Source organism: Perognathus longimembris, chromosome 9, assembly GCF_023159225.1.
Source record: "Perognathus longimembris pacificus isolate PPM17 chromosome 9, ASM2315922v1, whole genome shotgun sequence".
Taxonomy (NCBI): domain Eukaryota; kingdom Metazoa; phylum Chordata; class Mammalia; order Rodentia; family Heteromyidae; genus Perognathus; species Perognathus longimembris.
In genome coordinates this window covers 60,943,345-61,087,523 of record NC_063169.1, presented here as the reverse complement: position 1 = coordinate 61,087,523, position 144,179 = coordinate 60,943,345, and the positions used below count along the sequence as shown (strand labels likewise).

The 144,179-nt window shown below is 42.2% G+C and overlaps 1 protein-coding gene and 1 long non-coding RNA gene across 2 annotated transcripts; one reads left to right on the top strand and one right to left on the bottom strand.

The window, feature by feature from the left end:
- Window positions 1-83,827: 83,827 nt before the first annotated feature.
- Window positions 83,828-131,089, bottom strand: Samd5 (sterile alpha motif domain containing 5). Its single transcript, XM_048354258.1, has 2 exons — window positions 130,334-131,089; window positions 83,828-84,675 (listed from the first exon to the last, which is right to left on the bottom strand). Exons 1-2 carry the CDS (start codon window positions 130,814-130,816, stop codon window positions 84,613-84,615), a joined length of 546 nt encoding a protein of 181 aa, XP_048210215.1. The 5' UTR covers window positions 130,817-131,089; the 3' UTR covers window positions 83,828-84,612.
- On the top strand, window positions 84,556-106,965 carry LOC125357382. The gene is made up of 3 exons (XR_007212137.1): window positions 84,556-84,677; window positions 100,465-100,473; window positions 106,501-106,965. It is a non-coding gene; the product is annotated as an uncharacterized LOC125357382 (long non-coding RNA).
- Window positions 131,090-144,179: the final 13,090 nt, after the last annotated feature.

Sequence of the window (144,179 nt, the reverse complement as noted above, 5' to 3'; positions counted from 1 at the left end):
AGAGTGTACTTTCACAAAGTATTTAGAACAAGAAAAAATATCAGTAGTTATCCATGCATGGTTTCTTTTGTCTTGTTTTATTATCCTTAAGTAGTTGTACAAAGGAGTTGCCATTTAACAGAGGAGTTTATGAGTACAATCCATCTTGATCAATGTCAACCCTTTCAACAATCTCTCCCGTCTCTCCCTTACCCACTCCTTGGTCACTCTTTTTAATTTGTAGGCTACAGACTGAAGACTTGACTGGATTCTCCCTTTCTTTTCTCCAGCATAAAGGGAAGCTTTTCTGTTCACCATGGTGATAAAGTACAAAATAGGAGCAATAAGACAAATAACAAATGTACATGCACTGAAATATATAGAAAGCTACACATGGAAATCTGTAAGTGGAGAAGTTAACTGTGCTCCTGGTGCAAAAATTCAATATTATAAACACGTAAACTCTCCTAAATTTAATTTATAGATTTAATGCAGACTGCTGCAAAATCCCCGAGAGAATTTGTCAGGTTGAATCTAAAATCCATCTGGAGGAGTAACTGCAATATTAGCTAAGAAAATTCTGAAAAAGAAAAATGAGAAGGGACTCGCTCCACTAGGTATAAGATGTATTATACATTTCCAGTAATTTCCAAAATGTAGCATCAGACCTGAAGTAAACAAGACAAATGGAAATGGGAGGAAAGATTCGCAATTCAGATTGGAAAAGAGGACAGACATAAAATGATGCTACATTTCTATGACCACAGGGGGGAGGGGAGACATTTAAACAAAAAGCTACCATTTTTTGCCAGATTTTGTTAAAAATAATTTAATACCACCCAATGCCAGAAATCCCATCAGAAAACCATGTTCTTTTATACTGCTGGCATCAGAAGCTCATTTCAGAAATTCTGAGGCTATTACGGTACGAATGCTACAGGTGAAGTATGCTTAAATCTTGATCTCCGAATTCTCTGCCTGGAACTCTATCCTAGAGATATACATATATATTTATATATACACACACATATATATGTATATATGGAGAGAGAGGGACAAAAATGTATGTGTGCAATAATACAGAATAAACAACAAAACTTAGGACATCACCTGTCAATCATTATGTGAAAGAGGTAAAAACTTTGTAGTTATTGGAACAATACATTAGACTCATATGTATCCAAAGGGAAAACCCTCTAAAGTCAGACTCAAAATGAGAATCAGAAAATTGCAAGACAATATTGTAATGTGTTGCATACTCGTACAAACACAGCAAAAACCTGTACAAAAATATACTTAAAATACTTAACAAAATTCCCGTCTTTATGAGAGAATGGGAACTGGGCATCAGTGAGTCACACAGAGAATCCTAGCTCCTAGAAAGTTGGAGATATGAAGATCAGGGTTCAAAGCTAGTCTGGAGAGGAAAGTCTGTGAGACTCTTATATCCAATTAACATCAAAAAGCCAGGGATGTCGCTGTGGCTCACTAGCCTCGAGAAAGAAAGCTCCCAGGACATCATGTAGGCCATTAGTTCAAGCCTCAGGACAGGCAAAAGAAGAGAGAGAGAGAGAGAGAGAGAGACAGAGACAGAGACAAAGAGACAGAGAGAGAGATGGAGAGACAGAGAGACAGAGAGACAGAGAGGGAGGCAGAGAGGGAAGGAGGGAGGGAGGGAAGGAGGGAGGGAGGAAGGGAGGGAGGGAGGAGGGAGGGAGGGAGGGAGGGAATGGGAACATGCAGAAGGATGTAAGCAGAAATTCAGGTTTTACTTCATATACTCTATAGTGTTGAGATTTTTGTTTGTTTGGGGTAGAAATCCTTGCTTTCTATTTGTAATTAGACATATTTTTTAGAATGAAGTATGTTCAATATTTTAAGCCAGCCTACCAAAGAAAAAAATTTTAAGTCAAGCACACATCTTTATCATTTTGCATTTATCTTTAAATCTTAATTTTAATCAAAATCTTCACTAAGATTTCAAGCTTATCAAGATTTTTCCAACCAAGGTTGGAAACCAAGGTTAAACCGAGGTTTAACCAAGGTTGAACTTTGTACAAGGAAAAGTTAGAACAGACTTCAAAATTCCATTTCCTTTTCAGATTCCTCATTCATGTAGCACCTTTCATTTGCTCTTCTTTTGCTGTGCTATTGTGGAAAAGGAGACTGGAAAGGAGAAAGAGAGAAGGAAAGAAGAAGAGTGGAAAATGGGATTGTGGGTGGCAGGTGAAAAGCCAATTGTACCGACCTCAGAGTGGCAGGCAACATGGAGGGCTTCGAAAGTAGCCCTTTCTTATGATACAGTAACAGCAATTGGGGTTGGTGAGATGCTAATGAAAAGGAAGCACCCAGCCTCCTGGCACGCACCAGGAAAATGCCCAAGGAATCTGCTCTGCTCAGCTTTTTCCTAGCAGCTTCAGATTCCTATCATAAAGATGCTTCAGCAAGTCTTCGTCATTAAGTCTTCCTTATTATTATTATATGCCAACGCCTTTTTGTAAAACTGCAAATCGCTGTACAAATTGTTAGATGTGATTATTACCAATTCTTGCAAATTACTTTTTAATGCCTTTCCTCCTTCCTCTAATCAACACCTCACCATAAAAAATAAATACATGTTGGGAATTCAAATTAAACAACAACAATAACACCTTACCTACTGCCTAATACGTGCAAAACTCCCAACAATAAACTGACGGGAATCAAGAAAGGAATTTCAAGACACGGGCTTTAGTCTCTTTTCTAAAAACCCTAACAATGTACTAGCAAGGGCAGATACGTAAACAAGTACTTTCAGCCCAGGCAGAATTCCATAAAGGCCTCAATAAGTGACTAGCTCCAGGAGAGGAGGGTGATTTACAACCAGATGTGTTGCAGTATCATGTCATCTGCACCTTGAGAAAATGGGAAAAGAGTACTCCAGACGACACACGAAGCCTAACAGTGAAATCTGCCAGTCATTTGGGGACAGTTTGATGCCCAGGAGAAGGTCAGGAAAAGAACAGTGGGTGGAATGTATAGAAATATACCTGGGGTGAACGCTAACAAACATCATGGGTAAAGATTTCTACAGTTACTTGAGGATGCAATGGATCTTCTCTTTTCTGGCTTGCGATTTCTTGTCTGCAAGAGTCATGTAAAAGGAAGGCTTCCCTGTATTTGACTGTGTTTAGTTACTTTATTTCACTTATTATCTTTAGTAGTTGTGCAAAGGGTTTCAGTCATCATGTCAGTTTCTGGGGACGGTACATCTTAATCACTGTAACCCCTCCACTCCCGTTTCCCCATCTCTCCCAACCCCATCCATCTGCTCAGCTTACCTGGTTCCATTTTCACACACATATATTGAATATTATGACCGTATTCACCTACTCTGTCCCTCTCCATTCTTCTGTCCCCTCTTTAATTCCGCACCCCTAGCAAAACATGGATCCATTTCCTGGTATTCATTTTGTGAAACTGCAAGCTAGTTGTTCAAAGAAGTTGCGCCATTAGACTCTTCCCCTGAATATGGACCACTTTGTCTGCATACATATGTATATGGCCCTGTATATATGTTTTCAAATATATTTGTTATTTACATTTAACTTCCTCGTATGAGAGAAAAAGTGTCCTTTGTGTCTTTGAGCTTGACTTATTTCACCTAACATAATTTTTTCCGGGTTCATTTTGAACCAAATATAAAGGATTTGTTACACCCAAATCATTTCCTTTCTAATACAATCACAACAGGAGAGGTTATTCGCACAGAAGGAGAGATTGGGGCTTGCTGGGACTACAAGGAAGAGACAATTCCAGTCTTCACCAGCTTGGCTTTCTAAAGCAGGAAAGAGGGAGAAAGTTCCCTAATAAGGAGGACAGGCCGTGGATCTGAGATAGCTAACAGGAGAGTGGAATGCTCTGACCTACACACCCTGCTAGGAGTACTGAGGAAGCCATCTTGGGCCTTTCTGGGAAGCTATCTTCTTTAAATTCAAATAGAAATCTCAATAAGATGCCACAAATCATCATATAATCTTGGTTTAAAATCAGCATGTGGCAAGTTTATCAGTGGCAAGCTTATCAAATCGTGTGATGATGATAGCCAAAAGTTTAAACACACACTCAAGAGAAAGTAATAAAATGTTTGGTAAGTAAGGGGGGAAATAACAATCTTTCTTTATAATTTGTTCATAATCAGTTTTGGAGGGCAAATGAAGCATCTAGCTATAATAACACAGTTGAGTTCATTTCTAAGACTTTTAGGGGGAAAAAAGGCCAAACAGTTAGCTCACGACATTCTACAGACCATCCCACCAGAAGCATGATCATCATTGGAACATGGTACCACATCAACAGTGCTCTTGGCACCAATTTTCAGCTGACATTTCAGGAGCTCCAGTTGTGTAAGTGGTGATTGTGATTGGTGGAAGGGGCAGGTTTGAAAGCTGTGGGAAGTTACCTTCTAGCCCTAACAAGCAGGAGTCTGACCGGTGGAGTTAATTAGTGCAAGGTACACAGTGGGAATTCCGGGAACACTTATTGGCAGCTTCAGCATCACTGATAACCTTTTTCAAAAATGCTTCTGATTATAAAGGTGCTTAATTTTCAATAACCAAGTTGTGAGGAAGTCTAAAATGTTTCAGGAAATGAAATAAAACTCATCCATGATCATACCATGGAGATGGAGCAATTTTCCTTTCAATGTCCTTCAATCTCAATGTTTTTCCCTAAGGTAGCCCCACATGTTAACTTATGAGATATAGCAATGGTTTTATCTGTAGGATAAGCAGAAAAAGGGAAAGGACCCTACTCTTGAAAATGAATAAAGAGGGATCCTTACAAAAATCGCATAAACGACATTAAACTATGTGGGTAGGTTCCATCACTTGAATTTCCTCTCTAAATGCAATAAAGGCAACACAGTAGAAAATACAATAGAAACATTCTTTTAGGGGAAGCTCTTCATTACCAGAAACATGTTCCGCTGTAAGAGTACAAATGCTCATTCTAGTTAAACAAGGTCGAGTGATTTCCCCACTTGCATCTCTGCAATCATGGGACATGAAAAAACTGCTACCTAAGTAAATTTTGTAAAGGCAACAGAGAGCCAAACTTAAGGAACAAAGGAGGCAACAACCACAATATTCAAAGCAGCAGTGAAAAGCAACATCATCTAATTCCACAGCCCATACTTGCAACTTATTTTACCTATTGTAGTATGTAAGAATTTCTTCCTAATTGCAAATAAGTAAATTAATAACCCAGAGATACTATGCTTCTATGCTTCTGCATTTGATACACATATCAGATAGATATTTGATTTCCAATTAATTCTGGAACTATCCAGTTCATTCATGGGAGATGAAAAAAATGAAATATTAGACAAATTGCAGGTGATGTTCTGTGTTTCTGGATTTATGTTTTCATTTTGTGGGGATCGCTGAATATTATCACATATGTTCATTTTTTTCCCTCAGAGTCCTTCAACAAACCTAAGCTAGCACATTTTGGTGTGTGACATAGTAACATTTTTCTATGAAACCATCATAAACAAGCATAGTTTGGACATCAGTGAGAAAGTCATCAGAAGTAGAAAATTTCTCTGCAAAGTACCTGGGACTCAAAGTGTAAGGACAAGTTTGACCTACTCAGAAGATGGCTTATAGTATATTTATCTCTGCTGGTCTCCTGGAGTTGTGATGATTACTGTCAGCAGGGATGCCCTTTCCCCTGACAGAGCTGACACTGCTGAGTACAAATTAAAGCAAAATCAGATTTTTCAGTGTCTGAAATGGTTGTGGCAGTGGGGGAGAGGCAAAATAGCCCTTCCATCTTTTTCTTCTTACTGTTTGGAGTTTCCAAGGAAAGCTCAGCCTCAGAAAACTTCAAAATGATGCAGAATAAATGGGAACATCCCCTCACCCCCACATTGGTGAGCGAAGAAAAAACAAGAAAAAGTCACTGTTGAGAAATTGTCAGTGGTCCTTACAATTTCTCTATTAGAAACACAAGCCAAAAAATAAAAGGGCAGAAAAATCAACTCCAGTCTTCTCAGCTTTACTTAGTCTCCCTGCTTAGTCTTTTTCCAAAAGACTGAACTGCAAATGCAAAAATAAAAAAAAAGAAAGAAAGAAAGAAAAGAAATGAATTCTATGTTAAACAAACCAGCCAAGAGTTTTGGTGGAGAAGGTAAAGGGGGCACAGGAATGGAGGAGGGAAGAGTGGGCAAATGCAGCCATCAGATTCAATATACACTATATAAAACCTGAACTCCCTAACTTGAGAGTAGGAATGGGAAGGAGAAATGGGAAAGAACAATAGAAGGGGTGACACAGATCAAGCAATGTACTTACAATCTAAATTCTGGAATTGAGACCTCTTTGTACAACTACTTAACAATAAACATTTTTTAATGAGAGAGGGGGCATCCGTAACAATGATAGAATTGTACATCAAATATTGGAGATTCTCATATTTAGGTTTCAGGATGCCACACTGCTAGAAAAAAGGATGGATCAAAAGCTTAACATGAATGCAATACTATTTATTACCAATTCCCATACTTGCATTCACATTGGAAATGTAAGTCTTCTGACTAAAGCCTTAATTGCACAGAGGTGTGTTAATGTGGTAGTGACAGATTATCAAATGTCACAGCTTTCTTCTTTTACAAAATATCCTACAAGGCAGTGACTAGTATGCTGTGAAATATTAATAATTAAAACCAAATCACACTTGTCAAAATAAATACATTTGTCTATTATAATATCCTTATTTCTCTACTTGCACTTGTTTTCTGAAGTGGCAGGTGTCAAAGTGGATCTTTTTGTTGTAGTACATGTATCTAATTATGCACATGGTTTAGAGAAGGTCTGACAGCAGACTGAAATGATAGAATGCATGTAAAGAGTGATATGGCAAAATGAGGAGTGCTCTCTGCAATTAATGTTCTGGGAGAAAAAAGAGCCCCACACTGGCAAGTCTCCTGCACTGGTATTAGACCCAAGAACTTCTTTGCCTTTCTATTTTCACCCTCAATACACAGCATGAGGCCAAGAGGCTCAGCTACACTGGTGTGCACCGATCAAAAAGAAAACAGATATCCAGATTCCCAAAGGGATCACATTTATTGTACAATTTACTACACAGAACAGCAACCAGGATCCTCAGTTTCATATTAAATGTTTAAAATCCTTCACTAAATTCATGTAATATTATCCCATGTCAAAATAAAAACTGCCCATCTTCCTCTCTTTCTAAGAGTTCACTAGTTAATATTTCCATTTTTATGGGTCTGGTGTTTTTTAATCTTTTAAGTCGTTGTACAAAGGAGTTGCCATTTAACAAAGCTGTTTATGACTGCAATGCATCTTGATCAATGTTTCCATTTCTAAAATAAGGCAGACAGAGAATGGACTGGTTTCGAATGCGACTGTTAACTGCCAAGAGGATGAGTACGTCTCCGAGGTCAGCCTGGAGCCACCATGTTTGAAAGGAGATACTTATAACCTCATTTATTGTCTGCTTCCCAAAATGGATAAGTTACGAATGGAATGAACTTTAGCTGTTTAATTGAGAAAAGCAAATAAGTCCATAAATTATTGTACTTCATTTATCTTTCACTTGCTTCAGACAATGACAACAGAAGGATGTTGATTAGCCATGAGCCAGCCTGGTCCAGTAGTCCTATTATCTCCTCCTCAGAATAAAGAAGAAGGCAGAAATGAGTCCAGTTTGAGCTTCCATGGACATAGAAGTGGGGAAACCACATACAGCCTGGGGGTGTGAGTGACAGGCCCCCATAAGGATGAGAATGTTCTGGTACCCAAAGCACTGGTGCTTTCCATAAGGCAGTGACCTACATTTTGGTTTTATTTTAGACTGATTAGTAATTTGGTGACTATCAACTTCTTCCAAAATCCTGTGCCATTCTCGTCTCTAAAATGTTTATGTGAACTTTTGGAGACAATCTCTGTGATTCCAATTTTAAAAGCCATTATTTTCCATCACAATGCCATGTCTAATTTTAATCTGAAACGACAACAGGTGTTTTCCAAAATATTTTATGCATTTTCTTCTTCCAACTGAAAAGCAACTCTTTAGTTCTTGAATTGTTTTTAACGCCCTCCCCCCGCCCCCTGCCACCAAAAACAAAAGTCTAAAGGTAAGACATTGCATGTAAATGCCTTTCAATGGTGACAGTTACTAAAACCTCAAGATCTTAGCTTTCTTTTCCATGGTTGTTCTTTTCCCAGAAAAGGAAAAATGCAATTGATTGAGTTTGTTTAAAGAAGGGAATATACACATATGGCAGCTTGTTGTCACCCAGAACTTCAGCTCTGGTAGATAATTTTAGTCTCCTGGTCCCATATGTTAGTGGAAAATCTGCACATAATCTCATTGAACACCTTGGCAGAAAGATGATACAAAAATAAAACTTGGGAGGTCAGTCTTGAAATCTTTTCCCAAAGAAGCCTGAACTAATTTTCCCAATTCCTATCAGATCACAAAACCCACAGGGCTTACAGGCCCATGATGGGATGCTAAGCTTGGAAATATCCATTTTGCTCAACAAAATGGACATGTGTGGGGAAACAAGGTAGCCAGTAGGTGAGGTTCTGAATGAGAAGGTATTCTGTAAGTCACTCTGCAAAGCCTTTCTTCTAGGACATGCTGAACTTCAGTTTTAGTATAATCCACTGCCACAACTGTGGACAGCCACTGTCACTTCTTCTCATTTCCAAGTAACAAAGGGCGGGATAGCTAAAGAGACTTACCAGAGACAAAATCATTCAGATGATCGCACAGGTACACTTCTGATGCTTGCCCAAGCAACCCTTCCTCAGAAGATGGCTGGGCCATTTGGGCATGTCACGAGACAGGCAGATGTCTAATTCAAAGCTCTCAAGACCCATCAGCTCCTCAGCTACCTCAAAGCTTCCTGTCAATGACGTTAATGGCAAAGCAAAGCATGTGAGTGTCTTCAGCCAGGGTGCTCTTAATAGCATCGTGATTGCCAAGTGATTGAGGACAATCACAGGGAGAAGACAGAAAATGGCCTATTAAGACTTTGTGGCCACCTCCCCTCCTCCCCACAGAGCTCCTATCTTTCTACGACACAACAGGGGCAGTGACCTATAGGAGATTGCCTACAGCCTTTCATGGCTCGATTTCCAGCTACTGTCAGTTAAGAAAATCTAACCTAGGGGTTGGGGGGGGGGGGCTTGGTTAATATGGGTAAAGAAGAGCTCAAATGGGAAATCTACTTTACTGCTACAAATAGTTTGCTAGATATTTCCAAAGAATGATTTGATACAGTTTATTACTTATACTTGCGTTGCTATGTCTCTCATCTTTGTTTAATAAAAGCAATTTAACAGAAATGGCTCCAGGGCATACATTTCCCCCTAATGATGTGGGAGGAGCCATAGGTCAATTTATACTTCCTTCTTTTCCTGGCCACATCTTTCTGATGAACCTTCCCCTACCATGCAGTCTACACCATTGAACCAGGCAGTAGCTGAGCTACCACAGAAGACAGAATCTAGTGTCCAAAATTAGAAGCACATATATATTGTTGTTGTATTTTTAAATTCCATTCTCTTGATTCTATGACCTTTGGGGGATCTTTCACTAATAGCAACAATTGATGAAAAAGAAACATTTTCAGAATCAGATAGAAAAAAAAATCATAGCAAAATTTTCCAGTCTGTATGTTTCCAGTCCAGGATCAATAATGTGAAAGTCCTTCTTAAAGTGTTCTGAGAACATGCTCTGCTTACCAATCTGATTTCAATGAAGAAACTCATGTTCCCTAAAGAGTACCTATTAACTTATTAGCAGCTCACAGTACAACCACTGCCACTGGTATAAATGCTTCAGACATGAAAGATTCTCTCACAGAGCAGAATCTCTAGCGTCTGCTGTAAGGAGAAGTTTGCCTTTGAGAGAGTGTCTTTAAGCTTGTGTTCCTCTTCTCCATTAGATGTTTTTAATCTCAGAGTCAATCTGCTGTATTGCTTTCATATTCTGGAGTAATTACCACTCACAGACTGAATAAATTATATCTCTGTGGCTGTTTCCTCATCTAGAAAATGAAGGAATGTACAATCATGCATTCGTTGATGATGAGGCTATACTCTGAGAAATGCATGGTGGGTGGTTTCCTGGCTGTGAGAACACAACAGAGAGCATTTCCACAGGCCTGAAAAAGGGGCAGATCCGTCACTCCACGTGGCTTTACCATGCAATCAAGAGGCATGGCAAATAAAGGGTGGATGAGCTACTGCCAAAGTAACAGGGCAGATTGTAGCACCATACACTCCTTTTGTGAATAGAGGGAGTCGACTCCGAAATAAAGTCAGGCAAATACATAAAGCAGTAGCACTGTCACTTATTGTCATTAGCAAGTATTACGCACTGTGTTGGTGGAGCAGTAGCTTGGTTTCTATCTGAAATACAACACTTGGCTAAGGTGTTGCACTATGACATTCTGACATCTATGATATCACTAAGCCACAGAATGCCTGAAAACACAGCTCAATTAGAATTTGACAGGACCACCATTGTCAGTGTGGCCTGTTGTTGAGTAAAACATTATGCTGCCTGCAACTGTAGATCAAGTTAGCTAATCCACTCAAGGATGCAGCCCAGTGTGTCTCCCCTCAGGACACTCAATAAATGTTGGCTATTACTAGTTTCATTATGAATAATGAAGGAAGATCAAAACCAGTACTCACAAAATAAGCATGAGCTTCCTTCATCTTCACTCTGCATGTTCAAAGAGTTTTCTTCCACCCACACTGTCTCCCAGGACAAAATTCAGAGTAGCTCAGCAGGAAATGATACTCTGGCCCTTCCTATGCTGGCTGTACCTGAACACCATCTCAATCTTTGAAACCTTTTGAAGTTCACAGGTAGTGGAAAATTAGCCGGGTTCTTTAACAGCCATTATTTTTAGGTTCTATGGATTTTTTTTTTTTTTTTTTTTTACATTTTGGAATTCATAGTACCAATTGTCTCAGTGGCTTTATCAACAGAGCTCTTGCAGAAAGAGTGACTGGAAACAATTTCACAGCTGACTGTGGTCATTCATCTCGATTGTTTCTAGTTGTGTTGGCTCTAAGTGAGTCTTATTTACATCCTCTGGATTGAACAGTATCATCTCGGTGGATGGGGCTGGGTACTGGAGAAGTTTCTGAAAGAGATTTGGGCTGACCCCAAAGGCCATAGGACTATCCTGAAAAGTTTACCTTTAAGCAAGGTACAAGGATCATATCTTAACAGCTGTGTAATACCCTCCCCCTTGAGACATATAAGTGAAGTTTAAAACATTTCTGAAAACACCAAAACAAATACAGAACAAAGAATGCTCATTTACCTTTTGACCAGTGCTACATAGGAATACCACTGTCCCCCTCATAGTTCAACATTCTAAGCCTCAAGATCATGTCAAGACAAGTCTTTGGGTGATAACTTGGTCCTAAGAATGAATCCCTCTTGAATGGAATTAGAGCTCTTATACTAAAGATCCCTGAGAATCACCCAGCCCCTTCTAATTTCTTAGGATCTAGTGAAAAGACCATCTATGAACAAAACCCCGGCCCTCACTGGGCAACAGAGCTGCTGGTATTTTGATCTGGGAGTTCCTAGCACCCAAAATGGCTAGAAGTAAAATTCTATTGTCTATATTCCATAAGAATTACAGTAAGGATTTTTTTTGAGGAAGAGAGTTTGCTAGCAGCAGAGTTTAAACTCAAAAGCTATATACTTCCTTTATTTGCTTGCTTAGCTGGTGCTCTGCCACTTGAGCCACATACAAGCCCAGCATTTTGCTGGTTATTTTGGAGATCAAGGCTTATGGGGTTTTTTTTTGGTCTGGGCAGGCACCAAAAAAATGTGATTCTGGATCTCAGCTTCCTGAGTAGATAAGATTATAGAGGCAAGCCCCAGTGCCCAATCCATACTACCTTATTGCAGCATCCTCATCTCACTAGAACAACCACATTTACCTAGTTTTAACATTTTGTCCTTTGTGTTATTGTTTGTACACTTTCTCATTTCTCCTCTCCCTCCCCCTCAATTTTTTCCTGTGCCCTTTGAAAAATGTGTCCCCAAATTAAGTGATATGCATGAAGTCCTGTAACCTATCCGCAATAGAAGTATTCTCCTACATGACTATAGGACAGTTATCAACTTCAGCCAATTTAGCATTGATGGAATAATTTTATCTAATCTACAAGCAGTCAATTGTCCCAAGAGAATTATTAATTCCCCTTTTCTATCTTCAAACACCAGATACAGGTATTCCCTTCATTATGCTTCTACAACCTGGACATTGGCCGTTACAGTAATTTCCAGTATCACTTGTTTAACTGACATTTTTGAGGAATAGAGCCCCTTACAACCTCATTTATTATTTCTTTTAGTATGCCAATCTTCATTTCAAGTTAGAAAAATTTCTTTGGGGATGATATTCAGGTATCATTCTAAACTAGAATCTTACAGGCTGTTGATGTGCCCTTCTCAGGGTCTTGCAGCTAAAGCGTGTGTGTGCCTGTGCTGTGTGCATGTGTGTGTGGGGGGGGGGATGAATGAGAGATGAAAGGAGAGGAATGAAAGTTCCAGCCCAAAAGAGACGTGTAAATGAGAAAAAGGAGCCCGAAATGATGAAGGGGCCCACTGAAGTTATATAGGTGATCAAAGTCACTCCTAATACTTAGTGGCTTCCTAGGAATCGAAGTGTTCCTCTCATGCTTACCTATCAAGTATATTTCTGTGTGTAAGTTAGAGTGCCTTCTTCACTTTGCAAATACCTCAGGACAGAGAAAATTCCCTATGTCTAGTCTATAGGAAACAGGATACATTCATTTGTATTCTTGTCTTCACAGACCATTTATAGAAGAAAGGAAACATCAATGTGAAGGAATTTCAGAGAAACACCAGGAGGGGAAGGGAAAGGGATTTGGGCATTCTCTGGCACTCACTAGGTACCCACGATGGTGAGGACTAAATATATACAAGGAGCCATTACTGTGGTCCTGAGCACTTGCTATACCTGTCAGTCTGAAAGACCCCTGATGTAATAAGTCATAACTGCCAGAACCCAATGAGATGTTACTCCTGACTCAGGGAGGAGGAGTGGGTGACAAGTTATCAAGGAGTTATCCAGAGTGTTAGAAAGTATCTTAGGTCTTCCAGAAGCTTCCCAAATTTATTTTAGGATCTACACACTACATACATGCATACAGCATATAATATGTAACATATAATATGTAATGTATAACATGTACTATATATTTATACAATAGTCTTATATCTAGCATATACTATACATGCGCACACACGCACGCGCACACACACACACACACACACACACACACACACACACACACACACACAGAGTTTCTAAGAAGAACACAGTGGAACCAGGCAGCCAGGCAGAACAACATTCTGATGGGAAGTTCTTGAGAATGATGGAATCATGGGGGAACAATCCCCATGTATGCAGAGCCTACTGCTCACCCCCCCACCCCACCCCTGCCCCCCAACCCCACACACCCCACCCCCCACCCCCGGGTGCCTTCATCAGAACAGCAGCTACTGCAGCAGCAGGAGAGGAAGGCAGAAGCTAATCAGAAGGAAGACAAGCCATGCTTTGAACACGCGGAAACGGAGCAGCAGGAGAGTCTAAGAAAGAGATGGCGTATGTTTGGGTGAGAAAACGAAGTCATGCGGCGATGGAGGATTTATCTGGCTAGGAGTCACAGAAATGGTGCCTGGGCTCTTTGCACTTACCTCCTGGGCACTACCCTGCATGGCCCTGAAGGAGTTCTTGGTGCAGAGATGATGTCTTAGATAACTTAGCAGAGTAATTCAGGTTTTGGAGAAAGGTATGAGAGGAGAGTGTATTTATGTGTGAAGAAAACTCTATGACGTTTCCCCTTGACCGCCTAGGAACCTGGACAGTGCCTCCCAGAAAAAATAAACACTGTGTCTTTTCATGGTTTTTCAGAACTGCAATGCAGAATCCAATGATTTATTTTAAAATTCCTAACAAGAATTTATCCTGCAGGGAAAAGATTGTACAAGTCAAAGGAATGGTAAATTCTCACCCATAAAAGGGGCCAGGGGTAAGGGTGCCATTACAGCATCTTTAGTATCTGGAGATTCTGTGCTAAAGCGTTGATTATATTCTTCTTGTCAATCTGGATTGCATCGTCCAGGCTGTAGCCAGGGTTAGAAAGAATCAGAGGAACATCAGGTCTCAGAGGCAATTGTTCCAATGTATCCCACGCACTTGGAAGTGACAGAGTGCTCACAATGGGTTAATAAAGGAGCCCCTGGCTCTTGAGCTCATAGACAAAGAGCTCACCAATTAGCAGACCCACAGGAAGAGCACAGAGCAGTTTCATAGCAAAACAGAAAACCCCTGCAATTTGCACATGTCCAAAAAATAAAAGGCATGGAATATCAACAGATATGGGCAAGATAGAAAAATTTTAAAACGGGCTTGGTGCCTATTGGAACCTTGTTTCTTTCCCAATAAATAATTCTAAATGAACAATTTCATACAGGCAAAGCATTTGGATAATTCCATAAGAATCCATTTTACCAGATCTGTCTGCCTAATTACAAGTCTTTGAACCAGACAACGGCACTTGAAAGATCAATGCCTGGCTGCACGAAGCATATATAAGATGTAATTAAGAAGATTGCTTCATGGAGCTGAGGGTGACATGCGTATGGATGTGTGAAGCTTTCATGTACAGTCTTTATATCTGGTATGTGTGTGGTACACACACACACACACACACACACACATACACACACACGTCTCCTGCCCTAAATACCTTTGGCTGCCATCTTGCAAAGGAGACAGTCAAAAGAAAATGGAATTTAACACAAAAACAACGGGATGAATGTTCAGATAATTTCATTTGAAATTTTTATTATAAGGCAAACTTATGTGTAATTTTCATTTTGAGTAGTTGTACAAAGGTATTCCAATTTCACAAGTCAGATTATGAATACAATACATCTTGATCAATGCCACTCCTTCCATTGTTCTCCAGCTTTCTCAACCTTTTCCTATGTATTTATTTCTGAATCTTGGCCATTGAGAAGAAGATTTGATGTATTTGTAGGGAATATGCGGGTTTTAAACATGGGCCACAATTCACTTTCCTCCTCATTTTGTGTTTCTATAGCAAGCTGACAACACCTTATCATCTTTGACCATTCAGAAGCTATACTGATACCTTTAAGGAAGGAGCATGGTTGGATATGTATTTAAGCGTGGGTGCTCCATGCGTCAACTGAAGAGATGCTTAGTCTCTGGGAGGCAAACCCTTGGCAGTTGCCAGAATTGGGTGTTCTCAGCACTCAGAGGAGTCAGGTCTAATGAATGTAAGGGATGACAGGCAAAGAAAGCATTGGAGACAGTGGCTGGCACTAAGTAAATAAATAATAAATAGTAAATTAATGTTGACTGAATAAAGTGACAGGACTCAGAAACACATTAGATAGAATAAGGCAAAGTGTGAGGTGTCAAAAATTGTGAGAAAATGAAAATATATGCCTTGGCTGTAGGAAAACAGGCTGGAATTGCTGCAAGGAGCTGTAAAAACAATCAGGTCCAGTGCTCATCCAGTCACGAATGAGCAAACAGCAATGAGATATGAGGGCTGGAGACACTTGCCTGCCACTCCTGCGTCCCCACCCCCTCAGTATTGCTACCGAGCCAAGATGTCACCAATGCCAGGCATTCTCTCTCCTTGTGTTGAAGACTACTACAGAAAATGGAGAGAAAATAACAGGTATCAGAATCTCTTCTTAAAAGAAAAAACAAGCCTATGCTTTTGTCAGAATGAAAGAAGAATGTCATTATTACAAAACATAATTTCATAAGCCAGTTTAAAAATTCCAAAAGAAAAACACCCCTCTTACTCACTAAACCAGAGACAAACATTGGATATTCTGATGATACCAAATGGTTTTTATGGTCCAAGTGACTAAAGGGCATGTAATCAGAAAAATAGCACACACTGTATATTTGCAATCAAAGAGAAAAATGCAAAGGTAAGTAACAAGACGTGCTGTCTCCTATTCTGTGTGTGTGCACATGCGCGTGTGTGTATGTGTGTGTGCTTACAAAATGTAAGGAAACAAAAAAGATGGAAGATGGAAAGAAGGGAGGAAGGAAGGGAGAGAGGGAGGAAGAGAGGAAGGGAGGAAGTGAAGGAGGGAAAGAGAAAAAGGAAGTGAGGGGAAATGGAGAAAATGGTAGCTTGTTAGATGACTAACATACTGACCTTTCATCCCTTCATTTAAACTAGGCTGCTGGCTGGGAAGGGACTAGATAGAGATAACTAGAAGGCAGACTTTCAACCCTTGCTATCTAGAAATATATATGATGGGATAAGCATTGGATTGCTCTGGTGTTCAGGAGCCTTGTCTGAAAACAGACCTGTCTATATCAAGAATCTCTAATGTTACAGCTCTCATATTCTCTGATCACTCTCCCTGCTAGTTGACTTATTCTTAATGTAGATGAGTGGCTTGGTTGGTCTGGGCTTTTGTCAGCATCTTAGAAGGAGTTGATGTGAAATGACAGTCCCAAATTCATTTATCACAGTTCTATATGCCTGTGTTCTGGTGAGGCCTGCCTATGGACTCCAGGCTAACAACTTTCTGGTGTGTACTCCACGGCAGAAAGAGGCAAAGCATGGCCGCCCCTGGGCCTATTTTTGAAGGGCACGAATTCCAGTCATAGGATCTAGTCACCTCCTTACAGAAGTCATCTCTTAATATTATCACCTTGGCGGGCAGCATTTCAACTTAGGACTTCAAAGGAGACACAAACATTCAGGCCACAGCAACCAGAAAGTCAAGCACTTCTCGGGGAAAATCATGTGTTCTAGCATTAACAATAGAGAAAGCTGTAGTGTCTCCAATATGTTAAGATTATGTATTTCCATGAATCAGCGCTCCCGTTTCTATAATGTGGACTGGACTGTAATAGTTTGTTATTTTGAACAAGAGAGCTTTAATCCCTTCTCTTTATTCTGAAAGGGAAAGAACAGGGACTTTTTAAAATTTAATTTCTGGCTACAAATCTCTTTGCCAACTCCTTTAAACAGTAAATTCTGAATACTGGTATTTTATATCTCTCAGACAAACGTTTCTTTCATGGAAATGGGTGGGGGGGTGAATGAATTTTAAAATGTCATAATTTTAGCTACCATTTATTCTACCCTATTACAAATTCAATAACCTTGAACCAGAGTTAATAGAAATTCATGATAAGTAATAAAATTCCAAGTAGCCTCAATTCCCATGACTTCAAGCACTGCCTTTAAGCCATGATCTCTCTGTTTGTCCTAGATCACTCTCCTGAATTCTGCCCAAATCACACAGGTAGCTTTCTACCTAGATGCTTTCTTGGAACCTCAAGCTACACATTAAACTAAACTAAACTAAACCTCCTCCCTTTCTTCTAAGCCAGCTCCTCCCCAGTGCTCTGTTTCTGGGAATGTTTTACCATCCAGCCCTGCACCTAAGTTTGACTTCATCGCGCCATCTTTTCCAAAGCCACCAACACCACTGATGAAACTTCCTTGATTTCATCAGGCCCATATCAACCTTTCCCATGCATATCATCTTTAGGATTCTAAGACACAGTCTGCAGGCTGCTTAGAATATGCCAAGACCATCAGGGCAAAACCTAGTTTCTCTAGCATGGTATTCAACGTTGACCATAGAATGTCTCTGACTTCACATCTAGCCTCACCTTAAGCCTTTTCCCATCAAAGATCCAGATCTTTTTGTAGTATCTTGCTCAGCCTTTTTCAGTCTCTCCAGATCTCATAGGCTTTCCCTCTAGTCTTTCTATAGGTCAGTCCTTCTTAGGGGATTCTCCAATATTTCCATTTTTGCTAGGCTACTTCTGTTAACCAGGTGATAATTGCCTCCTGCCTCTCTGATGTTCTATGCGTGTTTTCCCAATACGGCAGGTACCCTTCTATATGGCTCCCTGACATGGCATTTTAGTTGCTGGGGGACTGATAGTCCCTGGAGGATCAAGGTATATTGATTAATATCTGACATATAATAAATGTTCAGCAAATGTGCAATAAATGAACAAAGACATATGTAGTAAAGCACCTATAAGGATGGCACTCTTAGTCTAAGGATCTTGGACCAATCCAAGTACAAATCCATTTGTTCCAGTCTAATTATATTCAGTACCTCCCCCTTCCATTCTCCAAAGTGTTCCGGTGTGAACAATAAATTAAATAATTCATTGTTACTTAATGGTCACTGTCAATGAGTCAACAAATGAGTTAGAATTATAGCATAACACATAAGCATAACTAACAATACTATCACTTAAGCTGGGCGGAGGGGTTCAGTCCTTAGGTACTGGAAAGGCAGAGGTAAAAAAGATTATGACCTAAGGTCAGTGCAGGCAAAGCTAGCCCAAGACCTATCTGTAAAGAAAACTAAAAGCACAAACTCTGGGGGTGTGGGTCAAGTGGTAGACATTGAGTTCAATCCCTCACTCTCCAAAAAGTAATGAACATCCTCATCACCATCATTTAAGAGACATGGCAGTGCAATCACTGAGAGAGGAGAAAGAGATCTGGGAGGAATTGCCACTAAACGGTGCCCTTGCTCAGCTGGTAAAATGTTAAGTGACTTTTTAAATCCTGTTTGTGCATTACTTAATTGATTTTCCTTCCATTCATCGAACATACATCCCTTTTACAAGATAACAGAGCTCTTTTTTTTTAAGCCACAAGCTAATTCATTTCCCATGAATTTTCTAGAATATTCTGCTTTTTCTTTAGAGCTTCAGGACATACTCTTCTTTAAGTTAAATAAGCTTTTGACAAGAGGGCCCACCGTCAAGAGAAAGGACACCTGAAATTGGTGGTGAGAATTCACTTTACTTGTCATCCAAACTCTGATCCCATGAAAAGGAAACGGAACTAAAATAAATAGTTCTAGTGGTCAGGATACCAGAATGTGCAGACATTTGTTTTGAAGCTGCTGCTGCTGGTCTAGACTTCCACAGCTGGTAATAAGAAAAAAAAACAACAAAAACTTTCACATCCTCACAGCATATGGAAAACATTCAATGTCACATAAACATCACTAATCAGAATCCAACAGAAGTAATCTGAAACATGTCCTGTGGTCCAAAGGCTCTTCCATAATCGACTCCACTTTGCAAGGTGATGTGTTCTATTATAACAGATATGTGTGGAAGAAAAGAAATTGTCCTTCCCATCAAGTTTCTATAGTGACTCAATGCATGTCACGAAGCATCAATGGTCAGTAACATTTAACTGGTACTTAAATATAGTCATTACAAAGTAAATTTGAGATTGACTTACAGTTCAAATAAAGTTCCAGATCAGTTACTTTTAGTTACTTTCTCTATTTTTCTCGCTGACTTGCAGATGCATCCAAAAGAGAATGTGCACAGCTGTTCTGCCTGCACAGGGCTATTTAAAATAAATCATCTCCAATTCTGATGCTCCAAATTGGAGACTGTTACTTATGTCCCCTGCAGAATTTTCTATTTTTGGCTGGAGAACGGTTCTGGAAGGACAAGATGGTGGAGTCCATGTTGCACAGTCAGCGGCTGTGGCCTTTCTCCTTTGCAGTTGTCTGGGAACATAGACTTTACTCCAAGAAACAAAAAAAGGAGTTCTCTGAGATCTGGCCTTGGACGGAAGGCTTCCCACAAGCCAGGGGCAAGCAAACGAGCTGGTTGTGGGTTGATATCAAGTCTCAGAGGTCTGGGTTAGAAGTTTGTCACATGACCATGGTGAGTGTACTTAATCCCTTGAAAGGCTCCATCAGAACAATGGGATCTAGTGAATGTCAACGCAGTGTCCCCTGAGTTGTCAAAGAATTCCCCATGGGTTGACATCAAGTTCCAAGAAGACATTTCAGGGAAAATTGTTCCCTAAGTCACCTCAAGTTCTTCTTGGGAGACAAATAGGGAATGATGGCGGTGACATCTCCTCTGTGCTGAGTCACATCCTGCCAGGACACCAAGACATTCTTACAAAGGTTGACTCTGGCAACTCGCAGCATCTGGATCTAATTCTCTGAGAGAGGTTATGTTTCCTCTTATGCCCCGTCCCACCGGGGCTAGCTCAGCCTCTGCTGCGCTTCCCATCTCCATCTACCACAGGCTTTCTCTCCAGCCCAGGCTGTTTCCCCCCAACCACGAAATGTCCTCAGCCAGTCTTCACACCTCTCCACTTGCAGATCCCACTGATGCCTGGAACTCAGCCCCAGCTCCGACAGATCTGATGTCTGTCTGCCACACGCCGTAAGCAGCTGGCTCTGTCAATGGTCTAATCGTTGTGAATGGTGTCACCATTTGCACAATTCATTACACCTGGAACCCTAACATCTGTGTTATACTCCTTAATTATCAACAAGTATTTGTTTTCTTTAAATCCTCACATCAGTCTTAAACAAAAACAAATCACAACAAGACTAAAACCTAAGAGTCTTCAGAATTTATTTTCCATAAAGACTGTAAATCCTGCAAAAAAAAATTAGCACAAATGTCTGCTGGACAGCATTGCTATATACTTTATTTGGCACATCATTCTTTTCCCTTAAAAATACATCCTGGTATCTGTTCATCTTAATATATGGTTTCTGAATCTTATTTTTTTTTAACATCAGGAGGTATTCTATTTGTGTGAATATACCACAGATTATTTAGCCAGGCCTCTACTGGTAAATAGGTTTGCACATAAAGAGCTATAATAAATAACTCTGGACATAAATATGTACATGTATAAAGCTATATGTTGATAAAAAATAAATTCCTGGAAGTGATATTACTGGCTTAAAGGTGAGTGCACTTCTAATCTTAGTATCCGATGCCAGATTTCTCTCTATAGGAATGATAATACTATTTTAAATGCCCAGCAATAGTGTATTTGGATAGCTGCTTCTCTACTCCCTTCCCACAAATTTGTCAAACTTCTAGAGTCTTGCCAATAGAAGAACACAGAGTACCTCAGTGTGTTTTTTAAATTAATTTTAGTATTTATTATTTTGTTGTTTTTTACTGAATTATGAGCAAAGTTGAGTTGCTTTCATTTGCTTAACTACTAATTAAAATCTTTTGTGAACTCCTGATCTAAGTTGATCCCCCCCCCCCCTCATCCTCTGCCTCTACTCAGTCATTATTTCTGATCTGCCTCTGCGATTCAGATGTGGCTAGGATCACTTAATGTTATTTTTGTCTTACTTCAAGGCACTGTCCTCTCTCCTGGACCACTCCAATTTTCTTCAATGATCACCCCAATAAGCAATGACCTCCACAATATATTCACTATCGTGACCAAAGTCATCATCCTAAAACTCAACCCAGCAAGCATTCCTAATTTCAAACTCCTAGTGAGTCTGTTTTCTCTCTCCAGTTCTATCTTCTTTTGCCATTATCAACCACAGTATCAAATTCCACTTCCAGTTACACAAACATCTCTTCACAGAGGAACCATCTAGGATTTCCAGCACTTACGCTCAATCAACCACATCCCTCACGATTATTCTCTTCACTTGCTCCACTCCTATGCACCTCTCATGTCCTAGATCAGAATCACCTCGTGTAAGTTTCCTCCAGCTTCCAAGTTCACCTTATCTTTGCCCTGACCCACTGTAATTAGCTACACCAACGATATGTCTGTACACTTACTTATTTTGTGTTGATCACCCAAGCCTCGTAGGCCCCTCCCAGACATTATACATTCAGTAGATAGTGACTAACTTAAATGTTGAATTTGGTATTAGTACTCAATTCCTCCTTGATCCGGTGACTAAACTATAAGCAAATTACCTAACTATATTGTAACTCAGTATCCATATCAGTCAATTAGATGAATCATATGTATTCTACAGGCCTATTATATACATATATATCTACACACACACGCACACACACACACATGCACACACACACATCAGTGCAGAACTTGACCTGTAGTAAAGCCATTGGGAATGATCCTAGTCCACTGCAGACTGATCTCTCTAGGGCTGGTTCTGGACAAGGGAAGTGTTTCATGTGGCCCAAAGAATTACTAAAACTTAATAGGTTTTACCTAGACACATGGGATTACAATTTATGATAAAAACAAATCTTAAATTTTGATAGCTTGGGAACTGTGTTCCCCTCCATCAGCAGCTGGAGCCAAGTAGTAGCAACTTCTCTTGAGTGAGGCACAGGCTCAGTGAGTCAGGGATCCCAACAGTCCTTATGCCCAAGTCCCCGGGCTGGGACAGTCCTGCCTGCCACTAATGTCCACAGCCACTGATAGTGACATTTCTCCGAAGCAGAGAGGCGTCCTGTGGTGGAGGACCCCAGATCTGGCAGTGCCATGAGGCCCTTGATTAGAGCATCTTCTCGTTAAAATGCCAGCATGCTGGTGTCCCCTTCTAAAGAAGAAGGCTTCCCACGTGGTCTCTGATGTTTGGTTTTGTAGTATCTATTCACAGAGTACAAAAACCTATCTGAGGGCCCTGACCCTGGTTCTATGCAGATCAAACTACTGCCAGCATGCTGCAACAGTGGGCTCAGAATTGAGCATCTAATTCTGACCTGGCTCCTAAGCCACTGTTTGACCCTGGGATAATGAAGAAGTTTCCATGAATCCCATTTCTTTGTGCTATCTAGAGAATGACTGTCTTCAAATATACAGTACAGCCACACACGCCGTTGTCCGTATAAAATGATTTAGAAATAAATACACTGTAGAATCATGTTGGAACTGTAACCCAATTGAAATGATTACAAACTAAAGTGCCCTTGGGGGGAAAAAAATCAGTATTTTCAATCAATACAAATGTGTGGTAATGCTGCTACAAAAGCAATTAAGAAACATATATTTATCTTTCATTAAATTCTTTCTAATTGTACACCTTGAAGACATACAGACATATTATCTACAAATAATTTCCTCCTCAGTAGCTGCACAGTTGTGGTAGTGTTTATTCCTATGAAAGTATTAACCTTGCAAATTAAAAAGAAAAATCTAAGATCAATATAGAGGAATTTTAATAGAATAAAACATCAGACCAAGTCTATTTTCTTCTAGAAAGATAAAAAAGATAAAGATAAAATAAAAGATAAAGATAATAAAACAAAAATGAAATAATAAATATAGTAGTAAAAATAAAGATTTTTTTAAAACATGGAAAATAAGTACAATGTCCTTGTCTACGATTCACAATGCTTCCTGTGACAGAGTAACAACTTCCAGCCCTCTGCCCTCTTCACCCTAAAGAGCAATACACGGAGATACATGAGTCTCAAGTTTGTAGGACTGAAGGATTCTTCACTGCCCTTGATGGGGTTTTATTCCATTTTATTTTGTTTTAAAACAGTTTTCTCATGGGAGCGGTACATCAGGAGCAAACATACCCAGGCTTGGTGTCAACATTTTACAATCCATAAGAAATATTGTTTATAATTCCACAGAAGGTAAAGCATTTCACCAAGGGCAAACATTCATCATGCAGTGAATCAACATCCAGTCACCTTGGTCCCCACTCACATGCAAATAGTGTCCCCATTTTCCTACTTGTCATTACAGGTGACATTTAAACACAGTTACTCTGGACCTACAACACTAGTTAACCCCAGGGAAGTTGAGATCCTAAACAAACACTTGCTAAGATATCAGCACTTACCTTTCCCTACCTCCCTCGTTCTTTTACTCCCTCCACTTCCTTCCTTCCGCTTTCCTTTCCTCCTTTCCTTTTTAACTCCCTCCCTTTCTCCCTCTACCTCCCTTCTCTCCTCCCTCCTTCCCTTTCTCTCTTCCCTTCTCCCTCTCTTTCTCTTTCATGAAAATCATCCAGAAAATATTCCAAATTCTGCAAAATACATTACAATATACTCTTTACTATAGGAACACAAAAGCACAACTTAAAGATGCTTTTATTTTGAGGGGGGGTGGTTAACTGAAAATGAGTCTACTGAGCTCTGCATCAGTTTAGTCTTGTGGATTAGAGTTCTTTCAAAGTTACTGCAGGGTGAGAGAGAAAAATTTAAATCAGACCAGTGGTCTATATTTTCAGTATAAGTCAAATCTAGAAACAAAAGTGCTGTACCATTGGGTAAAATTAGCTTCTTTACTGTGTATTTTAGTAGATCTTGTCCACACTATCTGAGATGCTTGAGAAGAAAACAGCTATCCACATGATTAAAAGAACTGTGAAATGCTCATCTAATGAAGTAACTAATTAAAAAAATAAGCCAGGCACTGGTGGCTCACACCTGTATTCCTAAGTACTCAGGAGATTGAGCTGTAAGGAGCATTGTTTAAACCCAGCCCAGGCCATGAGACTCTTATTTCTAATTGACCACCAGAAAACCAGAAGTGGTGCTGTGGCTCAAAGTGGTCAAGCACTATCCTTGAGCAAAACTACCAGCAACAGCACCAAAGCCCCCAGTTCAAACCCCACAACTGATTAAACGCTCAAGCCAATTTTTTTCCAAAGCATATTTGGGCTAACTCTAAACAAAAACAAATTCCTAATTTACAATAAGATCACTAACAAATGTATTGAAACATGTTTTTTTTTTTTCCAATTTACTAATAATCTCACATCTCCTTCAACAGGAAGACTACAAAAACAAATAAAGTATCCATGTGGGGTACATTAAATAGATAAGAATCAGCTAAGTGTTCTCTGCTAGGACTAGCAATGAGCAAAACTAATTGATCATCTAGACTGGAACTTCAAGAAACTTCTGTTAGTCCATCTACTGTACATCTCCCAGTATACAGATGAGGAATCTGAGGCTCAGTAAGGTACCAGATCTACCAAATCACAACCCTTGGTATCTGGAATTAAATATATTAAGAACTGTGAGCTGAAGGAAAAGAGCTGAAATTAAAAACAACAACAACAACAACAATATTTTTAGCAGAATTTTAAAGGAAGAAAGTTTAAACAGAAATGGATGTTTGAAACTAAGTAATTATAAGCACCACCTAGGTTATTACACCATGTTACAATCTAGCTTATTATTTTCTTATAAAGAAACAGGAAAAAAAAACCCATTGAGTTCGCATGTGTGTAATAACCCTATTGTTCACTTGCACATTAAACAAAAGGGGAAGTTTTAACAAAAGGTAAAATTATTATTTCTAGATCCGAAGAATTAAAACAGAAACAATATCAGTGGAAAATAAATTAAACATCTTTATGTTAGAGGATCATTGTTACAAGACAGCAAGATGATTTTCTTCTAAGTAGTTTATAATGAAGTGAGAGAAATAATTTTAGGTAAATACATCATGAATTCAAACTACTGAGAAACAAACAAGAAGCTCATTTAAAAACTTTAAGTGTTAAATTTGTAAGTAAAATGAATAGATTCTGTATTTCCTGCCTGCGAGCAAACACTAAAAATGTTAATCAGTCTAGGTCTTGCAGTCGCTCCTAGGGAGGAATACAGAAAGGAAGCTCACGACAGGGTTGGCAGGAAGCTGGACATTAATCAGGTACAGAACTCTTTAAAATGTAGGATCTGAATCATCATTTAAAGAACACACATCTTCATTATAGATATTTTTGAACATTTTTGATGGGAGTCTAGTCACTCAACCATTAGAGAAAGAGAGAGAGAAAGAAAGAGACAAAGACAGAGAGAATAAGAACGAGACAAAGAGGGACAGAGACAAAGAGTTGGTGAATTTGAACACCAAATTGGAAAGGCCAATCTGGAAGGCACACGTTTTGGAATGCACACTACTTCCTCTGCCTCTCTCCAAATGCTTCATTTTACCACACATAGACAGGCTTTCTTTCAGTAAGGCTACTTGCTCCATCAAACACTGGGATGAGGGACCAAAACCCAGTAGCATCCCCAGAATCTCCCAAGCACTTGGTTCTAGAATTTTGCCATGCACTACTGAAGCTCACAAGGGCAGGGCTTGAGAAAGACAATTCTTGCATGGTTGGACATCCCTGTTTGCACGGAATCTCTTCGTGGTTGCAGCTGAGCACTGGGACAGGTTGACACACACAGCAATTTGTGGATCAGGTTGAAGAGCCTGGCTTCTCAGACCTTGCATTCATCCAACAAAGCAACCACCGTCCTTCGTGGTCCAGCCATTATTAATGTCTCTTCATGGTAAAGCAAGTTTACAGAGAATTAACCTATTATACAACTTTAAACTTTCTGCAAGAGCTCGGTAAATCTTCAAAGGCTGTTTTGAAGGAAGGGAGGAGGCAGAACCAGGGAAGTTAAACATTAAATTAAAAAATACTTAATTGCTAAGCAACAAGATAAACATCTGAGTGTTCATAAAAAGTACCCAAGTCTAACTTTGCAGGCCAAAGCTGTCTTACAAAGCTACTGACCATTTAACCAGGCAACTTTCTAGATGTTTTTTGATTTGTGTTAAAGGCATAGAGATCATCACAAAAAGTTGCTCTCTTTTAATGTGGATATTTCCTATCGAATCCATTTTAAATGGGATTAAACATGATAAGTCTGGGTAAGTCCTTCCATTAATTGGACGCTCTTCTTTAGCTTGTGAGGAACTTCTCAGCATTTAACCCCTTTTAGGTTCCTTCCTGGAACTTAGCTAGGTTCTGTAGAGTTCTGCTTGATTTTATATTATCATCGCTATTAAAACTTTCCACCATACTGCTTATGTCTAAACAATTCAGATTACCACATCTCTATCCTTCTAAAACAAGCTGTGCTTTCCTGCCTTTTTCATGAAGAAGCAACTTGAAAACTACTTGAAAAATAATCCATTCAACATTGTTCCAGTTTCTACATAGTTATTAAAAAATACCCATGCCAGCGAGGGATAGTAATACCCATTCTAACCCTAACTGTTCTGAAGGCTGACACAGAAGGATTCAATTTTGAGGCCACCCTGAGCCATACCTCAAAAAGAAAAGAAAAGAATGTCATAATATAAGATGGTAGAAGAGTAGCTCAGTGATGGGGGGGGGGGGCGCAGGGGGAATGTCCTATGCTACCTTCAATTATTATTTCTCCATTTCAAATAAAACTATTTAAAAATTAACTTAAGCTGTACTGGAAGTGTAGCTCAAAATAAGGCAGAGATATTATTATCCAGCACGCTCAAAGCCTTGGGCTTGATCTTCAATACGAAAAACCTAAGCTGTGCTGAAGCTTTTAGGATGTAGGCTGCCAACTGAAACAGGGATGCTCTAGTTGGCAAATCTGAATACATTTTAGTTCATGATTTGCACATGAAAATCTTTGGAAAGGAAACATTCTGAACACGGCTCCCACGCCTCCATAGTCAAAAGGAAAGTTGTGAGGGAACAAGTATTAGGCTAAAAATTCTCTTACTGGTTTCTCTAGAACTTCCTTTCACTCAAGGATGACCCTCCCTGTGGTGGATGGAGACATGGGAGGGGCTGGAGAGGTAGCCATCATGCCTCAGAAGGGAAGTTGGCTGAGATACTCTAGAAGAGTGATCACGTTCTTTTTATTTATTTACTTTTTTAACGTAAGATCTCACATTTTTACTTAGGCCAACCCCAGATGGCAATCCTCCAACCCTCTCCCTCTTGAATAGCTAGGATTTCAGGTGTGTGTCACCTCCAGGGTCCTTCTCATTTCTGTCTGTGAATTAGCCTAGATGAGAGGCAGGAGCACAGCCCCATTCTTCCTGAGCCCCTGGGCTCTCTTTGAAGGATACAAAGAGCACAGCTGTACAGGAAGCTCCTCCCAGAGAAAGGTTGCATGTTGAAAATCCCATTCACAGGCATAAACACAGGCATTGTCTACCAAGAAAACTTCAACATACATATCTCAAACATACATGTCTTTTTCATAAAACTAAATACTGACGATATTTAGCATTTTTTAAATTCCCAAGTTTGTCATTGTGCTTAATAGCTGGCTACAATGTCTACAATTTCTTATTCTACAATGTCTTTCTACAATGCCTTATTTCTACAATGTCTTCTACAATGTCTTATTCTGAGATTAGAATGATAACTACACCATAGCTAGAAATTTTAGCTTCCTGACATGGATTCCAAACACTCAAAAAAAAAAAAAAGTTGGGAAATTGAATCGCTTCAACTTTCCAGCATAAATATGTAATCTCATCCTGTTTATCTTTCAAACCATAATACATCAAATACTATCTGGCATGGAATTTGTCAGGGTCAGCTGGTGTCTCTATATCCTAACTCATCTATCTTGGTGAGGAAAATAAATCTCTGTGCAATTTGACACAAACAAATTAATAAGCAATAGTTGAAAACATCGGCCTTTGCTACCTGGTAAAAAAAAAATGTGTTATTCAATTTTTGCCAAAACGCATATATACAGATGACACAAAGTAAATGACACTCTCTGCACATTCCAGGAGGTCGTCATCTAAAATAGACAAAAATGAAATCAAGACATAGGAAAAAGCAGCAGCGCGCATTTAATCGATTCCATAGTAGACTGTGTAAGTACTTGGCATCAACAATTGAGGTCCCTCCCACTTATCTTCACCAAGATAAGCTGGCCACAGCACACACCGTGACCCAAGACCACACATCTCCATGCTGGGAGGCCCACAGCCAGTCCTGCTGGGCAGAGCTGAATCTCAAGCTACACACAGGCCTAGGACTCTCACACCACCGCCCCTCCCACTTCCCCAAATCCCTCAGCAAGGTTTTCAAAGGAATTCCCAAGGCAGCTGTGATTCACGGAATGGATGGCGGAAGTGTAATTCTGCTATTTTAAAACAAAATCAGACTGCCAAAGTATGTATCTTGGCAGAAAGCTACCTTTGTATAATTCCTTTGAAGCCTTTGGTTGGGCAAAGAGGAGGTTTTTCAGGAGTATAGATAAATGGACTAAGGCTCCTAAATTACCAATAATAAGTAAGTTCCATGTGCTGTCCCCATCCAGCTCTAACCCAAGAAGCAGCAATGCATTTTCAGAAATAGCCACTTTTAAAAATAGCTGCAAAAATGACTCCTCCATTGCAAGAACAGAGAGAGAGAGAAAGAGAGAGAGAGAGAGAGAGAGAGAGACTCAGCTAGCAGGTATAAATGGCAAGGCTCATCTCTGTAGTCTCCATTACCATTAGTAAGTGTAATTGAATGTATTAGCAGGTCTCTGTAGGAATGTGATATGCCAACACGCTCTAATTTTCATTAGTTTCTCAAAACTGTCATGTGAGGAATTTAAAATATGTGCACGAGAGAAATTAATAATGGCTGGTGTTGAACAAAAGTATTAAATTGGTTTAAAATGAAAAAGAAGAAGCAGCAGCAGAACTTGCTTATGAAAAGGGAGGATGGTTAAATCATACCACGGGAAAGCGCTCGCTGGGTTGACAGCCGACCATTGATTTCCCCGCAACAGCTGTGGTGCGCAGGAGTAAGAAGGGCGGTAAGTCTCTCTCCCGTCCCCATGTTGGGGAGCAGCAACCACTTTATTGTGCAAAGGTGGACTGAGAAAAGTTAAGCATGGGCAGGACACGAAGGGTTTTCTTTTTCTTTTTCCAAATGAAAAGGCGAGGTGCTGCCAGCCCAGCTGCAGGTTTTCTTAAGGTAAGACTACATCAAGGAGAAAGCCAGGAGAGCCACAGTGCAAACGCAAGGGCACATGTGGGAAACAGCAAAATCACACCGGCTTTGTTTTTATTTTTCCATCAAATAAGGACATTGCCGTTGAAGCCTATTTATTGCATTCCTCTTCTGCTAGACCGATAGGAAATGGAGGTTCAATGAGACAACGCATTGTCCACAGGTCCCTCCCGGGATCTTTGAGCTGAAATGAGCTTATGGCATGAAATGCAAGGTTGGTGCAGAGCAGGGCATTGTCCAGTGGGTGTTAAACAGGACAAAGCACTCCCCCTCAGCTCTCTCCCTGAGGCCAGCCTGCCTCGGACGGACAGGCAATCGCTAGGTGAAGCACATTCTTCGGGGAGGATGTGGGCTGTTCTGAGCTTCTGAGCCAGAAGAGCTTCCTCCGGAGAGCTCCATGGGCTTCTGGAACCATCTCAGCCTGTGGGGGAGGCAAGGGGCCGATGGGTACTATCACTTCCCTTTCCTTGTCCATGCCGGCAGGGAGAACAATTAGCCAAGAAAAATGATTCTCAGACACATGCTTGTCTTCCACGTAGACAATGTGCTTCCTAAAAAGTATTCCTTCAATCTGTTGTGTTTGGTGGGAATGAAAAGACACTCGGGGCTGGTCAGCTGACCTGAACACACCAGGAGTGTTTGGCACCATGGCAGCTCATGGCCACAGACCCCGCCCTTGTCCTGAGGGATGTCCATGGAGGGCTGCCTAGATCACATTGTGATTGACGCCAGTGAACATGCGATAATGGCCTGCCACGTGACTGACCCTTTACAAGGACCAGGAGACACAGTGAAGTCAGTTCAGAGTCAGGATCTTCACCCAAGGTGTCTGTTAGCAGGGCTCCAATATTTGACCACCACTCGGCACCGTCTCCAGCCACCATGCCAGGCACTGAGCAAAACACAATTGTTTAAACAGTGACAAGTACATGAGTTCAACATGGATACTTTGGTTGTGTGTGTGTGTGTCTTAGGGCTTGAACTCGGGCCCTGGGCGCTGTCCCTGAGCTTTTGTGCTCAAAGTTAGAACTCTGCCACTTGAATCACAGTTCCACTTCAGCTTTTATGTTGCTTAATTGGAGATAAGAGTCTCCTGGATTTTCCTGCTTCTGCTGGCTTCAACACACAATCTTCAGCCTCCTGAGTACCTAGGAACAAAGGCATGAGCCACCAGAACTGGGCATACCTTGTTTTGCACAGACAAAGGAAGATATCATTTCACAAAAGAACAAAACAAAGGGATGCGATAGTTCCATTCATATAACAAGTGTCTCATACACATGACCAAGACAATAAGTCATTGGGTGAGATTGTAATATGTTAAATTTTGATGAGGGATAGCTAATTGCTAACTTTCAGAGGAAAGCTTCAACTCTATTTGCTAAGAGCATGTTAGAAAGCCTCCCAAAAGTGGCATTCCTTGATATCTAGGGAGTTAAATTCTCCTGCTTCTTTTTGTTTTGTGCCAGCACTGAGGCTTGACATCAGGGCTGATGCTGTCACTTGTCTTTTTCACTCAAGGCTGACAGACTTACAACTTGCACCACGCCTCCACTTCCAGCCTGTTGAATAAAGGTTAAAGTCCCTCAGATTTAGCTTTTAATCTGTGTTGTAAGTGTCCACGATGCCAGTGTTGCTGCTGATGGTGTAGCTGGTGACATATCACCGCAAGTTTCTATTATTCGTGCATGCATCCACTTTCCAGTCAAATTTCAACTATCTTGTGATAACTATACAAACTACAACAAAACAAAAACCCCAAATCCTATCTACACAGTATCTCTGCCAAAATTTTCAATGTAATCTGTGATGAGTGCTCTAAAGTTTGGGCTGCTAGTCAAACTGTCTTTGCATCTGTCCAGTCAGCCTCTCTCTCTCTCTCTCTCTCTCTGAATCTGCATTTTTCCAAATTTGTCCGTGCCCTACGAAGTGGAGGGGTTTCCTTCTTTACTTTTCCCTCTTGTCCAACTTCATTGGCACTCAATCGATCACACTATTCCTCCCACCTTGCCTTTTGCATCTTCCCTAACCAACCTTTACTCTGTCACAACCCAAAGAGACACAGAACGTAGTTTTCCACGTCATCTTCTGTAGTGGCAACTCAATAATCTTGTGTGTATCGAATGTAACAGGGAGCTACATTATGTTGGAGTAAATATAAGCCTATCACAGGCAACTTTCCCTCCCTCAAAATAATCCATAGCCTAATAGAAGAAAATAAATAAATAAATAAAAGAACCACAATGTGGTACATCCATAAAATGAAATATTATTCAGTCACAAAAACATGAATGAAGTATGGTAACTTGGTGAAACACAGGTGACCTTGAAAGCACATTGTGTCAAATGGACAAAGGCCACCAGATAGACCACATACACTACAGGTTTGCACTCACAGAAAATGTCCAGAACAGGAAAACTGATAGACACAGTTCAGTAGTTGCTAAGCTGTGGGAGGAGGGGGGGGAAGGGTGGGATTGAAACCGGAAGTGGCTGTTGATGCATGCAGCGTTTACAGTGATAGTAGTGATGGCCACATAGCTCCATGAATGTGGTCCACACCAGAGAGACCCTATAAAGATATGTGTGTGCCTGGTGTACCAAGCAAAAGAAGAAAGAAAACAGGAAAGAAAGGTGGGGAGGAGGGAAGGAAGGAGAGAGAAAAAAGGAAGGGAGGGAGGGAGGGAGGAAGGAAGAGAAAAGGCAAGGAAGAACAAGGGAAGGGACTGGCATTATCATTTCCTACTGGATATAAAAAACGATTGTGGGGGCTGGGAATATGGCCTAGTGGCAAGAGTGCTTGCCTCGAATACATGAAGCCCTGGGTTCAATTCCCCAGCACCACATATATAGAAAACGGCCAGAAGTGGCGCTGTGGCTCAAGTGGTAGAGTGCTAGCCTTGAGCAAAAAGAAGCCAGGGACAGTGCTCAGGCCCTGAGTTCATGGCCCAGGACTGGCCAGAAAAACAAAACAAAACAAAACAAAGACGATCGTGTACAATCTTTAAAACATATACCAATTACTGGACCAAAGTCATCCTTTTGTGGGGAGGCCACCAAGTGCTGCTCTCCATGGGAAATTCCCTCTCTGTTAATGCCAAGTCTCCTTTACATGGAAATATAGCAGTAGCCAATGGATGGGGGTGCAGTCACCTCCGGCCTCTTTCTTCCAAATGTCCAACTGCTAGCCTACGCGCCAGCCCAACACGCCTTAGTCATTCTCCATCCATTCACCGACCAGCCAAGCTGATAGTGTCATTGCTGTTTCCCCCCTAGGTGTCAGAAGGAATTAGAAATCACAACATGAAAGAGCCCTCAGGTCAGAAAACCTCACAACAGAAGGGACAGCAGGACTTGCCAGCTAGAATTCATCTTTTCCATGGCCAGAGCAGTAACCATGGTGAAAGTGGATCTCTTATCAGCTCTACAGCTTTAAAACAAAAGGATGCTAAAATGTTGTGTTTATCCTGTGCTATATAACAAACTTCAAGTGTTTGTCACTGAATGGGAAAGGTTTTATTTTTGGTGTCTCTCTTTAAGAAAACATGAAAAAAAAAACCCACTACAATTGTCTGTGGTTCTGTGTAGTGTTTTAATGAACCTCTTTATCCGAAGGTTAAGGAGTTTTATGTTTTCTTTGTTCTGTAGTATCTGTGGTATAGAAGGGCTGAATAAATGAGAAGAGGAATGGGCAAAGCCAAAGCATGGAAAGGGGAAAGGAAAGCTTACATCAATTATAAGACATTCTAATGAGATGTTTTTATAGAAGTTCCTCCTTAACTGCCTGCTATAATTTAAGTCATGAGTAGAACTTACCTTGCAACTGTTGTGTCAGTTCACAAAGGTTATTTTGAAAGCTTATTATTGTTATATTATTAATTTTTATTATTATTATTATTATTACTATTTTCATTATACTTTGGGCTGGTACTGGAGCTTTAAACTCAGTGCTTAGGTGCTATCCCTTAGCTTTCTTGCTCAAGGCTGGCATTCTACCATTCGAGCCACACCCCTGCTTCTGGCTTTTTGGTGGCGAATTGGAGATAAGAATCTCACAGAACTTGCTGTCCGGGCTGGCTTTAAATCTTCATCTTTAGATCTCAGTCTCCTGAGTAGCTAGGAATACAGGTGTGAGCCACAGGTGCCTGGCCATGTTTAAATAGCATTTGCTACACACACACACACACACACACACACACACACACACACACACACACACACACTTAGATTCTCTTAGTACCAGGTTAGGAGTGTTAAGTCCCACAGATAAGTTTCTATTATCATGAGACACACATCAGCCTTGGTACTGAATCACCTCAGGCCTTTATATCCACTCTTTATAAACAGAAAATGGAAAACCAAATGACATTCTTAAGAAAACCTAGCGATCATGGCTTTGAACATCCTTTTTTAGGGTGGAGTCAGATGGGTCCTGCAGAACACATCATGCTTCCAGCTTTCATCTCCTGGGCGATGAGAGAAAGGAGTACATACAGGTAGGATTTCTGCTCTAACCCCAGACGAATAAACCTCATGGTCAAGAAACTGGAGACAACAGCCCATGAAAAGCAAAAGTACAAAATGACCTACAATGTCTAATACAGAGAAAACGCCCAATATGTACACACCACACACAGATTGGTCCTGACCATCAAAGGGCATGCAAATCATCAGTTATGCTGTCCTAGATGGCATCTTTTAACTAATCTCAACCAATATTCCTTTCAAAAGCAGCTAAAACCACCAAGCCACTCTCACAGGTGCTGCTAAATTATACGCCATCTTTATGGATTTGACTGGATTTATTAACCTGAAGGCAGAGCTTTTCATTTATTTCTGGTGAATTTCAGATTATTGGATTCCCCTGTCATTCATTCTAGCCTCCTGACATGTCTTTATAGAGTCTGACTTGGCCTTCATTTTGCCTTCAAGGTATTAACACATTAATATCTTCCCTATCTCTACATTCAGGAATTCACTCACCAATAACTTTTATCCACCTCAGAAATTTTGAAAAGAAGAAACAGACAAAACAGAAAGAAGACCTGTGGCATTCCATGGAGCACACATGCTGGCTTGTCTATCCTCTGTGTAATGAAAACTGTCCTTGGGCCTGGGCCAATGTGTTGTCATGGCAACCAGTGGCATTCTACCGGGTCACAGAGGGTTATGAGGACAGTGGACCACAGAGAGTGAGGGAAGAGTTTGGAGCACTCTCTCCCCTCCCCACAGTAGCTCTCCTTCCTTCCTTCCTTCCTTCCTTCCTTCCTTCCTTCCTTCCTTCCTTCTTCCTTCCATCCTTTCTTCTTCCTTCCTTCCTTCTTTCTTTCTGTCTCTGTGTCTGTCTCTCTGTCTGTATCTGTCTCTCTGTCTCTCTCTCTTTCTTCCTTTTCTTTCTTTCTTGTTTTTGGTCATGGATTTTGAACTCTGAGCCTGGGCGCTGTCGCTGAGCTCTTCAGCTCAAGGCTAGTACTCTACCACTTGAACCATAGCACCATTTACAGTTTTCTGGTGTTTAAATGGAGAGAAGAGTCTCATGGACTTTCCTGCCAGGCTGGCTTTGAACCGTGATCCTCAGGATCTTAGCCTCCTGAATAGCTAGGATTGCAGGTATGAATGAAGGGCCCCCAGCCAGCTCTTTTTTCTTGATTTCTATTTTTTGGGGGGAGAAAGGTGGAGGGAGAGGATCAAGTTCCATTTACCCCATCTTCTTCTGTTTGAAAAAAAAAGAAAAAGAAACCCTTTGGGCTCCAGGTAACCATTGATTTTGAGCCATTTTTTTTCTATTTTCTACAAGTATATTCTGAGATACTTTGACAATTGTCTTTGAAATTCAGATCAACTAGACTGACCTTCATCCCAGCTCTGATGTCACCTCATCCACAAAGCCAAGGATCTCAGCAAATCCCCGTGGGTACCTGTGATCCTCCACTTTGTTTTGTTTTAACTTTGTAGGATATAGCGATGAAGTAGCCTCACAATGGATGGGATGGAATGGGCTGAAGTTTGTCATTGCTGAAAATCATGACTATATTATCTTTTGTTTAGCCACAATGATCAATAATGATCTATAAATACAATCTTCAAATTCTTTTTTAATGTGAGATAGCTCACTTAAATCAATTTGTGTGTTTTTTTAAAAAGGAACCAAAGCTGTCTTTTTTAATGTCAGTGGGGCTTGAATTTGGAGCTTCATGCTTTTGAGCCAGGAATTTCACCACTTGAGCCATGCCACCTCACCAGAACGATCTTATCACTTGCTGTTTGAGGCCTGTGACTAGATTAAAGAAACTTCATCAGAAGCTGGCCTTAGTGCTTCATGCCTGTAATACTAGCTCTTATGAGACTGAAATATGGAGGACTACAGTTAGAGGCCAGCTTGGCCAGGAAGTTCAAGAGACTCATCTCAAATGATAAAAGAGATGAGTGAAGTGATTCATGTCTATCATTACAGCTATGTGGGAAACATAATCAATAGGAGCAGTCTTGCCAGGTCAAAAGTAAGACCCTGTTCAGAAAATAACAAAAGCACAAAAGGAACAAGGCATGGCTCAAGGAGTAGTCTGCCTAGGAAGTTCAAGTCCTGAGTTTGAACTCCAGTACCATCAAAAGGAAAAAAGGTGAAGAAAGAAAAGGAATTATATCTGTGTTGGGCATGGTGACACAGACTTTTAATCCAAGCTACTCAGGGATGGCATTAGGAAAATCACAATCTGAGCCTGGCCCAGGCAAAACCTTGAGATTATCTCAAAAACAAATAGGAAACAAATGGGTTGAGATATAGCTCAAGTGGTAGAGCACACTTACCTGGCAAGTATGAGACCCTGAGTTCCATGCCTAGTACTGTCAAAAAGCAACAAAAAATAAAATTAAGCTAATCAGCTTCATTCATCTCAGTAAAAAATACACAAGGAGAATCAATATTCATTGATTGCCAGGTGCCAGTAATCTTAGCAACATAGGAGGCTGAGATCTGAGGATCACAATTCAAAGCCAGCCCCAGCAGGAAAGCCGGAAGTGGAGCTATGGCTCAATAAATACAGCACTAGCCCTGAGCAGAAACTGTTCAGGGACAGCACCTAGGCTCTGAGTTCAAGCTATGAAGGGCCAGCACATACATACAAATATAGGGATTGATCTACAATACCATATTTTTATACATGAGGAACTATATGCCTTTCACAGACTAAAAATATTTACTGGGCCTTTCACCCAATGTTCATTAACTCTTTTTGAACAAATCCTAGGCACTGGGATACAGTGGCTGATATTATTAATCGCTTACTCATAGAGATAAAGAACAATGAGATACAGTGTCAGCAAGTACAATATGTGTAACAGGAAGTCAAATAGCAATGGATGGCAGGTAGGATTTTTAAAACTCTGATAAGATTTCATTTTTGCTTGCATTCTTTTGAGACAAATTTCCTCTAGGTCTCGAGGCTGGCAATACTTTAAGCTGTCATCCAAACATGAAGGAATTCTCACTCAGATTTACTAGATAGCACTGTAAAATCTAGACTGGGCATCATAAAGAACACGGGAAGAGGAAGGATAATTACATAAAGCCAGCATTGGAATGCATTGTGTGTGGCTGGCAGCCTTCTCCTGACTCACATTAACATTCACATGGGCGCTGTTTAATGATGCCATCAGCCTTGGGACGTGGAGCAGGAAGAGGTATAGAGGCAATCAAAAAATAATTTATTGCAATGGAAATAGTCTTCCTTTTTGAAGCATCATCTTTGAAAAGGCAAACCCCCCTCCTAGTTCCTAATTTTACTAAATAGATTCTCTTTCCTGTCGAAACCCCAAGAGATCTTTATGAGAAATAGAAATTGGTACGATAAAAAAAAAATTCCTCCACTAAATGTATCTCACTCAGGTTTCTCATCACACCTGTCTCCGAATGTCATAAAATTACACTAAAGTTTAATCCAGGATTTTACCTGAATGGCCATTAAGTCTTTCCCTCCATATTTTTGTCCAGTTCACCAAGTAACTTTTAAAACACTTAAAGAAAAAGCAGCAGCAAGCAGGTCCTTTGTTGTATTTTGTATTCTAAATCTGTATCAATACTCCAATTAGAATTACACCCAGGAAAGAGACATCTTCGGATCCGTTTTGTCCCCGAATTTACACGTTAAGCCTTGACTCCTTAAGTCCATACATTGCTGAAAGTCCAAAGCATTGCCTTCATGACATTAGTTAGGGGATAAGCTATGTCTGTAATATAAAATGCTCTGTGTTTCATTGAGGACCTAGAGGAGGGAAGACAGAGTTTTACCAAGGTGTGAACTCAAAATCTGTACTTGTTACCCAGGACTTCTACCACTTGAGCTAAACCTAGGCCTTAATTTGTTGAGTGTTTGAGATCTTAAGTTTTCAGATACATTAGCCATAGTGCTTGGAAAGTGGCCAGTGAAACCTTACTCTTCCACAATGTACTCTGTATTTTGGAGGCACCACTCCAAGTGTCTGCTGAGTTCTATTCTTTCCTTCAATTACAGAGTTGTAACAGGCAGGTAGTTGCAGGAGAACAAAGGTAGTGGCAAACCACCCTGCCCATAGCTGGTTCTAGAGGAAGGAGCAAATCGTCTCCTCTCGCGGAAATGGTGGAATATTTGCTACAGTACAACCTAAAACACAGAAATGGATTAAAGTCCCTCAATATTTGAATAATGATTTCAACACCAAAGTTTGCTTTCATATATTGCTAGTTGTTTAATAAGACTGCAAAGTGTGTCGAGAGGATAGTTGGAAAAGCTGTACAAGGGAGCAGAGGAGTAGACATGTTCTGGGGTGACCCGTCCTGATTGGCACCCCTTACACATAGAGAGACAGAGCTCCCCACTTAATATCTCATCTCATAGTCCTGAACGGCTTGCTTCTAAGCTTGTCTATCCAAGAGTTTGGATTTGGTTCCTCATGCCTTGCAATCTGGATTTGTGTCCTGAACATAAGGAATGGTAAGACAGTAATCTTCTGGCTGTGTGTGAAAAGAGAGGACAGGAAGTTGGCAGCAGGAAAAGGAGGCAGGACAGGATTCCCAAAGCCTCTGAATCCTGGACTCCATCCCTTCCTTCTTATCACCCTTGGGCAGATCCTCTAGAAAACATTTCAGCGACTCCAAGAAAAGCCTCCTTTGGCTCTGAAGTCAGCTTACGTTTCTTTCTGCTGTGTGGTTGAGGAGGGCAGCAGCAAGTACCTTCATAGCCTGAGGTAGTGAGGCTTCCTCAGGTGAGGCAGAGACAGAGGGGGAAAACTAAATAACACAGTGAATTCGACGTGTTCTCATTGAAGAGACAAAAAGGTAAGTTCCCAGGGTGATGGGTAGGTAACTTAACTAGCCTTCATTATTCTCTGCTATACTCCCGAGTCACAACATCATTATCTACCCCATAAACTTATACAAGAAAGCCTGGATAATGTGAAATTCTAAACAATAAATACTCAGAGGAAAAACAACTCAGCCTGGACAAAACAGTTCATTGTGTCTCTTTATACAACTGGACTTCACAAACATATCTTTCTCTTCAGCACATTCCACTTGGTCATTTTTTTTTTTCAGTTCAGATATGTTTGGCTGTAAACAGTCAAATACTAAGGACACAAACACATATTGTCTCACTTTGCAAGAAAACTGCAGAGTCATGGTTCAATGGTGGGTTCCAAAGTTAACAATGTGGCTTCTCCACAATTGTTCTTGATCTTGCCCAAAGATGCTGCTACAGACCCACATATCCAAACAGCATCTAAGGTAGAGAAGAGAGCATATAGGAACTCTTCTCAGCTTCTTTTCTAAAAAAAATCTGAAGCTGGGTGCCATGGGCTCACACTCTTAGCTACTCAGGAGGCTGAAATATGAGGATCCTAGTTCAAAGCCAGCCGAGGTAGAAAAGTCACCTAAAGACTCTTATCTCCAGTTGACCACTCAAAGGCCAGAAGTAACACTGTGGCTCAAGTGGTAGAGCACTAGCCTTGAGCATAAAGAGGCTCAGGGACAGCACCTAGGCCTTGAATTCAAGCCCCATAACTGACTACAAGAAAAAATGCTGAGAGCCTACCCCTTGTTTGTTTGTTTTATTAATTTTGTTGACAACACCTGGGTCACAGCTGTACATGGAGAGAATGAGACCATCACTAGCAAAGAGATATGGAATGCCTTGACTGGCTCACCTCAATCTTGAAGTTATTCTCTCAGACTGAAAATTACTTTATGCCATAAGGCAAAGAAGGGATGTCACCTGACAGAGGCTTTGATGATAAGTATCACCCAGTACTCAGGCTTATGCTCTGGTATCGTTTGGAGCTTTGAGTCACACATTGGCTTTCTTCCAGTCACATGACAAGTTCCATGACCATCTTTCCAAAATACCTCCTACGCTGACCAAAACTCATGATCTCACCAGTGCTGTTTTATTTCACATTTCATTGCTTGTCTTTTAGAACTTCAAAAACCCTCCCCCACATTCTCTCCAACTCCAACTTGCCTCATCCTTGAAACCAGTAAGAAACTGAGAGGTAGACATGACTTTGACCCATGGTTTCAGAGGGCTGGGTCCTTGGTTGCTTGACTCCATGTGCTTGGACAGAACATCATGGTGAAAGGATGTGTGGAAGAGGAGCTTCTTCACCTCACTGAAGACAGGAAGTTCAGAGAGGGCCTGGGAGGGGCCAGCAAACAAAATCTTCCAATTAGGATCCACTTCCTTAAGTTTCCCAACCATTCGAAATCTCTCTACCAGCTGGGAACAAAGCCTTTAGCACAAGAGCCTATAAAGGACTGTTCATATTCAACTAACATTCCACCCTTGACCTCAAAGGCTCATGGCCCTTTCATAATGCAAAATGCCTTCAGTCCATCTCCAACTAGCACTCAACAGTTCTAACATTATTTAAAAGTCTAACTCCAGAGTCTCTACTGAGATGCAAGGCAATATCTTAACTGTGATCAATTCCCTATGAAAGAAAAGAGAAAGTTATATACTTCTGATATGCTATGGCCCCAAATAAACATTACTAAAAAGGAAGAACATGGAAATTGCAAGGAAGGATTAGGTTAAAACAAACCTTAAGTCTGCCCTGGCCCAAAGGCCTCACTGTTTGCAAGCCATATGGCCACTCAACTTGCTCCTTTTCTGTCCAGGCTGCTTATTTTTCAGATCCTTTTGCTCTGAGTTTTATGCTTGATTCTTATCACAAGTATATTACAAACAGCAATCTCCATGCCACATCCTTGAATACCCAATTGCTTTGAATTTTCCTCCACGGAATGAATTAATTAGTCTAGTAATCTGCGTCTCAGCCTCACTCAAAGTCTCAGGACAGGGACAAAAGGCAGGCAGGTTCTTTGCCAGAATGTGATATGAATTGCTCAACAGAATTCCATCTAAAAGCTTATGAACACAGTCTTTACTAATCACGCTTCTACTGCCATTTCAGTCTCCAGACCTCCCACCAGACCATTCATGAAGCTTCACTTACAGTATCCCAGGCTTCTCTACCCCACACCTTGAAACATTCGCAAATTCTTCCCACAAACCTGTGTCAAAGGCTGAAGACTCACATGGGTCAAGTTAAGTGATGACACCATTTCTGGTACCAATTTTCTATATTAATTACATTTTTCATCACTGCGGACAAAATACTTGACTGAAACAAGGTAAGGTTGACGTTGGCTAAATATTTCAGAGGGTACAGTCCATGGTTGCTCGAGACCACACACTTGGTCAGTGGTCGTTGCAATGGGAGTATATTTTCAATGAGCTCCTTCACTTCATTGTAGATGGAAGTTGAGAGAGAAAGGGACAGGAAGGGTCTAGGAACAACAGTGACCTTTCTTCATCTCAGTGGCACCAACTAAGGTTTCTAGCATGTCTCAAAATAATGTCACTAACTAGGGACTACGCATCAAACACATGAGCCAGAGGGGGTGAATTTATATTCAAACCATACCATCTAACCCTTCTTTAAGAAAGTTTCCTAATCATCTTCACATTGAAACTATACACAGAGGAAAAGATGCTCTTAGCAGAATCCATAGAGACAAAACTCGAGACCCAGACAAGTCCCTCCAGCAGACTGAGCGCTGAGGTGAGCTTGTGGACTCTCCTTTATCTGATTGCCCGCACATGCTGAGACAGCTTTCTTTACGAGTACGGTCTGCTTCATGCAGTTTCCCAGTCTCCCTCCCACTGTCATTTATCTTCCACCTTTGAATACTTCTGTCTTCAAGCAGAATTAGCTATCCCCTCCCATGTCAAAGCAGAATGCCTGCCCAAGCTACGCACATAATCAGTGCCCAAGAAACACCAGCTACACAGCTGAGACCACAATCCACTGCTGTGAGCTGTGGTCTTCATCCTGAGAGCAGAGCGGTTAATACTGGCCAGCTAGGAGACATTAAAGATTCAGGATGAGGTTCGACTTTGTAAGAAGAGAAGAGAGGCATTCTGTGGGTGGGAAGAAGAACCTGAAGGAAAGGTGGAGGTGATGGACACAGAATGGCACTCAAATGTGCAGAAGCAGAGCAGGTAGCAAGTGGAGGAAGCAAAGGTTTATGGGAAGGGAAGGGAAGGACCTTCAGGGGCTTTGCTGAATGCTAGATAGCTGAGAATAACATTGCGGTTCTTTCCAGCAAGGGCTTGCATGAGGTTCCAAGGGCATTCAATTTCTCTTGATTAAATACATTCCACTTCACAGAGAAGTTACAGCAATTCAAATGGTAATTTGAATTACCAGAAATCTGGCTATCTCTACCCTGCAGCCCAGTGCTTGAAATATTCAGGGAAACCAACAAATGTGAACGAAGTTTGTCTTAGATCAGTTCCTCACCTATAAAATAAAGTTGTTGGGTGATTGTGTGAATGAGATGGATTCATGTTGGAGACATAGAATGTTCTAGAAAAACTCTAAGCATTTGATATACTATGTCCATAACTGTTGGGCCCTTGAGAAATGTTTGTTGAATAAATGACAAAGTGAATATATTGATGTAGTAACAATAAATATTGAAAGTTTTATGGAGCACTTGCTCTTTGAGCTCTCTCTCATTCCTTTCCTCCCTCTCCCTCTCTCTCTCTCTTTCTGGGTTTTGTTGTTGTTGTTGTTCATTGTTAGGGTTTGAAGGCAGAGCCTTAAACATAATAGGCAAGCAAGCACTTTACTGCTTGAGCCGTGCTCCCTGTTTCATTTAATTTTTGTGGTGGTACTGGGGCTTGAACTCAGGGTCAGGGTGTTATCCTTTAGCTGTTTCAGTTAAGACAGGCACTCTACTACTTGAGCCACATCTATGGCCCAGAAAGATCTCTCTCTCTCTCTCTCTCTCTCTCTATCTATCTATCTCTCTCTCTCTCTGTGTGTGTGTGTGTGTGTGTGTGTATTGTGTGTGTGTGTGTGTGTATTGTGTGTGTGTGTGTGTATACATGCATACACAAGAAAAGTCTCCAAATAAGATTTTTCTGCTTAGGCTAGCTTCAAACCTCATGATCGGATCTCAAGTGGGATTACAGGTGTGAGCCCCTGGTGCCCAGCTACCCCTTGTTTTTATTTTATTGTTGAGACAGAATCTTCTGTCACCTTCTCCCCAGCTGGTCTTGAACTCCCAACTCTCCTGCTTCCACCTCCAGTTGGTTGGGATTACAGATGTACATCACCATGCCCGCTGACTTTTCTCTCGTCAATCCTTTCTCATTAAAGCCGTATCAGTGAACTTATGTGGTGGTTATAAGAAACAGGTCTTGTTATCATACAGAGCATGGTTAGAAGTATGAAGGGCAGTGGCCACAGTCCTTGCTGATGGGCCCTGTGCTCTTTCCTAAGACCCAGGGCAAAGTGATGAGTTTGGCGCGTGTCATGGTGGAGAAAGTGACCCCACAGGCTAATGTGTCCCTGCATTTGTTTCCAGCATCTGCCACAGCAATTTCAATTAGCTTCCAGAATAGACGTGGCCATGGAGCTGATGCAGCAATTTTCATTTAAAGCACTATGGAGCAATTTCATTTCATAAAGCCATCCCTGCAGCTTAGATTCAAGAGCACGCCACATTTGGGAAGATGGAAATGGCATAATTATGTTCTAAGCAGAGTCTATAAGTCACAAACCAATTCCAAAGGCCAATGAATCAGAAAAGTTGCTTCTCCTGGGTTATCTTTTTGCAGCCATTTGAGGCCCCAGTCACATGGAAAGCAACACTGAACACTCATCAGACCTTGAGAGAAGTCTGCGAGCCAGTCTCTGGCTTGTCCAGTTATGCATCCTCTCGGAAGAACAAGTATTCTTAATATCCTTTTAGTGACCATAGCACTATGCAGATCTCCCATTCAGAGGATAACATCCATTCAGATGAGATCAAATTCAACCACAGACTGTCCATGAGGCCCTTCATGGAGCCAAGAACCAGACAGGGACACATTGACTGGGGCCTGACTCTGGGGTAAAGGCTTGCCTAGCATATGTGAGGCCCTGTGGTCCAGCCCATCTATCAAAATCAGGACCTCAGAAAAGTAAATCATAGTGACACAAGATACTTTTGTCCCATAAGGTACCTAGCATTCAGCTCAAAGTTCCTTATTCCAACTATAACCACTGTAGGATGCTTGACAATGCTTCTGCCTGACAGAAGGATGATCCTGCCCCCAGGGTCTCCAGACAGAAGGGAGGGAAGGGAACATTTACGGAACATCTATCCCACTTTTATCGTCTGCCATTCTGCCATCACAGGGGTCCTTGTGGCCATGGGCACTAGCAGCTCTCAGCTTTCCTACATGAAAAGACTGAGCTTAGAAAGGCTGAAACAGAGATGCAGAAACACACAGCCTGTGGGGCTGTGGCGCTTGAATGCAGCCAGAAAACCATTCCTGAATCCATGCAGCAAGTACAGAGGCAAGGTGAACACTGTGACAGCTCACAGGACAGCAGAGCTACGCTGAGGAAGAAACCCAATGTCTTTGGTAGAGTGCATTTCAAATATGGTTAATATTTACTTATTTAAAAATACTCAACTGCAAACCCAATCAATTCATTAAAAAAAAATTGAGTCATCCCAGCCAATGTTTTCCTAACACTCTGCTAAGGGAGATAAATTTGTACTGACACATTTCCAGTATATTTCAAAGACATAAACATGTATTAATATTGGTATTTTGCTTGTGTGGTATGCATACAAATTCTTCCACTATTTCTGGAGGGCTTTTATAAACAAGTTCATAGTCACGAATGAGAGAATGGATAATTTTTCTCACAACATAAAATAGTTATTTTTTTTTCTCAATTTACTTTTGGTGTAAATAAAAACGAACACTTTCTGCTCAGTCAAGGAAAGCAGGGGCCCAGAGGCCTGAGACAAACATTATCAGTGATCTATTTTTAAGCTAATAAATATTTAAGGGTGCACATTTGTTGAATCTAATCTTAAAATCAGAGCTCGTGTTCCCATGGCATCAGTAAAACCTAATTTTCATTTTCAACCAGCTTTTAAATATCAAGAAATACAAATTGTGAAATTAAGGTTAGTATCAGTCAGGCTTTCTTCCACTGCCTTTTGATTTTTTCATATATTGCTGTGCACATAGACTTTCATTCTCCTTTGCTTTTTTAAAGATTAGAGTGTCTTTTATATATAGTTATGTCCAAGAAAAAAGCTGCAAGTGAAGCGTGCAGCTTGATGACTTTTTGACATATGTCTATGTCTAGGTAGTCGTAATCTAGCCCCACTAGCAAGTAGGGCTGGTGGAGTGGCTCAAGTGGTAGAGGGCCTGCCTGCCTACCTGGAAAGCATAAGGCCCTGAGTTCAAACTCTGCTACTGCCAACCCCCCCCCCCCACTATACCCCATCCCCCCCGCCCCAGCACTAGCTACTGACGAGTTTCAAAGATATTCTGGTATAACTCCAGCCTGTCAAGCAAGCCTATCACTACTACTCTACAGGCGGGTAATGACACAAATTTCAATTCCAGTTTTATAGGAAATGCACTGCTTAGCAGATGGCAGCAGGGACGGCCATAGAGTGACATCCCTAGGGGCACAGCTCACATACAGCCTCCCCCAGCACGACCACGCCTCCCAGGAGTGCACTCACCGCCCCGAAGCTAGTCATGACTTGAATACAGTCCCTGCTTAGAGGGGGTGTGGTTTCTCCTATTTCCTTACGTCACTCCAAAGGGGTTAGATCAGTGAGAAATCATAGAAACTGCATTGGACTAAATTCTTCTGGTAAATGATCCACTTCCTTTCTCTCACTGTGTGTTTATCAGTACCTGTCAATGAAATTGGAAGTCCGAGCATGTGTAATGAGATCTCTGTGCCTAGCACGGGAAGGGCTTTCTGAATGAGAAGATGACATCCACAGTTCACAGGGCACTGTGGTCAGTACATGTGGATCTTTGTGCTTTGGGAGGGAAGAGGAGGGGGGGTTCCCTCACTGTGTTTTGTTTGGTCGTGGGGTTTGAACTCTGAGCCTGGGCGCTGTCCCTGAGCTCTTCAGCTCAAGACAAGCACTCTACCACTTGAGCAACAAGCGCCATTTCCAGTTTTCTGGTGGTTAATTGGAGATGAGTCTCACAAACTTTCCTGCCCTGGCTGGTTTTTAACCTCAATCCTCAGATCTCAACCTCCTGAGTAGCTAGCTAGGATTACAGGTGTGAGCCACAGTGCCCAGCTGTTTCTTCACTGTTTAAGGAAAATGGTAAAAGCCCCAAATAGTGCTCACTTGAAATGGCCAAGACAATTACTTTCAGGGATACGTAAGGGAAATAAGTGGCTTAGATGAACCGACTTTTGGATTTGTTTTCCTGATCCGCTGAATCTGAACTCTTCTAGCAGTCTAGGAGTGATGTGAAGGAATTTTTCTCAAGAAGTGTTAGTTTGGTAGAGGCTGCAGTAACTAGGAGCCACAGAAGGGGGAAGGGGCGGGGGAGGTTCAGGTTGTAATGTCTCATAGCTCTGGAGGTTTGAGGCTGACAAGGGCTGGCTCCTTGTCAAGGCTATGAAGGAAGGATATGGTCCAGGCCTCCCTCCTTAGCTTGGCGATGACCATCTTCATGTTCACAGTTTTCCTTGCATGCATATCTATGCCAAGTATCTTCTCTCTCTCTCTCTCTCTCTCTCTCTCTCTCTCTCTCTCTCTCTCTCTCATTAAGGAAACAAGTTATCATGGGTTAGGGTTCACCTTGACAAGTTCATTCAAACCTGATGATCTCACAAAGATCCCATCTTCAGATAGTACACCATATTTTGAGGTGCTAGTCTTTATAGGATACAAAGGTAGAAATTTCGAGTGGAGAATATGACAGAGTTTCGACACCTAACAAGGACTTTCACACATAATTGCTTTTTAAAGTAGCTCTTACAGTTTGAAATGAAGTATCAGTTTCAAAGTGACTGTGTTCTCCTTTCAGAAAGATTTTTAAAATTCATCAGAGGTAATGAAGACAATTGTGGAAACTAGAGATGAGTGAAGCCTTTGCAGGTGACTAGCAGAGTCCGCCACAGTGGTAAAGCACTGCTTTGAAAGTAAGCTGGCAGCCCTCAGCGGGGACCTGGCTAGCTGGAAGGCAGGAAGAGGCGGGTGCTTCCTGCGTGGCAGGCTCTGCTCTGGATAAAGCTGCACACCAGATCTGAATGACTTCACAGGGCCTGGCTGTGAAGGCCACTGAGAGCACACCCTCCGGTGCCTCTAGCCTGCAGTCCCTCCTGGTCCTGCTATCGGGCCACCCTGGGGAAAAAGTTAGCTGACTTCAATCGGCTTCCATTTCTATATCTACAACATGTGGGGTTGCAAAGATGGGGGGAAGAGGGAGCAAAGGTGGGTTGCATGTGTATGAAGTACATGTACCATTTTCCGTATTCGTGCCTGGTACTGGGCAGCACTTGGTAAATGTTCATTTTTCTAGCTACGACAGTGGTGCCTCTCAATCCACGACCCACTATCTACCCTCTTCCCAAATCATGAGTGAAAACTGCTACAAAAAGACAGCTGCTGTTAAAAAAAACAACAAATGACTAAATAAAAATGAGCACTCCAATGCCATGGGAATAGATGCTTTTATGCCGCATATATATGAAAAGTGTTGCAGCTAAGGACCTACCTCAGCCTGCCAGTCATAACCCAGGAGGGCTTTGTTTTGTTGGCTTTTGTTCACCTAAGTCCAAAGCCATCCAAGTCCCCTGGGCCCAACCTCTGCTCATCTCCCACCCACTGCGCGGACCCCACAGGGGTCACACATACGCGTGTGCCAGCACGATGCTCACCGTGTCCCCCGACACTCAACCAGATGCTAGAACATTCTTCCTTTTGTGGAGCAGAACAGATCCTAACTCTATCTGTGAGGCCAGAGGGAACCTGTGTGATTCCCGTTTCCCAGGCGAATCCCAGTGTGTGAAGCCTGATGCTCCCTTACTCATGTAGCTGATAGCACAGGGCTCTCAATCTGCTGGAATATTCTCTCCAAACATCCTGTGCCTGGAACAGTGTACCCAGAAGGCTCACATCCCTTCTGCCTTCTCTGCTTTCCCTCCTTCAAAGTGGGGCTTGTTCTCCTTTGGAAGTGCACTGTCCAGACCCACAAACGATAGCCATCCTTAATGGCGTTACCTTTCGAGAGCCACTTGTCTTTCCATTGTGTATTCACGCACCACAGACGTGCAAAATGCTGCAGTGTAATGGTGTTAAACTCTGTTGAACTGGGGAAGCCATAAATGAGTAAATGGAGGACTTTAAAAATGTGTTTTATTAGACAAAAGCAGAACTGACAAATGAGATTGTATCCAGCTAAAAAGAGGCTGCACAATGAAGTTTGCAATTAATACACTGAAAAGAACGGCCAACAGAATATTCACACCCATTAATACATTGAAAAAAACAGCCAAGAGAATATTCGCACCCATCATCCTTTCCTTCCTCTCTCTCCCCCCCCACACTGGTCCCCCCACAAATAAATAGAGTCTTCCATAGTAGTAAATCAATGACTTTCATGCAATTTCAATAGATTTTTGAAACACAATATCTTCAAACACATAGTTTCCATCCACCTCATCTTCTATTTTCGAAGTTCATTCATGTACACGATGCTTTCAGTTCCCTAATATGCGTAAGACACCAAGGGTCATTCATAGATTCTTTCCCTTCTCTTCCTGCCAGTACATTTTGTAAGGCTGAAACCCTGCTGAAATGCAGTAACATGGATCCTGGGACACTGGCGCATACCTATAATCCTAACTACTTGAGAGTCAGAGATCTCAAGGACTGTGCCTTGAAGCCAATCGAAACAAAAAGTTCAGGAGACTCCTAGCTCAGCCATTAAAGCGGGGTGGGGCAATGTGTTTGTATCTGTGACCCAGCTACTGAGAAGGCTTCAGCAGGAGAATCACAGTCAAGGCTGGCCTGGAGAAAGAGGTAACAAGTGAATTTTCAGGGGACACTGCCCAAGTGGAAGGACTCCCTGTCTAACAGGCACAGAGCTCTGAGTTCAAACCTTAGTACTGCCAAAAATATTAAAAATTAAAATAAATAAATACAACAGCAACATGGGCATGACATTGACCTACCACTGGAAGCCACAAAAAAAATTATCAGTGAAACTTTAGACATAGAAGACACGTAACAAGTTACAGCTTCTTTGTTATCTGGTCTTTGGTTTTCCCAGACAAGATACAAATCCATGGTTATATACTAGAGATTTAGAAGCGCCTTCTGGTAAACACTTCAAATGCCCAACTCTTTTATTTTATTTAAAAAAAAATTATCCACCGGGCACTGGTGGCTTATGGTTGTAATCCTATCTACCTAAGAAGCAGATATCTGAGGTTCATGGTTCAAAACCAGCCCCAGTGGGAAAACATGAGACTCTTCTCTCCAAGTAACCGGTGAAAAGCCAAAAGAGGAACTGTGGCTCAAGTAGCAGAGTGCTAGCTTTGGGGGAAAAAAAGCTCAGGGACAGCGCCTAGGCCCTAAGTTCAAGTACCTCGATCACGCACGCGAACACACACACACACACACACACACACACACACACACACACGAATTATTCTCCATGTTCCAGTAAGGCACACCCTGTGGAGGTTCTAGCAAACCTACCTGGGCAGCGAAGACCATCACAGACCAGGTGAGTTCATTCCATTAATTTCCTCGCCTTGCCACACAAACTCCATGATGCTGAAGTTCAATTAAATCAGTGTGTGGGAGAAGAAAAGAACTTCCAAGGGATCCGGAGTTCTTGAAGGAAAGAGGAGCCAAAACCAATTCCACTGTTGAAACCCAGAGTGGAAATCAGATCCCCAGCTAACACTGCCAACTCATTTTTCCCCTTCTTCTAAGTGATGTAATTACATAGCTGGGCCTCATGTGGTAGGAAAAGGGCCTTCAGCAATTCCCCCCAAAATGCAGGACATGTTTGCCGCCTTTTAAACCTAATCCCTGAGAACTGCCAGACTTTTGCACCAGGAAAAGTTAAGGACAGAACTAAAAATAAGGTTTTTCATGGTGCTAAACAGTAACTGGAGCCATCGTCTTAATATGTAAGCGGGATTTAGTAGAATAAAAATCAGTACACTTATGTAACAAGGCAATCTTCTCAGCCTGGCATACATCAGTTTGATAGTTCTGTTAAATATATCACTTTTTCAATCATCAGTGTACATGTTAAAAGACAACATTATTTTCCAAGCCTATATTCTATTTTTTTAATGATTACTAAATTCAAAAGTGAGTATTTTTATTCCAACTACTGTGGAAAATGAAGACCTAAAAATACACATACAATGTCATAAGCTAATGCCTCCTACAAATACCATCAGGCAACCAGAAAGATTTCAAGTCCTGCATGAACATAGGAAAGCCATACCCTCCAGCCATGTCAGTTTACTGGGACTCTGTACAACAGCTTCACAGAAAGTTGCTGTACAGATAATTAGGAGACCTGAGTCCCAGATCTGGCTTTGCACACAATGAGCTGTGTGTCACTAAGCAATCCGTGTACACTGCTGGGCTTGGACAGCCGTGAATAGGCAGGCCTTGGTGCCGCAGAGCCAGCTACTGAGAGACTGCCGCCATGTTTATCCCTTATCTACTGCTCTCAGCTTCAAACCAGAGCAAATTTGCCACACTGACCCTGTCGTTTGAAGTAAGGACTATCTTTGGGGAGAATATATGACTCTGACTAAAATACAGGACAAAACTAGGAATCTACAGCTTTCTGTTTGTCAACACAGATTCAGATGAACATTTCTCACAGCTCTGTGCTCTCAAAAATTAACATATAGGGCACTAAAAATACTGCATTTGCCTGGATAAAATATCTGAGGTTTGAACTTATGCTGACAATAGGTTCTATTTTATTCAGAACCCCACAAAGCTCAACTTAATTTGTGTTATAATTACCCAGTTACTGTGTATGACACGATTCCCACACCACCCCAGGAGGGGTTGGCTTCCCTTTTGAATAAAGAAAATCTTGAATTTTATCAGTCAGGTATTTTTTTTACTTTCATCTCTACCATCACAGGGCTCTAAAATAATCAAATATAACAATTTATGTACACTTAAAAATGAATCTGGGGGGACATACAAGATGGGGAAAATGATGAAATAGGTGACTAGGATCAAGAAGCATTGGAGTTGTCTGAATTAGGGAAGGGAAGGGAAAGGGAACATTAAAATGATGAGACAAAGGGTAAAAGGTGAACTACTGCAACAGCAATACTTACAAGACAATATGATGTAAACTAACTGTACAGCTGGGGTGGGGTGGGGGAGGGAGGAAGGTGGGAGAAAAATGAGGGAGGAGGTATCAAGTTGGACAAGAAAAGTACTCACTACCTAATGTACGTAACTGTAGCCCCTTTGTACTTCACCTTGACAGTAAAAAAAAAATTTTAAATAAATAATTTTCTAAAGAAAAAGCAGTGGACACTGAACCAATAAATTGTAACGCCCTTGTACAACCTTTTGAAGTTCAGAAAACAATAAATAAAATATAATATATATTATATTCTTATTGTATCCATTGCAGTTATTGACTTCAAATAACTTCTTGACTTCTTCCCCCATTTCCACCAAAAAGTATGTTTTCATCACTCCCATCTTGCCTATCTGTGTGCCTCATTTTAGTGTTATTACCTAGTTTACTTCCATTCCTTGACCTTTCCTTTTCTGCTTTTTGTCTTCTTTTCTCCCTCTTTCTCTCTCTATCTCTCTTCCATATGTTTGTCCCTCTCTCTCTCCCTCTCTTTCACAAACACTTATATAATTTTCCTTATTCTATAACTATTCTTACTCCACTAAGTGAGAATATTTTGGGACTATGCTTGTGTTCACAGGATTCCCACAGATAGCAAAGGCACACATTTAAACTATGACCTAGTATATTATCCTCGTTAGCAATTTTAAATGCTTAGTGTAATTTTTCTAAATAAAGAATTAATAGTACAGCCTCACTACCATCATTCCTTCCAGCTCAGATGTGCTGTTCAGAATTGAAATGCTGTCAAAAACAATGTACTTCCACTGCAGAAATGACTAAAAAAAGCGTCTTCCATTATTAGCCTGTCCCTTCTTAAATGACAAAGGTCAGCATTTAAGGTGAGAGACTTTATTAGTTCTCAAGCTGTTATGCATTTCTTAATCTGTGCCTGTATATTTAAGAAGTGTACAATGCATTTAGATCTTTTACAAAATAAGACAGAGAAAATGCAATGCAACAAGCGGCCCTGATTTGGTGGAAACAAAGACGGCAGCTGCTACCACACTAACGAGACTGGACGCATCTCCCCACTGTTGGGTCTTTGGCCCTTTCTTGAGGATAACTGAGCACTCATTCAAGTGAAGGAGGCAACCAATATGGTTTCCATAAAATATGGGTGCTTCCTAGCATACATTCCTGCTGCCAGCTGTTTCTTTGCAGAAACCCTGAGATGCCTAATTGCACTGGTGGTGAAATGCGCTGTGTCAGATCTACCCGTCCACCAACAACACACCATGATTAATCTTTCACCCTGCATGAGACAAGATAACAAGAGAGCAAGACAAAAGCAAGGCTTCCACTTAATTAATTTTGTTCTTATTTTACATCTTCCCTAACAAGTGTTCCAATTCATCACCGCCATTGAGGATTATAAACTAAGATATGTGCATCTTCAAACAGTATGGAAGGGTGGCCATTGGTGAAGGTTTAAAGAGTGTTCTAAGTCTAAAACAACGTTAGACAGACACCCGTGTAGTGTTTCCTTTCATAGTAAAGCATAAGGGATGGCCAGCTGTTATAGTGATGTAAGTTCTCAGGTGGTTTAGAAAAGTTGTCTCAGACAAGATAACCTGGTGATGGAAACTTCTGCATGAAATACTTGCCTGCAGTCCAGCAAAATAAATACATGATTTAAGACACTTAGAGTATGTAAAACAATGCCAAATTACAAGGTGCACATTTATACAGCCGAAATGTGATGGAATTTGTCATTTGTTTATTTTTGGATACTTGCTAATTATACCACACTGGCCCAGAAGACAAGGACCCATCTCTAACAAGCAGCCCCAGTGGAGGCACTGTAAATGTGGTCTCCCCTATCAGACTCGCATGGAATATTTGTCAGTCAACTAAAACAACCTTTTAAGGTCAGCGCTCATCACAGGAAAACAAACAAACATCCATTTTGTGGCCATCCTACTCTAAGGACCAATGTCCTTGCACTTTGGTACAGCCTCCAAACACACAAGGCGAGAAGAGCTCCGGTGGCATCTGATTTCTTTAAGGAATCCAGATGCTGAGTAGACTCACCTCACCTCTGCCCTCATCCACCAGAATGCATAATTTGTTCTCACACTTCTTGCTTTCTCAACATCTCTCAAAGATGTCCTATTACCATCCGACAGAACATTGAGACCTGTGATCAAGTCTTGACAAGCTTCATCTCATTAGTGCCTTTTTTAATCATCAAGGGTGACAACCCATGATACATCATGTCAAAACATAGGTTTCTAAATGAGGAGAGGGAAAGAGGGGAGAAAGTAATGTACTCCAAGAATAGATATTTTTCTTTGCCTGGTTTTCAAAGGAAGGAGGAAGGAAGGCAAGCTGAGGGCAAGAAGAGGGTGAGCTGAATTAGAGGGGTGCCCCGTGGGGCTGTTCCCCAAAAGAAAGGCAATAGAAGACTGGTCACTACACAGTTCTATTTCTTCACTGCTCTTATGTATCAAGGACTGACTGTAGAATATGTCTGGAACCGAGATAGAAAACCACTAACAAGAAAGAGAAATCTAGTGTGTCAAGTTCTGGGTGCTTGGACAGATCTTACTGAGGACGCCACAGATTCCAGGGAGACTCTCTGGAGCCGGGCTGGAGTTAGGACAGAAACAGCTGGCAGAGGATAAAAGAACAGGGAGAAGGCTGTAACCATCATCACAGTCTGGTACCAAAGGGAACATCCACAAGCAAGCATCCTCCTGGCTGGCTCCACCTACAGGGGCCTCTCTAGGACTCAGAAGTGAAGACCCAGCTCCTATAATGACCTGACTGTAACCAGAGCACAGAGCACGCTCTGCTAATAAGAGCGGTTCAGCTTCTACTAGCTGAAGGCTCCAGGACAAATAGGTGAGGAAAGATAGGGGAGAGGACTTCTCCCAGGTACTGGAGGAATCACCGATCTAAGATTCCTCCAGGGCCCCAGCAACGCACTGGGCTTCAGGGTGACCCCACCGGTGCCTCAGAGGTCAAGCTGGTCCAACAAAGCACATGTCAATAAGGTTGTATGAATGAATGAATCAATCAATCAATGCTAAACCAATCAGATGTGTGCTGCAGGGTCTGGAGCTTTGCCAAGCAGTAAAGCAAGGCTGAACTCATCTTTCCAGATCTCCAGGGACAAGGAGGTGAACTGACTGTCAGTCTAGTTTTTTTTGGTTGTCTCCTGTCTCACCAAGAGACTGACTTGAATGTTGAGGCGCCAAGTCACCCAGTAAAAGTGTCTGGACTTAAACTTTTTCTCCCCCAAGCATTTTTACTACTTAAAATATTGTGAAAAGGAAGCCGAAAATAAATGAGTCCTCTAGCAAATTTCCTACTTAGATTACATTTATTTCCTGCTTTCATAATGAAAATTGCATTAATAGATCGCTCTTTATATAACTTCAAAATCTATTTCACTGCGAAGTCTAAATTATTTTGGCAAGCAAAATCACCTGGAACTTATCTCAAGATGCCAGACTCCTCCATCCAAACCTCTCTTAATCCTACTTGCCACCTTTACTGCCTTCTTGATCCTTCAAAGTCATGCTTCTTCCAAGAAAGCTATGCTAACTTCTCCACCTGTGGCAACTGGCTGTCCACCAGTCCATCAAAGTCATCCACAATCCCAGCCGTGCTCAACCAGTGGGCCTCTGGGGACCATTTGACACCTTTCTACTTGCCCTTTGGAATTCTCTCATTTCTGCAACATCCCTGCCTCCTACCCCTGACATACACGCTGTGGTTCTGTCTCTCTTGTTGGTCTTGTCCTACCCTCATTTTCTACTCCATGTTCATTACAAACAGCTCTAATCTTGCCCTTCCTTGACAAATCTCTGTCCCCAGAAGTTTGTCTTCAGTTCTCATCTGACTACTTACACACTTAGACACGAAAGTGCAAATGAATCCACAGCTTTAACTACTGCCTATATATACTTTTCTTCCTCTGGTTCTTTTCTTCACCTGATGTAACTCGGCCATAACTTTGGGACAAGAATCAATACAGTCTTGTATAATAGATGCAATGGTAGGACCAAGCTGGTCAAAGAGTGAATGAGTACACATCAGAAGCACAAAAGAGAGTGTTGGGAACTCTTCAGGGGACCCACGGAATGGGTCCTAGGAAGGGGAGAATGAGATGCATAGCTCACATTCAGTATTTCAGGTGCATGCAGTGTCCCTTAGCTACCCTGTGGAATCGTAATTGTGCTCATTTTTTAAACTAACGTAGATGTTGGGTGAATGTGTGCTTCAAATCTGACTGTTTCTCATCCCCAAATGTATCTTGTTTCCTAGTGGTTTATATTGTAAAATATCCGCTCCCCCCCCCCACGAAACAAAAAGATCTAAGGTTGAGAATCCTCCCCTCCTGCCTTTGAATAGAAGACCCTGAAGCACTGTTACCTGGAGGATTCCTCTGCACCAATGGAGTGAGCCTGGCACAATCCAGCCAAAGCAATATGGCCCCAGGAGCTTAGACCAGTATGCAGCAGCAGAGGCCGGGTCGTCAGGAGAGAGAACACCATCCTATCTTGGCAGTGCTTGAGCGACCAGAGGCCAGCATGGTCCATCCAGGCAAAGCAGAGGAAGTCACCCAGCGAGCTACAAAGCAATGACTTTTTCCTTGGGAACGTGGTTCAAGGGGTAGAGTGCCTGCTGAGCAAGCATAAGGCCCCATGTTCAAACCCCAGTCTCACTAAAACAAAAAACACACAATGACATCATAGATACGCATAGTCACAGAAGATCAAGAAGGAACTCATAGCTCCCAGGAGCTTGGAGTCAGGGTCAGTAAAGAAACTTTGCCACTAAAAGTTGGGCCTTACAGAGCAATGGCTTTCAAAGAAGGCATGCGATTCCCATGATTCGAAATACTGGTGTGATTTTCTGGCTTTATTGAAATAAATAAATCATGTTTTAGGATGTGATGACTCTCCTCTTTTCAGCTGCAATGTTTAATTTTGTAAGTACACTTTCCAGGAGAGGGAGAGGAAATACATCTGAAAAGCTATTAAGATTTTTATCAAACGTTATCAATTCACAACACTGAAAGGACGTCACGTATGTGAGTGAGAAGGATTACCTGAAATAATTACAAATAGATTTTTGCTCACAGCAAACACACCACAGGACACTCTTAATAAATAGTCTCCCTTTACTGTAAAGTTGAATAAGTGAAAAGGATTAATTCTTGGTCTGCAAACATATCCTGGCAAGGCTCAGGGGACAGTATCTCAACAGACATCTGGAGAAGCCACTGATTAATTCATAGATTAATTAATCAGACAGCTATACTCCTAGGAAAGAATTTAATTGTTTAGATTAATAACCCTACTAATTAATCCTAAAAATCACTAACCTTACAGCTCAAAAAAATGCTAATTTTTCTAAACCATTCGCATGACAAATATTCTTCTAAAACACTCACTGGCTAACCATACAACAGCATTGCAGGAGACATGGTCACTATGAATCCACTATGCATTCCTTAGCTACAGGCTGAGGCCCAGAACCTATCCTTCCCACCTCCCTACCCAACAGCATGACAAGTGCATTCAACACTATGACAAGAAGGGAAAAGTATCCAGGCCAGGCATAACGGTACATGCCTGTAATCCCAGCTACCCAGGAGATGGGGATCTGGACGATGACAGTTTGAGGCCAGCTGAGACAAAAGGTAAACAAGTCCCCAACTCAACAAACAAGCTAGTGTGCATAAGTTAGGAGGTTCAACAGAGCAAAAAGTATAGAGCCAGGGCAAGAGAGCAAAAATTACAAGACCTTATTGGAAAACTGACTGAAGCAAAAAGGGATGGGGGCATGGCTCAAGTAGTAGAGTGCTTGCCTAGAAAGTGCAAGCCTCTGAGTTATAACCCATGTGCAGGAAAAATAAAAGAAGAAGAGGAGGAGGAAGAGGAGAGGAGAAAAAGGAGACAAGGAGTGCTCTCACATGGTGTTTACCTGGAACCTGAAGCATACAGTACCAAGAAGGAAGCCATTTCATTGAAATAAGTGTATGAATGAGTTGAAAATAAGGTTGCCATTGGAGAAACAATTCTCCCACAGGGCTCTTTTCCAAACAGAGTCAAAGCAGGCTGAGACCTTTTGCACACATGTCAAGAGGTGAAGCAGATATGCACAAATATTAATAACACATTAGGAAAGTACACAAAATAATTTTTAAAAGCAGTTTAATAAATGTGAATAAAGCAAACCTAATGATGTTTATTAATCATTCTCCTAACTTTACTAAGCTTGGGTAAAGGCCCATTAATAATCGGGGAAGGAAAACAGTCGGTGTTTGGGAACTCATTATTCAAATAGAATTTTTAAAATGACATTCTCAAAGAAAATGATAATCCTATTTTCCCCGGGAAATATATTTTCTGAGAATGAACATCAGTCTCCAATAATCACACTTGTATATACACACAAGCCAAAATTTGTCCAGAATAGCAATTCTCGCTACAGCTACAGAGCCATTGGTTTATTAAATCTCAAACTGGAAATATACTTTTTAAGTATGCATGTACTTATAATGCACAATGTTCAGTATTGAATGTACTTTGAATAAGGACTCAGGCATGGCCCATAAGTCTGTGTCTAAACTATAACCTACTGCTTGATGAAAGTTAGAGGAGCCATTATAAAACACAGAGAGAGTGAATACGATCAAAGTACTTTATATGATTGTATGAAGTATTATGATGAAATCCCTTACTATGTACAATTCAATATATGCCATAAGAAAGAGAAAAGGATAAAATATATGGCAGAAAAAAAACTGCATGGAGAAAAATGTAAACATTGCATGCAAGTTGTAAATATCACAATGGCAATTAATTTAAATATATAAACAAATATACAATCCTGGCCAAGAGGGAAAAGTTAAGGAGGCTAAAAGAAATGTTTAAATATCCTGGCTTTCTAGAAAAATTTCAACTACTTTTACACATCCAAGGGTACCTTACTTAACTGGGAACCTGGCCAACACAGACTAACTTGGTTATAGCTAACATAATAAAAACAGATGTATCACAAGCGTATTTTATTTTGCAAATCCTGCCAGTACAACAGACTCTGCAAAATGCCAGTAAGTACCACATTTACCTAGCTTCACATCAAAATCATAAAATTAGGGACAAGAGATCAAGTTCAATGACAGACCATTTGATAGCTTGAGTGAGGCATTAGATTTGAGTCCCAGAACCAGAAAAATAGAAACAAACAACAACAACAACAGAATAAAATTGAGCTGTATATGGGGCATATGTTATTGTTATTTTCTAGATTTAAAAAAAAAAACTGGGTCTTGAAGCATATATGACACTTGCCTACAAATGAAAGTTTACTAGTTCTGCCCCTAATCCTAAGGGAGGCAGAGTAACAGGTTGCTGAAGACCAGGCCAAGGCCCAGAATTAGAATCTCTGAGTGTCACTGGCTGACGATCAGGAAAGTTAAATGGGGAAATATTAAGTCCTCCCACCACCAGCTTGTTGTGCATTCATACCAGTAATGTCATGACTGCTGTTATTTTGAGTAAAGGATTTCATCTTAGTGCTAAGATTTCCAATATTTGGGGAAATTTGTGGAGGCTACTTAAGATGGAGTGAGTCATGTTCCATTGCTAGACTGGGTCTCAGGCAGGGCGAATTAAGATAGCTTCTGAAAATTATTCTCTCGTATAAATAAACAGCATCGCAAATGATTTCAACTACAGTTCTAAATGGAAGCACTTGGAATTTCTGCGTGGGGCTAGAGAGGCATATGAGAAACACAAGTGCCACAGGTTCCAGTTTGCCTGAAGCCAGCAAACACAGACACTGAAGAAGACCACACTAAAGTTGCTTCTGTTTTCCTCTGCGAATCCAGAGGGGACTTCCAGCTCTGGAGATATCTGAGGACCAGTTCATTAGTCCCCAGGTTTCCTCATCTTACCAAAGTTCAGAGAAAGTGCTGGTTGATGACAATTTTTGTCAAGTGACTGTGGGTGGAAGTATTTATAGTTATCTTTTCCTCTGGAACCGTCTGTAATTTGGATGGGCCTCAAATGAGCCCCTGCCTCTAATGCGTGCCTTTGTGTCTCCATTTGCGTTTTTCAGTTTTTTATTTGATTGATAGATTTTGTTTGTTTGTTTGCAATGCTTAGGATTCACCGTAGGGCCTCACACAAGCTAGGCCAGCTCTACCACTGAGTTATACCCACCCCCCCCCCATTTCACTATTAAAAGGAATCAGCCATCATAACTCTACATAGTCTGTTTAATAATATTCTTTAAAGTGAAAGCAGCTATTACCAATACCTGCCTTTGTAGCATAATGGATTAGATGAAAACTTCTAACACAAAATCGCTCTCAATTATCTCTGCGACTCAGAACTTGGCATAATTAAAATCAATGGCATTATACATAAAGTTCGTTAGAATCTCATTTTCCCTTCAATCTTCCCTGCCGCCAAAACCTTTGGCAAGAATTGTTAATAAAAAGACACAGAGACTATTGCCTTCTCCTCTTCCTGCTTTTTCATGACCTCTGATCAAGTCTTAACAAGCAACGAAATGAGCAAAAGATGAGCGAGGGAGGGAGGGGGGAGACCAAAGTGCACAGATAATTCACACACAGTCTAATTAGGCTGGGAGATGGAAGCATCCATTGTTGAGCATTCTTCTTTACTTCCTGATGCTTTTCCTTTCACATTCAGGGAGATGAGTTGGTGATGAAATAAGTAGGCCTCCCGCAATGGATGCTTTCTCGACGCTTTCAGCAATGAACAAGGGAAGGCCGTCCCCCCAGATTCCTGCTCAGAGCTGACCCAGGAACTCAGAGTGTCACGCTCCTGAATGCACGCGCTGCCTCATACACGGGGGACCTGCACATGGGGGTGTCACAAGCTTGTCACAGCTTAAGTCATTTCCCAGAAATATCACCGTGGTTGTTGTATCCTGAATTCTAAGCGCAGAAAGCCAAATGAGTGAAAATGTCCTATTTTTAAATGAATAATATTTCCATTTCAATGGAAAAACAGATCAGCATGTTATCTGGAAATATGACTTAAGTGAATTTGTGCTAGAGTGCCCATCCTTGTATTGCAAGCATTAAAATGTAAGCGGCTTAGCTAGGGGCCCTGGGCATCACACATACCCACGAGGCTGGCACCTGGAGGATGGCAGTTTGAAATCAACCCAGGCAGAAAACTCTGCGAAACTCCATCTCTGACATACTAGGAAACAATTGAAGGAGGGGCTTGAGTGGCAGATGCCAACTGTGAGCAAGAAAGCTGAGCGCTTTGAAGCCTTGGTACCAGCATCAAAGGGAAGGGAAAAAAAAAAGAAGATGGCAGACAAATAGAGGGAAGAAAGGCGGCAAATACAGTCATACCATTCAATATACAAATGTGCAAATGGAATCACACAGCTTGAAGGGACTGGTAGATAGAGATGAGATGACCCTGGTGAAGTCACACTGTGTTCATAAACTGATAGGTTAAACTACAACCCCTTTGGACAATTACCTGAAGATGCTTGGGTGCAGGGGGTACACACCTGTAATCCTAGCTACTCAGGAGGCTGACATCTGAGCATCCTGGTTCAAAGCCAAATGGAGCAGGAAAAGTCCATGAGACTTTTCTCTCCAATGAACCACCAGAAAACCAGAAGCAGAGCTATGGCTCAAAGTGGTTGAGCGCTAGCCTGGAGCAGAAAAGGTCAAGGACAGCACCATGTCTTGAGTTCAAGCCCCACAACCAACAACAACAACAAAAAGCAAAAATTACCTAAAGGCAATAAAAGTAAATAAAGAAAATAATAAGAAAGAAAAGAGATGAGCTGGCCACAAAGAAATGCTTAAAATTATTAAGAAGGGAGGTCAAGTAGACTTGTTGTTGTTGTTGTTCCAGTACTGGGGCTTGAACTCAGAGGCTGGGTGCTGTCCCATAGCTTTTGTTTTATTTTTGCTCAAAGATGCCATCCTACCACTTCTTGGTGGTTGATTAGAGGTAAGCAGCTTATGGATTTTCCTGCTAGGGGTGGCTGTAAACTATAACCCTCAGATCTCCAGAGTAAAGCTAGGAATTCAAGTGTGAGCCACCATTGCCTAGCTCAAGCAGATTTATTATTGAACTTTGTTCCCAGTAAAAAAGTGAAAAGCAAAAAAGCCTAAAATCAAACAAGTGCTCTGAGCTCTCATAGTACAGGGCTTTAGGCCAGCGCAGGAAGGGCACAGGATTTCCAGGTCCCCTAGTCACTTGAGGAGGCTCTTTCCAAAGGAGTTATGACTTCTTCTACTCCTTTTTCTTAAATAAAATACCTCATTGTTGATATGGGGAGATCGGTATGGGCTTTTTAAGACATAAATATGATTTCTCTCTTTCGCTCTGTTTCTCTTGGGGGAAAAAGAAAGAAAGAAAATACAATCATTAAACCATCCTGATTCTGGCTCTCACTTCAAATAAATGGGATAACTAAATCCTCCCTCCTCTGCCTTTCTAATTTAGCAAAGCCTTTAGACACCCTCTAAGAGCAAGTGAAGTTCATATTTGCATCTTCCTTGAAATGCGCTGGCATTCTGCTAGGTTTTTAACGGCTATTTGGCAGCCCTGAGTAGTCTTTTTGGAGTTAGAAAGGAATACTGCTCAGTTTCCAAGTCTGGGCCTGTATGCATGTACGTAGGCAGGCACGAGTTTCACATGCTAAATACACTGTTGCTGGGTCAGTCAGAGGCAGAAAAGGCAGACTCCAGAGATGGGTGAGTCACCAGGAACACTATAGATCTGATGTATTGAGGGCTAATCACACAGTAGGTGCTCATATTTATACACTATTTCATTCCCAGAACCCTAGTAACAATTGCTACTATTGACTGAGCCCTTTCCATGGGTCAAGCTTAATTCTGAGGACATTTAGATTCATTCAATTATGTGATACCGTGAGGTTGGGAATCCCTACTCATGCAGCTGGGAGCCAGAGTCTAGGTTCAAACTCCCTATTCTCTACTGCCCTTCTCAGAGCGTAACACCTGGCACCCTGGAGACAGGCCAGGACACAGGGCTTGGGGAGGCTGATTAGCTCACCATGGTTACACAGATTTTTTAAAAATGGACCCAATTTTTTAAATGACTGAGCTCCCAACTGTTCAGGTCTCATTGCGGCTGTGTTATAGAGTTGTATGATTAAGGAAGCCAAGGTTGGTATATGAGAAGCAACCGAGGAGAAAAAGGTTAAGAAGTAGGCAGAGGGAAGTTCTAGCAATGCAGAGTTCAAATATCCTTCTAGCCAGGCTGACCATAGAAATGACTGACTAAACTTTTAGAGGTTCGAAACAGTAATATCACAACATTCCAACGTAGAAGTGAGGAACTAAGCAACAGCACTGCCATCTATAATCACATCCATCCGTATTCCAATGAATCGAAGTGCTAGAAGGTAATGAAAATGGGAGAGAAGAGGTATTCTCTTTTCTCTGCTTTAACCCAAGTGTATTGTAATCTTGATATATGAAGAATTTAAGTAGTGGTCTCCCAAAAGCTATTTCAAAATCATATCTGAATAAGAAAACCCATTTTATTCAGACAACTACAATGAATCGTTAAAAATCTGGAAATATCATTCATGTTATATATTTGGATAAAGTATTTGGAAACAGGTTAGGTATGTTCTGTTCCCACCATTTGTTTGTTATATTAACAAATACATTTATGAGGAAACGAGGAAGCCAGTACACATCATGACCATCAAAGAAGAAAAGCCCTACTAAGTGCTTCTGCTTTGTCTCTCCCAAAACTCAAGTTGAAATTTGTGTCCACAGGTAACAGTGATAAGAGGTAATTAGAGCCAGATACTGGAAGCTCACACTGTTGTGCCAAGTCGCAAGACCACCCCCTAGAAGACCACCGAGATTCAGACACTCCGAAATGCAAAAGCAAGGCAAGGCTTTATTTAACGAGCTGCCAACTCGGGCCTAGTCCTACCCACCAACACAGCGGAGGTTAGGAGGGAGCCCCGAGCTGTGATTACACAGGGCTTATAAAGGCAAAGAACAAGGTTACAACAATCAGCTGTGCAAGCAAGATTAGAACACAGGTACAAATCTGATTGGCTCAGGGTTCGATTCTAAAATGGGGTTCACGTGTCTGGCACTTCAACACGTGTCATGCTAGCTACTCAGGAAGCCGAGACCTAAGGATCACAGTTCGAAGCCAACCCAGGAAGAAAAATCCCAGAGACTTTCATCTCCAATCAACCAGCAAAAAGCTGAAAGTAGAAGTGTGGCTCAAGTGGTAGAGCTTCAGCCTTGACCAAAAAAGTAATAAGCAAGACCAAAAGGTTGAGTTCAAACTCCGATATGAGCATAAAAATAAATACAAATAAACAAAGAAGAGGTAATTCGGTCAAGGGGGCCCTAGTTCATAAATGGTTTAACGTCTTACTTAAGAGACTGGGTTAGGCTTTTTGAGGCTGGATTAAGTCTCACAGGACCAAACTGGTCATATAGGACTAGATTACTTCCGCCTGAGACTAGTCTGTGACTAGCAAGCCAGGCATCTCCCCTGAGTCCCTCTTGCTTCCTTCCTCCTCATGTGATCTCTTCCATCATGAAGCCCTCATCAGAAACAAAGGTAAATTCCAGTACCTTCTTTCGGGACTCCTACAACTACGATCTAAATAACCTTCTTTATAAATCATCCAGACTCAGATATTTTCTCACAGCAACACAAAAATGGACACGGACATAAGTTTTCAAGATCTTGCAGGAGAAAAATGAACAAATCTTTGGTCAATTCAGTGGCCACAGCACAGTGTGTTACAACACTGATATAATATGAGATTGGATGATCAGATTAGATGATCTCTTAGTTAGACTTATTTATCTAACGCAATTTTAGATATACTAGATGTTATTTTTGTCAGGATAGGATGCCTCAATTTTCCTGAATGGAAAAATATTTTTATTAGGAATAACAATTGTTACTGGTTATGGTTTAAAAAAGACATGGTTTTTTTCCCCTTTGATAGCTATAAAGAAGCCAGAAAGATACAGGTTCGACAAGAAAACACACAAATGAACAAATATATAAAATTCCCTTACTAAAGGCAATAGCCAATAAACCTTGTTTTGTAGGTACCAACTTTATAATCAACCTTACAGGAAAGAAGCACTTTTCTAAATCTCAAAATAACATGTTAAATACTGTTGGAGATCAATAGAATTTATGGTAACATAAGTCACATGTAACAAATGTTTATTACTTCCCACAATCCTGAATTTTTTTTCTGACAACACCCTGAAAAGCAAAGAGCATGAAAACTGGAAGAATGCTAGTATTGTTCATCATTTTTTGTTTTTATTTCATTAATTATTCTTCACTACATTTCATTTTTGCGGCCATAAGCTCTTTGCCAAGCTTCATATATCTTTATATTATTTGTAATATAAATTATGAGCTAATGCTTTAACAGCCATGATTATTACAGAGCATGAATAATAATTTTTTAAAAATCTAATCTGTGAGTTCATTTAAAGAAAAATTATGGTAATGATGATAGTTAAAATGTGGAGTTTACACTGGGCGATAGTGGCTCATGCCTATAATTCTAGCTACTCAGAAGGCTGAGATATGAGGATTGAGGTTCGAAGCCAGTCCAAGCAGGAAAAGTCTGTGAGAGTTTTATTGCCAATGAAGCACCAAAAAAGCTACAAATGAGGCTGTGGCTCAAGTGGTACAGTGCTAACCTTGAGCAAAAGAAGCTCAGGGACAGTGGTCAGGCCCTGAGTTCAAGCTCCAAGACCAGGACACACACTCAAGAAAAAAAAAATGTGGAGCTCATGTAGAAATATTTTAGACTTTCCATAGAACTGTTTGCCGTAAACAAGTAGAAAGTTCTTCCACACTAATGCGAACCCAGCCATCTCTTCCTTAGTAAAACGTGCAGACAATTTTTACTCGACTTTGATCTAAGAGTGAAATTTAATAAGGTCTGGCATTTTTTTGAATGTATGTACATTAGGGTTCCTCCCCATCAATTTAAAATAAGTACAATATTTGTTTCTATAGCTTTCCAAATATACACATCTTGACAAATTGGTTTGTGATGATATGAAACCAGGCAGTTTGCCCATAATTGGAGACATTTTGCCAACAAGTCATGCACGCTGCCAAGAGAAGCGGCAGCAACACAACTCCCAATATGAGCGGATGATCCGTGTGTAAATATCCAGGCGTTCTGCCCTTTCTGTGGTATGAGGCCCCCACCCCATGTGGCAGGCAGATACCTTAATTAATCACAGTGCCTGAGATGGCTGTCCTCACAGACAATGGTTACCCCAACGCCCGGCTCAGTCCCATCCTCCCCCCACCCCTTCTTTAAGCATTCTTCAGGCTTTTTGCTATGATCATGTTGTTTAAAGGTGGAGCCACCAAGAGAATTGGATCTCCATGACAACTCTTAATTCTTTTGCAGGCCACTCCACAGGATTTATACTGACATTAAATTTGTACATTTCTCTATAGCTAGGTTTAGCATTCATGGTGTGAACGCATACATACGGTGTCATACTCAAACTCTATCGGCATTTGGACTCAAGAAAACCAATGTCCTTTAGAAATTCATAGAGCGTATGTTGTGGGCAAGAAATTAAACACCTAAACTAAGAATTGTTCCACAGATTACAAAAGGATGATTGATCCATTCTGTGTGTGTGTGTGTGAATGCTGGAGCTTGAACTTGGGGGCTGAACACTCTTACCCCTTAGCTTTGTATGTGAACCTGTCAATATTTAAAATTTCTCCCCTGGACTCCTGCCCTCTCCATAAGAGATCTCCCATCGGGCACTGACATGACAGTCTCCATCAGTGTGCCATCTGCCCCCAATGACCTCCCATAAATAAGAGGAGCCTACTGAAGAGGCTGGTGGCAGAGTGAGTAGATAATTGGGTACAATGTTTTCAGAGTACCCTCTTTCTCCAGATACTTCTAACATACTCCTATGTTCATCCATTCTCAAGAACCACTGCTTTTTTAAAACTCTATTTCTTGCCAATAGCTGCTTTTGTAAAGTCAACAGTGATTTTCTCTCATGTTCCTCTTTCTTTTCCGTCACATTTTCTGATAAAGGTTTGAGAGCTGATGTCATCTGACAAGGATAACACACAAGGTACATCTTGCTAAGCACTCGGGGAGCTAACTCAATTAGTGATTTGAAACGCTTTAAAGAAAAAATATACATCTCCATTTACTTGTTCCGAGAAGGCACATTACACTCACAAAATGTGGATATTGTTGTAATGCATCGATTAATTTACAGTGACAACATGATGTGTAGAATGAGAGAAACCAACGTCTACTGATGTTGACATTGTCCTTGGGCCTCATTAGCTGGGAACAAGCATGGGTTGGGAACCAGCTCCATGAAAGAGCCAGGGAGGCCGTGGGCTAGAGCATCATAGGCTAAATGAACACTGTCCAAAACTCTAAGACGGTGGCCTTCAGCTTCTTAGGAAAAGTCATGGAGGCTAAAGAACTACCAAAACAGTGAATCCAATCACAGAGAGTGAAGATTTCCCTTATCAATATACTAAAATGTAAAGGAAAAGAAGTGGATCTTTGAGAAGTAAAAACAAATCCATCCTCGATTACAACCATCTGAAGAATCTGTATGAACCTTCCAGTAATGTGTGAAGTGTGTAGCAAATACTCAGTGGCTTGTGTTTCAGTAATCACAAAAGATATGCAGAATGCTGACACCCAGGAAGAAAGGAAAAATTATATAAATGATTCTATCATACTAAAGATAAGCATTGTTAGCATCCAACCAGTTTACCTCTTATGTATGTGTATATACATATATATGTATGTATGTATATACGTATGTAGAGAATATATATAGGCACTATATATATATTTAAATTAAAATATATACTCTAAGATATGGCAGGGCATTTTAAAGTCTTTGTAAGCCTCAGATATATCAATGAATATTTTAGAAATGGAAGTGTGCTAAGAGATTTACCTTGTATTTGTCACACACACACACACACACACACACACACACACACACACATATTTTCCTGGGTTTCTTTTCCTAATAAAATTCTTCAAGGTAAACTGCCAATCTTTGGTGGGTTTTGAGGGATTTTATTTTTAATCCAACTTCTTTTTTTTTTTTGGCCAGTCCTGGGCCTTGGACTCAGGGCCTGAGCACTGTCCCTGGCTTCTTCCTGCTCAAGGCTAGCACTCTGCCACTTGAGCCACAGCGCCGCTTCTGGCCGTTTTCTGTATATGTGGTGCTGGGGAATCGAACGGCCTCGTGTATCCGAGGCAGGCACTCTTGCCACTAGGCTATATCCCCAGCCCCAATCCAACTTCTTTATATCACTATCAAGTAACTCATTCTAGACCAAAGAACATCCGGCCATGACTTTCTCATGCTTTTGGTGCCATGAGCTATCTCATTCTGCTACAGACAAGGATGGGTTATGAGACAGATGAGGAAAGGTTTTCATTATGGGATAGATGGTCCTTGCCTAGGCCCTCCAGTCAAGTAGTTACACATACAATTTAATATGCTGCCTAGGCATATTATAGTTGTCTAAGAATATGGACTGTGTGTGTCAGCTCTTTCCACTAAATAATAATGTTGTACTTTGTCTCTCTAAACAATTGGCTGCTACAATGACAACTGATTAGAGCAAAAACAATGAAGCTTTCTTCTGATGGATCCTTAATAGGTTTTAAATAATAAAAATTGGAATGTGGCAGGCTCAAAAACCATAGCAATTACATTCCCCTTGTTTGTAATGGAATCCAAATTCCTACTTTAATTCCATGCTGTGTGTTTAAATTTTAGTTCACTGAGGCTTACTGATTAGATCAGATACATCTTGTAGTATTCCTTTCAATATCTAGCTAACTAGGGTACTGGATTGAGCAACAATTCCCTCCAGAGCCCCGATGTAGCATCTGGAGAAACAGCTGCTCAACTTCCTGTTGGAGAAATATTCACGGAATGAAATGTCTGTGTTTAAAACCAGATATTGATTTTTTTTTACATCCTGTTTTCAATTAATGAAAGGGCATGTTACCTTAAGAAATTGTGAAGTATTTTAATGTTTGTATTTTCATTTTGCATAACAACATTTCTTCAGCTGTGGATGTCGCCCTGATCGCCGCCCCAGCCACAGCCTGAAGAAATGTGTCCTCTAACGTCTGCGAAGATCACATCTCAGCGGCACAAGGTGGCTGTCTCACAGATCACACGCTCCCCGCTCTACACACCAACGTTCTCATAGCCAAACTCTGGTGGCTCATTCCTGTAATCCCAGCTACTCAGGAGGCAGAGATCACACACACACACACACACACACACACACACACACACACACACAGTTTTCTTAGCTTCCCTCATCCAGTGACTCTTAAACTCCAAAACAATGGCTGCATTTTCTCTCTGCATTTAATTTAAAGTCAAGTCCCCAAAGTTCCTCTTCATGGCAGATCCTCCAATCTGCCACTGTGACACATTGCAGCTGCAGCTGGACCAGTCACTGTCCTGACACCCAAGTTCACAAGCACATCTGACACACAGGAGGAATTTTGACGACGATATTTACATCCGCTCCATAAAGGCCCTTCCAGCATTCTTAGACATAAAGCTGACGTGGGTGAAGCCAAGAGGAAGAGCACTTCCCTCCTCTCAACGCCCACTGAGCCAGTGCTCGCATCCTCCCTCCCTCAAGCTGAACCATGCCCTGCCTCTACCTAAGGCCAAAGTCACTTTGGCCCATCTGCCTTCTGGACCCCAACTCTCCTCCTTCCCAGTGGTTGTCATGGTCGCTGTATCACTCTTGCAGTCTTGGCTGCCTCTCCCAGCACACATACTCAACTCAATGTCTCTGGTTGTCTTTGGGTAGCTTCCATCTCTTGGTGTTCATCCTCTACCCTCACAGTTGCTAGTCCTCCGTCGGCTGTGTAAGTGCTGTTGTCGCAGCTCTCCGCCTTTCCTCTTCTTTGTCTACACCCTGACTCCTCCACACTGCCCTGACATTTCCTGGAAGAGGTGGTTGGTTGGTCTGTTTGCTTGTTTGTGAGTCAGGCTCTTGTTATGCTGCCCAGTCTGGCCTGGGGTTCACAATCCACAGTCTCTACTGCCGAGATTACAGGCAAGCACCACCACACCAGGCTATTTCTGTGGATTCACTTAACACTTTGGTTGTTTTCATTGTCAGATCTTCCTTTATATCCAGTTAGGCCCAGGCTACCACCTCCCTACTTGCACTTGATCGGCATGTGGTGGGACGGCAGGCAAATGCTGCCGTAAACTTCTGTGCTTGCACTGTAGCTGGGATAAAAAAAGAAAAGAAAAGAAAAGAGAAGAGCACACCACTGCCTCTAGCCACCATGTTTCCTCCAATAGCTAATGTAATAACTGCATGTCCTTGCCCCCCACCACCAGTGGAGAGGTAGTCTCCTGGATGTTTTATGCTTTGGTTAGCCTTAAGTCACAATCCCATGACCAATGCCGCCCAAATAGAATTGGACATGTTTTAATGAAACTTTTGAATCTGAAGTCCACTTCCAAATATGATGTCTTCTTTCTTAACACCCTATCCTTTGTTCTAGAGACATGGACAAGTCTCCTCCTCCACAAAACACTCCCAACGCCCAGCTCATTGCATTCCTCCACAAGAATCCCTCCTTCCTTCATTCTGCCTTTCTTGTTCTCCTTTGCTCTCTTTGTCCTATATATCTACACAAGCTGAGCTGTGCAAATGTGTTTCCACTTCTCTTCTTTGTGTGACATGGTAAGAAGCTTTGCCTTGTTTCTCAAATCACATTTAATGGATCTATTGTTTTGATAGATTGGACCTTTGTAATCCCTATCTTGGTGCTAGAAAATAGCTTTGATCAGCTTATTCTTTTCCAGTGACTGGGTTGAGTTTACATTATGGTTTCTATTATGAATACACTATAACACTAGCTTTACATGCATATCCAATTGCTACATGTTTAAAACAACAACAATAACAAAAACCTCCTATCACTCAAATCACATACAACTTGGCTATTTTCTTTACTGGAAATAGCCACTTTGGTTTATATGAACGTTGTCCCTGGGAGTTTTCAATAGAGGTACTGACTTAATTTTTCATTCTAAAATCAATTCTTTTGCCAACCCTCTCCTTCTAGTTCTTGAGCCAGGAAATATGCCAAGATTTTTAGAAAATATGCTTACTTATTCTCCAAATGTACTTGGAAGAAGATTAAAGTATAGAAAAATAAAAGCATATGAATATGGCTGAGAGATATATTCAATTCATTTATTTGTCAGTTCTAAGCAGTAAAAAGAGCAAGGAAGAAAAGGAGGACTGAGGGAGGGCAGGAAGGCCGGCAGACAGGTGAGAAGACAGGCTGGAAAAGTTGGGGTAGCAATTTCAATGTTTCTCAAAATTACGCCTATCTTGTACTTACTCAATTATTGAATTACCTTCTTATTAAACATGTAATAAATATCAATTTGAGTTTCGATTTGATGAGGGTAATAACATAATTTTCTTAAAGGAAAAGTCCTATTACAGATATTGGTACTGTATAGGCCTAAGAACTATTCATTGGAAGCCACAATGTTAGGCAAGCAACTGGGTGGGTATTGATACACAGTGTTCAGTGAATGTTAGTTTACCTCAGTCAATGGTCCAGTGGACAATATACCCAGTGACCTAAGCAAAAACTCCTTCAACTTAGTCATCATCTAGAACATTCACAGGCACTGACACACCCTAAAGACTGGTATGAAGGTGCCTGCTGAGTTTTCTTCTCCTTTTTTTTTTTTTTTCCAGTCCTGGGGCTTGAACTCAGGGCCTGAGCACTGTCCCTAGCTTCTTTTTGCTCAAGGCTTTAGCACTCTACCACTTGAGCCACAGTGCTACTTCTGGCTTTTTCTATATATGTGGTGCTGAGGAATTGAACCCAGAGCTTCATGTATGTGAGGCGAGCACTCTACCACTAGGCCACATTCCCAGTACTGAGCTTTCTAATTTTAAAAAAAAGAAAGAAAAGCAAGCCAAATACTGGTGGTTCATGCTTGTAACGTTAACTGCACAAGAGTGTGAAATCTAGAAGATGATAGTTCAAGTCCAGCTGGGCAGAAGGATCTGTGATACCCCCATCTCCAAATAACCTACAAATTGCTTGACTGGAGGAACGGCTCAAGTAGTAGAGCTCCACCCTGGTAAACCAGCCAAGTGGGAACATAAGGCCCTGTCAAGAGAAAAAGACAGACAGATAGATATATAGACAGATTATTAATAACTTTCAACAGAGGGGGGATTCAGATTGTGTGATAGAATGTTATTTTTATTTGGGCTTAAGAATTTTGAAAAGTTTACTTTTCCTCTCAGAATCTCTAAGGCAATTTCAAAAGACAATTTAACAATTTTTAGGAAATGGAGGAGAGAAGCAGTTAAAAACCAATATAGATCAGTAATGACAATTGCTTCCTTGGGTTGTTAGGAAAATTAAATGGAATTTGCATACAGCTTTCCCTGATGACTGAAGCACTTAGTTGTTTTGGATCTTTTTCTTCTTCTTTCCTTTCTTTTCACGTTGGAAGGTTAACACACTGTCTTGATCCCACGCTCACCATCTTTGCACCATACCACACATGCTCGGGTTCAAGGAATAAAATTCTAAATGTTCCTGAAAACAAAATGGTAAACTGTGAGTAGCCACTTAGAATGGTTGTGAAAATAACACAGTATTTCTTACCCTGAGCAGTAGTGAGACCAAATTCTTGCTTGCGATTGTGGGCAGGTATTATTTTGGTAGCAAAAAGAGTTGCCCTATAATTGGACAGCATTATTTAAAACAAAAGTACTCAAGTAAAAATATATATATTATTGTTCCATGGGGGCGGGTGCTAAATTCTATAAAGAAATAGTTAAGCCATTGTTTAAAGACTTCCATGTACCAGAGGTCTCCATAAAATATGGAATAATGGCAGTAAGCCAAACATAACGAATATGTATTATAAGTCCATGGGGGTAAATCATGCTGGAGACTCACTGGAGAATACTAGCACAGACTCAACTCCAAAAAAATGCAAATAAATTCTTCGACGGAGTCTAGAGTAGGTAGTTACAGGCATAGTAACTAATGCATTGTTACTGACAGAGTCGGAGGACAGTAGGTAAAATGCAGTGAGCACTCAGAAATGCCTCGCACTTGACTCACAGACATATTCTGGGGATTCGAACACACAAATTTCCACCTTGAAACACATATGAAGTCAGGGTGGAGAACAACAGGCAGAGAACTACAGTCAGTTTTGATTGACAGATGGATGCCATCGGATAGAAATACAGCTATTGTGCCTATGGTATTAGCCACAACTCCACGCCATTTTACCCAAGAAAGCAGTGACCGGCCATTTGAGAAAAGATGGAGTGTGATGCATGAGAACCTGCTGAAAAGTTCCAGCGCCCAAATTCAGGAGAAAATGGATGGAACCTACAGGTGTGGGCTCCATGAAGGATGCACCCACCGGCCACAGGACTCTGAGGCCAGCGGGGACACAGGTGGAGAAGAATGGAGTATAAGACACACCGGTAACTAGTGGAAAGACCGCCTTACTTGAAAGTGTCCAAAAATCTGGATGAATTCTGTTTATAACCCTAGGACTTTGTAGAAGGCAACACAGAAGAGTGGTGATCTGGGATAGTGGATGGAAGAAATCTCTAAGCAGAAAAATATCAAAGGAGCTGCTTTTCCTAACTACACAGAATTAAAAAAAAAAAGAATAGAAATTATTTAGCCAAAATTTTTCATTTAGAAGGAAGCAGGCAGCTGGGCACCGGTGGCTCACACCCGTAATCCTACCCAGGAGGCTGAGATCTGAGGCTCATGGCTTGAAGCCTGCCCAGGCAGGAAAGTCCCCGAAACTCTGATCTCCAATGAACGACTCAGAAAAAGCCAAAAGTGGTGCTGTGACTCAAGTAGTAGAGCACTAGCGTTGAGCACAAAGAGGCTCAGGGACAAAGCCCAAGGCCTGAATTCAAGCCCCAGGACCAGCCCCCAAACCCCCAAGGGTCTGGAAAACTGTTAGCATGCTAAGAAGAGAAAAGCAAGGATATAGCCCAAGGATTTGAAGTTGAAGGCAAACTCTGTTCATGGAGATGAGGGGATGACCTCAACATCGTCTCAGAGACCCTCAGGGCCTTCACCCTGGCCCCAAGCTCAGAGCCTCTGAGTTTTGACAGTAGAATGGTTGCGGGGGAGGGGCTCAGGGTGGCCATAGACCCCCAGGGCCCATTTCAGCTTGGCATGTCTCACAGCACGCCTCGGCAATCCCAGCCGTGGCTCTGTAGACACGGGTTCAGCTTGGACCACCAATCTACCTGACACAGTGAGAAACTGCCAGTACCGGCATGTGTTTGCTGATACTAGGACTTGAATTCAGGGCCCGGACACTGTTCCTTAGCTTTTCTGCTCAGCACTGGTGCTCTAAATGTACTAAGCCACAGTTCCAGTTCTGGCTGTTGTTGTTTTTATGCTGGTTAACTGAAGATGCCAGTTTCACAGTCTCTCTTGCCTGGGGTTGGCTTCAAACCATGATCCTCAGACCTCAGCCTCCAGAGTGGCTAGGATTAAAGATGGGAGAGCCACTGGCAGCCCAGCCGCGTGGTTCTAGCTCTGCAGGCTTCGCATGAGCTTTGGAGGCCCTGCCTCCTCCACCTCAATTACAAAGGATGCCACCATGCCATGTGGATGCCTGACGCAGGGCAGACCAGGGCACCGCTCGGAGGGGCGGCCAGGACAGGGCCGCCTGGAGACCTCAGGCAGGAAGGCCCAGAGGGTGCGGCACCAGCCTGAGAGAGACACGGGCACCGAAACCCACTCAGGCAGGGGCCCTGCCACGCAAAGCCATTAAGATGGGGTCACTTGGAACTCTGAGAGCCCGACCTTGACCCCAGTGTGTCCCGACAGTGGGACACGGAGTCAAGAAAACATATTCTGGATCTTTGAGATCTAATGATTGCTCATGGGGTTTTGGCCTGACTTGGGGGCCTCCTCCTCCATCCTCTGTCCTGCTGTTCCCTTTTCAGATAAAAACGCCAGTCCTCTCTCTGGCCCCAGATTGTATTTTGGAAGCACAGAAATTGTTTGACAGACATCACAGGTTCACAGCTGAACAGCAAGTGGCCTCAGGACTCAACCTGTCTTGGAGTGTCACCCAAATCTGAATAAGATGAGAGATGACACTCTGGACTTGCACTTTTCCAGCTACCGAACACTGGGAACTACTGAGAGGGAATGAAATGTATTTCATTTTGGGATCCCAAGAGAGAATGTTATGATTTAACTATGGCTCCTCCACAACTCAGTTTGACATACAGACCTTATAGTTGATTCTTGTGTTAAATGTGGTTCCCATACATAAACCTGTTGAGACTGAAGTTCCAGCTTTGCTTGGTTTACTGGCTCTGTGGCCTTGGGAAAAATTACCCAAAGCACATCTTTACCTCAGACTTCTTATCTGTAAAAAGGGAATATGGCCTAGTGTTAGAGTGCTTGCCTTGCATACATGAAGCCCTGGGTTCGATTCTTCAGCACCACATATATAGAAAAAAAAAAAAAAACAGAAGTGGCTCTGTGGCTCAAATGCTAGAGTGCTAGCCTTGAGCAAAAAGAAGTCAGGGACAGAGCTCAGGCCCTGAGTTCAAGCCCCAGGACTGGCAAAAAAAAAAAAAGGTGGGGGGGGGATAAACTACAGAAGGAGAAACTGCATAGGAACATTGTGAAGATCAAATGGGAAAGTATATAAAAAGTGACATGAGTTGTCCTGGCACATATTAAATGTCCTATTATATGCTGGCAACTTCATTTTGTAATGACATTCTGGAACTGATTCACGAATGTAAGCTTTTTTCTCTAGCATTAACTTGAAAGCAGTTTCACTGTAAGTCACAAACCTCTCCTTTACGTCCCTACCCCTGCATACTATCTACCTGACAACTCTGCCTACCTTATACCTAAGAAGAACTTGCCAAGTGCTGGTGGCTCATGCCTACAACCCTAGCTGCTCAGACGGCTGAAATCTTAACATCACTGATTAAGGACAAGCTCAGTAGGAAAGCTCATGAGACTCATCTCCAAATAACTACTCTCCCTATCTTAAAAAAACAAACAAAATAATCCAGAAATGGAGCTTCAGCTCAAGACGTAGAGTCCTATCCTTGAGCTAAAAAGCTCAGGGACAGTGCTCAGGCCCTGATTTCAAGCCCCAGTAATGGCATATGCACACACATACACAGGCACATACAAAAGACGTGTGTTCCTCCAACGTAAGTCCCTCTCTCAACTTTCTTGTGTGGTAGAGGTTACCAAACTGACTCTGCAGATGACAAAACACACTACAAGGATTATATAAGGTCAAATGGGGAGCTGGGATTTCTACCCAGGTTTTTGCCACTTGGAGCTTTCTCAGTCCTTAGTTCTTGGCATGGCATTCGTGCATATCATACCAGAAGAAGAAAAAAAAGACATACCATATGGTCTGAGAAGCCAGGCATTGTCGAGGTCAAGTAGCCATAATTTTATGGGCTTTAAACTGATGTCTGCACAACCCCATACCATTCTGAACTATTCTTCTCTTTTTTTTCCTTTTGATAAAAGGTAAAAGAATCTCTCAAGGAAGAAAAATAAGTATCTCCAGAGACAAAATCATGAGTCACAAATGTATATCAAATATATCTGATAGAGAATATGGCACAAACACTACGTGTCTACAACAACAACAAAAATGATAGCATTTGTGCAGAAGAGATCATCAAAACATCTTTGTATTTTGTCTGGCAGCATACCATATGCTAACACGTATGGGATAAGTTCATTAACCATAGTTTGATTAGCTTTAATTGCAGGGATAGGTGGGTGGTTATTAGTTTTAATTGCGGGAATAGATGACATTCCCCTCACAATTCAGAGGAGGAAAACATGATGAAAAGAAAATCTTAATTCAAATACAGTATCATTTTCGCATTTGCATGTGCCTCCACAAATTGCTACGCCAAATATATTTCTGCACAAGATAATCTTATTGTACCTACACAATTGTCCCAGATAAATGATTTGCACTGCTTTATCCTAACGAACTCAGGAATGTCCTGAGTAACAACAAAACCACACCCCAAGATTAACTTCTGATCAAAGGAAACTTGTCTTCCCAGATTTGAGAATGACAGAGATGTTGACATTTCAAACTGGACAGATTACAGGATCCTCCGACTCTCCCTGAAAGTGAGAAATACCATGTGGAACCAACTGGTACATCTTCATAGTTCATTCAGTCTTTGCAGGTATGAAAATGCATTGCCCACTCATTTATTCACTCATCCACTCATGAATTCATTCATTCAACAATATGACTGAGCAGCAACAAGGAGCCAAGCAAGGACTAAGGAAATGGGTTCAGGGCCTGGTGGAGTCGTCCAAAACACAACACCACACCATATCCATGGGTGACGTTCTCCTAAAGAACACGAGGTCATTCTCAGATGCCACCTGTTCCTCCAACCTCCAACCTCTCACCGGGAATGGTTGGGAATGCTCTCCCTGAACACTTTTATAGATGGAAGGTGGAAGAGGACAATGACTTAGACAGCTCCACTCCCTGGGGCAACCAAGATTGGATTCAGGGCTTCTGATTTATAGGAAACCCTTTCAAATAAATCCAGAGGTGTATTCTTCACTCAGAATGGTTATTTGTGGAAACATCATGTGTGGATAAACCTCCCAAACCAAGCTGAAGATTAACTTCCAACAAGAACTGACTGAGCTGAAAGCAACATAAAGGAATGCGCACTGAATAGATGCAGATCACCCTCGCAGCTCGCTGCTCAAATGAGAAACAGATGAGACTCCACCACCTCCTGTTACGAGGACCTGGAAATAGTTTAAAGTGGAGAAGGTTGGCCAGGAAAGTGTCCACAGTGACATGAACCCACTCTGTCCTCAGAGTAATTCTCAGATGGGCCAGAAAGTAAGGTTTTCATTTAAAATTGTTCAAAATTCCTCTTAAATTAAAAATAAAGACACCTCAGTGGGGCAGCAAATGCTCTGGAATGAGACTAGAATCCATTATCCAGAAATTCAGATGAAAGTCTAAGCCAAGCTTCCCCCCTTTCTTCTTTCCTTCTTTCTTTTTTTGGTATTAGAAATTGAGCCCAGGGACTCCCCGATGACTGGCAGGTACTGTACCACTTGAGCCATGCCCCCAAGCCCTGTTGTTTGAATTAGTATCTGAGATAGAGTTTCACTAATCATTCCTGGGCTGTCCTTGAACACATGATTCTCCTGCCTCCCCCTCCTGATTGGAGATATATGCCACCATACCCATCTTATTCTTTACCAAAACTTACCAGTGAGCTTTACGAAATATATGTACTTCCCAATTTAAGAAAAACTTCATGCTGCCCACCAGTGTCATGAATGTTTCTAAATACACTCATGAGGCTCAGAAGTACTTGAAGCCAAAAGCTAACGTGCTGGCCCTGTGCTGGGGGAAGCTTCAGTTTCTGGATAGAGGGACCAAGGCCATGTATTGAAAGTATGAAGTTAAATTCCAACTAGAAAGACTGAAGAAGCCATGGAAAGCTCTGAGGTATATATTCTAGGCTTTGCATCAGACAAAGCCAGAAGCAGAGGTCTAGGAGAGCTGTAATCACCAGCCTCCAGCTTGGGTGTCAACAGGGGTTACAGGGGTCATGACTTCTTACCGGCTTAACTACACAATTGCTTCATCTGACTAGGCCATCCTTCAAGTTCCTGCCATGTGAAATGTCAAATTCTTACTTATTTCTCTTCACCAATACCTGACAGCTTTTTCACGTTAAGTTTGCCTTCAGGGTGGGCAAAGACAGTCATAATATTCAAGGTAGATATATAACAACAGAACCTGGTAACTTGAGATGGATAGGGTCGGGAGAGATGGGGAGACCGATGGAAGGGCGGACATTGATCAAGATGCTTAGGATAAAAAGAAAATCAAATGAAGTTAAGTAAGTCAGGTTGAGAGAGACTAATATTGCATGGCTTCCCTCATATATGGAAGCAAGAATTAGCCTATAATCCTACAAGTAAACACACTGGGTGATATGCAAATGGTTACAATTCTATTAACTGAAACATGTTACATTAAAGGGAGACCTCAAATAGTGTAATTCCTCAGAAAGGCAAAGTCAAAGCTCAAGAAAATAAGCACCCAGAAATGGGTACTTGCAAGAGATGGGGCAGGGCCAAGTGGAGAGCAAGGGACAAATGAAGAGAAGTCAGGAAGAGTGTAGTCAAGAATTCAGTGGATGTCCTACAAAACTGAGCCAAGGGAAGGAAGGACGAAGTAGGCTGGGAGGGATGGGGGAGAATGTGGAAAGGGGTGGCATTGATCAAGATGCACTGTATTCAAAAACCGCTTTGCTGAATGGCAACTCCTTTGTACAACTACTTAAATAAAAAACAAATAAACAAAAGACATGCATTGTACTCATAGGTTGACAAATGGAATTGAAACCCCTTGGTACAACTACTCACATTTTTAAAAATAATTAACTCTCATCTTCTATTCAGTGGGAATGAAAACAGTTATTCATAATCATCATGACATTTGGCTGTAACCCAAAGAACTGTCACAAGATGTGTGCAAATGAATGTTTGGGAACTAGCAACTGTGCCAGGCAAGTATAAAAATGATTCCATTAGTCTAAAATCCTGCAGCCAAAAAGGAGGCATGCCAGGATCTGAATCCGGGACTCTGCATCTATTGACCCCGTGGATACTGCTTTTCTGCTGCTGAATCCTAACAATCTTCAGGTAATGGAGATGTCGTGCTGCTGGGACCATGCAGAATGGCATGTTGAGAACCTCCACGCAAGGCTCCTGTACCAGTCCGTGCACCCCACCCTTCCACCTGCCACTGTGTGAGCCCTACAGCTGCCCCACACCTCCCAAGAGAAGCCGCACGACTCTGAGGTCACGAGCACAGCAAAGCCTTCAAGCACCTGGTCTAGGCTGCGCTTTGCACGCGATGTGGGAGACGTGGTTGGACTCTCATTTCCCATGCTGACCGTATTGCTATAAACGCCACGCCCACTTAGCTATCGTCAATTGAGACAGTGCACAAACGAATGCACTCATCAAAACGTGAACGATTTACAAAAGAAGCCAAGGCGGAACTGCAGTGAAAGCCATCACGTTTATTGAAGGGTGGACAGCTGTTGGCGAATCACAGCGCTGTGTGGGTATACATGGCGTGGCTCATGAGGATGTCTCAATTAGGCTTTACATAGTCTTCACGTACAGTCCCCTTTTATAAAAAATAACTGAAAGGAAAGGACAAAGGCGTCAATATGAAATGACCTTTATGAAACAAAGGGTAACTTTCCACTAGGGTGAATCTGTGTTTGGCTACTTAGATAAAGCACAAGTTGTTTTCTTAGACTCTCACAGAGATTATTAGCACATGGAGAAGAACTGTCCATGTTGTAGTAAATCAGTGTTTCAGACTATGACCAAAGGAGCAGCCTTTGCTGCAGTCTATAGCCCTGGACCCTGGATCCGCGCAGGATTTCATTTTGGAACAATAAGAAAAAGTTAATCTAATGAAAGGCATGATACAGAGTTTATCTACACAAGATACTTTTCATCTTAAGTGTTTAGAAGTTGATCTTTTGTTTTTGTTGTTTTTGTTTTTGGTCCAGTGGGAGAAATTTTGACAAAATTGGGGGGTGGGGGGAAGGCCCAGCTCTTTCTGTGAAATTTAACCTTATTGTCCTCTAAAAACCATCACTTATAACAACAACAGCAACAACATTTCCAGACCTTAAAGGAGTTTAAAATATTTCAACAAAAAAATCAGTTATGCTGCTTGTTTTTTCTAAACTAGTTATTATTTACCTCAATTTTCTTTTTGTGGAAATATAAAAAATAATGACTAATGAATGATCATAGGCTAGAACATTATTTGATTTTTGTCTCACTAGAGATTTAAAACAGAAATATAACAATCATATAAAGCAGATTTGTAAAATAAAAAACCAATAGTGCAAAATACCTGATGTAGGAAAATCAACAGGTAAAAATAAAATTAAAGAAATTCTGTAACAGAAAGTGAAGTTTGCTTTGCTCTGCACAACTTGTTTGATAATAGAGCATCGCTCTGTCTGTGTGTGTGTGTGTGTGTGTGTGTGTGTGTGTGTGGTTTTATTCTACATCATCAGCTGATCAATTTTAAGAATGTCTTGGCCTGGAGATGAAGCTTGAATGAGAGAACATTGGCTTCACCAACACACACACACACGCGCATGCACGCACGTGTACACACACAAACACACACAATCAGTTTCTAGCCACTTGGTTGGAACTGAAAACAGACAATTTAGTATCAGATCCTCAGTTCCACTTCTATGCTTCTGGCTTCTCCACCTCAAAACTGACATACCATCTATCAGCCTAATTGGAATTTTATGGAAGTGAATTAAATATTACATGAAAGAATTTGTATGTGTCCAACATATTGTCCAGAACTTTATTTTCTTTACCCTCTCATTTTTGCTTTAGCCATGCAAGGGACCTAGGTACAACTCTCAGGCTCTTTACAGAGAGATTCAGGCATGCCCATCTCAGAGCTCAAGCAGGTGCCTCCAGCTGCACTACTGCTGGTTTCTCTGCTCAGAGGAAAGTCCACAATTCACCATCACCTTCATCTTCTCCTGGCTGGATTCATCCCAGAAGCAGCAAGGACTGAATGCCGTTTACACCCCTACTGTGTAAATCACAGGCTGAATGCCAAGGAAAATGCACATCTGCCGCTCACCCGTTGTATACCCCCAAATGTGTAAACCTGAAGCTCTTATGAAAACAAGAATGGGAACTAAACTATGTGTCTAAGAGACTGGTTTTCCATACCTGAAGAGTGTTTGCCATTAAGAAAATGACCAACCGTGTTTTATTTTCCTTTAATCACATTCTTTGCATTTAATCACTACACATTTACTGAACTCCTACTATAAGCAAACACAGTAGCCATCCTAAAAGAAAGCAAGAAGGTTGAAGTCTGTGGATGGCAATAGGGTAGGTCAATAGATAGTTGAGTTGTCTAATCCATTTTAATGTAAGAGGGAATCAAGGTCACTGGATGTTGAGGCTGGAAGGCAGGGAGGTAAAGAGCACCTGCTAGACTGGGAGTGTGTGTAAGCTGCAAAACTCTTAGGCTGCTTCAGAGTTGTAGGAGGTGCTCATTTTCCCCCCACATTATGGAAAGGGGAGTAGAAGTTTTAATAGGTCTCCTAATTGAGATCATTCCCCAAGCTGTACTTAAATATCTAACAGATTCACCATTGGATAGTACTGTTAGGAAAAATTCTAGAATTTGAGTTAAGCTCTGAGTAACTTCAAAGGAAAAACTCAATACTTATTGCTGTTTCTTTTTTAAGACCATGGTACTATGCATTTCTTGAGATTAAGAATGCTTTGAGTTCTCAAAACTATTATAAAGTCAGGTATTTTCCCCCTTCCATTGGTAAGGATGGAACCCTTAAAATTAAGTGAAGAAATATTTCCCTCATATCTTTTTTCCTTTCTCTTACTATTCTTTTTTTCTTTTTCTTTTCTGAGACAGATTCTTGCTAGAGAACAAGGCTGGGCTCTTTGGCCTCTTGAGGGCTGAGATTCTAGGTAGGTACCATCATGCCCAGCTAACAAATATTCCACATGAACAAAAACAGTCTAAATGAATAAAATTTCTTCTTGACTCTCCCCCCCAAATTTAGAGTGAATTGAAGAAAATGTTGTTATTGTCCTCCAAATTCCTAAATATTATGAAATAAAAGTACCCAATTAATCGCTTGACATCCTAGGAAATACAAAGACAATCAAGACTTGAGTCTTGAAAAAATATTTGTTCGTCCATTGCTACTTTCCTTACATTCAAATTTCAGATAAAAAAAAACTCAGAAATATTTGTTCCTCTTAAGCATAATTACCTCTAGATGCAATTCATGCTAAGAAGAATTCTTTCCTCAATCTTACCTCATCTTCTTTTAATGAGAAGGAATTAATTGTCTTCTTTTGATGCTTTCTGCCTAAATCTTTCTTCTTCTAGCTTTAACTGGCTTTAACTAAGGCAGACTATGGATAATTTCAAATTCCCATAGTGGACACAGATAAAATTTAAAAATTTGTCCAAATAATTGAAATCAAAACTTACTCAAATAGAAAATAAAACCTGAAATGACCTAAGAGTCTTTTTGGCTTGCAGTAAATTACATTATAATGCCCATAGTGAAAAATAATTGGATTTTCAGAAATTGGGTCCTCTCTACCCACAGTGTATCAAATGTATGCAAATGAACATCTGTAAAATAAATCTGCCATATCTGCTGCACCTGGAAATGAGGTCTCAAACAAGAAACCACGTATTATCGTAATAAATTATAATAGTAATCAATATAGATTTCCCCCAATCCTTAAAAAAAAATCTAACTTGAAATTTTTAAACACTACTTCACTTGAAAAGATGATGAACGGCGAGCTGAAATAGAATTCCTACAAACTGAAAGCTATGTATAGTATAAAGGCCAATTGATACATCCTCCTAGAACTTAATTGGCTTACTTAAGAACAAGACACATTTTACTCAGTGCCTACTTGAATTTTTTTAAAGTAGCCAAACTATTTTAAACCTTAGTTTTCTAAAACCATATTGTGTTAAAAAAAATTTCCTTATAGCAGATATCCAGAGGATCACAATTCAAGGCCAGCGCAGGCCAAAAGTTATTGAGATCTGCCCTCAACACAGGGATGGTGTTACACACCTGTAATCTCAACTACTCGGGAGGTGGAGGTCTAAGGCAGACAGAACAAGACTCTACCTGAAAAATAACTAAAGCAAAAAGACCTGGGGGTATGGTTCACGTTGTGGAGCACCTGTCTAGCAGATTCCAGGCCCTGAGTTGAAATCCCAGTATCATAAAAAAAGGAAAAGAAGATAGAAGGAAGGAAGGGAAGGAGGAAGGAAGATAGAAGGAAGAAAGGGAGGAAGGAAGGAAGGGAGGGAGGAGGAAGGAAGATAGAAGAAGGAAGGGAGGGAGGAAGGAAGAGATAGAAGGAGGGAGGGAGGAAAGGAGGGAGGAAGAGGGGGAGGGAGGGAGGGAAGAGGGGTGGGTCTGGTCCTCATGCCTCTGTCTCTCTCCTCTTCTACCTCCAGGCCTATATTTGGAGGCAAGCTTTTTTTTTTTTTTTTTTTGCCAGTCCTGGGCTTGGACTCAGGGCCTGAGCACTGTCCCTGGCTTCTTTTTGCTCAAGGCTAACACTCTGCCACTTGACCCACAGCGCCACTTCTGGCCGTTTTCTGTGTATGTGGTGCTGGGGAATCGAACCCAGGGCTTCATGTATTGGAGGCAAGCACTCTTGCCACTAGGCCATATCCCCAGCCCCACCAGGCCTATAGTTGGAAGCCATTGGGGGAAGCCTGAAGCTCAGGAGGAGCTGGGCTGGCCGTCACCTAGCATAGAAAAACAATCCTCTCAGAATAGATGCCCAGCCTTGCTTGCTAGGGCTCCGAGCAGGAACTCCGTACGGCCTTACCACTCACCCTCAACTGCATCAAATTTCAAGAAAAGTCAGAAGACATTTTCTTCTCTTAGTGTTATCACTAGGAGAATGTACCAGTTTTACTATCCTATCTCTATATGAACTAACTCTATGGATTCCCTTAAGATAAGAATTCCTTCACCAAAGCATTTGATAGAGAATTATGTGAAATATCATGACTTAATGAAATCTATATGGAGTGAAACATGCATGGGAAAATATTAAATGAAAGTACAGTTCTCAAGATAAAAAGCTAATTGGGAAATGATATGACTAATAGCTTTGTCATAAACGCCCTGTTTGAATTATACTTAAAATGAGCAATTATAAAGTTCCTTAGCCCCATCAGTTTTTATCAAGAAGTCACAGAATAAAGAAGAGCAAATCCAGGACATGTATAAGATGTGTACTTTGAAAAGTGAGCGCAATACTTTATATGTGGCTCTTTTTTTTTTTTTATAACTGCTTTCCTCTAGGTACTATAAACCAGTTTACAGATTTTGTTAAGTTGATCACTGCAGAATTTTTCCAAGCAAAGAGTAAAGCTGATGAGTATTTCCAGGGTCACCATCCAAGTTCCCTTTTTTTGGAAGAAGATTCTAAATATGCCCTTTTCCAGTCGTCAGCATCTCATCAGTCCTCCACGGGTTCTCAAAAATGATAGCTAGCGGTTCTGTGATGACTTCGGCCAATTCATTAAGTACGCTAGGATGCCAGCCATAGGGACCTGTGGATTTGAACATATCCGGGTTATTCACATTCTCCTTTGCCCGTTTTATTCCCCTAGTCCAGCATGAGTTCTTTGTCCTGTTTTCAAATCATACTTGTCCCTTCCTGCTTATCATGTAGACTTGGAAAAAAAAATTGCTTTAGGAGTCTGGAGGTTTTTGTTTTGTTTTTAGTGGGGTTTTTTGTTTTGTTTTGTATATCATTTTTTTTCTCTCAAGCTAATAAATCAGTGCATTTTATTTTTTTCAAACCAGTGTTTCCTTTTAAATAGTTTACCTTTTTTTTTCTTTGAATGCTCCTTCTAAGAAAAGGGAAGTGAAAAGGGATGAAATAAAAGACCACCTTGTAATAGTTTCCACCGCTAAATCATGCCTCTCAACATTACACATTAACAAACTTAACAATAGTCCTGGGAGACATTCTCGTGGCTACCTATCTCCTGCTCAAAGAATTACTCTTCTATGCAACTTATATGTGTAAGTGCTAATTCAAAATGCATCTTCCAAAAAAATATTCACAATCATCTTTAATCATTCTCATTTGTTTGCATAAACAATAACCTTTTTCACACAAGCATTCAAAAAGCATGAGTTGGGAACAGATTAATAGAGATTCCTTACAAAGCAGTAATCTTAGTAGCATGGCCATCAGTGGCAAGGTTCTCAGGTTTATATTAAACCTAATTATCTCCAAGCTGTGGTATGCGTGGACAGTTTTAACCCCTTCATCACCACAATGACTCCTCGAATCCCAACAGACAGGGACAGATTCATTTTCTGCTCATTTGCCACAGCTCTGCCATGTGCTAAGAATCCTTTCACCGGTCCTGGATGGACAAAGGAGAGGAAGGAAGGAAGAGATCACAGGGAGAAGGTGACAAGAGTCTAGAAGTTTCCTGGGGAGTTCTGTGCTGCCTGGATGCTAGTAGCTGGTGACATTGATGATGATGTTGTTGTTGAAATGCTTTGGGGAAAGAGTGAATCAATTTTTGTCTTTTTTTTCTGATAGTATAAGTAATTGGAGTCAGGGCTTGCTAGGAAGGTACACTCCCACTTGAGCCACACCACCAGTCCCTTTTTTGCCTTGATGATATATTTTTACTCTTACTTTTTTTTTCTTTTCTGTAAATTCTTTTTTTTTTAAACGAGGGTCTTGCTTTATACTTGGATTGGCCTGGGCTTTGGTGTCCTTATTTGTGCTTCCTCTTGTCTCTAGGGACAATGGGCATATACTACCGTTTCCCAGGCATCGTGCCTCCTCGGTAAGCTGGGATGACAGAAGCGTGCCACCGTCCCCAGCCTCTGGCTGAGATGGAGTCTCCTGAGTTTCTTTTTCGGGGGATGCTGGCCTCAAACCGTGACCTGCCCTCCCTTCCCTGCCCACCATCTTTGCCTCCTAAGGAACAGATCCACCGCAAACCCCCAACTTCAGTTCCTTTCCTTGTGTTGTTCTAGTCTCTATCTCTCCAGGCTTACCCCAGTTTTATTGCCTGAGGTTTTAGTAAGTGCCAAAAGAACAAAAAACTCATATTGCATTGTAAAGAATAATAATAATTCTGCATAGTCCTCAAAGCAGCACATAACCACTCTCGCCCCTGCTATAATAGCTACCTGCTGATGGCACCATGTTAACTACTGTGTCACTATTCATTAGTTTGGGAGATGTTTTTAGGAAGTCACTGGTGAACGGGTATAACGTGTTACTAAGTATGCTCAGACATGTCTTTCTCCAAAGAAGCCAGCTATTTTCAGGCTTCTTTTTGTGTGTGTGTGTTTGGCTGTAACACTAAGAAAGCGTCTTACTGGTAATTAATATATCCAAAAGTCAACCTAAGACCCACATTCAATTTTAATGCCTCTATTGAAATTACCTCCTGTTATAATCAGTGAAAAAGTCATGTTCAACCTATCTTGACAGTTGTAGGGTGTGCTGGGGGTTGGGGTGTCTAAGGGTGTAAGAGCCCTACAGAAAAGGGAAATTCATGCAATAGAAAGAAAGTGAAGTTGTTTGGTTCTCACTGCTGCAGTGTGCAAATCAATGAGAGAACATTAATAAAGAAAACTGCATGCACTATAGACTAAAAGATAACTAGTTTTTGTTTTGTGATGGCACTGGGTCTTAAATTTAGGGTCTGGGCACAGTCTCTTAGCTTTTTCACTCAAAGCTGACAATCTACCCCTTGAGCCACATACCCACTTCTGGCTTTTTGTTGGTTAATTGGAGATAAGAATCTGACAGACTTTCCTTAGCAGGGCCGGTTTCCCACAATGACCCTCAGATCACAGCTTCCTGAGTAACTAGAATTACAGGCCCGAGCCACCAACATCAGACAGCCAGTTGCTTTTATCATAGGAATAAAAAAGAGAAAACAAAACTGGGAGCTGGTGGCCTTGAGTTCAAGCCCCATGACTGCCAGAGAGAGAGAGAGAGAGAGAGAGAGAGAGAGAGAGAACTAAGAAAAGCCTTGTGTTACAATGCCCCTAGTGACTAAGTACAGATCATAGGGGAAAGGGCGTAATGGACCCATATGCCCAATGAGGTCCCGTTCTGCACCACGTCAGGCAGAAGGCCAGCCCTACTTGCCCCACATGCCAAAGGAACTGATTAAAAGACAGAAATGCTTTCGGACAGGTTATCACCCAGTAAGTGTCACCATCATCCAGTGGGGACTGCGAAGTCATTTCCCTCACCTGGCAAGTCAACCACAAGCACAAATCCCACTCCTTCAACAAGCCCCGCCCTGCAAGTCGTTATTTTTCCTGCTTTGCAGAAGAGGGTGGGAGGCAGAACCACGGGATTTCCACAATGAGTCGTAGGGTTCTAGGATGGGAGTGCAGTCACAGAAGTGTGATTAAGGCAAGCACACATGCCTTCGACGCCACAGGAAACACTGCTAATTTCCCTTAGGAACACTCTTCATTCTCTGGCGGCTGATACACTTTGTGACATCCCACGCCTGGTCCGCATAGCTGCTCTTTATGTGCAAGAGAAATGCGTTCGTTTGTAAAGCAATTCTGACAATCTGGAAGGACATCAACTGTGGAGAACAACTTTCCTGAGCAAACATGGGTCCACAGAACTAAGGTACCATGTGTGTTTCAGTTCTCATTCCCCCAACCAAATTATCTCTACACTCCTACCAAGAAAACCAGGTCTCCCTTCATCCCACCAAGAAAACAACAATTTCTTCCCCTGTGCATACGTCTTCTTCCTTGTGTGTAGTACAATAACATAAAAATCATGAGAGTAAGCTGGGCATTGAGGGCTCACGATTAAAATCCTAGCTACTCAGGAGGCTGAGAACTAAGGAACGGAGTTCAAAGTCAGCCTGCGCAGGCAAATCCAAAAGACTATTATCTCCAGTTAACTAGCAAAAAGCCAGAAAGCAAGGTGTGACTCAAATGGCAAAGCTCTGGCTTTGGGCAAAACAGCTAAGCAAGAATGTGAGATCCTGAGTTCAAGCCCAAGTACTGGCACCAAACAAATAAATCATGAGAATGTACTGGAGATATATAGAACACATTCAGTGTTTCAAGGGTGGGGGACTCTTGTTTGCAGAGATTTTAATTTTTCTCTTATCACATCTTTGTGTGTGTGTGCGTCAAACATGGGGCTTAAACTCAGAGACTGGATGTTGTCCCTGAGCTTTTCTGCAAAAGGCTAGATAGCACTCTACCACTTGAGCCACAGCTCCACTTCTGGCTTTTTTGGTGGTTAACTGGAGATAAGAATCCCATGGATTTTCCTGCCTGGGCTGGCTTCAAACCATAATCCTCAGATCTCAGCCTACTGAACAGCCAGGCTCACAGGAGTGAGCCACTGCTACCCAGCTTGTCACATCTCTCTTTTTAAAAATTTCTTTATTGTCAAGTGATGTACAGAGGGGCTATAGTTTCACACGTAAAGCAGTGAGTACATTCCTTACCCAACTTGTTACCTCCTCCTTCATTCCCCCCCCCACACCTCCCACTTCTCCCTCTCCGCCCCCCATGAGGTGAGCCAGACCCAAAGAAACATAGACTCTATGGTTTCCCTCATTGGGAATAATGAGTACACGTCTAGGATAGTCCTAGCAGAAGATCACAATAGCTCAGTAGCTATGCCCATATAAACACTAAGATGATGCTTAGTGAAATGAACTCCAAAGTCTGGAAACAAGTGGTATATTGCTGTTGTAATTTTCAACATGCCATGTGAAATCATGCCCTTTTTCTTTTGTGTTTCTTTCCCATGGTTTTACCCCTGACATCACTGTAACTTATTTTAGTACTCTGGATAATGTATATACATGTACTGGAACTAGGGAAAGGAAAGGGAATACCAAAGTCCCATCTCTTTTTAATGTTCAATCCTGATCTGAGGTGAAGGAGGGAGGGCAAAAAAGTTACTCAGTGAACAGAAGTTATTACTCTGTGGTTACAAATTAAGATTTATCAGATTAATTTTCCTCAGCTGACTACTCTGATTTTTAGCTGACTTCAAGCCTGTTACTCTTTTTGCGCTTATGATTTTTTCCTCAAATCAAAGGCAACTGGAGCTACATACAATGCTCCTCATTGTATTTCTCTGTTGTGATATTATGGTAAAAGACAGATGTAAAGCCAACAGACAGAAATTCTCCATGTTTTCATGTCTGAATAGAAAAAGAGCACAACTGGTCTGTGTAATTAGTTAATGGTCATTTTTATCCACTTTGGAGTGTGACTACCTCCCAGATACAAAATAATTAAAGATGATGACAAAAAGCATTGCTTTGTCTCCTCCTAGACTACAGGAAGAACATGAAGCCCAATCTCTGGGTGGCCGATGACAAGGATGTGTCACCTCAATGACACACTCCAATTAAGCTTTACCAACATTCAGCCTGGCTGCATTGACTGCAAGTTACAGGGCCCACCAAGGCAGGGCCTCGCTTTTGTCCCCTTGCTTAGGGAAGTAAAATATAGCCTTATTTTAACAGCAAACCAGTGCTAGGGCAACCTTTCAAGACAGACTGTATACTTGAGCTTGTCTAATATTTTTATCAATTACCTGAGTTATCCATCTTTCATTAGTTTTTACATTAATTTCTCACCAATTTAAGTTCATATGGGGAAATTTTAGTCAGATGGGGGTATTTTTTTCCTTTGCCTATGATACATAAAAGTGTTCAATTCACATTCACTAATTCTCTATATATGTATATTTGTGTGTGTAAGTGTATATATATATATAGTGTGTGTGTGCGCGCGCACGCGTGCATGTGCGTGCCAGTAGTGGGGCTTGAACTCAGGGACCAAATGCTAGCCCTTGGCTTCTCTATCCCTTGAACAACACCTTCACTTTGGACTTCTTGCCAGTTATTTGGAAATAAGAGTCTCATGGACTTTTCTGTTCAGGCTATCCTTGAACTGTAATCCTCAGAACTCAGCCTCTTGAGTAGGTAGGATAACAGGTGTGAGCCACCAGTGCCCAGGTAATCCCATGTGTCTTAATGCTCTGTGTGGCTATCCTCTCAGGCCTTGGCTGTAGGAGAGGCCCAAGCTGGTCCCCAGATCCCCCCAGGAGGGAAGACCCAACATGATATCATGCAAGTAGTTAGTATACAAGTCTTACAAAATAGATTTCTTAGAGTCCTATTGGCTAGAAAAATGTTTGGACCACTCCAAAATGATCTAGATAATGATATAGAAAGACTTTCTTTTGTGTATTTTTAGAAACTAATACCCGAATATAACTCAGTTATAAACTGTCCTCACTAACTCTCTGCTCCATCTTCACCGTGGTATGTCTTTGATAGAATGGTGAATTACTGTTCAGTTTCTGGAACAAATAAAGCAGATTCTAAAACACTGCTTCTCACTGCTGCTTCAGGCCCAGAGGTTCCAATCTTCACTCAGGAGTTCCCTGCAGCTTTTCAGCAAATGCAAAATATACCAGAAAGGCTACTTGGAAATTTTCCTACCCACTTATTATGCAGAAATTTCTCAGGAACAAATCCAAAGGTTAGAAAACAAAAGCATCTTTCTTTATGCCATCCTCAAAGCATTGACTGATTTTATAAGTTTTTCCCACTGAATAATTAAGTAAATTCCCTAGGTTTTGAACCACCTTTCTGCTGTCCTCATCAGTAACTCTTCCAAATAAGCTAACTCCACTCAGAGGACAACCTGTAGGACCGTGCTCTGGTAGTGGAACCAGACCTCCAGGGGACTGTCCCTTCCATCACCAGGTCCTCCTCACGGCTGGACACAGTCCTACCCATGTTGTCTCCCTCGTCAGGGGGGAAAGATAAGGAAGCTCACTGCTAGGAATTTTGTACTGTGCTTTCATTCATTTCATAATAATTAACAGGTTGTCACAAGAAACCGCCAGGGCTGGGTCACTATTGGAGAAGTATAAAAGGATGTCTACGGAGGTAAAACTGTACTTGAAGGGAACAGTGATTTTAAAAACAAATCCAAGATAGGAAACTATGAGCAGAAGTATTCCATAGAGAGAAACTAAATGTGGAAACACAGTGGCACAATTGGGGGCTGTACAGTATTCTCACTGGGGTCAAGGGTAAGGACTATGGGAAGAATTAGTCTCCGAGGGGACAGAGCCCATTCCTCACCCAAACACAAGGAGAGGAGACCAGATGGACAAAGATACCCTCCCCCCCCTTTGAAGAGGAGGGAGGTGAGGAGGGCCCCCATAGACCTCTTCTCCATAAGGATTGTCAGCAGAAGCTGTAGTGAGGGGGAGCGGCATCTCCCAAACCTCCCCCACCCAACCCTTGACAGAGGGACAGGAAGGCCAGGAGCCACAGTGACAGGAGCTTCCGGGCTGTCTCTCTGCATTATGCTCCCAGAGCTCCAAGTAGCACCCAAGATGTGACGGAGACAGTTGAGTCCTGCAGAGTGCACACTGGGTGTGTCTGCTTGTTAGTGCAGCTCTTGGAAACGTAGCTGGGGGCTGTGTAGGTGAGACACTGGCTGAGGTCTGTCTCTACCCTGGCTCACGTGGGGTTCTGCCTCACCTACCTAACTCAGAGTAAAGCCATTCATCCTTATGGCCCTGGTAAGAGCACCTGGCTTACTTAGCACGCTTGAGACCCTGAGTTCAAACCCCAGTACCTAAATAAATAAAAGCATTAGTACAGGCATAACAGTACAGGCATAACATGTTAACCTAAATAACATTTTTATGAAAATAAATAGTAAGTTTCCCACTAAAACCACGTTTCTCTCAAGGACTTGGCCTGCTGGCTTTGATAATTGCAAGAGCCTCTGAACTGACTTGGAAAAACTGAGCAGAGCCCCACCCCCACCCCCATCTACCCATTAAAATACCCCATGGCCTCCTGGCATGGAGTCTCAGCCCCCAAGTACTGAAGCATGGCCCTCCACTGGGCCTTGACCTCAGCTGCCAAATTGGAATGGGCAGGGAAGTGAGGCAACTGTCATAATCCTCCTTAGCAATTCTAAGGAAGGCTGATTTGCATGCTCAGCGCAGCCAGAGGGAAGGCCTGTCCAAGGGACCTGCCCAGGGTTTCCTCAAGCTACCTTGATTTAGGCAGGGTAAAAAGAGACATTCTCCAAAGTTCTCCTGGGCCATCAAGAGAAAAGCTTTAGGGTGGCTGCAAGTAGGACGCCATCTGAGCCACCTCGGGTGGCTGAACTTCACCCAATGAACCTCGGGGGAGGTGAACGAGCTACATGAGACTGCAAACCCTGTAAACATGAAGTCCTACCACATACTGGTGCTCTGAACTAGACATGCACGAGTGTCCAGTGAGTGTGTGAGTGTGTGTGTGTGTGTGTGAGAGAGAGAGAGGGACAGAGACTGAGAGAGACAGAGACACACAATGGGGGAGGAGCTAGAGAACACAGGGGATGGGACCCGTGACTTCAGACCAGGCCGCCTCTGTGTATTCCTAAGCCCCCATCTCATCCATTCCTGCAGATGTGAAGCCCCCTCAGGGAGCAGCACAAGACTTGGCATCCGCTCAGACTCTGGACTCCATCCCCAGCCCTGCCTGCTGTACTCGGCTGGGGTGGCCTGGTGCCCATTCAGCCTGACCATTCTCCACTTCACTCCACTGGGCCCTCGTGTCACAGTGCCCTGAGGAGGATTAAAGGAGCTACTATCTGCAAGGCTGTTGAGAAGTAAGCCTAGCTAAGTGGATGTTTTTTTTCCTAAAACCTGCCTTATACCAAGACATGGAATTAGTCCTCCTAGTTCACTCAGTGGGGGTGTCAGCCAGCCCCTAAGGAGGCATAGATGCCTGGCATCTTCAGAACAAACACATAATGGATGTTCAACAGTATTACGAAGTTTGTCTTCCACAAGTGTTATCCAAATAAACCATGAATATGTATGCTTTAAGCACTATTTAGCCATTTTTTAGAACTTGAAATTTTATTTAGCTTTGTCAAGCATGCCCTACAGAACATAACTCCTATATACAGTAATAGCTCTCAGCTTATTGAAGCATAAAGATGTCCTTAATTGTTTTAAAAAACACTGTACTCTCTACCTCATCCACACGTGTGCCTGCCCATACATGCAGAGGAGCCCCAGGCAAAGACAGCATAACCTTACTGTATCTTTCCTATTGCTTTATGCACGCGTGCATGAATGTGTGCACTGTGTGCATGCAGTATTCGTGTGTGTGTGTGTGTGTGTGTGTGTGTGTGTGTGTATGCCAGTACTGGGGCTTGAACTCGGGGCCTCCCACTTTTGCTTAGCTTTTCCATTCAAGGCTGGGACTTTACCATTTAGTATCACCTCAACTTCTGTCTTTGTGTTTGCTGATTAATCAGAGATTAAGAGTCTTGTGGATTTGCCTGCCTGGGTGGGCTTAGCATCAGGGTGGTCAGATCTCAGCTTCCTGAGTAGGCAGGATTACAAGTAGGAGCCATTGGCACCCAACTTCCCTACTGCCTTTTGACTGAGAAAAATTAAAGATCACAAACCAGGATACAGTGAAGTCACCAGTACCACCTAGTTCAGTGCAGCACTATTCACCATGGCCAACGTATGAAAATAGCCCAGATGCCCCCCAATGGACGAATGGATCAAGAAAACGTGGTATATATACACAATGGAATTGTACTCATCCATTAGAAAGAATATTGTACCATTTGTAAAGAAATGGAAAGTGAAGTAAGTCAGGTCCAGAGAGACAAGGGCTGCATGATTTCCCTCATATGTGGAAATGAACCTATGCATCTATAAGTAAACACTGTTGGGTGGTGTGAAAGTGTTTACAAATGTATTAACTGAAATACGGTGGCCTCTAGGGAGAACCATATAGTGTAATTTCTTAGGCAAAGTCAAAGCCCAACAAAAGAAAAACCAGGAAATGGGTACTAGTAAGGGATGGGGGTAGGGCCTCAGGGAGAGGGGTGGAAGAATGAAGAGGAAAAGATAGGGAAAAATAGGGGAAGGGATAGGTAGAAGAGAGATGGGTGAGAATGTGGAATGGGTGACAATGATCAAGCTGTATTCATAAACTGCTTTATTGAATGGTAACTCCTCTGTACAACTATTTAAAGATAATCTTTAAAATGTAATAAAAATGCCCAGGAATTTAAGCACTCTAATATAAATCCATAAATATGTAACACACTGTTTATGGAGAGATACACTGAAAACAGTTGGTACCCAAACAATGTAGGACTCTTGTACTAGTTCCTCACGGATCAGCAGTCTTGGATTAGGAACACTTTCCCAAGAGAAAGACATCGTCAGAAGCTAAAACTAGACTCTGACAGAAGTTCGAATACATTTTGTAAAAAAAAAAAGATTAAAAAGCCAAGTTTCAGAAAATGGACATCAAATATAACATACATGGTCTCTACATGCCTGCACTCATTAGTGGCCACCAGCAAGAAGCTCTCACAGCAGTTATTTCAAGAAGCTACAAGCCACTCTTTTTTATGTCTTTACTCAGAGGAGCTGGTTTTCTACTCTACCCAATCTTTCACAGTTAGGCTTTGAAATATTTCATTGTTCACCCCTTCAGGAATCTGACACAGAAGAGCAAAGACATTAAGCAGAGAACACCGATAATCCCATGTCGTTTCCACAGGAACCACAATTCCAGAGAGGAAACAAATTTCCTTCCATAGAAACATCCCTAACCAAAACCACAGCTCACTCCTAGCTGGATGTTTTTCAGAAGATTTAAGCAAGAATAAGAATCTTGGAATAAGAAGGATCTTTTAAACCCTGGCTTTTGTCCATCAGATACAACACACACACACACACACACACACACACACACATTTCCCCAAATCACATTTAAGATCAGACTCGTCCATGCTTTTCCTCTGTGCTTTTCATCCCCCTAGGAGACTAAATTTAAAAATAACCTTTCACATTAAAGAAGTTGTTTTTATTTTCAGACCTAATGTGCAAAATCATACTACTTAACACTACAATATATTCACAGTTCACGCAAGTTAAATAAAGACACCTTGCAGGTTTCTTAATATAGATTCAGCTAAGATTAGTTATGCATCTACCACCTTATCATTCAGATTGGGGGAGGGGAAGGAGGGAAAAAAGCCTTAGTTAAAAATCACACTTGCATTGTAAGTGCTTAGAATTTCATGGTTCATTTAAGAGCATCATAATCAAGAATTTAATTATGTCAGAAAAGAAACAGTATTCTCTTAACAGCCAAAGTTATAGCCCCTCAATTCCTTTCCCCCACCCTAGTCACTCCAGAGAGCAGACTGCTTTCCTTGAACTGCGCAGACTTGTTTCATGATCTAAGACATAAAGACGTTGGCTAGATGATTTTAAAATACCTTCTGCACCTTTCATGCTGTGATCTTTGTTTGTTTGTTTGTTTTTAAGGATTTCCTAGGTAAAGATGAGCAGAGCTGAGAGAGACTACGGGAATTGGGTCGCCTCAATCTCTAAATCAGGCAGCTCTGCTCATGGTACCAACTGCCTCACAGGACACTCTAGACTGACTGGTGAGTTGGAGCAAAGAGAAAGCAAGGTATTGTAGGATGACCGCTCTTCTAACAATTCCAAACTTGTGTGCTTTCAATGTTGAAACTTTTGCCTACCCATGTCCTATTCAACACAAGACCTGAGTTCCAAAAACATGGATTCCTCCCAACTAAAACCTGGCTGTTACAACATCAGGATGGACAGACGGATGGATGATCTAATGATGGGAGGCAGAGCTGTGTGCCAGAGGTAAGGGGATGAGTAATTTGGGGGCTACCAAATCTAACAATGACTTTCAGTGTGAGTAGCCAAGTGTTTGCTTTGTTTTGTACCCTGACTGTGCTGTAGAGCCCTTTACACAGTGGAATGACTGAAGTAATTCACTCTGGTGGTGGATAATGTTTAGATAGGTTCGCCTAAAGTCAATTCCATGACTCACGATGAGTCACGCTCCTCTCACAGACGCAGTGTGAAATGAAGGCTGCTGGGCAGGTAGCTTCTTTCCCTTCCTGAGTAGGAGGAAGGGAACGGATGGAACAAAAGCTGACACAACATGGGGACAAGGGATGCAGAACAGAGCTGGTCACTGGATGACGTGTTGCCCAACTCTTCAATATTTTCCCACAGCCTTTGGAAACGCATCTCAGAACTGTATATGGAAGGGAGGCGGGAGGGAGGGGAACATTTCTCTGTCAGCTCCCATTACCCACGTGGCAAAGTTCATCTCCTAGGAATTCATTTCCTTGCACTTGCTGTTTTTTACAGGGAGTGCTTAGTGGACTCCGACAGGAGTGTGTGACCAAGTGAGTAAAGCCACAGAGACTCAAAGCAAGAAGCAGAAGACTAAACCAATGAGCTGCCCCGTAGGGCCTATGTGACATCTGTGCAGAACTGTCAGCTCAAAATTGGCCAAAATAAGTATTAAAGCCACGATCTCCAAGGTGGTACACACACCATCAGGCCACACTTATCCGTCCAGGATGGGCCAGCTATGCTGTAGTAACAAATGACCTAGAATTTCAATGAGCCACAACACTGGCTCATTCCTCTTTGGTTACACATGTATAGCCATCAGCCACAGTTCTGTGCCATGTTGGGTGTTCTAGGTGCAGGGTTGGCAGCGTCTAGTCATTGAGAATAGAGGGAAAGGTTTAAAGGGTGAGCCAGGCCCGGTTTTCTACACTTATGCTTAGAAAAATCCCTACCATCTTTCTCTTTCATTGTCCAAGTAGCAGGGACACAGAGCACAGAGCACTGCTACAGGGTAGGACAGTGCGGGAAAGTCACTGAGCAGCCAGAGATACTAGGTACCATTACCCTAGGCCTTCATTTCATGGGCAGAAAGCCAAGGGTGGGAGGAATAGTTAATTCACTCTGGGAACCCTGTGCAAAGTTTGTTCATAGCATCGTGTTTTCTTTGAGCACATGGCCATCCCATATTTAGGTATATTAAGTCTTAAAGAAAGAAGATCATTTCCAGTAGGTATTTTTTTTCCGATAAGAAAATAAAGCAAGGCAAAGGAGATGCCTTGGAGAAGAAGTACAGGGGATTATCTAATTTCTGTATTGCAAGTGCATTCACTTTATAGATGTTGAGATAGCCTCAGTTCTCAGAAATCACAAAGGAAGTGGTCTAAACAAGTCAAAGGCGTCACTGTGGACTCAAGCTCAGAGGCACAGAACAAACAAATTCTGCCACACTGTTCAAAAATGGTATGGGAGTATATTGTGGGGAGAGAGGGTTAATGAGTCAACTGAGCTCTGAGGAGGCAACATGTAGGAAAACTATTAAGCCATTTAGGTAAAATTTCAACCTGGTTTTTAATAAAACACTCATTCTAAGTTGCGTCATTATTCCGTTAAAATATGGCTCCCATTAAATCTTCCTAAATTGACCACTGCTATATATTTTTATCATACTTATTCATAAGCAACTTTGTTGCATGTGAATGTTCTTAATTTTAGCCAAGTAAGTAAACAATTTTGATGTCAACTGCCTAAGTAAAGTTTGGAGCATTTTCCATATATCAAGTCCCAGCTCACATTTCACATGTAACTCTAACACAAAGATTTCTTCCTTTTCAAATCTGTATTTGGGCAAACAACAGGTTCCTGCAAACAAAACTTTCCTTTTTAATGTACCCTAGGCAAAGACACGTAGTAGACAGAATTCTCAGAATGACCTCAGTAGAGTTCTTGCCTTTGTAGTCCTGCCCCTGCTCCCTGGGATTGGGTGGACTCGATGCACACATGAGGAAATGTTACTTCCACATGGTAATAGACTATGACAACAGAGATCACCCAAGTTGGCCCAACCTGATTCCTCCAAAGCATAGAATTCTTCTGGCTAGAAAACAGGAAGGAATGGAAAGGTTGAAAAAGGCTCAACCTACCATTACTGGTCTGAACATGAAGGGAGCAACAAGGATAGAGAGGATGGTAGTCACGAGGCTTAGAGAATGGCCCGTGGCTAACATCCAGGCAAAACCAGAGTCCTCACATTAACAGCTGCCAGGAGCTAGATGCTACCCAAAAGGTTAACTAAGTCTGGAGGTACATTTTCCCTCCGAAACTGTAACTAAGAGCTCAAGCTTTATGACAGCTTGAAGTTGGCCAAGTAAAACTCCTGAACAGAGAGCCCAAACCCGCTTGCAGCCTGCCCAGAATTGTGACCTACAGAACTATGAGATAATAAATGGGCATTATTTTAGCCACTAAGTTTGTGGTCATTAATTAGGCAGCAATAGAAGACTAATACAACATGTAACTGGATTTATCAACAGCCGTGTTCTGTTAAACAGCTAAATAATGACTCTCCCACCTTCCAAATGTGCACCATTAATTCTCATGAAAGGAAAGGAAGGGCAGTCACTGGGGACCAAGGGAGGAGGTCAGTGACAGAAAGGATGGGCCCAACGTGGGACAGACCAATGGAAATATCACCTGCCCAGTGGGTGGGGCTATGCTTTGTCTAGGCAACCAATGACTCTTAAGAGGCAGGATGACTGGGATACATAACCATGTAGCAGGCCACAAGTGATAAGAATCTAGGTACAACCAACTGATTTTATTCTATTCGTTAGAATGTAGAGCAGAGGACAGCAGAAAAATCACAAAATTATTTAAAAGATGCCACGTATTAATAATATAAATTCACAAGATTACATGTAGCCAATTCAGAAACACGGATGTACTGCAATGGACACAAACACTGTGTACTCATCCATTATCATCTGAATTCTCTTTTCCTTAGCACCAAGGAAGGCATTGGTTCCCAGACTCCTTTACCAATACAAAGAGACTCTTTAATAGAGTTCTGGTCAGTGGTATATATGCAGGAATGTAGAGCTAATTCTAGGCTATAGCCTTTTTTTTTTTTTTTTGAGCATTTTAAGCCAATGTCCACGAAGAGGCAGGTGTTGAAACACTAGGACATTAGTGGGAGAAAGCTCAGATCCCTGAGTCACTGAACGGAAGAAAGCCCTGACCACCCCAACATACACATTTGTCTAGTCAGAAATGAATATTTGTTATGCTAAGGTCTTCAGTTGAAGGTGGGGGAAGAAGTAGATTTTTTAAAGTTAAATCACAATCTAACTTATTCTGATGACTCACACACATTTTTAACAGCCTTATTCCTGATTATCAGCAGATTCCTGATTAGTATAACACCTAGACATTACACGGGAAGGCAAATATCTAACCATTGTGACAAGAGCTCCTCTTGACATGTCCTGAGATTACACTGCAAGATTTCTCACCGAAAACTTCAACAAGTTACCCATAAATCCTAATTTATGTACATATGTGTGTATAAGCACACATACATTCATATACATGTACATAGGTGCACGATTAATAGGAATCATGATGAGCTCCATCCGGCAATGCCAAATTACAGTACACACATTCTTAAGTATGTTTCCTTTCCCCGGGCCCCACCCCCAATCAGAACAAGGGCCTGACTCTGACCTTTCCAGATGAATTTGGGGAACATCAGCTTGAGAACAGAGATGTTCCCATGACGACTAGCACATGTCTAGCATGGGGAAGGGCTCACAATGAGAACCTAAAATTATTTTCATGGATGTCCAGAAAACATGGTCACAATTTACAAACCAGGAGACCAAGGGTGGTCTATCCAATCACCCATTTTTTCCATTTACTTGAAATGAATTTCCAAAGACCTAAAAAGAGACAAAGGGCTAATAATACTTATTCTTTAATGTACATGATTATAATTAACCTAACGTCTGTTTCAAATTTACTATTATCTATTAAGGAATAAATAATTTTACAGCCCTCTAATGTAGCTCTTAAGCTTTAAATCACTGACCATAACTAATAAGTAGCTTAATAGCAAGAATACCCTAAATAGAGCCACAGACCGCAATTTCTCTGAGCGTAAATCATCGTCAGTTTTAATGCAAAAGCAACAGCAAATCTCTGTAATTACTGGGTGCATTTTGAATCATTTTTATTATTACTGCACTGGCCCCATTAAAAATCAAAAACACTGAACTGCATGGAATATAAAACTGGAATTATGATACACTACAAACTCTAATTGAAATCCATAAATTTTCTACTACTGTTCAGAATTATTTTGTTGCCAAAGAATTTCAGCTCTGCAAAATTAAGTTCAAAAGCTCTTGCTCTGTGCAGCAAGCAACAAAGTATAAAGCTTTCACACTGTCAAATTTAGGGAGTGGATCTGGAGCAAAATTAGGTGGGTAATTTCTGATTCACCTAGGATTTTACATTTCTAACTCAAATAGTAGTATGCAAAAAGGTCAGATGAAAATATTAAATAGAATGTGCCATCCACAGGGTGTTCTTACTAAACCTGCCTTAGCTATTACAGGTCACAGCAAGAGATACCGAAACAAGTGTTCATCTCCTTACTAAAAACGACAAAAGCATGGCACATTTGGAAACAGGCAACAAAGACACGATGGCATCCCTCTTAATTATTATGTTCATAAGCGACGAACATAGGATGGACCATCCAGCCACCTGGATGGACAGCCGTACACTGAACTTAACTTTGGAATATCACTCTGTTGAATGGCAAGGAGCGTAATAACAGCCTCTTTAACATGCTTAACACTCCTTTGATAAACATCTTTGATAACTGTGGTTCAAGTCATTTTGCCAGGCATATGAATTTATATCAGTGTGACTGGACAGAATGTCTGCTTGCGCAAGAAAATCTGATTTTTTTATGTTGAGTACCCCTTATGCAAAAAAAAAAAAAAAAAAACAAAAAAACAAAACACAAGTGTTCCCCATTTCTTTTTTTTTTTTTTTTTTTCTGGCCAGTCCTGGGCCTTGGACTCAGGGCCTGAGCACTGTCCCTGGCTTCTTCCCGCTCAAGGCTAGCACTCCGCCACTTGAGCCACAGCGCCGCTTCTGGCCGTTTTCTGTATATGTGGTGCTGGGGAATCGAACCTAGGGCCTCGTGTATCCGAGACAGGCACTCTTGCCACTAGGCTATATCCCCAGCCCCTCCCCATTTCTAATTTGAGAATTTTGGCATAGAAGAAATGTATACCTTGAGAGCGGGAACTCAATCTAAACTACACACAAAATTCATTTCACTACATATATCTTCACAAATTGAAGGTAACCTTATAGCAGTATTTTTAATATTTTCATGCGTGAAATAAAGTTTTATGATGTCATGTTGGGATGCTTTAGGGCTTTCAGATTTTTTGATTAGCAGTGTTCAACCTGTATGTCTTTTAGAATGCCCGATAAATAGTACAGAAATACTGGAATTCACATGAGTTCAGGTAAATGCACTATTATTTATCTCATACAGCCAGTCATGCAATATCATTTCTTTGTCTTAAAAATAGAACTATTGATTGTCATTAACTTTCCTGTTGCCCACCCTGTGGTCAAATACAAAGGTTCCTGTCCTGTAAAACCAAGAGTTTTATTATAATAATGTTGGGATGCCACAGAAAGTCTCATATAAATTATATATGCTCTAAATTTTCCATTCACCCTGTACCGGCATTTGAAGGGCCTTAATCTCCTTTGAGTAGCTTCAATTTAAACATACATTTCCAATTACCTTTAAGAGATCTTGCTCTCCATAGAGCGTTCCTTTCCCTGACTGCGTGTCTGTATAGCTCCCAGGCTTTCCTCGAACATTGATCTCCCAACATCCAGATCACCAGAGCCCAACATGACATAGTCTCCATTCCCAGGATGCTTCAGCCTGAGGAACATTTTGTCCCTAATCTCAATTCTTAGTGAATTTAATAATCAGTTGGATTTCTTGCCTTTGGTGTCTTAAGATGTCTCTTAACTTTTAAGCAAAGTGCTTCACAAATTCTATTTTTGTATCAACTCTGAGTTCATCACCACAAACTCAATCTCAGTCACAAAAGAATACCGCCCATAAATGACCACTTGCATGATTTCAGAATTATATGTCCTTTCCCACCTCATATGTACCTAAATTTGAGTACATCTTAGTAGTTATACCTGACTGAGCTCCAAGCCACCCAAATGCACAAATACTAACATGAACATGATTTCAACGGTAGTAATCCCACTCAAAGTGAAGTGGTTTTCTCATTTCGGCTACATTCAACTCATTCCACAATTCTATCACTAGAAAGTTCTTTGGCTGTTGGGTCTTACCTACCAAGGTGCTCTCATTTCAAGCTATAGAAATATTTCCAGATAAGGTGTGTGTGTGTGTATGTGTGTGTGTGTGAATGTTTAGATAAACCAAGGCAAGCAAAGGCAAAACTACAGGCCTCGTACCACAGAACTTAGATGTGCTGTGATCTTAGGTCAGGCGCTGGTTCACTGGGGAAGTAGGATGAGAATGACCCTAGCTGGTGGTTTCTAACCACACACCTGTGATACTCAGCCTCCAGAGGGAAACCAGTTCCTGCCTCCCTCCCTCCCCAGCCATTCCTTTAGACAAGAAACTCTTACTTCTGTCTGGGGCATTCAGATTTCTCAATAATGTGCTTCAAATGGGTTCAACAAGAAAAATACAAACTATAACAATAATAATAATAACTAGTTCTTTCACCTATGGTGTGGAAGCCTCTCCATTCTACTTTTATGCCTCTGGAAAGATAAATGGGCTTTTACCTCCCTCAAGCCAGTCACTAAACCAGTTAGCAGCAGAGCAGGGATCTGAAATCCACATTTGGTTGCTGTCCTCCACATCCACAGTGTGGCGGGAGATAAGAGCCCCCCGCGGCCCTTCTCACCATCTGTGGTATGATGGCTCATTTTGATGTCCATTTCGCTTAGCTGATGTGCCCAGGATTTTGTCACATATCCATCCAGACGTCCCTGTGAACACTGTTTTAGAGGTGACCAGCATGTTAACCTGACAAATTTTGAGCCAAGTGATTATTCTGCATAATTGGCTAGATGCCATCCAGTCTCTGGAAAGGGAAGAATTCTGCTTCCAGACTGACGACAGACTCAAGACTGCAACATCAACTGTTCTTGGATCTCCAGCTGCCAGGCCTGTGGGAAGGCTTCAAATCTGCAAGGCCCCCAAAATTGCATGGGACATACACAGGGAGATAGACATACCAGACATCCTATGGTTCCATTCTCATATGGTTTTTTTTGCCAGTCCTGGGGCTTGAACTCAGGGCCTGAGCACCATCCCTGGCTTCTTTTTGCTCAAGGCCAGCACTCTGCCACTTGAGCCACAGCGCCACTTCCAACTTTATCTGTTTATGTGGTGCTGAGGAATGGAACCCAAGGCCTCATGCACGCGAGGCGAGCTCTCTACTGCTAAGCCACATTCCCAGCCCCTGGTTCGATTTCTCTAATCCACAGCTCCTCATCATGTCACACTCAAGGTAACTAACTCTCTTCTTGTGGTGTTCTTGCAAATCCTGCAGTCTGCTTTTGCCATCTCTTACTCGGTTTTACTTACTTGGTTCCTACCTTTAATTTAACGCTGGGCTACTATGGCCTCTTTCTCAAGCTTGCTAATTGTATATAATCCCATTCCTATATTTTTTTAAAAATGGCATGCCCCAGAGTTGTGGATCTGCCTTGGATCCCAATGTCAGGTGTAAGCTCTGCCTCTGGCTGACTGCCCAGCCCCTTCTGTGCCCAAAGCCTGCCTCAACTCTGGTCATGTCTGCACTGCCTCTGTCAAGTTCAAACAATAGTCCAAGTGCTGTTCTGAGATGAATGTTGGACATCTTGACATTGATGAGCACAGTGAAAAAGAAGGAAAGGGACATTTCCGTGAGCATGTCTCTGCATGTGGTATATAGTGGGTCCCCACCTGGCCTTGGGTTGGGGCTCAGGTGCAGAAATGATAAAGACATGGGCCTTCCTTCCCATGCTGGAAAAATAGGACTGAAAACAGCAATTATTCTCAATTACTCTGATGATTATTCTAAGATCCACAATTAAATGTAATTTCAAGCATGGTGTGTGTGTGTGTGTGTGTGTGTGTGTGTGTATGTGTGTTCATACACATGCACATGCCAGTATGGGGGCTCGAACACAAGGCTGCTCAGACTGGTTTTGAACCATGGTCCTCAGATCTCAGACTCCTGAGTAGCTAGAATTACAGGTGTGAGCCACTGGCTCTTGGCTCAAACATGGTCTTTTAAAGGCTTAGCTAGACTGAGTTCTACAACTTACAGAATCATAACTGGTCATTATGACGTTAGTGTAATTACATAGACAGACTGGACTTTATTCATACAAATGAGATTAAAGTACTTTTCTGAAACTTCATTGAATGCTTTTGAGCCAAAAGTATTGCTTTTACCTCTAAATATGGTAGAAAGTAGGGAGGAAAAGCTGTTATTTTTGAATCATGAAAAAAGTATAAATTTCCTAAGACAATGTAATATATATTCTGGTTTTGTTATACAAACTTCTAGAGCCAGAAAAGATCTACAATGGCAGGAGGAGGAAGCGTATGTTTTATAAACAGAACACTGTTTAATGGACTACAGGCAAGACAGTAGTTTACAATTCTGAACAAGGCCAATACGAAATGAAAGTAGGTCAAGTTCAGAGGTTAACTTGGATTAACTTGGATCTGTGTGGTGTGATTTTACACGTCTCAGAACAACAGATTAAGATGTCACATAGAAATTGCAGAGAAGGCTGATTACACAAAACACTCCGGGCATAGAACGAAATAGTGACTCTCCTCTACGTTTGTGAACTAGTGGCCTGTTTGTTTTTTTTTTTTTGTTTTTTTGTTTTTTTTTTTAGTATTTACAGGAGTTCCTCAGTTGGCAACGTTGTCTCTTACTGTTTTATTTTCTGCTTATTAAATTAATTACACAAACCTCAAAGAGGACCACAAGACAAAAAGTAAAACCACAGCCAAGTGTAGCTAGGGATGCAGGCGTTGGGCAGTATGGCTCATCTCCAGAAGGCCAGGGGAAGGCAGGCGCTGGCGGATCCCAGAAGGCACTGTGGGCTGCTTTGCTTCCGCGTTCTCAGCCGAGAGGAAATGAGAACTGACATGCCCATCCCAAGAAAAAGCCTCTGCACCTGCTTCCTGAGTGCCTGGCAGGGTCTTGCCCCTCTAAGGAAAATCCCAAGGAAGATGCACATGCACTTGTGTGCACACAGCGCGCGCACCTTCCCGTACACACCTGAGAACACATATGCAGCATGGTGGTAAGCCACTGTACTTCCCCATGTCCCTCCTTCCCCCACGGGCATGCCATTCCTGCCTATGGCATCTCGACTTACAGTTACAAATCCAAGGCTGCTTATGCAAAACGGAAGCAGCAAACAAGCAACAAATACTTCCCATCCTGCAAGAACGTTGGGTTTGACTGCTCTGTCTTTAGTTTTTGCTCTTGTTTTTTTACGCAGAATCTAATATTAAAACACACAGTAAAAGACTAATATACCTTAAAGCCAAAAGAAAGCTCATGTTAAGAAAAAATTGCAGAAGATGCTAAACCGTATGTTTGGTGTTTGTTTAATTCTATCTTCTAATAACTTTAGCCAATCTCTTTAAACTGTATGTAACGTTAAATGTCTTCTCAAACCATGTCTCCCTCTTTCTCCACATTAGCGTCAACTAGTTGGACAAAGGGGTTCCATTCTCACAAGTCCATATGTGCACACCCACAGCCCTTGACCAGATTCAGGAGCTCCACCACTCTCCTCTCCGCTTCCCAAACCAATCGCAAGCTCTGTTGCTCCATTTGCACACACATACATGAAGTATGCATGTATACATGACCACATTCATCCTTCTCCTCCCTCCCTATTCCTACTACTAATCACACCCTGGACAGGACTTGTCTTACCTTCCTATCGTTATTTTTTTAAACCATTTCAATAGCCAGAAACCCTTTTTCTACTACTTTTATTCTTCTTTTTCCTCTTCTTCTTTTTTTTTTTTTTTTTTTTTTTTGCCAGTCCTGGGCCTTGGACTCAGGGCCTGAGCACTGTCCCTGGCTTCTTTTTGCTCAAGGCTAGCACTCTGCCACTTGAGCCACAGCACCACCTCTGGCCGTTTTCTATATATGTGGTGCTGGGGAATCGAACCCAAGGGCTTCATGTATACGAAACAAACAGTCTTGCACTAGGCCATATTCCCAGTCCACTTTTCTTTTTTATGTTTATTCTTTTTTTAATTGTCAAGATGATGTACAGAGGGGTTACATTTACATAAGGTAGTGAATACATATACATTTCTTGTCATACTTGTTACCCCCGTCCTCATTTTTCTCCCTCCTTCCCTCCTCCCTACCGACCCCCCTACTCCTATTCCTTCAAATATAAATAAATAAAAATCCTGACACCAACAGTGATAACCATAAAGTAAGTACCTAATGGCAATATTTTAACAAACTTGTATTAAAAAGCATTTGTAAGTCACAACTCACCTTTACTGCAGATTTTAAATGTTCTAAAGTTCAAGTGCATAGAACTAGTCAAATCAGTGCTTTGAAGAGTGTGAAGGGTAACCCAACTGCTCCACTCTTCAGTGAGATGAAAGTGTCAAGAGGGAAGAAAGTACAACAAAGTCATGACTTAGGAATTTATTCAGCTTCTTCTGAATGCTGTACCTCCTTAATGCAGATCTTCTGCAAAGCTTACTCTGGAGCTTTCTAAAAATGTTGATGCTATTAAATTTCTTAATAACAAGTAAAGTCTCTTTGTTTTGCAAAGTAAATCTTTTCAGGTAAGACTCCTGGCTAAAGAAATATATCTGATTCTCTAGTCCATGGGATGAATTCCAAACTCATTAGCATTTTGATAAAAAATAATGATCCAGATTGTTCAAATCTGATGCATTTCCCATAGTCTCGCAGGTTAAATAAGGCTTGGTTCCCAGCTAAGGGAGCTTTGGGAGGTGGCCGAAACCATCCAGGGAGGAAGTTAGGTCACTGGGGGGCGGTGTCCTTAAAGAGATCTTGGCGCTGCCCTCTCATTTGCTCCCCAGACACCAGTACGGGAGGAACTCTGCTCTATTCCACACTCCCTGCCACGATGCTCAGGCTCCACACACGGCCAGAGCACTCAAGGAAAGCAATGACAAGACTGCAACCGCTACAAGCATGACTCAAAGCAAACCTTTCCTCTTTTTTAAGGCGCTTAACTCGCCAAGTATTTTGACACAGCAACGGAAATCTGGCAAAACAGCTGTTTCACACATTCACCCATTCAACTAACATTTCTAGCGAGGTGCTAAAGATGTAAACATGCATGAAGCATCCAAGACCCTTGAAACCCTCAGGCGGACCCTCAGGGTCTAGTGTCCAGTCCACGCTGTAGCACGCCCTCATCTTATTCATTTCACCCGGTTTCCTCCTCAGAACCTACTCAAAACGAACAGCTCTTCTCCACACAGCACCCATGAATCCTGTTTATATTTCTTCTTGGCATTCGTGTCATGACGATGAAACATAAACAGTCTATGTTGATATATGGATGAATTTTTGTATGTGCGTGTCTGGGTGTGTATGTTCCTCCCAACCATAAATTCCCTCAGCGCACAAATATGCCGTAGTCATCCTTCAGTTCCTCCACGTCCTAACAGTGCTTTGCACATACCTGGCGTTTAACAAACACATGTTGGGTGTCATCAGCAATATTAATAATCATCAGATAATATACTAATGTGCAATAAACACAAATATGAAATCCATCAAATTGAAGCCTTAAAAGTGCTCTAGACTCGTAGTGCTTTCTCATTTGTTCGGTAAATAAAATTCTGCACCGTGGCTGAACTGCAACAAACCTGGTTCATGGTTGACCTCTGTCCACCATATTCATTTGGAGAAGGCCACATGAAGCGTATGTTGTGTAGGTGACACTACAAAGTGTCAAATGGCAGCCTTGTGTACACTCCATGGTATATTAGAAGAAAATTGGGGACCTGTCCTTGCTTCTTGGAATTTAAGATTGGCTTGGAGATGGATGTCTTAGGACTACCATAAAACCATTCATCTAGATTTCCGGAGTTCCCAGCTTGTCTACCCAGATGTGATCACAAGGCTAATTCTGCTTTCAGGCAGAATCTGTCCAGCACATTCAGAGGCAAGGGCTGTGAACAGAGCTCCCCTAACGCAGGCTGGCAAAGCTTTCTCTCTAGCAGACAGACAGATGCCTCCAGTTGGTGTGGTTCACGCAATAACCAACCAGCAAGGTTCACACTTCAATTTAAAAGTCTGCACACAAGGTTGATGGCTTCAGTGAGTTTTAAATTTGATCTTTCCAATGTCATTGTCAATGATGTCAAGTCAAAACATTAGAATCATATTCTTCTAACTACCAGTACTTCAGATATCAATGACTAGATCAAATACTGTTGACCACTTAAAATACCACTGAAGAATTTGTCCCTTCTTGTATTAGTGTTCCGTGGGCTTTAAAGTGTTTTCCCATTCTACATGGACCAAATTAATGACGAACTTGCCCTCTACCCATCTCTCTCCAGAGCCCCGCCACACCATCCTTCTCCGTGGAAATCTTCCCTACCACTGCTGAGGTCTGGTCTCTGGCCCCCGTGGGCAGTTCCTCATGTGTGCATCACAGCAAACGCACACTCTATAAACTGTTCTGCTTCCATTGAGTCCTTGAGGGCACAGATTGAGTCTGAGCCTTCAAGGTACTTCTTGTACCTAACAATGTTGAGTGAAGAGAGCGTGTTCAGTAGAAAATAATTTGGACGAATGCAGAAATGAGACCCATTATCACAAGCATCAGCTTTCTTTCTTTCTTTCTTTCTTTCTTTCTTTCTTTCTTTCTTTCTTCCTTCCTTCCTTTTCTTTCTTTCTCTTGGTTTTTTTTTTTTTTTGGCCTGTCCTGGGGCTTGGACTCAGGTCTTGAGCACTGTCCCTGGCTTCTTTTTGCTCATGGCTAGCACTCTGCCACTTGAGCCACAGCACCACTTCTGGCTTTTTCTGCTTATGTGGTGCTGAGGAATCGAACCCAGGGCTTTGTGCATGCTAGACAAGCACTCTGCTGCTAAGCCATATTCCCAGCTCCAAGCACCAATTTTTATGAAGTAAAATAGTCACAGCCCGTATTTCTTTATTTAGGGTATCAATAGCACAAAAGGACATAGCAAACCAGCTCCCTGGTATTTGTAGAAACTAAAGTAACATCAACAGCACCACAGATTCATTTTTCAATGCTTGCTAGGCCCTTTATATGTAGTGCTGAGATACATGCTCACCAAAATGAAAAAAACAAACAACAACAAAATCACAAAGTACAGTGGCTCACATCTGTAATCCTAGTTACTTGGGAAGATGAGATGGCAGAGACATCAGTTCAAGGCCAGCCCAGGACAAAAGTTCACAAGACCCTAACTCAACCAATTAATTAATTAAAAACAAAAACGCTGGAAGAGAACAAGGGAAGGGTGGCATTGTTCAGAAAGAAATGTACTTATTACCTGACTTATGTAACTATAACTCCTCCGTATATCACCTTTACAGTAACAAAAATATACATATACACATATAAAAATAAAACCTTTAACTTTTAAACTTAAAAAAATAAAATAAATTAAAAGGCTGTGTATAATACATGACTGCTGTGACCCCAACTACACAGAAATCACAAACTGGAGGAGGTGGTCCATGTTGGCCCAGGCAAACAGCAACACCATACTCAAAAAAACAAAAGCAAAAGTGTTTGGGAATATGGCTCAAATGGTAGAGTACCTGTGAGTGCAAACGTCCTGAGCTCAAGCCTCAATAATGTATTCCTACAATTCATATAAGAGACAGAAGACAGTTATCACATTTCATAGATAAGGAAACAAAGACACTGAGAAGGCAAGTAACATGTTCAATTCCACCAGACAGTGCCATATAGTCATGGACAGAGCTTGCCAAAAGTTCCCTGTAATTTCATTTTAATTATCCATTTTATGAGAAGTGACTTTATGTTCTTCCAGAGTTTAAGAGCCTTTTTTGGACTGGGTCTTTTATTTAGACATAACCCACGCATAATTCTTTATCCTTCTTTAAAGTACAGCTCAATGGGTTTTGACATTGTGCATATTCATGTAACCGCAGCCATCGTACACAAAAGTTCATCACCAATCTTTCTCCACAGGGGCTTTTGAAATCCATTTTGCCGCTCTCTGTCCTTACCATAGTAGTCGCCCATCTGTCTGCCACAATTGTTTCACCTTTTCTAGAATGTCATATAAATGGAAATGTAACAGAATGTAGCTTTTGTGTCTGACTACTTTTATTTGGTACATGGACTGAAAAGATCAATGCTGTGCTACTTTGTATTGTTCAGTTTACAGACATGATCCTCTTTGCATTTTTGAAGGAAGGTAGAATTGGGACTACACAGGGCAGTAGAAGGGCATCTGGGTTATTTCCTGGTTGTGAGTAAGTTGAATTAAGCTGCTATATTTCCACATGTGTGTACAGACCTATGTTTTGAGCTCTTCTGGATAAACAGCTAAGAGAAGGCATAATGGGTCAGTGAGAAGTTTATACCCATCACGGGAAGAAACTGCCAAACTATCTTTCAAATGGTTAGATCCTGTACCAAGTGAAGAATCACACTTGTTCTCTCTTCTGGATACTTGGTTTTGACAGGCTTTTGAAGACCAGCAATTCTAACTACAGCATGTCTCCCTGTGATATTAATTTGCATTTCTCTAATGATTAGTAATGGTGAGCATCTTTTCTTGTAACTACCACCCATAGATCATTGGTGAGGTCTGGTAGGATCATTCGTGTCAATTGTCTCCTCATTCAGGAGTTGTAAGGCTTCATTATGTATTCTACTTACTAAACCTTTACTAAATGCATGCTGTGTAAATACATTTCCCTGCTCTCAGGCTTGATCTGTATTTCCTTAACAATGTATTTAAAATTCATTCCAAGCTGAGGGCTGGGGACTTATACCTTTAATCCTACCTACTCAAGAGGCTGACATTTGAAGACTGAGGTTCAAAACCAGCGAGGACAAGAAAGGCCATAGCTCCAATTAACCAGCAAAATGTCACAGGTGAAGATATGGCTCAAGTGGTAAAGCACAAGCCTTGAGCAAAAAAGCTAAAGGACAAGACCCAAGCCTAAGCCCCAGTACTGACAAATAAATAAAGTCTTAATATAATCTTTATTAAAGTCACATTTTAGAATTTATTTACATTTAGAGAAAAATTTCAAAGCCAGTATAGATTTCTCATACTTCCCTGTAGCCTATTTTTTAATCACTGTTAATCTTTTATATTAGTAGCATGTTTTTTGTTTTACAATAATAGACACCTTTAAATTTATATCTATTACTTCCAACATCCTGCCCCTGTCTGGGTCTAGCTCTGGTTTTTTGTTTTGCTTTTTCGTGGCAAGCCTATTTTTCTCTTTCTCTTTTTATATCTTGTGATTTTTTTTATTAAATGAAAAACATTGCATTAAAAAAAAACAGCTGAACCTGAGATAAACCATATTCCATTGAGAAATGGGCAAATTTCCTCTGCTGCCTATCACAAAGGTGGTTTGAGTCCATCTAAAGTTGAGCTGGGTTTTGGTTTGGTTGTTGCTATAGTAACGGCGGTGCAGCAAGGGCTGCAGTCCCTCCTGCAGTGGAGTCCAGCCAACTTGTGCTCATGGTGAGACTTGAAGTGCCACAGGGTTTTCCTCAGAGCCCCCCCCCCTCCCTCTCCCCCTCCCCTAGCTTCCAGAGGCCAGGCACACCTGTGGAACAGAGAATGCCTCCCTCTTGTTCACATTCTTTCTCCAGCTTTGGATTTACTATTATCCCATGCCGGGTCTCATGCTGGATTGAGTGGTTTGCTTAATTTTTTTTTTCATTTCTTTATTGTCAAAGTGTTGTACAGAGGGGGTTACGGTTATCCAACCTGTTACCTCCTCCCTCATTTTCCCCCTGCCTTCCCCCTCCCCCTTTCCCTCCCCTCCCATGAGTTGTACACTTGATTTACACCATATAGTTTTGTAAGTATTGCTGTTGCATTGGTTTGTCTTTTTCATCCTTTGTCTTCTGCTACATCTTCTCTATGTGACAGATTCTGTGCACAAGAGCCTCAAGGATGGGACTTTCTTGGCATTCTCCCTCTTTTTCCCACAAGTCACTGCCTATCTCCATCTCATTGTTGGTGGGGCGTCTTTTGGGTTCTGTCTGCTCCATCCCAGATATGGTAGAGCACTCATTCTGTAAGCCCAAATCCTGGACAGAAATGATTTTCCAGCCCTCCCCTGGTATATATAGTACTTGCCTTGTGTAGGCAAAGGGCTAGGAAAGCATTTTTTTCATCTCTATGCAACAGTCCCAAATGCTTAGGTAGATTGGGTGTAGGAAAGGTCCCTTGCTTACACATAGCTTTTGTGTCCCAAGGCAGAAGGACCTAGACATTGGCAAAGTGAATGCCGATTCCTCAGGGGCACTTGGTGGTACCACCACCCACCCGCACGTTTGACCTTCCAGGAGTCCTTGTCTAGCTTCTTGCTCTGTCCTTGTTCTTCCCAGATGTACCCTGTGAAGGCCTAGGATAAAAAGCCAGTAACTGAATACCACCCATGATTCAGGGGAATGCCAAATTGGTGTGCTAGCCTTTAAAATGTCACAAAACTTTTAGCTGTTTTCTCTAAATGTGCTCTGATGGTTGCTAATCCTCCCTCTTGGGCTCTGTCAAAGACAAATCAAGGATGCATTCCACTTCCCTTGAAATTATATCATTTGGCTGTCTAGCCTTCAGGTCTCTGGTCGGAGGGGAAAATGAGTACTATTACCCATGATTCATCTTTGTCTCTTTGCTGACATGGGAACCCTGCCTTCCTGGATCCTTCATCCCCTCAGTGGAACTGGAACTGCAGAGTTTAGCATTGTTTAAAATGAGGTATCAAAACTCAACAGACATTACAATGTCCCTAGTGTTATTTAGAAATTCCCCTGCTCTTCTTTCAAACACAATAGAGCCATTGTCCAGAATATATATCTTTTGTTCATGCTCAAATGCTTTGAAGGTAGCCTAGGCTCATTCTCATTAAAGCACATGTGATTTCACTGGTGGAAAAAGGGCTGCGTCTCCCTAGAACTGTGTACTGTGCTAATCAGCTCTCCAGTGCCAGGTAATTCCTCTTTCCCAATCAAGGCCAACAAAGGAGGCTGTTTCCCAGGTTCATCATTGCTACTGTATTTCAAATATTTCTTCTCAGTGCTAGTAGCTAAACCAGTCTATTCAAATACTCGAAATCTATGCAAAGGGGATATTAGAAATGATTTTTAAGTAAGCAAATCAAGACACCAAAAAAAAATCTTCAAAAGTAATTTGTGCTGACAGACTTTTCTTAGAACAATGGAACCACACATACGTGCTCAGGACATTAATGATTTCCTCCATAATCACATTTGTGTCTTGCTCTAGTTTTTATGTACTTGTTGAGATATGGAATGTGTAAGGGTACTCACTAGTTAATTTATCTACCAAATGATTTTTTATTTTTCTAAATCGCACCTCGATGCCAAATAAGCTATTCTAGATACTCAAAAACTACACCAAAGATTATAAAAGTAAATCAACTGACATATAGAGTTTGTCAGAGTAGGAAAACAAGCATTTGATTAAGTGGCTGTTGGTTCCATATTATTCTACTTTTCTGAAAAGAAGAGAAGGGAAGCCTTGGGCCTTAAGCATGTATCATAATCTAAACCAGCCAAGGACAGGCTCAGTAAAGACTTCCATAGAGTAAAATTCGAGCTGCATTCATATTACTTTGCACTGTATGTAACACTGTAGCATGCACCCCCTAGTTAACGAAGTTAATAACGCCTGCATTCCATAATAAAACAGAGAACAAAACAGATGCTCGAGTTTCATAGGAACTTTTGCTACCCAATTGGTAGGACTTAATTTACATATGGCTTTTTTCTTTATTCTCTTGTATTCTATTGCACACATTGAGGAAATGAAGGAACTCCTTTTGTCAAGTACAAAATGTAGGTACGTTCCACCCTAGCATCTTCGGAATTTAAACTGAGTATCCTGTTAACTTTTTAAAGAAATATTTTTTTTAAAAAAACCTTCTGGAACCTATCGATTCCCTATGCCACACCTACTTAAACAACAGAAAGACAGGCTCAAATCCCTGAATGCATTGTTTCTAGACAGAACAGCAGTGAGGAGACCTAAGGGCTTTGGGTGTCTGTCTGTATGACTGATTTTCAAGTGAAGTTTGCTAATGGTAGACCTTCGTGTAAGTTATTTAAACTCTTCGAGATTTGTTTTCTTCATCTTATGAAAAAGGAATGCGTTGGTCATGAGACTTGAATGAAACAATATAATAAAGCATGCTTTTCCCCAAATAATAGGAAGTACAAATAGACTCCTGCTATGAAAGATTTGGCCTATTTAAAACTGTTGTCTCACTTATACAGGTTAACTTTAAAAGTGAATTTAGGGCCAAGAGCCAGTGGTTCACGTCTGTAATCCTATCTACCTGGGAGGCTGAGATCTGAGGATCCCAGTTCAAAGACAGCCCAGAGAAGAAAATCTGTGAAACTCTTATCTCCAATTAACTAAAACAAGCAAACAAAAAAAAATCTGAAAGTAGAACAGTGGTTCAAATGGTAGCGCACTCACCTTGAAAAAAAATAGCTCAGGGACAGCATTCAGGCCCTGAGTTCAAGCCCCAGGATGGCACATACACAAAAAAGCAAATGGAAAACTGTATTTCATCTTTCTCAATTCTATTTGGATATACTTTTTACAGGCATAATCTTGTCCACATGTATGTTGTATGTTTGTTCATAGTATGCATGTATATGTGTTGGTGATGAAGTTGTATTTTAGAGGTTGTTTAGCTCACAGAATTGTGATACAAGTTGGTATCTCTCTCTGACATTTGCAATTATGAAAAGAATAAATATTGCCAAAGGGGGGGGGGAAACAGAAAAAGCCACGAGGAAAGTAAGGGAGGCAACTCAAGCAGAGACTCAGACAGCCCCTCCAGATGTGACGAGGAGGACCAAATATATCCAAACTAATTAACATATGGTCAAATGAAGACTGCGCCTCATTATCACAATTAATGAAATCAAAGCACAGCGCAAAGCTCTTCAGCACACAGCTTCCCTTCACTGTGAAGTTCTGGCTTTTGCAAGATGCCAGCTTTCCCCTGCCCCCAGCCCTTCCTTCACCAATCACTTTGAATATCATTGAGCGCATGCATCTAGAAGCAGCTGTGTCACTGGGTGAAGGGCAAGCTCCTACCTCTGGTCAGAGAGCACATGGCTCCCCACGTCATCAAGTGTGCTTTCCAGAAGTGATCAGATTGGAAGATTCAATTTGCCACCTTTTCCAAGGCAGACTAACTACACACAGCTCATCTTAGTAGAGATAAATACACTGGCCCAAATTGCTATGCCACAAAGTGGCAGCGAAAACTTTGAATCTGAAATGACAGGGCAAGGCAATGAAACAAAGTGAACCACACCAATCTAACTCTCCAGCGCCTCTGGGTAATGAAGTCAGTCTCCAGAGTAAATTATTTTGCATACCCTCTGGCTCTGCCCTTAGAATAAAGCAAGCAAGAGGCCTCGCCTGAATTGTTTTCCTGGTATACAAGCCTAAGCAAGCTAGAAGGGCAGTGAGTTCTCATGATCTCATATATGGCAATAGATGCCATTCTTCAGATACCTATAAATGATGGTGACTGGATGTCATTAACAACTTATCAAATTATCAGTTTTTCCATTCACATTAGATACCAATGTTTTACATCCCCCCCGGTTCCTGTCAGAAGTTAAATCCTAAATATTGCTGGGTTTTTTTTTAAATGTAAAATATTTTCCCTTCATAAAGCTCATCTATAGTTTTATTACTTTTGGGCCATGAAAATATTGCTACTACTTAAAGCAGTACTATTTTTGTCAATCAAGAGCTTCCCAGAGGAGCACTTCATAATACAGTGGTGTTGCATTCTGCCTTGATACATGGTTCCTTGAAAGTGGCTCTATCTTTATTGCATGATTGATGGCTAGCCTGGGAACGGGTGAGGGGTATCTATTTCTGCAAACTCAGCTGACTCCAGTACCTGATTTACGAATCTTCTCCAGAAACGTACTATATTCCTAGATCTCATTTTTAATCCTTGCTTCAATGACTTTTGCAATCCATCTAGTTGACCTTTCGATGAATGTTTAAATGTAAATCAAGGTTTGTTAAATTAATATTTCTTATAGAGTTTGCCCATTTTTATCTCTTGTTACACACTGAGCAGCTATTGCTATGCAAAGCCCAAGATTCAAATTATAATAAATGCCACTTCAATTTCTCCTGTAAGGGCTTTCAATTTGACATGGTATCTGCCAAGCCAGTTCTGTCTGAATCCTCCACTCTGAAGTCTGGAAATGGACTGGGTATAGGAGAGAGGCAAACTGCTGGAGGGAAGCAGGAAAGTGCAGGAGTGGGTGGAATAATAAATAAGAAGAAAGGAGAAGAATACATATCTAAAATCTTGGAGGAATTTCCTGAACTACATTGCAGGGGGGGAATAAAAAGCCCTTCTTGCCTGTGAAAACAGTTAAACAGTGATTGTAGTAACCTCCAAACTACCCCCAAAGTCACTGCCCTTTGATCCAAAAACAAAGTATCTACATAAGCCAAGAATACTCAATTACTGGACTGAGACTTGGCTCATGTGGTAGAGCACTTGCCTAACAAGCACACAACCATGCATACAAATCCCAGTATCAAAAAGTAAAGGAAAAATATCAAGAGAAAAAAAAAACCTCTTGAATTATTACTTATAACTCACCTGGACAGACATCCAAACTCCCCAAACATTATTGGCAGGAATTCAATTGACAATACTTGTTGACCTGGTTACATACCTGAAGGTGTGTGTCAAACTATTTGTGAAAGAACAGGCACAATGTAAAGAATGTAATAAGAATCTGGGAATGAGATTATCATACACTCCTCATCTCATCACGTGATATTTCACTTCGTCAAAGCTACCTAAGAATAATTTGACAGTAGGAAATCAACTAGGGTCATGCATCTCCGTACTGTACAGCCTAGTAAGAAAAAAAAAGATAATTGTTATTAAAAACATACTTAAGACTAGAGGTGTGATTCGAGTGGTGGAGTACCAGCTATGAGCTAAAAAGCTGAAGGAAAGCTCAAGATCTTGAGCCAACATCCAGTACTGGAAAATAAAACAATATACTTGTCAGAACTCCAACACAAATCCTTATAGAATTAGAAGAGGAAGGGTGTGTGTGTGTGTGTGTGTGTGTGTGTGTGTGTGTGTGTGTGTTACCCAGGGGCTTGCACTCTGGCTAAAGCTCTCACACTGGAGCCACATGACCAGTTGATCATTTTGCTGGTTAACTTGAAGAGTCATGCAGATTTTTTGACCCAGGCTGGCTTTGAACCATGACCCTCAAATCTCAGCTTCCTGAGTAGCTAGGATTACAGATATAAGCCACCAGTGTTCAGCAGGATGTTACTTTAACACCATGAGGACAAACCTGACTTGAAAGCCAGTAAGAGAATAACAGCAGACACTGCAGAATTGCCACTGAAATTTGAAACAAGAAAATAATGCCTAATTGTAATTATTATTTAACACTGTTCCACAAATTCTAGCCAACTCAGTAACACCAGAACTAAGAAACAAGAGCTATAGTTTCTGTAAAATAGGAGACAAAATGATTAGGTATGTAATTATGAGTAACCCTGGAGTTTTATATTATATTTTATATCACAATACATTTCAGACATATTAAGAGAATTAAAAGTAAAAAAAGAAACAAGTCAAAAAAGGGGGTGAATAGAAATATATACTAATATATAATAATGGACTTAATGAATAATGGACTTGAATAAGGACTTAGAAGGATAAAAAAAGTCACAAAAACAGACAACAATTTTTCTTCCCTCATTAAAAGGAAAATCTAAAAGACAAAGAACAAATTTAGCCAAATATTGTTTTTTTTTGGCCAGTCCTGGGCCTTGGACTCAGGGCCTGAGCACTGTCCCTGGCTTCTTCCCGCTCAAGGCTAGCACTCTGCCACTTGAGCCACAGCGCCGCTTCTGGCCGTTTTCTGTATATGTGGTGCTGGGGAATCGAACCTAGGGCCTTGTGTATCCGAGGCAGGCACTCTTGCCACTAGGCTATATCCCCAGCCCGAAATATTGTTATTTTTAACACGCAAAGAAGCTGTTGTTCTATGCCTTAATAAAATAGCATGGAAATGAATAAATAATTCAAGGTAGGGCTTCGTATTGAAGACAGCTGTGTAATCGTTAAGCTGTGTAAAATACCGTAAACATTAGCCAGATGTGCTGAATGGTGAGCAGACATCTAGTATTTTACTAAGACCTTCCCATGAGATGCTTTGTTGATTCATCACCATAGTCTTAAGTAGTAGTTCATGTGATACCCATTTTTTTAAATTAGGTGATTTGAGATAGAAATCACTTGTCCAAAAAAAAATGGGAAAAAATATGCTGAGTTCTATCTGTGTCTCTAGCCTCTACATTCCTCCATCTTGGAAGAAATCATTTGAACATTACGGATAAAAATAACACACAAAACTTTTAAATTTGCAGGCCTCCAAAGTTACCATAAAATTCTGTGTGCGTGCGTGCGTGCATGCGTGCATGCGTGTGTGTGTGTGTGTGTGTGTGTGTGTAGTAGGGACTTAAGATCTGGGCACTGTACCTTAGTTTTTTCCACTAACAGATGGTGCTCCACCACTTGAGCCACAGCTCCATTCCTGGCTTTCTGGGGAATAATTGGAGATAAGAGTCTCATGAACTATCCTGCCTGGGACGGCTTGGAACTATGATCCTCAGATCTCAGCCTCCTGAGAAGCTACGATTGCAAGTGTGAGCCAATAGGCAACACAGACAATTCTAATGTTTTAGGAGGAGAACATCTTTAGAAATTCTACTTTTCAAAAAAAGCTATTGTCCCCAAACACCTAAGGAACTCGTGCAAAGCAACTGGAAACTGTGTAAGAGCAGTAGGGGTTAAAGTAAGACAATAGCATGAATGATAATAATATGTATTTCAAACAAAAATACAAACAAGCCACAAGCTCACTTCCTTTAATCTTAGCTACTCAAAGAGGCTGAAATCTGAAGGATTTACGTTTTAAGGTAGCCTAGGAAGAAAAAGCCCATGAGACTATTTCCAAGTAACCAGCAAAAAGCTATGCTGGAGACATAGCTCAAATGGTAGACTAACAACTAAGTAGACAAGCTTAGCATGCATGAGGCTCAGAGTTCAACCCCTAGTACCACCCAAATACAAATAAATACACAAAAAGATGAAATTATATGAACTGGTAAATCAAAGAAATATAATATAAATATAATGCCATTTCTCAGAAATGACATTTTTAAATAATTAAAACTATAATGACCAGTAAAAATATGGGTAAGGATTTAATTCAGTAAGGGAATGCTCAAATTAATTCTGATTAACCCAAGACAGAAAATGTCTTAGCATTAAAATCATTATTCAAGTAGGGCATAATATTGGTTAAAGAGTATAAAGTTTCAATTAGACAGGTTGAATAAATCTAAGGATCCGTTTTCCAGCCATGATTATAATCAATAGTGATGCATTGTATACTTGACTATTGCCAAGGTTAGATGTTAAATGTTTGCCCCCATGAAAATATGATAAATATGTGAGGTGATAGATAAGCTAATTATCCTGATTGAATCATTTCGCAATGACTACATATATCAAAACATCACACTCTGCAGTATAAACCTATGCAGTTTTTACATGTGTCAATTATGTCTTAATAAAGTGGAGGCAAACCATATTTCAAATGAGACCTGATGACACAGGAATAGTCTTCCTTTATCCACACATGGCATAACACCAGCATGAACATCTGCAGAAAACAGATGTTCCAACACATAAATGGCTTTTAAATATGGTGTGATATTAGAAAATCTAATACAGACCATCGAAAATTTCTCTTAATCCATACCCTTATCCTACAACTTCTCTCAATTCAATGTCTATTTCACAGAAATGTTTTTAAAGTTGGATTATGAATGTAATGGTTTATTTGCTACCAACCAGAACACCTTACATCTGGAAAGCTCTTTGAGAGTCAACAAAGTAACCTCATCTATATCATACCATTTAATTCAAGCTACAATTCTTTTTTCATTTCTTTACTGTCAAAGTGATGTTCAGAGGGGTTACAGTTTCTTACATAAGGCAGTGCGTACATTTCTTATCCAACTTGTTACCTCCCCCCTCAGTTCCCCCTCTACACAACTGTATGGTTGGTTTATACCATATAGTTTTATAAGTATTGCTGTTGCATTGGTTTGTCTTTTTATCCTTTGTCTCTTGATTTTGGTATTCTCTTTCCCTTCCCTAGTTCCAATACACGTATATACAATATCCAGGATACCAAAATCAGTTACAGTGGCATCAGGGATAAAACCATGGGAACGGAAGACAAAAGAAAAAGGGCATAATTTCACATGGTATGTTGAAAATAACAACACTGATAAACCACTTGTTTCCATAACTTGGAGTTCATTTCGCTTAGCATCATCTTATGTGTTCATATGGACATAGCTATCGATTCTGAGAGACAGAGGTGGGCAACATTTTTACAGACGGAAGAAGTCTTCTTAAAGTGAGGATGTCTGTATCTCTTGCATCAACAAAGCAAAGGAAAACTGGCCCTAGTAGCAGACAGTAAAGAGTTTCTTAAGAGCAAAACAAAACTTTTTAATAAGATGTGCACTGCCAGTAAAATTATAATATTGATACACTTCTCCAAGAAAAAAATATTGCTAGCCTCAATAATTACTGCAGTTACTACTGAGTTTTGATAGTCTATGAAATCAAGCATCACGTTTTCATTTATCTTTTTTGCATGTGTATACCAGAACTGGGTCTTGAACTCTGTGCCTTGTGCTCTCAGTTGGCTTTTTCCACTCAAGGCCAGCATTCTACCCTGTGAACCACACCTCCACTTCTGGCTTTTTGCTGGTTAGTGATTTTATTCTTGTGTACCCACTAGGAAGTTTTCACTTGGGTTAAACATTTTAAACACAGACATGGAGGGACAAAGAGTGAAAAAAAAGGGAAAAAATGTTAAAACAAAATATACAACTTGTGGGTGGGGAATGGGAGGGAAAAACTGGGAGAGAAGGAAGGAGTGACAGAGACCAAAAAGAAATGTACTCTACCTGACTTGTGTAACTATAATCCCTCTGTAAAAAAATAATAATAACCATTTAAACATTGTTTTAAATGTTAATTCACCTCAAAAATTTTAAAACAGAATATAAGCTGCAAAATATAATGCTTTTTAAGTGCAAGTCTACTCAATAGTTGAGGTAAAATATTTTAAACTAAATTTGAATACTTTAGACATTGAAATATATTCCTTCTCTTAATGCTTGGTTGCTTTAAAATTAAAGAATCAAGAAACTAGTTAGTTTAGCTATTATTTAACTAATTTTGTCCAACCAGATATGGTCACACAGCCATCAGCCCTCAGGAGGATCCTGACTGGAGGCCAGTGACCTCCTATAGCAAATGGAGGTGGGGTTTATATAATAATGCATTCTGATTGGCTAACTCAATAGCTACCCCTCTAGTCTTACTACATTCTTGGAGAAAAACTTAAAATTTGTCCACCCTCTTCAATAGAGAACCTATACCAATGATTTTTTTTTCTTACTTTTCTAACATGTGTCCTAATGGAGAAGGTCTTATTTTGTTTGTATTTATAACCTTATGAAAATGTAACAGTAAGCTTGTTAGAGATCCTCAGCCCATTTATTTCAATTAGAAGCAGTAATGAAATCTCTTTAAACTATTAGATGTCACTTAGTCTTTATGTAAGACAGATTGTATACTTAATGCCTTTTGGCATGATCGCAGTTATTGGCCCTTAATAGTTTTTATATCGACTAAAAAACAAGGATTCGCTTTCTTCTCAGGCCTCTGCAAGTCCAAGTCAGTGGCTGAAACACAGAAAGGAACTACAACAATCACGACACACCAATACAGTTAGAAATAATACCACACCAAGGACTCAGTGCTGCTTCTAAGCACACACAGACTACAGCCTTGAAACCAGGAGTTTCCCAGGTCCTGTGTATTTATTTTCCTTCACCGTGGGACAAAGTTCCTCCCTACCTCAGAATGGCTCTTGTTTATCTCAAGCACCAGCTTCCAAAGAGTTTGTGCCACCTGCCTCACTTAACTTCAGGAAAATGCTCCTCAGAACACACGGCTGGTAAACAAGAATCTCCGCACTTAAATAACCTATAAAGAATCACCTTTCATCAAAATGCCTTTCGTATTCTTCTATTTGTCTTGGTAGGTCTTACTACCCAAGAGAGAGAGATGTCTCATGTGTCCTCTTGAGAGAAGGCAGATTTAATTCTGTACCACTGCCTTCAATATCTTATTTTTCTCTGGAGAGCGAGGAAGGAAGAATGAGTTCAACTAGGAGCCCTTTTAGACCTCATGTGGCCATGTGGGCAAGAGAGACTTCTAGGAACCGCAGGAGAAGCCATGGCCAGGTCTCAGGGCTTCATCCCTGCATCCAAGCCTCTGGGCATCCCACGGCCAGGCAGCTCAGGCCATGGTGCAGCTTCCCGGGGTCTCTGCCACCCAGATCACCCCTCCCACAGCACTCAGGACCTCTGCTGTGTGTTCATACACAGGGATACACACAAGGAGCATATTTCTTAAAGGACTGAAAAGCAGGGAAAAGATTATAAATACTGTAACTCTAAAAGCCAGCTTGCAAGTCACATAAAAAAACAAGACAAACCCGGAACCTTATTTTTTTTTTGTCAGATTCTGTTTTCCACTGCACATTTTAATGAATGCTATTCTTTCTTCTTGTTGTTTGCTTTGTGGTACTGGGGTTTGAACCCAGGTCCTTGTGTTTGCTAGTAGGTAGGTGCATTACCACTTTGAGTCACAAGCCCAGCCCAAAATGTCAATCCTTATGATTGCCTGCTTTGATTCTCAGTGCCTGTAGGCCTTCAAACCAGACCACTTGAGGAGAAGCTTGATCCCAGTGAAGTTAACCCAAAAGGCATGGGCATATATCCTCCCAGAAATACTCTGGACTGCCACACCACTGTAATCTTCCGCATGACTGTTTTGAAGATGACATTCTAATTTTGAGCATGTCAATTTGTAAATGCTTATTTAAAACATCATTTTCATAGCTGGGCACTGGTGGCTCACACCTGTAATCCTAGCTACTCAGGAGGCTGAGATCTGAGGATCACAGTTCAAAGTCCATCCAGGCAGGAAAGTCCCTGAGACGCTTATCTCCAGTAAAATACTCAGAAAAGGCTGGTGGCGCTGTGGCTCAAGTGGTAGAGCACTAGCCCTGAGTACAAAGAAGCTCAGGGACAACACCCAGGCCCTGAGTTCAAGCCCAGGACAGGCAAAAAAAAAAATCATTTTCACTATTGCATATTTAGTACATAGAAATTGATGGACATTATTTGTATGATCCACCACAATAGATTACTAAATATCCATCTCATCCTGATTGGAAACTTCGGTTTGTAGATTGCCCTGAAGCTCTTTTGTACTCAGTTTTATCTAATTGATAAATCGTAGTAGTGTGTGTGTGTGTGTGTGTGTGTATACTCATATAGTAGAATATATATTAAATACAGTATGCATACTATAATATATACACATTTATATAATATGACAATATGCTATATATACTATATTCATATACTATACTGTAAATAAGAATCTGACCAACTCCTACATGAGTATAGTATATATATGTATATCATATATAATATATATGAGTAGAGTATATATTCGTGTATATAGTATGCTCACTGAATGTATATATATGTGTGTATATGTATATCATATATGATATATATGATGTAGTATATATTTATATAGGTATACTCATGGTATATATATATTGAATGTGTATATATGTACACATATACATATATACACCCATTATATATGTGCATATGTATACCACAAGTATATATATTACAGTGTATACACCATATGAGTACATATATTTGATATAGTACAGATACAGTATATACTATATGAGCCCGCTTTACCCCCAGGAAATCTCGGTTCAAGGTAGCAGGAGCTAACCAAGGCCAGTAGTTAGCGTGAGTCAGGGTGTTTGAAATATATTCTCAAAAGCCCACCAGAAACATCTGCTTCGGGCCAGCCATGCCAGCACAGGCTCTGGCTGTCTGACCTGAGGAGTGCCGCATGCCTCCAGCTCTATCACAACTGAATCCACAGCGATCCTGGACACCTGTCCTTTCCACAGACCTCATTCAGAGATACCTGCCCATCCTATTGATCTCACACAGTGAGCAAGAGACAGTGACGCCACCCATGGGTAAGACATCTGCAGATCAAAAGCTGGCAAATGAATCGGACAACATGTCAGAGATCTGCTTCAGTGGATTTTCAGGGGTCTAGTGCTGTCATGGTGGGGGGAGTGTGATGTGGTTCAGGGGCACAAGGTGTCTTTGGCCTCAGGTGCTCCCTTTGGATGTGGAGGACAACACACCCCTCTTTAAGTGAGCTGCTTCAACCCATTTGCTATGGTTTTGAGTAGGACCAGAACAGCACGAAGTCTACAACATGTGGTCCCACATGTGGTCCAAGTCACCCTGCCACCTGGGCCATAAAGTTCAGCAGACCCAGTGGTGGCTGGGGTGGTAGCAGTGCATGAGGCTGCTGCCCGGAGCCTTGAGCAAGCTCCTGTACTTGAATCACAGTGCATTCCCTTAGGATTTTAGAGCAAGACCAACACCTTCACCTTGCACTTGAAGCTTCCAGAAGAACTGTGAGAGAACACATCTCTGTTGTTTTAAACATTCCATGTGTGGTACTTGTTGGGGCAGCTCTAGACAACTGATATAAATGTTCATCTAGTGAATTCATGAGCGTGAGCTCATCCCACCTCCATAACAAGCCTGTGAGGTAGTCCCACATATGGAGGAGTGAAAGACAGGCCAGCATGGACCAGAGCTTGGCCTTGAACTCTGCAGTCTGGTTCTGAGCCTGTGCTTGTCACTGCTACGTGACGGCACCCACAGAAGAGCAGCTTACGATTCTCACCTGGATGAAGTCCAGCAGGAAACCAATACTAACTCCATGTAAGAAGACAAGAAATAGCCGACTGTGGGATTTCAAGAGATGCCTGTGACAGTTACTCAGGGTTGGTTATCCAGGATAAAGAATTGATTTGGAGATTAGTGGCTGAGAATGAATAACTCTTCATATTGTGTGCCCGAGTGACACTTTGAACTCATCCTCCCTCCTGGCTTTGTCTTCTTCTAAATGTTCTGTAAGATGACTATTATAACTTCCAGTCCTTCTTCAATAACACTTAAGGAATAAACATATTTTTGGTGGTCAATATTATCACTGAACTGTCTTCAAGTTCCTACCAGATGACCTTTTTATACCAGTTGAAATGAACAGAAGCACAAAATTCTTCAACCCTTGATGCTGATAGAAATAACGTTTAACTTTGATATGGCTCACTTACTATATGTCAGGTGATAGATTGAACCTTTCACATGAAAGCAAAGACCCTCTCTCTCCAGATCCCTGCAAACCTAATCTGAGGACCCTGAACTCATGCACATGGATAGATGGGTCCATCCACATTAAATCAGAAACAGCCAAAAGGATCTAGATCAAGGATAGTTCAAATGTTAATTGAGTTGGAAAAAGTGAAGTCTACTTGTTTTGCCCAGCAGAAGAAATTCTTGGCAGGAGTAATGGTTATCATTGTAGCTTCTTTCAAGACTCCCGGCAAAAGTTCCCAAAGACCCACAAATCATCTTTGCCGATCTCTCCTTCTAGAATTTCTAAGTACTTCATCTGTGTCTTCCACATACTGGTGACTTCACGCCACCTCCGTCTCTCAGATTCCTCCATCCTGGGCGAGCCCTCTCCAGCGCATCCATAGAGACCTCATTACCATGGTGTCTTGTTAATTAATTCAATTCACACTAAAGTGTAAATGAAGATTAACCCTCATGCAGCACAGTCCAGTGAGGTTTTACTAACTCAAATACTTTCTACTGGTTGATGAACAAGGAGGTATTTTTCAGTGAAGACGTCTCAAAGTCTATCCCTCTAACCCTGGACCTAAGTTGCACCTTCACAATGCTACCTACCCCTTTGTACCTGCCCTAACCCCATTCACAAGCATTGCAACACGTCACAGAACTCAAGAAAACAGACTGCATAACCTGCCTTACAAATTATGGATGGTGAGGGTACTCTTCTCTATGTGTGTGATTGTATTTAATCTTATCCCATTTATTGGACCATGATTATATTTGAGTACAGTGATAAGCATCCACTAATGGCATCTACTATCCAAATATTAATCTGACTTTCCATTCGATCCTCATTTGGCCAGAGAAACGACTCTTCAGTGTAACCCATCACTGACAGATAGTGTCCCCTTGCTTCCTGCCCTCTTCTACCATGGCAAAGGAACTCTTGTCCACCGGAAGTAAGCTACCGTCCTGCCCCTCTCCTGGGCTCTATTTCCCACTTCCTCCAAGTGTGTGGCTTCTTGGGTGTCTTCAGAGCCTTTATACATACTCCAGTTGTTCTCAGCTTTAAACACAAACCATCCTTCCTTTGATCTCAGGGATCCCTTGTTCCTCTAGCTGCTGTCCTCCCTGTCCCTAGTCACATACCACACAACGGTGGTGCACGTCCTGTCTCTGCTCCCATGCCTACCACTGCTAGGGTCCTCAGTGGTGCGACTGCTACTCCCCACAGACTAGTTTCCATTCCTGCTCCACCTGGTCATTCTCTGACCAGTCTCTCCTCTGTGAAACATCATCGCTGGTTCCAGTGGTCTCCAGCACGCCACTTCCTCCAGCAGCCCCTCCTCCAAGATGGATGAGCCGGAGCAGGACATCAAAGCTATCACCACGTCATCGCTATTGCCCGTTGTATTTAATGTCTTCCCTGCCGGCCTTGAGATCTCTGAAGGCAGGACATCTATCTGCATCTCCCTCCCACAGTAACTGGAGCTCACAGGAATGCATGGCATTGAGGGGCTTGGCTTAAGACATAAAAATTACCCCTCCATGTCACAAACACTGAAATCATGTAGTCAAGGAAGCTGAGCCCAGTCAAGGATTGTCCTAAGCTCAGCTAATGGCCTCTGGTTTCAAGGCTGGAGCTCCTTTCAAGTTCATGGTTTGCAAAAACTACAGCCTTCCTGGGAAAACAAGGAGGAAGCTACTTGTTACTTGCTTTTTTGTTTTGGTCGGTGTGGGGCTTGAACCCAGGGCCTGTACAATGTCTCTGAGCCTATTTGTGCTCTAGGCTAGCACTCTACCTTTTTTTTATCACAGATCCACTTCCAGTCTTTTTTTTTTTTTAAGTAGTTAATTGGAGATAAGACTCTTACAGGGACTTTTCTGCCTGGGCTGACTTCGAACCATGATCCTCAGATGTCAGCCTAATGAGTAGCTAGGATTAAAGGCATGAGCACCCGATTTTTACCCGCATTTGTAACTTGCTGGTCGTTAAGCCAGGATACCTTCACTGTTATGAAAGCAAATCCTACAGTCTTTTCAGGTAATTCTTGGAGAAGTACTTCAACTGAACACTCCTTTGCAAAAGACTCACCATCCCCATCTTGATCATCTTTGGTTTGATCCGATGGCAAACCCTCTAATATCCTTAGCAATGTACAAACATGAACGGATTCCTAATACACAGTCTATAAAGGAGGCTGAAGCGGTCCAGCAAACAGAATGCCAAATGCACATATATTACATGATCTAATGATAGAGCCAAGGATGGTGAAAAACTTACAATGTGAGTCACACTTTAATGAAAAACTCTCAACACTGTTCTTGAGGGAATGAGTTGTATGAGAAAAAAAGAAAAATTCTAAATCCCTCAAAATCCAACACTTGAGAGCCAATTTATATCTAAGCAACAAATTCCAAATGAACGTGATCAGCTACTTGACACTTGCATGTTCAAGTGCAAGTACCTTAATTAAAATTCCTACATCGGTGTGTATTATTGTAGCTCATGATAAAATTTGTCAGTTCCAATTTTTGGGTCACAGCTGGAACATCTATGAAGGAGGTAATGAGAACACTTGTGCCTCCAATGCATTCCTTCTTATCTGGAAAAGGCAAGGTAAGTATATACAGAGAGTGAACAGGGCATTTATCAAACATTATCAGTATAGGATTTATATGACACCAAGTTGAAAACCAGACATGTTACTGCATACCTGTCTCAGCATTTAGGAGGCTAAGGCAGAAGGATTACCAATTTGAGGCCAACCTGAGCTACGCAGTTCAGTAAGTGAACAAAGTCAACTTAAACAGTTCTTTGCACAGAAGGCAAACAGTCTAATACATGTTTGAGGTTTTGAATATAAAATCTGACTGACAAAAGTGCATTACCCTATGACTCATAGACCTACACAGGAACCCACAGTTCAAAGCCAACAAACAGACTCTGCTCATCCTCAAAGGCTTTGCAAAGTCTGGCACTGAAGTTTGCCTTTCCAGGCTTTGTACAAACCAGAATCAAGATGCATTCCTTCATGCCAGCTGCTCACCTGAAACGCACAGCCTTTGACCCCTATCCCACGGCTATGTTCCTGAACACTAACTACACACCCCTTAGTCACCCACCTTGCTCCCAACATCCCCAGTTGAGCAGGGCTTGAGCTGGGCTCTCTCTCTCAGTACTCAGATACTCTCATCCCTTCAGCTAACCCACCAGGACCTCCTAGCATAGAAAAAATAAACAGGCACATGGCCCAGGACTAAGTCTGTGACCCACTGAGAGATGGGGGGTCTCTCTGGTACCGTAGAGATCCTCGAAGGCCAGCCCCACCGGCAATTCTGTTCTGTCCACCCCCCGGGTTTTAGGAACACAGCCATGGTGCCGCGGGCCCAGGTAACTGGAAGGGAGGTCGAATGTGTGAGGCAAACCCATCTTCCCGACCTGTTCTCTTTACAAACTCAATTTGTATTCTCAAGCCTCACCTTCCTTACCTGCTAGATAAGAGGTGAATGATATTAAAGCCTTGATTCCCATCTACTTTATCTCCTTTTCATAAAGCTGCCTCTCGAACCTCCTCCTCCAAGACAGACATTATAACCTTCGCTTATGGCTACGAAGCAACTCCAGGGCGGAAGACACCCACAGAACACTGAAATCACCCCGGTTCGGTTCCCGTCTTTTCCCTCACACTCCCTGCCTACCCTCGCTGCTCTGCCTACCTAAACTCACGGAGAGCTCTGCCACCAAGCAGCACTTTCCCCCTGAACCTTCCAAACCCACGTCACGCGTGAACTTTCATCGCAATGAGGCTTCCAGAACTTTCCAACTTCTTCCATGGAGAGGGAAGTCCTCTTTCAGCGAGAGTCCCACTCTCCTCTTGCTGGTCCACCTGGACTTTGCAAAGTCTCAGTCACACCTACTTCCTTTCGTCTGGAAGGAAAACCACAGAGCGCCCCCTCCCCACCCAAGCCATGCCCCCCCGCCCCCCCCCCCCGTGCTTCTGTTCGCGCCAGCCCCTCACTCCTCCAGGGGCCTGCAGTTGGGGAACGAGCGCGCTTAGGGGGGTTGGTTCATTGTGCTCTCCCGGGATGTTCACGTCCACGGGACGGCTCTCACATCCTCAGCACTGCCCAGAGCTCAGCCAGATGGAATCCAGAGCAACGCGGCTCCATCCTCTCCCGACACCGAAACTCCAAGCAAGGGAAGTTAACACAGCAAAATCGGAATGTCAAAAGCAACGCATTAGCCTTTTCTTTCCTTTTTTTGCTACCCCCTCAACCCAAACTACTACAGAGGCCTTCGGGATTTGCCAATCCTCGTCCTGACAGGTGAGACCTCACGTCTGGACGCAGGGTCTTGGGGTCTTGTCTTAGCAACCACCGGTGGCACCAGGAAGAAAAGCAAGGGGGGAGGCATAGAGGGAAGGAGAGAGGGGGGGAGGAGAGAGAGGAGAGAGAGGAGAGAAGAGAGAAGAGAAGAGAAGAGAAGAGAAGAGAACAGAACAGAACAGAACAGAACAGAACAGAACAGAACAGAACAGAAAACAGAAGAGAGTTCCAGAAATCCCAAATACCCCAGCCTCCCTGACTTGTCCTGGAACCGGCCGCCGCGCCCCCACAGAGGCCGCCCGCCCCCCGCCCGGTCCCCCCGGACCCCCGTGCCGCGCGCCCCCCTTACCTTGCGGGAGTACGGGGGCTTGCTCAGGTGGATGCCGTCGCGGACCAGCTTATCCCGGATCATAATCTTCAGCTTCAGCTTGGGGTAGCTCACCAGCTCCCGGCTGCGGGGGGCGGTCGTCTGGCCCCGAGGGTCCCCGCGAGTGCCCAGGACCAGGCCGCCGCCGCCGCCGCCGCCGCACGGCTCCCCCCGGCGGCCGGGGGGCACGGCGTCGGCGGGCGGCGCGGGCGGCGCGGGCGGCGCGGGCTGCGGCTCCAGGGTGAAGTAGAGGCCGGCGGCCGCCGCGTCCTGCTCCCGCAGCCGGCGCACAGCCTCCAGGATGCGGCGGCGGTGCGCGGGCGCCAGCACCCCGATGGCGTCCAGGTCCGGGTCCCCGATCTGCTTGCACACCTCCAGGTCATCGTAACCGTTATCCACGAAGGACTCGGCGTACTGCGGGAGCTGGAGCGCTCTCAGCCACTCGTAAACTATGTTGGTGCACATGGCGGGGCCGGGGCACCGCGGGCGGGAGAACGCCTTCCCCGCGCCCTCGCCGCGCGCCGCGCACCCACCAGTTCGCCCAACTTTTGATCGGTTCCTCGAAGGGGAGGGGGGGGGAGACGCCGCCGTAAAGTTTTCCCGTTAAGCCGAAGGGTCGGGCGGGAGGAACGCCATCCGAAGCCGCCGCCGGGGAGAGGCAGCAGCGTGACAGCCGCTGAGGGAATCCCCCGAGCCACCGCCGAGCTCCCAGCCACTGGCGGCTCGGCTAAGCCGCTCGGCTCCGCGCCGCCCCTGGATGCGCCGCCGCCGCCGCCGGCACGGGGAGGGGAGGGGAGGGGAGGGGAGGGGCGCGGGGCGGGCGCGGGAGGGGCGGAGGCGGGCGGGGCCCGGGCACACCCCTCGGTCCCCGCCGGTCAGCGCCGCGCCGCCCCGCCCGGGACTTGCCCCAGCCGGGACCGTCCCGGGGCCGCGCGCCGCATCCTTCTCCCGCGCGCGCGCGCGCGCCCCGCACCGGCGAGGCGGGCTCCCCGCGCCGGGCTTCGCCGTGCGCCGGGCACCACCGGCGTCCTCCCGGTGGGCTTCGGCGGCCGCCCTGGTTCCTGCTCGCTGCTGTCGACTTCTCCGGGCCGTGGGCGTCCCTGCGCTCACTTCTTCCCGAGCCTGGCGGAGGGCGGCGGCGGGTGCGCCCGGAGGCCCACCCCAGGGCCCGCCCCCGGGGCCCCCGCACGGAGGGGCGAGGCGGGGAGCTCTGGTGTCCGTCCGTCCGTCCTCCCTCCCTTCGGGACGCGCCTCGAAGCTTGCTCCTCTCCGATCGCGCGCTCACGCTCGATCCTCGCCCGGCGATCGGGCTGCGGCCGGGGTCACCCACGGTGGTCCCGGCGCGGGCGGCGCGGGCTTGGCTGCGGCTCCTGCGGGCGCCCCTCCCTCCCTCCCTCGACACCCCCAGATTGTGAAAGTTTGGGAATGGCCGTACTTTCTCCTCTCCGGCGGGTCACCTCCCCGCGCCCGCCCGGCGCCTTCCCCCACGTCCCCCGCTCTTCCTGGCCTGGGCCGGGGTGGCCTCGGTGGCTCTGCCGCCCGGGTGGGCGCACGGGGCGGGCGACGCTCAGTCCGGGAGAGCCCGGACGGCGGCCGACGCCCCCTTCTCCCAGCGTGGGTTCGGGTGCCCGTCGGGAACGCCCCCCACCCCCACCGTGCCGCTCGCTTCAGGCGACTCTGTGGGACTTGCTTCTCTAGATAGAGTTCAGCAGCATCAGCCTTCGGGGCTGGGGATTGGCTGGGGACCCCGAAGGCTGTGGGGAAGCGAGGCCCGGTCTCCCCGCTTCCTCCCGGGGCGTGCCAGCCCCTCGCCCCCCCCCCGAGCTGCGGCGCGGGCACCCGACGGGGTAGGGGGAGTTGGGGAGCCGGAGGATTGCTCCCTAGATCAGATCCTCGCGACCCCGGGGCGATCTGAGGACAGCTTTGTCCATTACGCCCAGGAAACGCTCCCGAGTGGGCGCACCTGAAATGCGCCCTGTGGTTGGGTGGGGTGGGGTGGGTGCCCAGTTTCTTCCTTCCGCAACCGGACTCGAAAAGCTCACGTTAAAGACAGCTGTCTGTCGGGGCAGCCCGGGGAGACACAAATGCGAACAGCTGTGGGGCTGCGTGTGGGCTCGCCACAGGGTCACCCAGGCCGCCCTGCGGGCGCCCGGCTCGCGGCGGTGCACGCGGGGGAGTGCGCCGCTCCCGGGCGCAGGCCGGTGGGACGTACCCGGCCCGCCCTGCGCAGCGCGGGGCTCGGCACTGGGTCACCCAGGCCGCCCTGCGGGCGCCCGGCTCGCGGCGGTGCACGCGGGGGAGTGCGCCGCTCCCGGGCGCTGGCTGGAGGGACGTACCCGGCCCGCCCTGCGCAGCGCGCGGCGCTACCTCGTCCTCGCCAAAGCGGACCCACAGCGCCCCCCAGCGCCCACACTGGAGAATTTTAAGGCGTTGCCCAAGCCTCCAGAGCTCGTTTTGTTCAGCTAGAACTTGGTCTTTAAGATGGCTCTAACGGGTTCCCCCCTCCACACACACACACCCTTTTCAAGGATACATGTTCACATCACGTTTATCTTTATATCTCAACGCTCCCTCGTAAAGACTTGACTCTTAAAGGGGAAATATTCCCGTAGGTTGGAATGATGCTACTAAAGAAAATCAGGAAATGATCAGCACATTATTTATTGGGAAAATTAGGGATAGGGTGGGATGATCTGCCTACCACCACTCGTAGTAGCCAGTATCCTTCCACGGGAAGCAAAGTGAGTCGCGGAAATACTGATTTGTTCTTTTGCTCACAGCAGAAGTGTTGAACTTGTGAGGAATAAATTCAGAGCCAGGCTTGGAGATTGCAGCTGTGAGACCAAACAGGCCTGAAACTCCCAGCTAGTAATCAAAGGTGAATTTTTTTTTGCTTTGTTTTCACCCAGGACGCTAAGAGCTTTCTAGGAGTTTATTGTTATGTTGTTAAGTTTTGAGAAAGGAACTTAACAGGTTTTTTTGCTTTCCTATACTGGGTCTTTTCCCCTCTGGGAGAAAAGGAACATTCATCTCTCTCATTAATCTTCAGCAAAGACAGTGAGTATTTTTATTTCCATTTTACAATTAGGCAAACTGTATTGGAGGAAGATAAATGACTTGCCCAAGGTCATCTAGTAAATCAGGAGAGAGACAAGAACAAGCCTGCCTCCTCAGAGTGTGTTCTCCTCAGGCAGCTGTGATTCTCTTTTATTTATGGGCACAGCGCTGCCCAATTAGGAAATAAAGGACTCTTTGCTCTCTGGAGGGAAGGCTGTTTATAAATTAATCATTGTTAATCACAAAACCTACTCACTTTTGACCTCTGTCATAAACTTCACTAGGCTGGGCAATGGAGATATTTCCCCACCACTTCCTCTTCTATTTCCTTTGGACTTGAACTTCTTATTCACTTGCTCAAGTCTCCTTGGAGCATTCAGGGCTTCTGTTTCCCTCTGGCTTGCATACTGACCTCCTTGGTGAATTCTAGAGTCTACTGGGTGTAATCACAAATGCAGAACTTCAGCTGAAATGCAGAACCTACAGCTGAAAGGTGTGTCTACCTCCTAGAGAGACACGAGATACAAGTTCAGAGTACACTGGCAAGAACAGTGGTTGACTAACAGATTCAGAAGTCAAGCTGGGCACAGGTGGCTCATGCCTGTAATCCTACCTACCCAGGAGGCTAAGATCTGAGGGTCAAGGTTCAAAGCCAGCCTGGGCAGGGAAGTCCAGGAAACTCTGATCCCCAATTAACTAGCAAAAAAAATACAAAGGAAGGTGTGTGACTTAAGTGGTAGACTGCCAGCCAGAGCAGAAAAAGCCAAGCAAAACAGCAAGGCCCTGAGTTCAAACCCTAGTACTGGTGCACTCATATGCGCATGTGCACATGCACACACACACACACACACACACACACACGATTCAGATGTCTTTAGAGCTGGGAGGGTCTTCAGTGTTATCATCTCCAGCACCCAAGTTTGTGTACAGGAAGAAGAGATGCAGAAAATCAGGCTCCTTACCTAAGGTGATCTGTTGCTCTGTTCCAGGGGGCACATCACATTTTGGGGGGGAGGGGTCAAAGGCCATTTGTGGGGTATGAGACTAAAGAAAGAGCAGAAAACGCCTCAAGGGACTAGATCAATTTTAAGGAAAGCTACAGAAGGACGCCATGGTGACTGAGGAGCTTCAGGAGACCGGAGGCCTAATGGTGGGAAGGCGTGAGGGATTTAAGGAGCACCCTGGGTGACAGTGGCTGGAGGGTACTGAATGTTCCAGGTTGTGCTTTGCGAGTTGGTGGTTTCGGCTTGAAGCAATTTACACAGGCCTGGTTCTGGGCCTGCTGTGTAAACCCACTGAGCAGGTCCAAGTTCATCAGGTGTGCTCGCTTTGGAGACCCAGGCGCCTGTTACCTGGCGAGGGGCAGTGGGGGGAGGTGTTTGAGATGGCAGATTCCCATCTACTTGGATATTTATAACATCATTCTCAGACCATACAAAATCATCCACACAGGCAGACAGCTATAAACTGGTAGTGCTTTGATATGTCAGTTTATGAATTGTGAAAATTAGCTCCATTCCATAAATTTTAACATTAAACTAAATCTGCAATTAAACTGTATTTGACATCCAGACAAAAATATATTTGGAAAAAAAATCGGTTATGCCCCACATTGGCCTTAAAACACCAAATCGAGTTACCCAGTACACCTTGTCAAGTAGCTTTTGATTGTACAAGATACTTTTGGATGATGGTGCTTGGTTAGGTTTTTTTCCCTTTCTTTAAAGAAAAATATGCCATCGCATAATTTTTTTTTTTTTTTTTTTTGCCAGTCCTGGGCCTTGGACTCAGGGCCTGAGCACTGTCCCTGGCTTCTTCCCGCTCAAGGCTAGCACTCTGCCACTTGAGCCACAGCGCCGCTTCTGGCCGTTTTCTGTATATGTGGTGCTGGGGAATCGAACCTAGGGCCTCGTGTATCCGAGGCAGGCACTCTTGCCACTAGGCTATATCCCCAGCCCGCCATCGCATAATTTTGAAATGAACTCTGTATGAAGGTGGTATTAGAGTCTCCATGAAAACTGTTGTTCAGTGAAGGGCCAAGGGGTAAGGAAGGCGGAAGCAATGCAGAGGTGATTCTGAACAAATTAGGATAAACGCATGTCTGGTGGGAAAAAAAAAATGGCAGGAAAGGGAAGCAAGCTGGCTTGGAGGATAGATAGGTACTTGTGGGAAGGGGAGGTTATAGGAGAAGACGCAGGAGGATCATAGAATTGAAGTGTATTTGCATGTATGAAAATGGAACAATGAAACCTGTTGAAGTGGTATTAAGAAGAGAAGAATGGGATAGGACAGCGTGACAGTGGGGGTGAAGTTGTTTGGGATACGATGAGCTCAAGTGGTAGTATCACATGTGAACAAACATGTATATATGCGTATATAATTAGGATTACATACTTATGTCATTATACATTATGTATCTTGTTTAGATGTTATATTTGTATAATTGGAATTGTATGTTTATAGACTATATATTTTGTTTGTATTTATGACTCCAATTATTAAGTATATTTGGTTGTGCAGAAGGATTTCTTTTTGTTTTTAATGGAAAGCACCAGGAAAATAGGCCTGGGAGAAGCACTATTTTCCAAGCTATTTTGCAATCATAAATAACTACAGCAAAATTTGAAGTTAGCACTGACATTCTCAGTGTAATTAATGATAATTATATTCAAGCTCTCAATTCGAAATATCAAAAACAGCTCTTCTGCTTTGTTCAAAAACTCGGTGTTAGGTTATACAAAGAAAATAATTTCTTTTGAAATTTTCTTGGTGCTACATGAGGTCTCATACTATTTTATTTGGAAGATAAATGTGCATACCTCGCAAGTAGAAAAATTAAATTCCATTACTTCTATTAAAAGTCAGTCCCCAGGGTGTCTAGCCTGGTAAAAGTCAAGAATATATATAATATTACCTTTAAAATGCTAAACAGGTCTTGCCTCTGCTAAACCAGGAGCTAAAAAGCATCTCCAAGGAAGGGGTGCCCCACGGAGATGTGGGAAGAAGAGGCCTGAGTGACGTGTGAGGGGCAATCAGTTCTCGGGTGGCTGAGAGCAAGGCAGGGGTTGGCACCTTAATTGGGGGCAGGCTGGGTGGGGGTGTGGATGGTAGATAGAGTGTGACAACACACTTACTTGAAAGCAGTAGGGAGCAGCAGCAGGACCCCATTAGATTATTCATTGCTATTGTAACAAGCCTTCCTTTCTTTAAAGAAGGAACAAAGAGGTAAAATATGTGTTCAAGAAGTCATTGGCTTAGAGGGCACGAACAGAAAGTCTGTATTAATGGTAGAAAATGAAAAATGAGATCCTTTTTTAAAAAAAATTTTGGATCCTCTTATCTATCTCTAGGAATCTCAAAATTCTTGTATTTTGACATACACGGAAGGATGAGTCCGGTGTATCCTGACGTTAAAAAAGAAAGGCATTGTGTTTTGCTAGCTAACTAATAGTGGACAGCTCTTTAGGAGTACTTTCCTCCCGTCTGAGTCATAACTGTTAACTTAAGCCAGGTTCCGGTAGCTCATTCCTATAATCGTAGCCACTCAGGAGGATGAGATCTGAGCACTGAGGTTTAAAGCCATGGTGGGGCTCTTATCTACATGTTAGCACTTAAAGAGTTAGGTCACATACTCTCAAGCGAAATGAAGTGGGTAGTACCCCATTATCCTTACAGGTGAGGGAATGGAAGGGCAGAGGTTGGGATTTGGAGAGGGAGCCCTGCTAAGCTGGGTAGAACCCCAAATTCGACAGCTGCAGCAAGAGGCTGCTGTCTAGTTGCTCAAGAGACAAGGCCCCAGGGAGGTGAGACCATATCTCTAAGATGAGTCACTCCTTGATTGGACAAGCACCTCAGGAGGCCCCTGTAGAGCTAGACTATTAATTTGCCGGGAAGCTGTCACTAAACTCCTTCCTAGTGGAAAATGGCTACCGGGTGACACAGACAGGATAGGTTGTGTGTCCAACCTTCTATCAATAAGAGACTGATGGAAAAAGTTCTGGTGCATTTTGGCAATAGGTAAAAGAACTGATGACTCTACACTTTAGAATAAAAGTGGTCTCCAGAATACAGGAATGATTGCAAAGTAAGCAAGATGAAGAAAAGCATGACCAGCATGCTACTCTTTAAGAAGGAAAAGGCAAGAAAATCTACATATTTTCTAATATTAAAATTATACAGTGGAAACAAGCATGCACCTGAAAAAATGATTACCTACTTAGATTAATAAAAAAAAGTATTTTCTAGCAGTGTTTATAGAATTGAGTGTGAAATATGAAGAGTTTTTCCATAATCACAAAACAAAATTGGAAAGCAACCTCCTCAAATGAATAAGCTAAATAAGCCAGGCGCTGTGGGCTCACATCTGTAATCCTAGTGATTAAGGAGGCTGAGATCTGAGGATTGAGGTTCAAGGCCAGCTCAGGAAGTCAAACTGGAGAAGCTCTCATCTAATCAACAGCAAAAAGCAGGAAGTAGAAGTATGGCTCAACTCAGACAGTGTCAGCCTTGAGCAAACTCCCAAGTGAGAAAAGCTGCTAAGTTCAAGCCCCAGTAACCAACACACACACACACACACACACACACACACACACACACAAAACCAAATGAACTTATTTGCCTAGTGGTAGCATAACAGCAACCACACACATAGGAACTATTTCAAGAGATTTTTAAATAATTGTAATTTCACCATACACGCAAGCTTGTAGAAAAAGGAACTGCATCAAATTGCTAACTGTATTAGAATTATTATATGAGATCATATGTATATAAAGTGGTAGAATAAAATACAGAATTGTGTCTCATTTCTTTGGAGTTCTGCGTTTGTTTTGTAGTACGGGGGTTGCAGGCTACTATGGAGCTACAACCCTAAGCAAAAGAAATGTTCATCTGGTTTAGATTCAAGAATTTCGTCACAACGAGGGTGTCTAGCTGTAAAACCAATTCATTTAACTTTACAGAACTTACCAAGTCTTAATTAAAATGTCAATCGTATAAGCTGAGGATGTGCTTTTATCTTTTAGAAACTAGTCCCGGGGTGAATGTGAAATAAACTGTTTTCACATATGGCAATATCACAATGTAATCTGTGCTACAAAAATGTTAATTCCAAGATAAGAAAGTATTTTCTAGCGCTGTTTACGGAAAGGTTTGGAAATAATGATTGCGCCAATGGAAATGCCATCTCTAGCTCCCAAGTTGTATTTTCTAACGAGATTTCCCATTGAAAGGATTTGTCCTTGGAGAAATGCCTGGTTCCTGGTTTGGAGTTCGATTTGAACAAGCTGAGTCTGGACACTTTTTTCTCCTATCCGAAAGTAAGGCGGACACTGTTCAAGATGGGCAGAGCACTCCAAACGGAGTCAGTTGCCTACTGGAATGAGGGCTCACCAGGCAATGGTGGGCTCACCAGAGCATTGGCCAAAAAGAATAATTGAGGTGGCCCCAAACCCGCCAGATATGAGCTCGGGTGTTATTTCAGCAAAATCTTAATTTCCAAGATGATTGTTACTGAATTCACCATAAAATTGTTTGTGTCCGACCCAAACTTAATGCTACAAAGTAATGAAGGGAGGTGCAGGCTATCTGAGATAAATATGGCTTCCAGGGACTTCTAAGTTGTTTCAAGAGATACTTTCCATCTGTCTTCCCCCCCCCCAAAAAAAATCCATGTTCTATGCCCACCTCACGCATATGTCCAAACTGCAATCACAAAGACTATCTTTAACATTCTGTAAGACTGCAACAATTCAGAGAAGCCGTTCTCAACAGAGCATTTGTTCATATCTTACTCTGGCACATGGTCTCCCATTGCAGTGCTATGCTACTGTCAAATGAATAGCATTATTTTTCAGACAATCTCTCTTTGATTGTTGTATAGGTTGATAATATCCTCTAGAGAATGCTAGAGACTCACTATATTTTGAAAAATAGCACATAAAGGAAACAAATCCAGTACTTTTTCTGGTCTTTTTTTTTTTTTGGTTTGCATAATTTAGCTCTCAGGAAACAAAAAGTCATCCATGAGACAGAATTTCTTTGTAAACATTCCACCTGAGAAAATAAAAATATTGCTAATGCAATTAATGAACAGAACTCAACCACCAAATCTTAAATGCAGACTGCTTCAAGTTTACTGCAGCCAGGTGCCAGCGCCTCATACATAGAATCCAAGCTGATAAGGAGATTGAGATCAGAGGATGGCGGTTCAAAGCCAGCCCAGGCAGGAAAATCTGTGAGACTCTTATCTCCAAAGGCAGAAGTGGCACTGTGACTCAAGTGGTAGAGTGTTAGCTTTGAACAAAAGGAGCCCAGGGACAGTACCCATGCCCAGCACTGAACCTCCAGGCATCAGGGTGGGGAAAAGGCTCACTGAGCTCTTAGGGGTTCACAAGTCATCAGTGCAGTTCTTAATACATGAGCAGATCGCAGCCACCAGCAGCATACCGTATGCTATTGTTTAATTAGTTGTATTTAATATTTATTGAGTGCCTATCAGTATTTTAATCACCGCTGTAAACATGGAGCTATAGCAGTGCCCAAGACAGACTAAATTTCTCTTCTTGTGGAATTCTAATTTTTCAGGTGATGTTAAAAATTATGAAGAGAAAGCTGGGCACAGGTGGCTCACACCTGGAATCCTAGCTACCCGGGAGGCTGAGATCTGTGGATCACAGTTTAAAGCCAGCTGGGCCAGGAAAGTCTGTGAGATTTGTATCTGCAAAAAAAACTATCAAAAAGCCAGAAGCAGGACTGTGGCTCAAGGAACAGCGCATTAGCCTTGAGCAAAACAATTTTTTTAAAAGTGCACAGGTCCTGAGTTCAAGCCCCAGAGCAGCCACTTTCTCAAAAAATGAGAAAGGGGTAAAATCATAAAAGAAGGAGGTGGTGAGTGTTTTGAGTAGAGGGAACAACAAATCTCCCTCTTTGGAGTGAATGGAAAAAGCAATAGTACAATAGTAACAGGAATGGAGAGAGGGAGCGGGGCTATATGGCTGTGGTACTTAAAATCAGAGAATAAAATAAGAGGGAACAAGGCCCGGACAAAGGCCCAGGGTACTCCAACGTGTGTGAGCCCGGAAGGCCTCCAAGGAGTCGCAGGAACGAAGAAGGAGCAGCCAGTCAGGGAGGGATCTGGAATCTGTGAGGTCTCCCTGTTTAAATCACTGTGTCCAAGGCTACTGGCGGCTCCAGAGATAGGAGAAGTGAGGCAGATGGAAGCTAGGCCTCACGAGAGGCCAGGGCTGACTTTGTCAGGAGGGCTCTGAACTAGAGAGGAGTCCAAGAGGATGAGGGCCAGAGAAGTTGGCCACATGAGGCACTGTTCAGGATTCACTGTCAGGACCTGAGAACTACTTAGGCTGAGAGATACGGAGGGAAATGTGGTAAAGGAAGGCTTTCTCAATGATGGACAAATGGCCATAGATAGTCAGGTGCTGGTGGCTCACACCTGTGGTCCTTACTACTCAGGAGTCTGAGATCTGAGGATCACGGTTTGAGCCAGACTTTCTGAACAGGAAAGTCTGTGAGACTCTTCTCCCCGATTAACCACCACAAGAGATCCAGAAGTGGAGCTGTGGCGAAAGTGGAAGCGTACCAGCTTTGAGTGAAACAATCTAAGAGACATCACCCAGGTCCTGAGTTCAAGCCCCAGTCCCAGCATCACTGATATGTAACCATAGGTGGAGCTGAAGAAAGGGGTCACCTAGAAGACAGCGGTGGAGGAGAGGAGGCAGAAAGAATGCCATTAGGTAGCTCAGCAGGACTGGGGCTCCAGCCCAGAAGCACAGGATCTGGCCTTGGGTCATTCCGGGCCCAGAAGGTCCATCCCATTCCTAAACTTGGCTCAGTGTCTGTGGGAATGGAGGCTGGAGGACCCAGGATGAGGGAGGCTGACCTTCTGTTCTGATGTGGTGACCAGAGGCTGGGAAAGTAGGAGCCACGGGGTCGATTGCAGACAGCGAGAGAGTGAATGGGCTAGACAAACAAGGAGTCGTGCACGAGTCGTGCTGAGGCCTACCACCCTAAGCCTGAGGGGGAGAGGCTGCCAGCAGAACTGGGGGTTCCCTCCCTCCCCTTCAATGGCTCTGAGGCGGCACAGGTGTCGTGTTTGCTCTCACCAAACTTCAACTCTTAGGATCACAACACAAAGCATAATCCAAGACAGCGTTTACATGTAGGAACTGGAAACTGTCTAGCCACTCCGTGCTTGCCAGCTTTCTGTCACTACAGGAAAAATTATAAAGAGCAAGGAATTGATTTCAGCTCATAGTTCTTAGAAGTCCCAGTTGAAGATGGAATGGATTCATGGCTTTGGGTCTCTGGATGTACCAGATGACAATGGCAAGGAGCCCTTGAGCCCCTGCTGGAACAAACTGCTCACCTGATGGCAGGAAAGCCAAAGAAAAAAAGAACCCGGCATCCCACAATGCCTTTCAGAAGCACACCTGCAATGACCTGAGGACATCCCTCAGAGCCCCCTCCTGAAGGTCCACAGCGCCCCCCTGTGGAGCCTTGTATTTTAGCACATGGATGGGGTGGTTGTTGTGGGGAGGCGGGGGAGATTGGAATGGCATTCAACATCTGCACACCAAACCTGCACTACAATACTTTTTCTGCTATCCAGCAAGGGAGGGAAGGGGCGAGTGATCTATTTAACCAAATAGTCTGACTAGGATAAACTTGATTATATAGAGCTATAACTTTTAAAGGGATTTATATAACTAAAGTACCTAGTAAAATCACCTTGAAACTGTCTTCATGATTCAGAAGACCATGTGGGACATGAGGGCTGTGAGTACAATTACTGCACTTGAAGATGCACCTGCTCCAATATTAGAACGACAGAGAATGGTTAGCTGTGCTTGATAGAATTCCAAGGAAACCGAATTACATTCTAATCAGAATCACCCTAACATAACCTACCACCCTGAAACTGCTGCAGACAAGAAAATCACAGGACTCAAAAGTCTTCCCCCGCCACCCCAAGGCCTAACACCAGTGGTGCAGATGGACAAAGATGATTTATAAGTCACTGGCTGCGGTTGCTGAGAGACATAAATTTCAAGTACAAAAGAAATAAAAGAACTGAGCACAAGGGCTATATGAGAGGAAGACTTTCTTCTGAAAGTTTTATCGCATTAATTTAATTCTATTCCTGGGAATAAAAGAAAATGACCTAAGGCAATTTCTTTTTCTTTCTAGAAAAATCCAAACGATTATGCTTTTGATTGGTAGAGGGAAGGTGAGAATAACTTATAAAAATCACCATGAAGGATTTATAAAACATAAAAGTTATAAAGTAGACTTTTCCCTGAAGAGTTAAAAATTTAAGATCTTTGCTAAACCTATTTTTTCTAAGAACTTCTGTGAGATTAATGGAGAAAGGGTTTAAATTTTTTTTCCAAGAATCTTACACTATGCATTAAAATGGAAATGTAATGAGGAAGATACCAGATGAGAAATAAGAACACAATGATGAATTATGTAACCTTGCAGGAACTTGCATTCATACATCTTTTGGTCCCTTGTGGAATTACACAAGGGATGGCAGGTTCTTTGAAATAGATGGTGTCAATGTTCATGTTTTGTGGGAAATACAGGATCGTACTTGTCTTTATAATATATATAATGCGTACACTTTCAGAGGAAGTCTCCTCGTATGGTGAACCAAAGGAATCAGCAAATATTTTATAATAAAGCTTCACACCGGGTGTCAATGACTCACGCCAGTTATCCTAGCTATTGAGGAGGCTGAGGTCTGAGGATCATGGTTCAAAGCCAGCCCAGGCAGGAAAGTCTGTGAGACTCTTAACTCCAGTTAACCACCAAAAATCAGGAAGTGCAGCTGTTGCTCAAGCAGCTCACTAGCCTTGAGCAAAAAACAAACAAAAAGGGACAGTGTCCAGGCCCTGAGTTCAAGGCCCCTGGATACACACACACACACACCACCACCACCACTGCTACCACCACAAACAACAACAACAGCAACAACCATAAAATAAAGTTTTGTACTATACCAAGTAATCTACAAGCAAAATATCCACCATAATTTGTTTCAGAAAAATGAGTTATTTAAAAAAACATTAGATACTGAATTTCTTCCTCAGAGTGTTTCCAATATCTTACAATGAAGCAAAGACAAAAACGACATGTTTTTATAGGTGGGAGAAAAATGTATAATTCTTATTATCAATATAAGTGAATTGGCTCTACAGAAGACACTAACTACTGTAATATAAACTTTCAGACCCAACACCACAGCTTGGCTTTATTCTGAGGTCCTCCTCCTCCTCCTCCTCTTCCTCCTTCTCCTTCTTTTTGTAGATTATGGGTCTTGAACTCAGGGCTTGGACACAGTCCTTGAGCCTTTTCGCTCAAGGCTAGCACTCTCCTGCTTGAGGCACAGCTCCACTTCCAGGTTCTGGGAGCTAAGTGGAGATAAGAGTCACATGGACTTTCTTGCCTGGGCTAGCTTTGAACTCATTCCTCAGATCTCAGCCTCCTGAATAGCTAGGATTACAGGCATGAGCCACCAGCACACAGATCTGAGGCTATTCTTCAGTCTCAAGGTACAAGACAACTTCCCAAAGGCTAGGATTCCACGTGTGTACCAACACTCCACCTTGCTTGTCTATAATCTTAGAAAGATTCAGAAGGGACCTGGTTGATAGAGAGATCCACAACACATAGTTAGGGTCCGCACCGTGGCAGCAAATTCTTGGTAAGGAAAATATTTTCATCGTGTGAATAAAGAGCAACATTACTGTAA

Bases quoted from the DNA above. Each gene is read 5' to 3' on its own strand.
- Samd5 (XM_048354258.1), bottom strand. From the start codon at position 130,816: ATGTGCACCAACATAGTTTACGAGTGGCTGAGAGCGCTCCAGCTCCCG. The intron at 84,676-130,333 runs GTAAGGGGGGCG...TCAAATCCACAG, and splicing joins AGCCCCCGTACTCCCGCAAG to GTCCCTATGGCTGGCATCCT.